The sequence below is a fragment of the Loxodonta africana genome, chromosome 18 (assembly GCF_030014295.1).
Source record: "Loxodonta africana isolate mLoxAfr1 chromosome 18, mLoxAfr1.hap2, whole genome shotgun sequence".
Taxonomy (NCBI): domain Eukaryota; kingdom Metazoa; phylum Chordata; class Mammalia; order Proboscidea; family Elephantidae; genus Loxodonta; species Loxodonta africana.
The window spans coordinates 62943377-63069313 of NC_087359.1; the positions used below are offsets into that span (position 1 = coordinate 62943377).

The window sequence follows — 125937 nt, forward strand, 5'->3', positions numbered from 1 at the left end:
ATAATATTGAGTTGCTCCCTCTGGGGTCAAGGAGCCCTGGTAGTGCAGTGGTTAAAGTACTCGGCAGCTAACCAAAAGGTCAGTGGTTTGCACCCACCAGCTGCTCTGCAGAAGAAAGATGTGGCAGTCTGCTTCCGTAAGGATTTACAGCCTTGGGAACCATATGGTGCAGCTCTACTCTGTCCTATAGGGTCACTATAAGTCGGACTTGATGACAATGAGTTTGTGTTTGGCCTCTGGGCTCTATAATATTGAATGACTGACAACAGGGTAAGAATTACTTTGAATAATGTTTGAGATATATTAACATACTTTCATTACAATAGCATTTTAGAACAAAATAATTTGGACATAATCTTGACTTTTTTGGTGATGGAATTCAGTCTTTTTGAAAAGTATGGCTAAAGTTGGGAATTCAAAATAAGATCCCACCAGTGAACAGTCTTTAGTGTATGAATACCGCTCCCCTGTAAGTGGTACAGTCATCTCCCCTTCATTGGAGAAGGAAAAGGGACAAGATCACAGGGCTCATTACAATGCTGAGAAGTGTCCAAATCCTTCACTGTGGGCTTTGCAGAGCATTTCTTGCTTCTGCAACAGAAAGACCTTCCTAAATGGGTTTTACATTGACCAATACTAAAATGAACCTGCAGTCTTTAAGCACGCATGGGACCAGAAACGCTAGGGAAACAGGTAGGAAGTGACCGTTAGCAGCTTAGGCAGGAGAACTGGCTCTTCCTATTTCCCAGCATTCACATTCTTCTGAGGAAAACACTCTTCATTCGGCAAATATTTTTTTGCCTGCTGTGAGCCAGGCTGTGTGTTGGGTTCTGGAGATGCAATGATGAGTAAAATCAGACTTTGCTCCTGCCCTGCTGGAGCTGACTCTAATGGAGGGGGCAGAAGTAAATAATCACAGAAATATAAAAATTACACCCTGAGAGGAGCAATGTAAAGGTGAATGCTGTGATGTGATGCTATAAACAGGATTTAGGGGTTCCGGTAAGGCATCTCTGAGGAAGTGACATTTAAACTGGAACCAACAGAACAAGTTAAGAGTTAGCAATGGGAGAAAGAGTGTTCTAGAATGGGAAAGGGCTTGCCCCTCTGAAGAGCTGAAAGGAAAGCCTGCCAGGAGCTCACAGGACAAGATTGGCTACAGGAAAGGTCAGCACTGCAGTCTTTAGGAATGCAGGCTGTATCTTATGATCAGGATTAAAGGGTAAGCGAGTGCCATGATCAAGTTTGCTTTGTGGTGAGATCATCCTGGTTGCTCTGTAATGAATAGATTGGGGAAAGTGAACGACTAGGAAGACTGTTGCAGTGGTCCAGGAAGAGATGCTGCCTGCTAGGATAAAAAAAAAAAAAATTTTTTTTGAGGCATAGAAATATGGGACAGGGAGTTTTGTAGAGGCTGAGCTGACAGGGGTTGGTGGTGAACTGAACACAGGGGAGAGGGGAGCCTATATGTGAACGTCAACTGCAACATTAAGCACAATAATCAAAGCTAATTTTTTTTTTATTGTGCTTTAAGTGAAAGTTCACAAATCAAGTCAGTCTCTCACACAAAAATTTGTATACACCTTGCTATGTACTCCTAGTCGCTCTCCCCCAATGAGACAGCACACTCCTTCTCTCCACTCTGTATTCCGTGTCCATTCACTCACCTTTTGTCCGCCTGTGCCATCTCATCTCCCCTTCAGAGAAGAGCTGCCCATGTAGTCTCTTGTGTCCACTTGAGCCAAGAAGCTCACTACTCACCAGTATCATTTTCAATCTTATAGTCCAATCCAATCCCTGTCTGAATAGTTGGCTTTGGGAATGGTTCTAGTCTTGAGCCAACAGGTCTGAGGACCATGACCCCCAGCGTCCTTGTTGTCTCAGTCAGACCATTAAGTCTGGTCTTTTTACTAGAATTTGAGGTCTGCATCCCACTGCCCTCCTGCTCCCTCAGGGGTTCTCTGTTGTGTTCCCTGTCAGGGCAGTCACCGGTTGTAGCCAGGCACCATCTAGTTCTTCTGGTCTCAGGCTGATGTAGTCTCTGATTTATATGGCCCTTTCTGTCTCTTGGGCTCATAATTACCTTATGTCTTTGGTATTCTTCATTTTCCTTTGCTCCAGGTAGGTTGAGACCAATTGATGCATCTTAACTGGCTGCTGGCAACCCTGGTGGCGTAGTGGTTAAGCGTTATGGCTGCTAACCAAAAGGCTGGCAGTTCAAATCCACCAGCCGCTCCTTGAAAACTCTATGGGACAGTTCTACTCTGTCCTATAGGGTCACTATGAGTCAGAATCAACTCAACAGGTTAGATGGCCGCTTGCTAGCATTTAAGACCCCAGATGCCACTCTCCAAAGTGGGATGCAGAATGTTTTCTTGATAGATTTTATTACGCCAGTTGACCTAGATGTCCCCTGGAACCATGGTCCCCAGACCCCCACCCTGCTACTCTGCCCTTCAAAGAGTTCGGTTTATTCGGGAAACTTCTTTGCTTTTGGTTTAGCCCATTTGTGCTGATTTCTCCTGTATTGTGTGTTGTCTCAAAGCTAATTTTTAATTTACTGAGAGCCATGTACAATTGTGCCCAATTTCAAAGGCACTCAGTTGAGGGAGCAAGTGGTGGCAGAAGGCCAAGTAAAAGTCCAGCCTGCATTTGTCAACCCGTAAGCCTGCCACGGAGCTGCATCTGCACAGAAGAGTGCCTTTTTCTGTTATTCAGAAAAAGGCGCTATCTGCTCACGAAGTTTTGTGTCTGGTAACCTTGATTGGACACTTTCATTTATTGAGAAAGGCACCAGGAGCCCCGTGGGGGCTACGGATGTAGATTTTCTCTCATTACTTCTAGAATGTAAGACTCACAATGGCGATCTATCCCACAGGTACCACCACACTCAGAACTGGTGTAATTTGACCAAAATTCCTAGTTGCTGAAGCACCCAGCCAGCTCTGACAGTGAAACAAACAAAGTTATGGAGTGAAACCCCCCTTTTCTGATAATCCATTAATACTTCATATTTAACATAGCTGCCTTCTACGGCAAGGATACTGTCAGAGGGAGCCTTGGTTTCACGTGACACTTTCAAAACAAGTATAAAATGGTAAGACGTTAAAGTTGCTGTAACCACACTAGGTAATCTGGACACCGTGGCAACACCGGCCAAGGCAGCCAATATTTTTTTTTTTAATAATTTTTATTGTGCTTTAAGTGAAAGTTTACAAATCAAGTCAGTCACATCTAAGCTTATATACACCTTACTACATACTCCCATTTACTCTCCCCTTAATGAGTCAGCCCGCTCATTCCTTCCAGTCTCTCCTTTCGTGACCATTTTGCCAGTTTCTAACCCTCTCTACCCTCCCATCTCCCCTCCAGACAGGAGATGAAAGGCAGCCAATATTTTATGTTAGTGCCCCAGCTGTGAGGGGCTCACGGGGATCCTTGGAGTCAGGCTGGAAGTCTAGGAGGAGCACCAGGCAGCACTAAGTCAGTACAAGGACCTGCACAAATGGCAGAGCGACTCCAGGAAGCTCAGTCCTGCACTGTAGAAGACCCTGGTGCGGCCCAGAGGTAACAAAATTACTGTACCTTCATATAGCACCAGCAGCCCTGGCGGTGCAGTGGTTAAGAGCTACAGCTAACCAAAAGGTTGGCAGTTTCAACCCACCAGCTGCTCCTTGGAAACCCTATGGGGCAGTTTTACTCTGTCCTATACAATCACTGAGTCTGAGCCGACTCAGTGGCAGTGGGTTTGGTTTTGGTTTTGAGTCTAGCACTACACTCATTTCCATTAGAAAAAGACACTTTCCCAGCATCAAGAAGCCCATCTTCAACCTCCACCTCAGGGCTCCACTTTTCTAGTTCACTTGTTGGCCCTTATAATGTAGGCTCACTTGCCTCACCAACTTGAAATGAGGCTAGAAACTCCAGCAAGTTTTCCCAAAGGGAACAGGGGTGACTTTGAACAAATCTACATCCACACTCATCCTTTTCCTTCCCACTCCCAGAAAGCTAAAATGTACAAAATCTCCCCAATTTCAAGAGGGAAGATAGAAGAGGTCCATTCAAACCAGCTTACATTTCACCATTTGAGTGACCACTTTGCTAGGATTCAACTCAGGCCCAAAACCTAAATCAGGCCAACTACAGAAGCGCTGGAAACACCCACTTGACCAAAGGCCAGCCTGGGTGTACATTTACGTCTGCTCCCTTCCTTCCGTATCCTTGGAGGTTCCTCAAACACTGCTTTTTGAACTTCACTTCTTGATGATTAGTTCTTTGCGCCCCACCTTATTTCTTCATTTCCTTTTCTTCAGGACTTGTGTGGCAGCAGGGCCCTTGAATTTTTACAGTCCCCCGCCCCCAGCTCAGGAGTACTATTTTCATGTATTCTTCTATGGAGGAGCCCTCTCCTCTCTTCACACCTCTAAGAGGATAGAATTTAACCTGAAGGTCAGGGTCACAAAAACTGAAAGCCAGTTCGAGCACTCCAGGCTATGTAAAGGAACCCAACACTCAACATATTAAAACAAGATTTTGGCAGTTTATTTTTCATTGTGAAAAAGTTGAAACATACTTTGATCACCTTGCTGTTCTAAGTTTGTGCATGCCAGAGTTGGCTGTCTTAGAAGCTCTTGTTCCTGGGCACGCACAGAGTTGATTCCGACTCTTACCAACCTCATGACAGAGTGGAACTGCCCCAAAGGGTAATCTTTACGAAACAGATTGCCAGGTCTTTCTCCTGAACAGCCGTTGGGTGGGTTTGAACCATCAACCTTTCAGTCAGCAGCTGAGCATTTAATCATGTCTTTGGCATACTGCAATGTCTGCATCAATAACCAGATATTGTTTTGGATCCAAGGCAGGATACTGCGTAAGAACTGGCAAAGCTTATCCTTTTTTCATTGGAAAACTTCACCACCCACAGGTCACAAAACTATGTAGTATACAACATCAACTTTTTAAGTATATACAGTCACACACGGGGTGTGTCTCTCTCTCTCTCTATATATATCCTTTGAGAAAGTGAGGGAATACAGTGGGGTTTTATCTTTTGTGTGTTTCCTAAATTATCAACCCTGAACATGTGCTACTTACATCAACAGAAATTCCACTGGATATCAACACTAACATTCTAAAAAGCTACTGCATAACATACAAACTTTTTGTTTTACAAAGCCCTCTACCACACCTTCATTTTCATTACACCCACATATACCCTGAGCCCTGGTGGCATATATCCATTTCGGGACAAGTATGATGTTTTTTGTCTACTTTAGCTTCCAGATCTTTATATGAGGGTTCTTCTTATGCACCCCTCAAACCAACATTTCATGACTTCTGGGAACCCTTCCAAATACCACCAATGATTAATCCCATCTTAGACAAGTACCCACAGTGTATGTATAGTCGTGTCTGTGTCTGATTATGTGACTGTTCTTTGGCTGCTGAGGGCACAAGCCTCCTATTCCGTAAGCAGAAGGATTTTGCTCATTTGTGAAAAATATTAAAAGATTTTTTTTCTCCAAAAGATCACCAAGCCAAACATTTGGCCATGTTTTTATTTACTACATATACTATAAACATATACAATACATGCTACCAAAAAAAAAAAAACATTTTTTTTTTTAAATTTAACTGTCAAGAAAGTGTATAGTGTTATCATACAATGGCACATGTTCATACTTTATTTCAAATTGGTTTGCTTATCACCCATTTCAAACCATTAACAGTGAAATGTTACTTGAGGATAATTAAAAATTATCTATTTGCATTATTAACAATAAACAATCCCAACAAATTAATAAGAATTAACCATGTCAAATATTAGTATCCAAAAAACAGACTTTTGCAGAAATGATTATATAAAATATAGCAGCCAATTTCGGTTTACTTTGCTCTGTGACAATGTACATACGGGCTGGAATAGGATTCTAGTATTTGCTTTTGGAAGATACTTCTAAGTCCTTGGATTTCTTGAGGTCCAACAACTGCCACACACAGCTGAATCCAACCCAACAGTTCACGTAATGGCTCTGGACAACTCATCATTAAGAAATTCTGAAGATTTGGGTAGAGTTGTATGTTCCACTAATATGATGAAAATAGACATCACAAGCCAGTAAAGTCAAAGGCGAAAGAAAATACAAACATTCAGATCAGTTGTGACAATGTTTCCCTACAAATATTTTCGATGCCATACTTCCCGGAAAATAAGATTTAATGTGTATTTGGATTTTACAGTAACTATGCTCTAACTGAAATTTTAACAGAGCAAGTCAGATGGAATTTAGTATTGCAAATCTGTTAATTCACCATTATTGGACATCCACTGTGTGCATAGCCCTGTGCTAACATTTTACAAGTTGAATATTAATGTCTCTATCAAGCATTACCTTAGTGTGAGGTAAAATATATTAAATTAGCGTCAACTCATTAGTTTGCTTGTGGCAATTTATGTAATCCTGTGCCAGCTGGCTTCCTTGTGCCATATGATGCGTTTCTGCGCTCCCCTCATTCACTCACATAAACATGTGCATGCCAACTGGGTGCCAGGCACTGAGCTAGTCACCGGGATACCATGATTTGGTACATGTTCAAAGAATGCAAAATTGTATTAACCTATGCAGAACAATTAGAAAGGTACATTATTTTCCTAAAATGAGGTCCACAGCAAAATACAAGGTGTTTCTATTGGTCATACCACACCACAGACCAATAAGTGCCTTTCTAGACTGGGAACTAACTTTGAAAGTTTTACATCATAGTCTTTAACAGCCTAGATAATTTTTGGTCTCAGAAGTCTATTCTTTGGAGCACCTGACCCCATATGAACCATTCCATGCTTAACGGGTTTGTAAACTAGAACATAAAGAAAAAAAGGCAAAAATGAAGGCAGTTTATAATGTAATGTACTTCAAACACTATTCTGGCCATGTGAAATGAATAATACATCAGTAATTCATGATTGATTCAGACATTTTTTCAAAGCACTAACCCTACCCCCATACTCATGTAATTCTAACTTGACTTTTATACAAGCTGCACACAAAGCAGAGGGCAGAATTTGGCCCCAAAACCTTCTGTGAAATATTCTGATTGGTCCTTCCACTCTAACTGGAATCTAAGAATTCCAAGAGTCCCCTCTTAGGATACTGGCACTCAGGAAAAATGGCCCTGCTGGATCCTGTCAGCCAGGAGTCTGTTTATCGTCTGTAGCAGTGTGAACCTACTATGACCCCTTCGGGGAAGGCAGAAAGCTGGGTGTTTGGCTGTCCACTTAGTGAATCCAACACTGGCTTAAAGCTATGCACTGAGTAAAGTGCTCTGTGTATCCTGCTTCTCATCTGGAATAAAAATATACACTTATCTTAAGAGTTAACCTACTGGTAGGTTTGGGGGAAAAAGAACGTCAAGGGTTGAAAGAATCCCAAGGAAAAGTATGAAGCATTGACTAGGAAGGAAGACAAATGCCTCTAGTAGTGTCCTAGAATTCTCGGGATTTGAAATGTCAGAATGAGTCATACAACAGTCATGTTCTATAAATGAAAAAGCAATCCCATCGGGTACTATTCACACGGTGCATGGCTACTTCATCGGGGGTAGAAGGGAACAGTCTACTGCCATTTGACAGTATGGCTTCAGAATTGAAAAAGAAAAAAGAAAAAAACATTGTAAATCAGGGTAAGCAGTGTGCAACACTCCTTTCCTGTCTATGGGTTTTCCACAGGTTCATTTGCATGCCTCAGAGAAAGGAGGCAAGACACCGTTCCCTTCTGATACAGGCATAGCCACCACCACCTAAAATTGCCAATTCAGAAGTGGACACACAGCCCTCCAGTTTCGTACTCTGAAAATGGTGAATAAGACTAGGAATGGAGTAGGTCAGTCTAAAAAAGATTCCAGGTAACAGAACGCTTATATAAACTAGACTGCTCTTGACATCTGTAAGAAAACTGTATAGATGGCAGTTGGGGGGGGGGGGGAGATTGTTCCCATGTGTCAGCAAAGCTGTTTGTTGAGCTATACTCAGCTGAAGTCCTCATCGGGATTCTGTTGATCCAGCAGACGGACATGTGTGAATGGGAAGTGACCTCGTTTGCCATTACACTCCCCTTCCCACTGACCACTCACATTAATCTTCGTAACCTTTACCAGCTCACCGACCTGCAGGAGGAGAATAAGGACAGCACTTTATTTCCAGTTCAGAATGCAAACTGAAAAACTCCATTCTCTGGTTAGGCATACCCTGCCCATGTGATTGCTCTAGGGCTGACATTACAGAAATGGCTATTCACTGCCTCCCCAGCCCCAGCCACCAGACTGGTTACTTGTGGTTAATGCAGGCAGAAGTGTTTTTAGCAGTGCAGAAAAACACAGAGGAGAGACAGTAGAAAGGATCCTAGAAAATGATATCTTTTTGGAAATCTCAAGTGTCTTTGGATGAGCAACCCCAACTAGAACACGCTAGTATTCTTTTTCTTTGTACCCACAACCCTCAACTTCACCTGCACCACAGGTCCTAGCTTAAGGGAAGGCCCCTCCCCTCACTGGCATACAGCAGCGGCACAATTCCCCAGCCAGCCTGGGGGACATGCAGCAGAAGGCAATCATGGGAAACATGCTCCATTTGATCCCCGAAAATGAAGTGTTCCATCACCTTCCTATCAAAGCAAGCTTTTTCCCACCTGGGCAGGAAGAGCCCAAAATTCTCTCAGCTCCCTCCCAGCACCACTCCCTACCACACACTGACAGACCTCCTTGCTCCCTCAATGCCACCTGGTACTTGTTTATTACCCAGTGAGGTGACAAAAACTAAACTCCTATGTTTTTACTTCTGTTTCTAAAAAGCCTCCTACTGGGACCTCAAATAAAAAGTTTTGACAATATATGACATAACTCTATCCTGCCATGAGACTTAAGACAAAGTTGGTCTGATGAATGGATTCATCCCTGTGGCAAAATACCGAATGATGGTGAGATAAGCCCCCAGATGTGACTGGTGACTGGACTGAAGAGCTTTATGACCATTTTTTAATTATCAACATTTGAGTTCTGAGCAACAAGTGGTTTCTAAGCATAACTATTTTGTTTTACTCAACTAATAACTACTATTTAGCATACTATTCTACAGTACAGAGTATTTTATATAAATTATTTTCTAATTGAGGTTAAGAGTGATTACAGGATAGATCTATGGTCATACAGCCAGTGGCAGGGCTGGGATATGAACCCAGAACTATCTGGCTTCAAAACCCATTTATGCTTTCCACCACACCAAGAACTTCCAAATTATGCTCCCAGGGCCTAGGCGTTCTGAGGATGTCTGTAGGTCAACTATTGGCTAAAGCCAACTCATCACCAGGCCCACGACCTCCTCCAGAACCAGCTTGACCTCACTCACAGAGCAAAAAACTTGCTTATAGGCTTGACTATAATTTCCTAAGGAACTATCTGATAACCAGAGGCCTAAAGTGGTGGTGTGGGTCATAAGATGCTGAAAATAGGAGGACAGAAACTAGGGGATATTACAGAGACAAGGGGTAAGATACAGACAGTGAGAAAGACCAGTAGCTCAATATGCAGTATTGTGAAGACTGAGGCTGACAGTGGAAGAGGAGGAAAGAGAAGGAGGATATCACATGCCTCTAGTCCTACCAGCTGCTACTGCCAGAGTTCTAATGTTTATTCCTAGCGATTTTCCAATTCATAGTTCCTTACATCCAATAGGCCAACTATGACAAGCAAAGATTTTCATAGTCTTTGGGGAGAGAAAGACCAGGACATCAAGTTAAGTTTTGCTTACTAGTAAAATAGTCTACAGGATTTATTCCTTTATCCCCAGTAAGTTCTCAGACTTTATCTCACTTGCTCCCTTCTTAATAAAAACCTTACAGTATTTTGAGACTCAACACTAACCCTGTAACATCTGACTACTCCTTAGTGAACGTCCCTTAATGACCTGTCAGCTACCCTTAACTTCCCCATCCTTCTCACACACACACACACACACACACACACACTTATGTACATGTCCCTGGAATCAATGCCTTTGTGCTGCTAGTCACTTCCTATGTTAAGGCCAATTATACCACATGTACTTCTTTCCCCCATTTTTAGTGTTTCTTTGTATTACCTGTTAAACATGCATGTCATAAAAAAAAAAGTTGCCAAGGCAATTCTGACTCATGGTGACCCCACGTGTGTCAGAGTAAAACCATGCCCCATAGGGTTTTCAACAGATGCTTTTTCAAAAGTAGCTCACGAGGCCTTTCTTTCAAGGTGCCCCTGGGTGGACTTGAACCTCTAACCTTTCAGTTAGCAGTCAAGCATGTTAACCATCTGCACTACCCAGAGAGTCCACTCATGTCATACAAAGTGCTATTCTGAGAGCTGGACCAAGAATAAGTTCTTGACCTTAAGAAAGACAGGATGTGTACGCTCACGTCAAAAATCTAGATTGCCACTCATGCTAGGTTCCCCTTCAGATGGGCACCAAAGGGTCAGTTTCTTTCAAGAAATTGGTCTGATCACTTCAGGTCTGTCTTCTGCTAACATCTCTAGTATCTGCCATAAATAGATCCATTATTTTACTGATATTGAAAACACAGAAGGGACATGAGGCATCCCTCTGGAATGCTGGAGATATTCTATACTTTCATTTAGGTGGTTACTCACAGGTGTGTACACATGTAAAAACTCATCAAGATGTATACTTAAGATTAGTGTACTTCACCATATGCTTTTATAGCTCAAGTAAAGAAGTGACAAGATGGATGTGTTAACATTTTGTATAGTTTTCTAGGTGTTCTGCAGAAGACCATTCTTCAGGATATCTAGTTCACCATTTTGCTGATACCCAAATCTAGGTTTACTTTAAACACATCTCTTTTCTTTCCATTTTACATTGTATTTATTCTTAAGTGTTCAACGTATAGTCTCAGATCACACCCCACAGAGCTCTAAAAAGTAAGAGGTAGGTTGAAATGTGGACTAGCCCAGCTCCTTGCTGTTACCAGTACCACAGAGCCAACCAGCTTCTCCATAAGCATGATGACATCTACCCACCTGCCTGGACCATCTTCCTCTGAAGTTCCTAAGGAAGAAATGGGTAGGATTTCTTATAAGGCAAGATTTTACTAAGCGGGAGGGATTATGTACAAATTAGACCTTTGGACGTCAGAGCCATCTCTAATACACAGACTTCTTTGGTGTTACCCTACAGAGGAAGGCTCAGGAAAACCACACGATATTCTGAAATACAGAAACTTTTTTTTTTTTTTTTCACAGTTTACTAGGTTCTTGGCAGAGAGGTCAAAACCTCAGGGGGTAAAAGACTATGCCATGTCTCTGAAACAATTTTGATTTTTAAATGGATAAAAGAGAAAAGTTGTAAGCAGTCAACTGAGATAATAAATCCATCCAAAGTGGCCTTGACATACAAACACCCCAAGGAAAGCCTTATCATAATGAAATAACCCTTTGTACCCTATGAGGAGCCCTCGTGGTGGTTTAAGCACTCAGCTGCAAATTGAAAGGTCAGTGGTTAGGACCCACCAGTCCGCTCCATGAGAGAAAGACGTGGCAGTCTGCTTCCATAAAGATTTACAGCCTTGGAAACCCTATGGGGCAATCCTGCTCTGTCCTATAGGGTCACTGTGAGTTGGAATGGACTTGATGGCAGCGAGTTTTTGGGTCTGTACCCTATGGAGTCCTGCACACGAGGACTCCAGGGACCAAGAACAGATAAGTTCCAAAAGCAACATGATTGAACTTAAGAGACCAAGGCCACCTTCGATACTACAGGAAGCCCTAGTTCTCCAACAGTTTAGAAGGAAGGGAGGCTGTCAACCAGAATCCTGGAGATGGAGGGAGAGGCTGGAGGGGAAGGGGCAGTATAAGAACATGGTGCTTCTCGTAAGTGTCATTCTTTTTCTAATTTAGAAACAAAGCCAGCATTAATGTTCCTCCTCCTAGCAGGCAACAAGTCACTAAAGCACAACTCCTGAGGGCGAGATTAGGGAGGTGAAGGGGAAGCCTACAGGTCTGAAGTTTGGTATACTACTTCAAAGACAAAGTAAAACTGAGTACGTAACCCAGAAAGGTTACAATCTTAAGATGCAAAGGAATGGACTAATCAGTGAATACAGTAATAAAAGCAGTTCTATTGTTACTGATTTCAAAATTCAAGTTATAAATGAAAAAAAAAAAAAAAAAAAACCCTAATATGCATGCCAATGAGCAAGAAAGACTTTATGAAGGACCTGAAATACTACAAGGTAATTAACCTTTCTCTTTCTGAGACAGATCTCACAAACACTTTATAGAGAGACAGTGATGATTCTTAACCCACTGAGGAACTGCTTCTGTGTCCAGCCTGCTCCTCAGCCTCCTGATCCCATACCACATCCTTAAGAACAAACCTGAATGTAAAGCAAGGAACTATTTGCAAAGGGGGCCGAATGTGGTTACTTCAGTTTCTTTGATCCCAGGTAACTTGATGAACACTGGGTCCTTCCATAGCTCTCTGTAGCTCCCAAAGCCAATCATGAGCCTGCTGCAGATAGTCAAATCTAGAATTGGTTTCAGGAGCAAGATTACCCAGCTGATATTCACCAATGATTTCCAGTGATAATGAGAAAGAAATTGGAAACCAAATAACAAGACTTCTTGGTGTTCACTCTGTAGGTGATACCAGGGAGCTGTGTGATCTCCTTTGCTGGTTTAACCTCAGGTAGCTGCTTTCTAGTTTCTGACTCTACCGTCTAACACGAAAGATATCAAAAACTGCCACATCCAGCATTTCTTTGATCCGGATGTGCTGCAGGGTTCCAGTGAGCACAAGGCAGGAAACACAAAATCACAAAAATAAAACCAGGGAAAAGCAAATATATACAAGCATTACAAGTGCCTTGGCTTCAAGTATTTTCAAATGCACATTGGTAAATATTTCAAGACTGAGCTGGAGGGAAAAATGTTAAAAAAAACACTACAGTAATCCTTGCTGTGAGATAATCTTTAAACCTTAAACCAAAAATATTCCCTGAAGTCTTCTTTAAACCAAACAATAGATTAGCTTAATTAGTAAGGAATGTCTGCCTTGAGAACTGTGCTCTTTTAAGAACTATCTATAGGGGATCAAACTGACAATAGCAACTCCAAAGATGAGACAGGTAATTTGGGGGGCAGTGAGTTTATGTTGGAACCCTGGTGGGGCCAGTGGTTAAGAGCTCAGCAGCTAACCAAAAGGTGAGCAGTTCAAATCCACGAGCCACACTTTGGAAATTCTATAGGGCAGTTCTACTCTGTCCTATACGGTCACTATGAATCAGAATTGACTCAACAGCAAAGGGTTTGGTTGGTTTTGGGTGAGTTTATGCTAACGGAGGAGAAACAACTCAGAAAAGGAGGGTGAGGATGGCTGCGCAACTTGAAGAATGTAATCAATGTCACTGAACTGTACACAAAGAAATTGAATTGGTTAATGTTCTGCTGTGTATATTCTCAATAACAATAAACTAAAGCAATCTAAGGCAGAGGTCAGCAAACTATGGCCCTCGAGTCAATCAGGCCTGTTGCCTGTTTTTATAACTGGTTTTATTGGAACATAACATGTTCACTTGTTTACATCTTGCCTATGGCTGCTTTCTCACTATAACAGAAGAGTTGACTGGTTGTGACAGAGACTGTATGGCCCACAAACGAGAAATATTTCTTACCTGGCCTTTTACAGAAAAAGTGTGCAGACCCTTGATCTAAGGAGTAAGCAGTATTTACAGCCCATCAACAGTCAAGCGCATCAGTGGAGACAAGTGAGGACAATTTAGCCTTAATGATTGACTTGCCTCAGGCATGGACTGAAGTGGGCACTGGAACGTATCGGTGGAAAGCTGGTGGTCTTTGAGATTTAACTGGTAGGCTTCCAGGTGAAGAGAAAAAACATCTCACAAAATTCTGGAGAACAGGCCTTACTCTGGTTCTAGCCCAAGTCAGAAAAGATTTTCTCTAGCTCAACAACTGATAATTTCTGAAACTGAGCTCTCCACATCCCTGGTAAGAGGTGGGGAGGTGACCACATTTTAGCCCAACATAAAGAATTTTCTAACAGACCACAACTACCACAACCTCCACCTGAGCCCAGAACAACTAGATGGTGCCCGGCTACCACCACCGTTTGTTCTCACAGGGATCACAACAGAAGATCCTGGACACAGTGAGAGAAAAATGTAGAACAAAAATTAAAATTCACTCACACAGAAAAAAGACCAGGCTTGCTGACCTGACAGGGACTAGAGAAACCCAAAGAGTATGGCTCCCAGACACCCTTTTAACTCAGTACTAAAGTCACTCCTGAGGTTCACCCTTCAGCCAAAAATTAGACAGGTCTACAGGGCAAACAATAATACACGTGAGGAACGTGCTTCATAGTTTAATCATGTATACAGACTAAATGGGGACATTAGCCCAAAAGAAAAGATGAGAAGGCAGGAAGGGACAGTAAAATTGGATGAATGGAAACAGGGAACGTGGGATGGAGAAGGGGAGAGTGTTGACCCACTCCAGAGTTGGCAACCAATGTCACAAAACAATTTGTGTATTAATTGTTTAATGAAAAACTAACCAGCTCTGTAAACTTGCACCTAAGGCACACAAAAAAATTTTTTTTTCTAAAAATGAAGATAATGGACCAGGCCTGAGGTTCCCAAACCGTACCAGGGCAATACAGTGAACTCCCAGGGGCATCACAAAGTATTCTAAATTTGGGGGGGAGGGGGGAACATAACATTACTTGACATTTGTGATGCCACGTGGACTACTAGCTCAAGGTATTTCACAATTTCAGCATTAGATCATACTACATTCCTTTAAACATGTCATATCTTTGTAAAGCTGGGTTTTGGCAATGCTATGATAAAAGTACCTCACAAATAAATGTGGAACAAGAAATGAGGGTGTCGGTGTTCACCAGGATTCCAAGCTTTGGGAAACTGTGCTGTGTCTAACAGGTGTACACATCTCCCTAGTTACGTAACTAGTTACGTAATTGTGGTTATTTAAGACTAAAAATATTTTTCTTTCAGTTATGCTTATTTTTTTCAAATGGCTACTAAGTTATTAGGATATAAGTATAGTGAAACCTGTAGGAGCCAGAACTTGATGGGACTGCCTTGCTTTTCCGGTTCTCAAGTTTTCTGCCTTTGACAGGATGTGGTCTTACCACTTTTCTAATGCTCGTTTCAGTGGAAAATATTTGCATTTTCCTTCTCTGACAGGTTTCCGCCTTACACAGGTTCCAGCTTCCACAGGCTATTGTTTTGGACCTACCTAATACATGGAACTGTTAGGTAATTCTTTTAGTCCAGAAGCACTGTGAAAAATTAACTAAGACACTAGGATGCTGTAAAGCAACAAAGTTTAGAACCTCTGGACTGCACAACTATGGATGACAGTGAGTTCCCTGAAAGCAGAGATATGCAAACCCATGTTAAAAGATATCTGTAAAGACACCAGAGGGCCTGCCTTCAATGCATGAGTAGTTGGATCAGTTACTTTTAAAGTCCCTTCCCACTGAGATTCTATGATTTGAAAATGAAGATGACCAACAAGGACAGAAGGGAGTGGGAAAGCAGACAACTGTCTCAATGAACAGTACAGAAAACTCAGCTACAAAAATTCCAGAAAGAAGACAAACTGGACAAATCAGGGACTTGCTGTTCATGTTCTTGTATCTTCCAATCTTACTTTCTTCTCTGTAACAAAGAGATACATCAGAGAGACCTTTACTCCAATTTTCCATACACAGGTCAAAAGGCCTGAACAACCATGGTTTCATAGAACTCCAAACAGAAGATGTGGATTTGATGTAGGTACTGCCGTGCGCAATCCAAGATCCAAAGCACTTTACACTTTCTCTATCCATGCCTCAGGAACAGGCCCGAGCCTGAGAACACTCAATATGTTCCTTGGTTACTCTCAAGTGTTATCCTCTAACAAAGGCAAAAAGACCAGGTTGAATCAGAGATGGGGGTTACGTCCTTAGTACATTTAAAGATAATGTGACTGTTATGGACCGTCCACAGAGGCGTAAGATAAACTTTGACAATCTGACATTTTACAAGGCTTATCACTACACCAACTACCAAGGGGCCATGAAACAAAAAGTTGGACTCTAAGATCAAAAAATAAAATGTGCCTCCGCACTGGTTCTAATGTATTTCCACTTCAAAACATTCAGCATATCTGCATTTAATGCCTGTCTTCATCAGCAGCTCTAAGACCCAACAGATGGTGTCTGTTTTGTTCAGTGTCACATTCCCCAAAATAGTGGCTAGTTGACCCACAGAACTATAGTGGGTTGAGGAATACCTTTAGTTTGGCTATTAGCTAGAATTAATTCCTTCTTCCCACAGCCTTCATCCTTACTAGAGAAATCTGATGGGTGGGAAAAGAGAGGAAATATCCAGTAACATATTCTGGTGAGGGACTCTGATCACAGTAAATATATGACTCAGGAAACATCTATGTGCAAGATGAGGAGAGGTGGTTCCTGAACACCTTTTTTTTTTTTTTTTTTTAAAGTTTGTTTTTTAAAAGCATGGAAACCTTTCCTTCAAAGAAAATCTTACAGAGACCCCAATATATAACACAGCTAAAAGCAGAGCTGCTTTAGTTGAAGCAAGATACAGAAACCAGAGCCTTCCATCCTCAGCTTCTCCTTCTCTCTAGGCACCTCCTGGAAGTCTTAGGACACTGAGGAGCACATGAAAACTGCTTGTTGAATGTACTCAGGGTCCTGTACAATTCTAAAATTCACTGATGCTAACCCATCAATACTCCGTTAAAATAGCATCTAGCTGGTCCACAAACTTGGATATATATAGCCAGTCAAATTATGCTTCTCATTTAAATGGCAACAAATCTCTTCCTACCAGAATGCTAAGGTCAGAAAGTGTCTCCTAATCTTATCTCCCGGCCTCATCATCATAGGGAGCAGGCATCAGCTCCTGTGAAAAACCGGAGGTAGGAGAACTGTGTCTGCCTGCACAGCCAGTACAAGTAAGGATATGCTATCAATGAAACCACATAAAACCTGCATTGAAGAGAGCAGCAGCACTTGTAAAACAAAAGGAAACATAGACTGGATTTTGATACGGTAGAAAGCGTGCCAAGCTAGATCTGGTTTGTCACCTCTCCATTTCCAAACCAACTAGTCTGGACAACCCCTTCGACCTCTATAAACATAATTTTTTCTTCCCCCCATACGACAAATAAGGATATCTAAGGTCCTTTCTGGAGCCCTGGTAGCCTAGTGGTTAAGAGCTCGGCTGCTAACCAAAAGGTCAGCAGTTCAAATCCATCAGCTGCTCCTTGGAAACCCTATGGGGCAGTTCTACTCTGTCCTACAGGATCACTATGAGTCAGAACTGACTTGACAGCAATGGGTTTGGTTTTTGGTTTAAGGTCTTTTCCAGCTCTTGAATTCTAAGACGCTAAGTTAACATCTTTTTTTTTTTTTTTTTTAAGTACATAAGAAAAAGTTAATTTTTAAAGCTATCACTTGGGCCATCTGCTGTAAATTGAAAGGGGCCCTCTTCAGCAATAAACATAGGTGGCTTAAAACCAATATCCAAAGCAAAAAAGAAAACTTACTGAAATCGTAAAACTAGTTTTCTACTTAAATCTTTATTTCACAAGACTTTTATTTCACAGCAGGGAGAAAAGCTCAACCATTTTTGAGCAGTGAAGCCTCTAACCAAGACAGTCATCATGAAAAACAATTCTCTCTGAGAAAGGAAATGCAAATGGAAGCAAAATTAATGTGACAACTATTATCTCCTGGTGTTAACTGGCTTGTTCCATGAATGCCACTTTCACATCCCAGCCTAGTACTAACAAGGCCTGCAATAAAAGTCCAGAGTCACACCCATCATGTGCACAGCACCGGGTCTGGTATTAAAATCATCTCAACTTAAACGAGGTTAAAAACTTCTGTTGTTTTTATCCTCCCAACTCTAAGTGGGAAAAATAAGTGGTATGACCTAAACAACAAATAGTTGATTTATTTATCAAAGCAAGGATGTGATACTTTTAAGCCACAAAATTATCTAAAAAAATACAAACGTTAAAAACACACATTCTTCCGCCAAACCTGTAAGGCTCAACTAACCCTCCTTTACATCCGCTAAATCAGAACCTAAAAGAAAAATTTCAAACCCAGTAATAGTAGAGATTGGTTCGAATAAATTCTAGTTCATTCTGTGGGCTAACAGCCCCACTTAGACAGACGGTAGCTCCTACTCCTCAGTGTATGAACATGACCCGCTGAAAATAAAGTTCAGAGAATTTTAGCTTACAAGAATACTTTTTTGTTCCTTCTCTGATCATCTGTGCTCACAAAACTTCATAACAGCCTGTACTCAAGAAAGTTAGCTACTTGCTTACATTCAAGTCACCATATCAGTAGGCTCTGAAAAATGGGATAACATGCCACTTCCAGCTTTTGTGCTTAACCACCAGCTTTAAATAATCCGAGAAAATAGGAAAGAAGGAAGAAGAGAAGGAAAAAAGGAAGGAGTGAGTGCTAAAGAGGGGAATGAACACAACCTAACAGTTAGACAGAAGATGTGCTACTAACCAGTAAAAGGCAAAAATGAATTCCTGGGGAGGAACTGGCTTCTTGCCTATCAGATGAATTAAATAACAAAGACCAAGTAAACCTGTTGCTCCTTAAGATTAATACTTTTGGATATGGATCTCCTCACACCTGACTGTTTCCTTCTGAATTCTTACCTAATGCAATTAATGGTAAGGAACCTCATGCCCGCTAAAGTAAAAACACTTATGTTTTTGTTACAAAATTTCATTTAAATGCTTTGATAGAAACCACTTATTACACTCAAATTTGTGCGAACCCATCCTCTCTTAGACAAAGACAAATACAAACAGATTAGGATGCAGATGAGGAAAAAGATTTTAGGTTAACGCCTATAAATTCAGGTAGTGTTATTAGTCAAAGAATGTTTAGTAGGAGATCAATCAGAACATTCAGTTACACAGTTTTAAGCTTATTCTAAAATAGGCTTTCTTATAAAAAGAGAAAACCCAACATTTAAAGGCAAAATCAGTTCAACATCTACAACATCACAATGCTGTTGCTTGTGATCAGCATTCCTACAAAGCTCTAAGAGGTCTGAAAGGGAGACCCTGCAGCAGATCTCCTCTTTCTACATTTTGCACATTATGTACCTCCAAAGCCAAGGCTGTCTTGTCGTAGGCATTAGGGACTCGCTTCTGGATAACCCTGGCATAAATGGGCCCATTCTGGAGGTTAGGGAGCGGAGTGTTGACGCTGGGTTGGGCATAGGGCCCGGGCTCCGGCCCACCCAGTGGCTGTGGGTGGGAACCCTCCTGGTTACCTCCAATCAGAGCCGATACTGAGGCGGAGGCAGGTCTATACTTCTCGACGTAAGGGACTGGAATCATCCCCCTCTTGCCTTCGCTGTCCTCCGCATTCCACCACTGCTCTTCAGGCTTATCCCGGATTCTCAGGATGTCTCCTTTCTTAAAGGGAAGATCTTCTTCATCGTTCCCATTAAAGTCAAAGAGGGCTCGCACATACTCTGCCTCCTCCTGCCTGAGAATCACGCCACTACCCTGCCTGGATCTGGAAACTGGTTCTATCAACGTTGTAGTGTCCAAATAGTGTATTTTGTAGAATTCCAGTAAAGCAGGCAATGAATCAAACTCTTGATCTCCTATTCGGAGTCTGGAGGGGCTCACCCCTGGAAAAAACAGAGCAGGGTATTATTTAAAGGTGTATACTGGAGATGAAATACAGATTTTAAACATTTCCCACACACATTTTAGTCAATATTTAATCAGTTAAAAAAAAAAGTCCAGGAAAAAATAATCCCTCCTCCTATCAAACTGAAACACCATACTTTCTAACAATCCATGGGAAGAAAGATGCCCATCGCCACCATCCCAGAGAAGGAACAGAAAGCTATTAGCCAGGCCAATAAGGACATGCCCTCCTACTGGATCAGTCAGTACAGCATGGGGACTTTTTGTCCATTCTCCAGTATGTTCTGTTGCTATCTCATTTACAGAGTAGCACAAGGCCCAAGGTTTTGTTGCAATCTTCTTTCCAACCTCATGAAATGTAGCAAGTTCTCCTTTTACAAAGGTCCCAGGAGCTGTTCAGGAAGAGGCAGGGAGAGCCTGGCGTCTACACCAGGTACCTACATTCATTTGGATCATGTTTAAAATGAACAGTTACAAAGCAACAAGAAAAATATTTTAAGGCTCTCTCTCTTTTTTACCTAAGACTGTTGATCTCAATTTCATCTCTGACAGCTAAAAAAGCTCAATGAGGCAAAAGAACCAAGCACCTTAAAAAGACAAACGAAGAAGCTAACCGCTTAAATACCAATTGCTAAAGCCTTCACTTAAATAAAACATGGAAATCAGGTTGTTCTTTAAGAACAGGTTAGGAAAAGGGGTAAACATGTACGCTTGGGAAAGTAAAGAAACGCTAAAATACTGAATCTGAGAGCTCAAGACAAGGACATATTAGGAATGCTTAAATATGACAGAAAGATGTGTATGGCCTCAGACACAGGCACATACTTCAAAATCTATCCTGAGATTCTAGAATTCAGGGATAATAAATGAACATGCACCCATTCAAATAAGGAAAAAGGTTCTAATGAGGAATACGAACCTTTAACGTGCACTCTGCTAAGCACCCAAAATATCAAACCGTCTTCACTAGACTTTTTTTTTAATTTAACCTTTTTGCTTTCCTAATAATGAACAGCTCTACTGAAAATTCGGGAAATACAAACACAAGTCTGTGTTTTTTTTTTATTCACCCTTATCTTTAAATTTTGTCCAAAAACATGCCTTTTAGTGGCTGTAGTCTCCATTTCTCACTATTGCAAATAATGCTATTATAACATTCTTGTTCTCCCCTATTAGTGAAACACATTTGGTTACTTCCTTAGGAGAAACTCCCTGAAAAGCGACTGCTAGATCGAAAGGTATGAATATTAAGGCTTACATAGCCAAACTGCCCTCCAAAAAATTTGTACAACTTTACACTCCCAACAGTGGTTTATGACTTCCCATTTCCCCTATTACCTTGCCAAAACGCTAGTTTTAAAACCACCACCAATTTAATAAGGAGAAAATATTGCCTCTTCTTAAATAGCACTTTTTTGATTGTTTAATGTTTTTCATGTTTATTGACTATTTGTACTTCTCATGTGAACTTGTTCCAGTCCTTTGTTAAGGGAAAATCGCCAATCTACCCTCTCCAGTCCTGCTAATGAGATGGCACTCCCCTGCCTATCTAAATGCTCAAGTGATTAATGCTATGAAATAGGACCATGGTAGCCTAGATGTCTAAAATAATGTGCCACTCTCAAAAAAGGATGTAACTACTTTTTTACAATATTAAAAAATACTTCTTCCAAGGATCCCAGAGGTCACGGTCCCCAGACCTTCTATTAGCCCAAGACAGGAAACATTCCCAAAGCCAACTCTTCAGACAGGGATTGGACTGGACTACGGGACAGAAAATGATCCTGGTGAGGAGTGAGCTTCTTGGATCAAGTAGACACACGAGACTATGTGGGCAGCTCCTGTCTGGAGGGGAGATGAGAGGGCAGAGGGGGTCAGAAGTTGGCTGAATGGACACGAAAATAGAGAGTGGAGGGAAGGAGTGTGCTGTCTCGTCAAGGGGAGAGCAACCAGGAGTATATAGCAAGATGTATACAATTTTTTGTATGAGAGACTGAGGATGTGTAAACTTTCACTCAAAGCACAATAAAAAAAAACTTCTTCCAGGACGACCAGAAAAAATACATTTAAAATTCTTACCACTACTGGAGAAAGGTGAAATAGGTTAACTTCAGAAGTCCTTAAGCAGAATGAGTACTAATGAGTGCCTTCTTTTCCCTTAAGTGAATGATGAGAGACAAAGATGCAATTTAAGGGGCAGTTGCACTTGATATTAGTAAATACACTTTTTCTTATACTGCAAAAAAGTCCATCTGTGGTATTCATGGCTGTAAGCTAAAATAAGTTAACAGCCTAAACTCAGGAATGCTGGCTGTCCCTCAATCCGAGACACTGCAATAAATGCCTAGACCCAGGATTGCCCATCTATGGAAAACACTCATCAGGTAGCAGCAGAAAGTGACTCCAGTTGTTCCAAGTGTAGGACTGGAGAGATGATTCTGGTTATGACCAAACCAGAGCACGGCAGTGCTATATTCTGGAATTTCTCTCTTCACTAAGGTGGATCACTGATGGGGTGTTATTCCTATACAAATCTGATAGGCACTGGCGAGATACATGGCCACCTTGCCTATCACCACTAGGTTAATTCAAGACGAGCCTTAAGGCCCAACTATGTTAAGGACAGGGTCAATGTGAACTCCATGAAGACGTACTTAGCACCGTCCAGTCAAGTAAGCCTTGAGGACCAAGTGGTAGAGAGACCTGCCTCATACAAGCAGAGCACTCATGACTCAGGCAAGGTCCCAATCACACCTGGGGGGGGGGTAGATCTCTTGCCAATGTTTAGCCAAAATAGTTTTTACTGGTGCTCCTTCTGGGACAATGGCTGGCAGATGCTAAGTGCTCAGTTAGGTGTTAGATATTAATAAACAGAACTCTGAAGTGAGGGAAAAGCAAAATGAAAATCTGTCCTCAGCTTTGGGAAGCTCACATCACAGCTGAGGATACAAAGGCATGCACAGCATGGCTGCTGAGCAAGAAGCAAAGCAATATGTCTCAGGAAGACTTTTTTTCCCCCCCCGGCTTTCACTTTCAACTAGAGATGTGTTCCTACAAAAAACAGCAGCAACAACAGTGTACTGAGATACAACGTCACAACGAGAGAGCAGCTCTGACCATCCCTGAACATTTCCAAGGTACTCTTTTCACTCTACGAAGGAAGGCAACCATTCCTTGTCACCCACTGCTATGGTTCTTCCATTACTAGGTTAAGTAAAATGTGTTTTTTGGGGGGCAGAGACAGAGAGGTAGTTTCAAAGAACAAATAAGACTACTACGCTAAGTCCCTTAGAAAGATCAGTAGAACAATTTTGAACAGAAAAACTGGCAGCTCATCTGGTACAAAGTTAGGAAGCTGGTTCAAGTCATTTCTGGTTCAAATGTCAGATACTATGAATCGAGCCCAATTTTTTTTTTTTTTTTTTGCTCAGCAATCCCAAAAGAGAAATATAAGCAAAACACCAAAGGAAACTTTTGGCACACTTTACATATACATTATTTTTCTATTCTAATGACACTCTAATAATTCCACAGAGAAATGCCTGCTTTTTGTGTACTGCTGGGGCTGTTAGATACATGGAGCAATCAACCATCATTGACCCAAACTCCAGAAGGGGGGGCAGGGGGGAGGGGCAGAACATACATAAGTCCCAGATAAGTTGAAACCTCACCACCGCTACGTGCTCCTGCTCCTTTTTCCTTGTTCATCTCCTTCCAACCACAAACAGCCAAAGGCAGGAAATAGAAGGGCAGGAAAGGAAGGAGACACAGTCAGGCTAGAGAACAGAACCAACAACAGGGTTCTCACAGCTGTCTGGGACTTGGAAAACCTCACTGACTTGTTCTACATCAAACCTGTGCTGGACTCTGACTGTGCGGCTCTGAATCAGCACATTCAGAAATCAAAATCAATACAAGTAGTTGGGTATTCTGGTTTCTCTGTACCTGCTCAAGTCATTACTTCTAAGCATTTCAGCCCTCATTTTTCACAACCCTGATCCCTGAAGGCTTTAAGAATACCTGAGAGTTCCGAGGGCTAGAACAGGATAGATCATTTCTGTACAGGTACAACCACAGCGGCTCCATCGTCAGCTTCTCCTAGATCTCACAGTATTTCCCCTTCTTTCCTTAATCCCCACTCCTTCTCTTCCTTCTACCCTGCCTATGGCATTTATAGAAGTTGCCTAGATACACACCCCTCACCACCTGTCCAATACTAAAGGCTAAAAATGGCTGCCGGTTTCCATCTGAGAAAGTGTGCTAAAGTGGTATCATGATGTATGCTCTCCTAACCAAATAAAACTTTCTAAAAATGAGTATCAGCATGGTACTCTGCAGATTCAGACTGACTCAGTCTGTTCAATTTTGGCTCTGCCATTTACTAGCTGTATGACCTGTTAAACAACTGTATGAGCTGTTATTTAACCTCTTTGTGCCTCAGCCCCTCATTCTGTAAAACCACGTCAAATACCTATCTAATAAAATTCCCTAAATGTGACTGGCACATTACTGGCGCTCAATAAAAAGCAAGTTCAGGGCTGACTCATTAGGGGAAGAAAAAGTGGGAGTATGGAGTAAAGTGTATATAAACTTATATGTGACAGACTGACTTGATTTGTAAACGCTCACTTGAAGATCAATAAATAAAAAAAAAAAAAAGCAAGTTCAGCTTATTAGCTCCCTCAAAGCTCTGAATTCCTTTAGAAATTTTTATCCCAGAATCCAGAATCTGCCACACTTTCCCAGAGAAGATTCTACAGAACCTCAAGATGCTTCTCAAAAGTTCTGTGGCCAAATAGGTTTGAAAAACCATCATTCAATACCTGCCTCTCTTAGACAGTCACAATTCAGCTGAGCACAGTAAAGTCTTGGAGAAGCCCTGCAATAAATAAACCTATTCCTTTTACCATGAATTCTTTTTGACGTAAAATCTATGAGTAACTCAGACAACTTTGCCAGAATCACTGGACGGAGGGACACCTTGACACTGAAGAGAAAGTACGCAAAGACGACAAGTAAGACAGGAGGACCAGGTTTGTGCACTGTAAAGATGAGGTAAACAAATGGAACACAGAAACAGAAAGTGCAAAAAGGTGGCAGTAGATAATCAGGGTCCCACACTATCTCCAAAGAAGTGGCTTCGTCCAGTACAACCTTGAAGAAGCACTACAAACAGTTACCAACCTAGCTTCTGCCCTCTACCCCCAAAATGAGGCAAGCTTATGCTGTCCTCACCCACTAGGGCAATGCACGGAAGGCTCTGGGTTGAGCAGTAACAGCAAGCACCATCCTATTTTCCCATACTGGACCCGTCAAGGTCCTTTTACACTTCTTGATGTACCCAACCCCCTCCACCCTAGCACTTACCCCTTAAGACACACTGTTTCACCAGCGCTCACCAACCCATACCATGCCTGCCTTTGTGAGCTCCTCAAAGCTGAGAGCAGTTTTCCATTTAGTTTCAACTCTCCCCCACCTCATACATCTGGATCATGAGATTAATGTATCTAATATTTATTGGGACCCTTGGTAGTGCAGTGGTTAACAGCTACGGTGAGCTACTTACTATATACCAGCCACATTTCTAGGCATTTGATATAGTTAAACTATCTTAATCTGCACAATAACACTAGAAGGTCAGTATTATTATTTTTCCTCTCTCACAGAAGAGGAAACTGAGATAGAGAAGTTAAATAACTCAGTCAAAATGATGTATTTAGTAAATGGCAGGGAAGTTAAGATTCAAACGCAGGCCTCAGAGCACAAGCTCACGACTACTCTCTAACTCACACTAACTCAGCTCTCTCTCACTGTTCCAAGACGGAGAAGCCAGTGCATTAACTACTGAAGGCCTTTCCAAGAGAGCCATTCTGAAGCCCAACCTGACCCAATATGACCAGGAGGCTTGACCAAACCATTTCCTGTGGCCCCAGGGCACTCTCTGGCAGTAACAGCATGTATGTAGGTTATGAGAACTGAAGACCTAAGATGAGTTAAAAATAGGTCCACTAGGAAAGATTGAGAATCCCTAGCCTATTCTATCCCTATGTCTCTAAAAATTACAGCTAAGTCACTCCATGTAAATTCTACGTATTATGTGCACAAAATACACTATGTAATTCTAAACCAAAAGCTCAAATCCCATATTCAATTCACCAAATAAGGTTTTTAAAAAACCTCTTCATCCTTGACTTTAGATAGCAGATGAGTACTGGTTAAAGCCAATTTTCACCTTGCCATCTCTTTCTTTTGGTTTTTAAACAGAACCAGGAACTCTAGAGCAAAGACAAAAATGTTGAGGATAGACACTCCTGGGAACCCAAAAGGAAGCTGGCTTTGACAGAAAGAAGCACAGTGTAACAGTGTCAGCTATCAGGTAAGAATGCCTAAGTTCAAACTCTGGCTCAGTAACTTACAGCTGTGTGACCTTGCGCAAGTTACTAAATCTCTGATTTTCAGTTTCCTCATCTATAAAATGGAAATATTTTAATAAATGGAGATAATAGTACTTACCTCACTGGACTGTTATAGAAATGACATAATTCACATAATGACTCAGCAAAACACCTAGCATAGAATAAGCAGTCAATAAATGTTAGCTATTAATTTCATTTTACTTGAATCCACAATCAAAGCCCATGGAAGCAGCAGTCAAAAAATCCAATAACCTATTATTGCATTGGGCAAATCTGTTGCAAAAAACCTCCTTCAAGTGTTAAAAGGAAAAGATCTCACTTTGAGGACTAAGGTGTGCCTGATCCAAGCCATGGTATTTTCAATTGCCTCATAGGGTTTTTGGGGCATATGCATGCAAAACCTCTGAATATGGAAGACTGAAGAACTGATGCCTTTGAACAGTGGTGTTGGCAAAGAACCCTGAATATACCATGGACTGCCAGAAGAACAATCTGTCTTGGAAGAAGTACAGCCAGAATGCTCCTTAGAAGGGAGGATGCAAAGACTTTGTCTCACGTACTGTGGACATGTTATCGGGAGGGACTAGTCCCTAGAGAAGGACATCATGCTTGGTACAGAAGAGAGTCAATGAAAAAGAGAAAGCCCCTCAACGAGATGGATTGACACAGTGGCTGCAATAATGGGCTCAAACAGCAATGAGTATAAGGATGGTACAAGACCAGGCAGTGTTTCATTCTGTCGTACATAGGTTCAGTATGAGTCAGAATCGGCTCAAAAGCACCTAACAACAACATTAATTTTGTATATGCCTCTCTAAAACTCAAGAAATTCTTCTGTATGGTTTCAAAAGAAATACAGCTCGATGGAGAGGAGGAGAACAGAGATGAAGTAATCTTTATAAAGACAGCAACTGAATCAATTACCCTGCATAGAATATGGAGTGCATTGCAGAAACAGGCATTACCGCAATGCCCATGAACTTTCCACACCCCATCCACAAACTCTGGCAATCTTCACCTTCTCTCCTGGGCCAAGGATCTAAACTCTTATCTGTTTTGAAAAGGTGGAGCTCTATACCAAGGTAAGCATTGGGAAATAAAACCATAATGCCAAGGTATGGAGAAATTTCAAACTAAAAAAGCAACCTGCTGCCATTTCCAAATTTTGTAACCAACAAAACGTACACACAAACAAAATGTTAAGAACTGAACTTCAATGAGTTTGCCTCCACGTTACTGTATGTGATACCAAACCTTAGATACCATGCAGGCAGCATCAAAGCAGAATACACCTAAAAGCAAAACCAAAACCGTTGCCATCAGGTGGATTCTGACTCATAGCGACCCTGTAAGGCAGTAATGCTGCCCCTAGGGCTTCCAATCTAGTTTAGGGCAAATGATGGTACATCAATACTCGCATCTCATGCTTAATTATATTAAATCAATTAGACTGAGAAAGATCTAGGAAAATTTATGGACTTAAAGACCTCATACTCATTTTCTAACTTGCTATGTGTTAATAACAAAGAGATTGCCTATCCTGTCTCCCCCTTTCTGGCCAGATTGTCAGTCTAAATTAGGACTATTGTAAAAGAGCCGGCCTGCAAAGGCTGGCTCTGGAACCTCCTAATTCATATAAGACTGGCCTGTATCTAATCTCAGTTGGTCAGGAGGATAACTACTTCAACTTGGGAACAGTGAGAAGGCATCAGGACTCTTGGTCCTCTTACACAGATAATGCTAACCGCAGAATTACTCTGTACCTCACAACTCTCAAATACTAAGTGCATAAATTCCATTAACACTCCTCAAACAACTTCAATGACATGACTAAATCTCAGTGATCATTGGTAAGGAAGACCAGTGTAGTTAAACACTCAGAAAATCTGATCCAGCCAGGTTTGTTCCCAATTTCCATGAAGACTCAGGCTACAGCCCCAACTTACTGAGCAAGAAGGGGCCCTGAAGTACAAGACTAACAATGTTTAAGCTCAAGGAAAAATGAAATCCATTCACTTTTAGGGAAGAGGTTGTTTCCATTGGCTTATTTCTGGTTTATTTTCTGAAAAACTCTTTCTCCCCTATGCATTGCTTGCAGAGAAGGACAGTCTTTTGGCCACTAAGATTTCTTGGATACAGTCAGCCAAGCATTAACTTGTTCTGGGCTGGTCTCAGAGGGCTTTCTTCAATCACCAAGGCACTTAGCTAATCACCTTCGTCCTCCACAGGAGAAGAGGACGGTAAAAGACTTTTGGAAAAATGCCCAAGAAAGGAAAAAGCTGACCGGTTTCCTGAGGGTGTCTCCATCCCTCTTGACCGGTATGGGGTGACTTCCTACCAAAGGCCACCAGGGGAGTATGGCCAAACCTGGCTCTCCAACACAGCAGGAAGTGTTTCTAGCCTAAAAGCCACTTGTAGGATTATCGAATTCATTCTGGGTACCGCTGCCAAGTGATGCCCCCGCAGTGCCAACATCCCCCTCAGCTCTTTGTCCCCACGTTGTCCCGCCCTGCCCTTGCACACTGGCCCGGGCACTAGCCCCACCCTGGGGCCGAAGCAGTTCCCCTTCCCCTGGGCCGTCCTCCCAAGTCACACCCAGAGGCCTCGGTCAGCCGCTCCTCCTCCCCCACACACTCCCGCTCTCCGTTGAGAACTAGCTCCAGCAGTAGGCTGCCCACTGCCCCTGTCGCTTCAGCCCTCTGTCCACGACCCTCGTGGGGGCCAGCTCACGAGAAGCAGCCGGCCAGGCTGGAGAGTTCCGCGGCCCTCACCCCCGCCCGGGGCCTCCCGTCCCGTGTGTCCCTCACCGGGCGGAGGCTGGGCGGGCGACGGCGGCACCGGGGGGCGCGGGCCGCTGCTGTTGATGATGTAGTGGGAGACGCGCGAGTTCTCGGAGACGCTCAGTACATAGTCCCCGGGGCTGGTGCTCGAGTCCCGCACCAGGAACACCCCGTGCCGCTGGCCCTGCAACAGCGCCACCGCCTCCTGCCGGCTCAACCGCCCCCAGTACCAACTACTCCGCTCCTCCGAGTCGAAGTTGCCTGCCATGGCCGCCTCCGCGCCTACACGCTGGGCCGCGGCCGCCGCGCGCGCACCCCTCCAGCCCCGGCGCCCGCCGCCGAGCGGACCGGCTCCGGTCTCAGTCTCACAGCAGCGCCCGAAATGGCGGCGGCGGCCGCGGGCCTTCCCCACCGGAAATGACGCGCTCCCAGCCTCAGAGAGGCTGCCGGGAAGGGGCCCGCCGGCCGCCATTGGGAGAAGGGCAAGAGAGAACTCTCGCACGCATTGCGCATGCATTGCGCATGCGGCCTCATGGGCGTCGCCGCCTGGCTCGGACCCGAACTGCAGAAGATGGAGAGGTGGAGTCTAGGGCCGAAGGGGCGGGGCCCCAGCCAGCGGTCCCCAGAGGTTTGTTTTTGTGCTGTTGGCTACGCGGTTCTTCGCTCCATTAGGCTTCAAGTTACTGGATGGCCCAGGACTTCTAGGCAGTGACTCCGAAACAGAATTGGGGTTATAAAAGGTGGATGTGATAAACCAGAGACTACACCAGCCGGAGACCGGAAGAGCTAGATGGTGCCCGGCTACAACCGATGACTACTCTGACAGGGACCACAACAGAGAACCCCTGAGGGAGCAGAAGAGCAGTGGGATGCAGATCCCAAATTTTCATAAAAAGACCAGACTTAATGGTCTGACTGAGACTAGAAGGACCTTCTGTTGCCCCAGGACAGGAACCATTCCCCAAGCCAATTCTTCAGACATGGATTGGACTGGACAATGGGTTGGAGAGGGATGCTGGTGAGGAGTGAGCTTCTTGGATCAGGTGGACACTTGAGACTGTTGGCATCTCCTGTCTGAAGGGGAGATGAGAGGGTAAGAGGAGGGTAGAAGCCGACAAAATGGACATGAAAAAGAGAGAGTGGAGGGAGAGAGCGGGCTGTCTCATTAGGGGGAGAGCACTTGGGAGTATGTTAAAAAAAAAAAAAAAACGTTGCCATCGAATCGATTCCGACTCATAGGAGTATGTAGCAAGGTGTATATAAGCTTTTGTGTGAGAGACTGACTTGATTTGTAAACTTTCACTTAAAGCACAATAAAAATTAAAAACAAAAAAAGGTAGATGTGAGCCCACGACCTGAGCTCTCAGCAAGGTTCCCTGAGACGTCGGGCCTTTTCTGCTGGCTAAGTTCTTGTTTTCATTGATTCATTTAGCAAACAGCACACTTGCCAGGTGGGTGCAAAGGTGACCGAGGCTGAGCCCAACCCTCACCGAATTCGCAGACCAGTGGGAGGAGCCAGGAAAGAATGACAATGGAGTGCCAAATGCTAGGATGGGGAACAAGCCTGGGGCTCTAGGAACACAGAACAGGCTCCCTAATTCAGTTTGGGGAGGGAGGCTTGAGCAGAATGTTGAATGGCAAGTGGGGAAGGGCACTGAAGTCAAAGGGAACAGAGTGTGGTGTGGCAAGCCAGGCAGAAGTATGGTGTTCTCACTATTGAGGCTTTCAAGTTATCGGCCCAGATTCCTCTACCCCTAAATTGTGCCCGTGTGTGTCTTCCCCTCTCACCGCCACTGTCAGGATCACTTCGCTTCTGTATTACTGTTAAGAGCCTCCTTGCTGGTAGGCTTCAGTCTTTGTGCTCTTAATTGCCCCCCACACTGCTGCCAAGGGTGACCTTTCTAAAACGTCCGTCTGAGTCTTGCTACTCCGCGTGAAACCTTTAACAGTCTTCAAATGTTAAAACTGCCAGCTTCACTCACAGCATAAAGCTGGGCCACAGCCTCATCTTAACTGCTCCTGTGTGAACCCCCTGTCCCAGTAATGCCCTTTCACCCCTTATGGAACCTCAAACTCAAACGTCTCCCCTTTTCTGATCAACCCATCACTCCCTCTCTGCCCTGACAGCTTTGTGTCCATATTGTCTCCTTACAGCTTTTGTACCATCGTACTGTAATTTTTCACTTACAGCTCTGTCTGTACCCCATGCTAGAGCTTCTCAAAGGCCCAGCATCTAGTTAGGAGACACTCCTAAACATTTCATAATAACCCACCAAAATCCAAACCTGTTGCCGTAGAGTTGATTCCAACTCATAGTGACCATATAGGACAGAGTACAACTGCCCCGTAGGGTTTCCAAGGCTGTAATCTTTACAGAAGCAGACTGCTACATCTTCCTCCTGTGGGGCAGATGGTGGTTCAAACTGCCGAACTTTTTTGGTTAGCAGCTGAGCACTTAACCACCATGCCATCAGGGCTCCTTTTTCCTAATAACAGCTAAACGTTTATTCAAGGCTTACTACCTACCAGGCATGGTACTGAATGACTTTAAATGGATCATGACATTTAATACTTGCAGCCACTTTATAGGTAGGTATTGTACAACTAGCCTCATTTTACAGATGAGAAGACTAAAACTCAGAGAGGTTAAGCGACTTGTTCAAAGTCACACAGCTGCTGAGTGAGGAGCTGGGATTCAAATTGGAGGACAACCAGAGCTATTGATCACTCTGCTATATCCTCAGACCTCTGGGATAGGAAACTGGGTGGGGGCCTGGGGAGGGGGGCAAATCTGTATTTTGAAAAAATCAGTCAGCCCTGGGTTATGGCTCATGTGAATAACACAGCTCTTCCAGGTCCACGTCACACACCCCTGGGCCCACTCTGGGTAGCAGGGGGAGGGGACACCTTCCCAGCTGTGTGTGACTCACTGTGACCCTGGCTTAGTCACACTTCGTCACCATGTGCCAGCAGCAGAAGCCACTCGAGCCTGATTCTGACCCTTTGAGAAGAAGCACCTGCTCTTCATTTCTACAAGAATGCTGGCACTGAGGGACAGGCCCTGACTCAGAGACTGCCTATGAGAGTCTGAAGCCATGCCTCCCCCACCCGCAGGGCACATGGAAATGACTTAAATATTTTTTAAAAAGGAAAGAAATCATAAATGAGCTGGAAAACAAACAAAGAGGGGGTAGGCAAGAAGGAGAGATCCAGCCCAGGAAGCCACTCAAGTGGGTCCTTCCTGGGAGGGCAGAGGGCAGGAATGTAGGAACAGGAGTGGCCTTGGGGGAAAACAAAGTCATTAGTGAAAGAAGTGAGCAAGCCACCCTGCCCCCGCCTCCTTTCTCCTCTCCTCCTCCTCCTCTCCCCTTCATAATTAAAGATTTACAGCTATATTTAGGTTTTTGCCTCCTGATAAGCTTTGAGACTTGTCCTACAAAGAAAGAGACCTCCTTGCTTAGGAAAGGCTCTGTGTGTGGGGCCTGGGGAGGTGAGGCAAGGAGTTACCTGAAGGAGATATACAGGGGGAAAGAAAGGGAAGGCTGCCCAGTCCAAGAGGAAAAGACACCAAAGTCCTCCACTCCACGCTCTACCCCCTAAACCTCCTTATTTTAGCAGTGGAGGTACAGCAGGGGTCAACAGCCTGCTTGCCTGCCTGCTCTGTGTCCCCTAAAGTGACCATAGCTGGGCAGGTTGTGTGCAATGCACAACTCCAAGATACTGTGTACATGAAGCTTCTGTAGTTGGGTTACTAATATTCACTTTCCTTTTTTTTTAAAAAAAAAAAAAAAAAAGCAGAACAAGTTTATTTGTATCAAGATGACAAAAATTGCTATTTAAAGCAAAAAACAACAGTATCACCTTTCAAAGTGCATGCTTGTCTGTGATGTCCCTCCCACTCCCACCCCTACCACCAACCCCACCCCACATGGGTAGGCCTTAGTTCTGCAGAGACAAGCAGCAGTCTTAAAGCGTGGAAAGGTAGGGCCTGGAGACAGACACTGGGGGAAGGCTCTGGGGAGAAATGTGAGGGAACTCAAGGAGGGTCTTGGGGAAGAGAGGGGGCTGGGAACACAGGCGGGAGGCTGGATCTTCCAGAAATATCAGCAAGATGTTCCCAGTGGCAACATGACCGCAAGACTTTTGAGAATGAAGATGCAAAATACTCAATTTTGAGCTGTTTGCTTCACTGCAATATAAAGCCCTCTCACTGCCCTCCATTCTTTACGAAATTCTGCTGCTCACACAAATGCCTTCCTCATCTCTACATTCATGGAGCTGAGATAGTCAAGAACACTTGAAGGAGGAGAGATGTCAGTGTGCCTGGTCTTCACTTCCCATCCTCTCCCCATGCTCACTCCTCTCAGGCCCCAGGATCTTCTTCTAACAAGTCCCCACCACACTGCCCTGCTCCCACCTCAGGGCCTTTGCACTTGCTGTTCCCTCATCCTGAAACAATCTTGCTCCAGATAACCAAATGGTCACTCCTTTACCTTGTTCAGGTCTCTTGGGAGGCCCTTCCTGACCAGCTCATTTAAAGTGCAAACTGCACACCAAACACCCCTCTCCCCCTTCTCTGCTTTACTGGTTTTCTTAACACTTATCCCTTTCTAATTTTTTATATGCTGACTCTCTTCCCCTCTAGAAGGTAAGCTCCATGAGAGCAAGGATTTTTGCCTTTTTTGTTCCTGATATATCTGATGTGCCTAGCAGAGAGTGTGGCACATAGTAGGCAGTCAATACATATTAGTTGAATGAAGGAACGAATGTATGGAAAGTCCAGTAGAGGCTGTTGTCCAGAGCCAGATTGACGTTGTTGTTAGGTACCATCTAGTCGATTTCTGACTCACAGTGACCCCATGTCACAGAGTAGAACTGCCCCATTGGGTTTTCTAGGCTCTAATTTTTACAAAGAGGAGCCCTGGTTGGTACAGTGGTTAAGCACTCAGCTGCTAACAGAAAGGTTGGAAGTTCAAACCTACCAGCCACTCCATGGGAGAAAAATGTGGCAGTCTGCTTCCGTAGAAACTCTATGGGGCATTTCTGCCGTGTCCTCTAGTGTCGCTATGAGTCAAAATTAACTCCGTGGCAATAGGTTAATCTTTACAGAAGCCAATCACCGGGTCTTTCTCCCATGGAGCTGCTGGGTGAGTTTGAATCACCCACCTTTAGATTAGCAGTCAAGCACTTAACCGTTGTGCTACCAGAATCAAAATTAGCTCCCCACAATTTGCAGATACCTCCTGGAGGGCATCAGATTTCCCTCAGGATGTGAGCTGGGGGCATAAATCATTCTTAGTTACTTCTCAAAAGGACAGAGTGTCCTCAGCTGACATCTGGGTTATGCCAGTTTGCTAAAGAAAAGAGTGTTGTTACAGTTATAAAGCTGGTAATTGCACCTACTTGAGCCCATCTTATCTATCAGCTTCTTGGAGTCACCGTTACTACTGAGAGTGGAGAAATTATGGTGGTGCTTTTATTTTTCCTTAATTTCGGTGTCAAAATCTAGGTGTGTTTACAAAATTGCAGCAAGTCCAAGATAGTCATATATTGCATGTCACGCATTGAGAACTGCCCTAGGTGATGAATCTAAACTCCTCAGGCAGGTAGCCTGGCCCCAAACCGAACCTTTTTTTTTTTTTTTTTGCTTTTTTTTTTAAGCCCTGCTTGTATCATCCCTTCTGTCTACGGTACCACTTCCTCTTGAGAAAACTTGCAGGTGGCGCAAATGGTTTGCACTTGACAACTAACCTAAAGGTTGGCCATTCCAACCCACCCTAGCAGCATCACAGAAGAAAGGCCTGGCGATCCAGTTTCAGAAAGATTACAGCCAAGAAAACTCTATAGACTTCAGATGTTTCCAGCCCCTGGGCATTGCTGCCATCCCCAGCCACTTGAGTCTTCCCCAGCTGAGGCCCCAGACTTCACAGGGCAAGGACAAGCCCTCCCCACATGGGGTCGCTGTGAATTAGAGCCGACTTGAGAGGAGCTGGTGTGTGCCCAAGCCAATTTGGATTGGATTTGTCACTTGCAACAGCATTTGGACTAGAGGACTATCCTTTTAGACCCACCTCAAATGTCATCTTCTTTATGAAATGTTTACAATCCCTCACACTCATGAGGAGTCATTCTCTTATCATGGCACCCCTTGGTGCCTACACTACCCAAGCTGGGCTGTTTCCATCCACCAGTTCTGCCTTCCCAGCTGAGGACCACATGGGCAGGGACTCTGGGTGATGCATCTCTCCCTGTAGCCCACAGCACCGGGCCAGGCTGGGCAGCCCTTAAGTAGACAGTCAACGGAAGGGCAAGTTCGAAGGACAGCTACTGGTCACTCTTGCTCTCCTTGCTTAGGGAGGGAGCCTGGCCTCCTTCCTTTTGGGGACAAGGCAGAATTGCAATTCAAGGTCCCTGGTTGTCTTCTGGAGTCCCTAGGTGGCACAAATGGTTAGGTTTTCAGCTATTAACCATAAGGTTGGCGACTTGAATTCACCCAGAGGGCCTTGGAAGAAAGGCCTGTCAATCTGCTTCTGCAAAATCAGCCATTGAAAATCTTATGGGGCACAATTCTACTCTGATACACATGGGGTTGCCATGAGACATAACTGCCTCAACGGCAACTGGTTTGGTTGCCTTCTAGAGGCCCTCTCCCCTTCCTAATATCCATGAGGACACCAACGTTCGCAAACACATATTGCTTTATTTAGTGTTTCTCTGGATTGCAGAAGTGTCAGCAATGGGCTGAGACCCCCAGGAGGGCACAGAAGCAGCTGGGCAGCCCCCAGGTCCTCTGGGGCAGAAGCAGCAGAAAGAGGTGATGCCCTGAGCTCCTCCCAAGGCCAACCCCTTCCCCAGATCCCAGGCCAGGGAGGGGGTGCAGGGCTGTCAAGGCCCTCTGTCCTTAAATTGGGGCTGAAGTGTCTGGGCAGGGTCTTGTCATCCTAAGGCATGGACTCAGGCAGAAGTACTCTTCTACCTGGCGGCCCCCAAGAAGGATTGCTGGTCAGGGAGCCAGATGCGCACTTCAGACATGACCCCTGTTTTATGGGGCTCCCTGTCCCTGGGAGAGGCAGTGAGGTGTGCTACGGACAAGGCTGCAGTACTGGTTCGCCCCAACCTACTGTATGGCCGTGGGCAAGTCCCTTCCCTTCTTTGGCCCTGGGTCTCCTGCTCCGTTAACACCAGGAGCTGGATAAGATGATCTCTCTGGGTCTCTCAAATCCTATGATCTAAGACACCTTTCCCCACTCCAGGACCCCCAGGCTGGGATGAAAACAGTAAAAGGGCATTCTTAAGGCAGGAAGAAGGGGGCAGGCAAGGGTGGTCTCAGCCTCCAGGGGAAGGCTGGAGTGGGCTGCAAAGGGTGCAGGTGGGAAGACAGGCAGGCAGACAAACAGACATACAAGGTGCCAAGGGGAACGAGGAGGAGAGGGTGGCCTGGGCAGGGAAGAGGGCACCAGAGCCCAGCACACCCCATCTCTCAGCTGCGTTCCCTGCCCTGTTGGAGTCAGGGAGAACACATCCAGTGTGTCTTGGGGGTGGGGAAATGGCTTTCTTAAAAAATAGTTTCCTATAAAGCATCAAAAAATCTCAGAGAAAACCTCAGTGAAAGTTCCCTTCTCTCGAATATTTGGCATCAGCAGTGGGGCTGGCATGGCTCGCTCTGGCCCCGGCTTTCCTATTGCTGTGGCCCGGCCTGGCCCACTTTTAGGGTAGCTCCCTGACCCCCTGCCTTCCCCTGAGAAAGGGGCGAGCAGGAGGCAGGAGTTTGCAGGTGGGCTTTGAGGTGTCCCTGGGTCCCTGTCTGGAAGCTCGAGTCTTTGGTAACTGGGAAGGAGAGGAGGGGATAAGCAAAGCATTGGGGGGTGGTAGGGGGTCCAGTGGCCACCTTTATCACCGAGAATTCAGCCGTGGGGCCACCTAGGAGGCAGAGGGAGAAGCCTGGGCAGTGAGCAGGAAGCAGACGGAAGGTGCTTCAGGCCTATATTCACAGCTTAGGTGGATGGGAGGCCTCATGGCCTCAGTCCTGGGATGCTCTGCCTAACCAGAGTGGGCCCCTCCTTCCACCCAGCACCCCCTCCCCTCACTCTGAGTCTTCCCCACCTCCCCATACTGCCATCTTTAAGACTTCTGTACCCTGGAGGTCAAATGCTCCCTCTCCAGTCCTTGTGGGTGGGCAATGGGATGAAGGGGTCAGTGTGTGGAGCCTGCTGGACTGACACCCATGAGTGAGGTGCCAAGGAAGGCTTGGTCACCTGAAGCTCCACCCTGCCCTCAAGCTGCTGGTGGGAAAGCAGGCCATGGCCTACCCGGCCCCACTCACCACAGCCAGGTGCCCGTTCTTGGCCTTGGTGATGAGCAGCTCTGAGCCAGGTGTGAAGTCGATAACCCCATCCCTGCCGGGGCCCCCTGCAAATGTGATGCTGGAGGGAAGGGAGTGGGTGAGGACTTTTCACAGGAACAGAACCCCTGGGGCAGCCCCTGCCCCAGCCCCACGTACACACACGGCCCATTCACTGCCCCTACCCACCTTACCTGCCCTGGTTGATGTTGATGTTGTTCACACAGTCAGCACTGAGGGCCGTCTTGGTCAGTGTCTCAATCACATGGTCACTCTGCAGCACCACATCCCCCTGGTGTGCCCGAATTGGGGGGAGGGTCAGGCCTACCCAGAGCTGGAGTAAGGACCCCATCCCTGCCCTGCCTCCCAGTCCACAAAAGGGCACCTTCTGTTTATTGTCCTCACGCTGCACATGAAGCACAAAGAGGTTGTCGCTCAGGCTGCTGACAGAGATCCCTGAGGGAGAAGGGAGAGATCAGGGTTCACGGATCAGAGCTGGGCCCTCCCTCCATAGCCTTGAACTCTGACTTACCGGTCAGGTTGGCGTAATTGATCCTCTGCTTGACTTTGGCGTCCTCCACAATGACCACAGCACTGGGCGTCAGCAGCAGCTGCCGAGAGCGAGGCTTGTAGCCCTTCCGGTCATATTTCACTACGGGCACTGCGTACTGGGAAGAGAGGGCAGGGAAGGGGCTGAGGGGGTTCCAGGGACAACCTCCTCACCCTCTGCCCATGCCCTGACTCCCCCATCCAGCCTTTGGGCCCTAGAACTGTACTGGACTAAGGGCTGCAGGCAGGTCTTACCTGGATGGGCTCAGAGCCTAGGGCCTGCAGTACTTTGGGGCTGATCTCATCTGTACCTGCAACCCAGATGGGGGAGATGGAGGTGAAAGGAGGAGAGAGGGACCTGGGTAGATAAGGAGGGGCTAAGCACTGGAATGCTAGGGGCTCACCGAGCCGTGTGCTGATGAAGAGCCTGGGCACACTTTGCGGGTAATTATCCTTCTTGCCCTTGAAGATCTCACTGGCCACGGCCTTTTGCTGCAGCTGAGGAGATAAGCCAAGGGCGGTGGGGGGGCGTAGGGGAGAGGTAGCAGGGACCATCAAAAAGCGGTAGACCCAGCCTCAGGAACTGAGATAGCCTCCCTCATCCTCTTTCTGGTCCCAGCACCAGAAGGCTAAACCCTACCACCAACTCTCCCATTAGTTCCTTCCCTTCACTACCCCTACCCCCATCAACCGAGGCTGAGAAGACCCCAGAGTGGTTATAACAGCCTAACTTTAGGGATGATTCCCCACCATATCAGGCCCTAGGACCCTTGAGATCCAGCTCTGGCCTAGGGTCTTGAAAGTAGCTGGCTCACTGCTAATACTCATGACTACAGGTTCTCTGAGCTGGGTGGGTCCTTTAACATCATCTAACACCCGGCACATTAAGCTGCCGCTGTCTGTTCCTGTAACCACGGCAGGCATTACCAATCGATCATGGCACTGCAAAGGTGCAGCCTCAGGGGCCTTTCCAACACAGGGCTCTGGGCAGCCTTGACCAATCAAGTAGAGCTGGCCTGCAAGATGAACTCTATTTGCCACCCCAAAATCCACTCCAGTCTCCACTTCATACATCAGGCCCAAGAGGAGCTGGGATCTGTGTGCTGTGGCAGGGTGCTTTGTGTGATGCCCACTGCTCCCCTGACCCACTTCTTAGTCCACATCTGCCTCCTGACTCTCCATACCTGCTGCTTCCACTCAGGGCTGATACTCCGACAGTATTTCCACACCATGTTCTTCATGCACAACTCCCGTAGAAGCTCCGAGGCCTATGGGAAAGAGTGAGGTTAGGGCACCTAGACAGCCTGGCTCCCTTCCCTCTGAGACATCAGGCATATTCCCAATACCAGGCCTTTGCCTAAGCGATGCCCCTGGACAATCCTCCTATTCCTGAGTCATTTCTCTCAAAAGGATTCATTCTTCAAGGCCCAGCTCCAGTCCCCCTCCTTTGGGAAGCCTTCCTTGGTTGCTCCTGGGGCCACGCAACTATCAGGGCCCCCCAACAAATGCTTTGATAGTCCCTAACTCAACAGGGGTGGCCTACAGACCTCATGCAGGGCAGGTGGGGGCGTGGGCCAGGAGGTGTCCAGGATGTTCCGGGGCAGCTGCCGCCGCAGGTTGAGCAAAAAAGAGGTACGCACATGGTCCAAGAAGAAGGCATTCTCGGGGCAACGGGGTGCATGGCGCAGAATGAAGCCACGGATGAGCCTGGGGTGGGGGCCCGAGGGGTGGGGGTAAGAAGCCTGGCAAAGGACCCCCCCCCCACACCCTGCTCTGCAGCTTCTCATGGTGCCCTGGCGCTCACCGCCTGATTGTCTCTGCTGCCCACTTCCTCTTGGCTGCCTTCCTCCGACCCAGCGTTCCACGCCACCATGACTGGATGCAGATGGCTGCAGAGACCAAATGGCTGACCTCTATCTCCTCACCACGGTGGCCCACCCTAACCCCTGAACCTGCCCCTCCAGAAGACCCCTGGGCCCCCAAACCTGATCGCTTCACCCGGAGGAATTTCTGCCGCCAGTGAAAGCCCTTCCAGGCGGCCTGGATCTTCGTGGCTGTGGTTGAGAAAGAAAGAGAATTGGCCAGAGCTCAGGGGAACCTTGCTGGGCACTGTCAGAGCTAGTGAGGGAGAGGATAAACAGGAAGAGTAAATGAGAGTGAGAAGGAGGGCGCCAGTGCACGTGGGATATGCTCAGAGCGTGCATCCAGGGTGCAGGGCAGATGGCAGGTGCGGAAGATGGTTCAGAGGAGGGGAGTTGAATTCCCTGGAGGAGCTCAAATGCAGTGACCCCCTTCCCTGCTCCCCAGAGTGGACTCCAAAGGGCCGGGAAGGGTGGGCCCCTCTCTCACCCAGGCTCTGCCGCCGGACTTCCAGGGCATCTTCTGTGGCAAACAGGGTCTTTGGGAAGCGGATGAAGATCTTGGTCCTGGGAGGGCAGCAGAGGTCAGACCCTGGTTGCCCCCCCTGCCCCCGCATACTCCCACCCACCAGGCGTGGGCACCACTCACCGGCCCATCTTGTACTCCTCTGGCTTGTAGCCGAGGTGTCTGATCAGCACAGTCACGCCATCCTGGGGCCGCCCTGCCCATGTGGGCCATGTCTCTGGGCACAGTGACTTATACCTGGGGATGGGGAGAAGCAGGAATGCACCCCAGCCTCCGCCCCAAACCAATTTTTCCCCGAGCACCTGCTGGGTACACACACTGACTTGTTCACAATCCACAGAAAGCCTGCAAAGTTTTTCTGTTACTGTCCCATTTTCAGTATGAGAAAGCTGAAGCCATGTATCTGCCTAACGCCATGTGTCAGAGCTGGAATTCACACCCGGAGACTCCCCAGGCCTCTAACTCAGGATAACCACAAAACTTCACCATCTTCTCTGGGCTCCTTGGAAATTGTCCTCCTTGCAGGCTTGCTACCCCTGCCTCTGGGGATAGGCATGTGGGAGCACACCTCAGGTACCCTGGAGCACACCTCAGGTACCCTGAACCAGGCGCTCCGTAAGGGCAGGGGAGACATGGCCTGGTACTCTTTCTGCAGGGTTGACATAAGCCATGGAGCACGGAGGGGTTCCACAGCTCAGAGCCTCAGTAACCTCACCTCTGGAATGGGGCTGAGCATCCCTGTCCTCCCCTAGGGCCCCTAGGAGGCTCCAACGGGGCTGGCCTACCCCCCTCCGACCCTCCTTCCTGGCTGAGAGCCAGGCCCTGCCCCACCTCTGCAGGAATGCCTCATATTTGCGACGATAGGCAAAGCCAGCTCTGCGCACACGCAGGTTCTCCATCAGCCCCAGGTACTTCACCTGGTGCCGGATCAGGACCTCATCAAAGCGGCCTGGGGGGAGGGCAGAGGGGTGGTCATCAGCCTGGCACTGGCAATTTCCCTGCAGGGGAGACCCCACACACAGGCCCCGCGACTGGGGAGGGGCACCTACTGGGCTGCTTGGCGTCATTGGGTTTGATGCAGCGGATGTAGGCGGGCTCCTTGGACTTCAGGATCTCCACCAGCTGCAGGAGGCTCATCTTGAACTGGGTGGCAACCTGGTGAGTCAAGGGTGGATGGAAGGTTGGCTGGAGCTGTGCTGAGGCTGCTGACCCCTGCAGTGGCCCCTCCCTGTGACAGAGCAGCACCAATCCCACAACTGCCCCACTGCTCTGCTTGGGGCCTCCCACCGCCCCTCCATCACACTAGAAGAAGGGCCAGATTTCACCCCATATCCCTCCTGCTGAGCAAGAGATCTTGGCTTAGGAACCTTACTCTACCCCCCAAAAAATCCTGCTCAGGCCTTCCCAAATTTCCCTTTGGCAACCACCCTTTCTTCTTCTAGAACTTCATGGCTACATTCCTGATCAATGTCTCCTACCCCTATACACTCAACCAGTATCTGTGAACACTGCCCTGCAGGACCTTTAGGCATCTCAGGCCTGTGGGGAAAGCAGACTCCTCAGCAAAGACTCGCAACCCAGAAACCCAGGGATTCTGAGAGCACTGAGCAAGGGCAACTAATCCAGTCTGTGTGGTAGGGGGCATCAGGAAAGTCCTTCTGGAGGAAACGGCTCATCAGCTGAGATTTAAAAGCTGAGCAAGAGATAGTCAGCAGGAAGAGAAGAGACAAGCAGAGGGACAGCCTGAGCACAGACTTAGTGTACACAGGGAGCTACGAGCAGTGAAGGATGCAGATGGGGTTAGAGAGGCAGGCAGAGGCAGGATCAAGGCAGGACTGGAGAATCACATTAGGGAGACTGAGGGAAATAGGGAGCCGATGAGGAATGCGGAGTGAGGGAGTGACAGAGACTGGACTGCACCAGTGGTTGTGGGGAAGGGGCCAAGGGAAGGAACTGAGAAGTATTCAGGTGATAGAAAATCCGATGGTTGCCTGGATGGGGGGGTGACGTCAAAGTTGATGCCCAGGTTGCTGGCCTGGGGGATTGGGTAGAGGGTGACCCCTGTCCTGAGCTGGAGACACAGAAAGAGCAGGACTGGAGGGCTGGACAGCCAAGGACCACGACAGACCAGTGGAGTCTGGGGTGCCATCTGGGGAGATGACCGGATACGTGAATCTGTGGCTTGCTGGAGAGGCCCAGGCAGGAGCAGACCTGAGGCGTCCTCAGTGAAGCTGGGAGGATAAGGGCGCTCCGGGCGGGGACTGGGGGGAAAGCAATAGAGGGCAGGGTCCCTGGGAGCCAGACCCTGGGCAACACACTGTCTCCGTGACTCCCTCCCAAACATGTCCTGGCCCAAAGCACGCTGGCTTCTACCTCATGCCTAACTTGTCTCCCTGGAGCTGCCCTGGCTGTTCTCTTGCCAACCCAACAGCCATGCCTCAGTCCTCAGTTCACAAAGCTCTCCCAGCACCTGGCACCACAGACCACACCTGCCTTTTCCTGCCCTCTCCTCGATGACACCACTCTCCTGGCTTTTTTGGGACTGTCTGTGTGCCTGTATTGGTCCCTCACTGCCTCCAGTGCCCTTCTGTAGGTTCATTTGACATGTACCTAAAAACCCAAAACAAACCCATTGCCATCGAGTCGCCTCCAACTCATAGCGACTCTATAAGACAGAGTAGAACTGCCCCATAAGGTTTCCAAGGCTGACAATCTTCACAGAAGCAGACTGCCACATCTTTCTCCCACAGAGCCCCTGACCTTTTGTTTAGCAGCCAAGCATTTAACCACTGTGCCACCAGGGCTCCTGCATGCGTCTACTTATCCCTAAATTATCTCAAATGTCTCCTCCTCCAGGAAGACTTCCCTGACCCCCTTGCCTCTTCCACTCCCTCACGCACAGTTTGCCACTCTCTTTCCTAAGTTAACAGAGCACCCAGTGCACATTGGTGAGAGTAGCTGTTCATTTTTGTATCTCTGGTGCCTAGCAATGCCTGAAGCCAATGTCTGCTGAATGGGTGCATGCATACAAGTGCACACAGAGACAAGCGTAGACACAGATGTTCACACAGAGACAGGTATACACACATGGACACCACAGAGACTCGGGTACACATATGGGTACCACACAGAGACAGGTGTACACACACAGGTACCCACACAGACGGGGTACATGCACGGGCACTACACAGAGACAAGTGAACACACGTGAGTGCCCACACAGTTTTACACACAGGTACCAAGAAACACAAGCTCATAAGCATACTGCCGAACTCCAAGCTCACGTAAATGCTCATTTACACACACACACACACACGCATGCAAACACACGCGAGCCCACTCCGGTCCCACAGCTCCACACCGTCTCTGGCCGCTTCTTGTCGCTGAGCTCACTCCGGTCAAAGCACTGGCTCATAATGGGATTCTCTGAGCTGCACATGGTCTGTGACGGCAGAGGCAGGCATCAGGGGGGAGCACAGAGGCAGGAAGGACAAATTTCTGGAGCAGAGGTGCATACAGGGGTCTGGGCTCCCCGCACCTGAAGCCCTTCCCCCTCCCCCAGTCCCCCTAACCTCCTTCAGGTTCCGGAAGAGAAGGTCGTTGTTCTTATCCAGAAACCCTGGAAGAGGAGTGCAGATATGAGGTGAGGGAGAGCCTCCTGCCCTGCCCCCTGTGGGGACCCGGCCTCAGGATCCTCACCAGTCACGTTGTAGGTCACCTCCCCAGCATAGTGCAGAAGGCGGAACTCGCCACGGCCCAGAGATTTCCTGGTCCGCTGGTCGGCCAGCTTGTGCCTATGGGTGGCAGGGAGAGGAAGCTCCAGGTTACTGGCCTGAGCCCAGCACCTGCCTGCTAAGGAGACTTCAAGAGCAGAAACTAGTCATCCAGTATGGAGCAGGCACACCCCGGGGCTCTCCACGCCAGACTGTGCTGTGAGAAGGGGCAGGTGCCATCATCAGGAGACCACGGAGGCTCAGGGAGGCACATTCAGGGTCACACAGTGCCAGGACTGGGACCCAGGCCTCTGGACTGCCAAGGTGCACTGGGTGGGGGCTACTGCCCTTGTCTCCTGCTGTTGCCGGACTCTGCTCAGAAGGCTGAAAGCTGCTTGCTACATTTTAAAAATAGAATCTTTCCCCAAGAGATTACTTTAGCCTTAAGCATGTTGATACCCTTTAGCCCATTTTCTGCTTTTAAGAACTATTCCAAGCAACTAATCAAAGATACAGGCACAAAGACGTTTGCGGCAGCCGAGTTATCCCAGCAGAAACCCGGAGGATGGCCAGGGGCCCCAAAAGCTGGGGGAGGGTGGTGGCCCATTGTGGGTTAAGGGACCTTGCAGCCACTGCAGGAAGTGTTTTGAGGAAATTTTTATGTTTGATGATGCAGGAAAACATTCAGGATATAACATTACCCTGAGACTTATGCACAATAAGTTCTCCACTATGAAAAAAAAAAAAATGTATAGAAAACGACAGGAAGGAAATGCCTCAAATTGTTAACAGTGATGGCCTCTGGGGGCAGGATTACAAGTGACTTGTATGCATTCCAGCTTTTCTCTAATAAGCAATGCTATTTTTATAGTCAGAAACATGTTTTGAATATATTCTTAAGCAAACAAAATATCCAGGGCTTTGCTATCAGACAGCCCTGGGACTGAGTCCCAGCTCTGCAGCTTACAAGATAGATGATAACCTTGGCCAAGTGACTTCACCTCTTTGAGCCTCAATGAAATGGAGCCAACACCAAGGGCACCTCCTTAAAGGGGTGCTGTAGGTTAGAGGAGATACGCACAAAATCACAGGTCAGAGCTGGGACAGAGGTGATCGCTTCTGCTGCTATTTATCCTTTCGATAAAAAGCAATTCCTTAAATAAAAAGTGATTTCCAAATAAGGAAGGCAAAAAATATCTTAACAAGTTTCATTCTCAAGAATACGGAGGAAGCCATGCTGCCGGCTTCTTTCTTCGCAGACGTGGTGTGAGCTGCGGCTTTGTGTGACCGTCCGTACTTAATACCTCCCCTGGTTATCTCTTTGTGGCTGGTGTTTTATGATCCTGTAGCCATTTCAGACTCTCTAGGGTCTTCTGACTTCCACCAGGGCGGTAGGGATGGTGTGTGAGTGGGCCTGTGTCCAGAGGGTTGGGGGGACCCAGTCTTCCACAGGTTATTCTCCAAGGAGTCCTTGCCCCTAGCAGCCCAGCAGCCCCACTCACGTGAGGAAGTGCGGATGGTGCTTGATGGTGTCCTCCAACTTCTCCAGGAAGGTCAGATCCGTGGCCTCCCCAGGGCGTAGACACTCTTCATCCTGAGGGGTGTGGGATAGGGTGAGGGATGTGCTGGGAGGGGGGCTGCAGAGGTTTAGGGGCACAGCGTGGGGAGCACAGACACAGCTCATAGGGAGGCTCCCTCAGAATGTGTCCAGACCTCACCATCCACACACAGCCCTGCCCTGCCCCCCCGCTGAGCCCCGCGCTCTCACCACATGGACAGGCCTGGAGAGAAAGGGGAAGGGTCGGTGTCCATGAGGTCCTGGTGGAGCAGAGGACTCACCAAAATGGAGATGATGCCCTTGAACTTCTCCTCTACCAGGTCACAGATGATCTTATTGTTGAAATACTGGACAGGCTCCCACTGAGGGGTCAAAGGGCAGGAAGGCATTGTCATGGGGTCCTGGTGTCCTCTCCCTGGGAGGCCCCAGTGAGTGCCTGCGCTTCCTGGGGCTCACGCACTCACCGCAATGCCCTCGGCCTCATATTCCTCCTGTTCGGACTTGAGGGTGAGCTCGATGAAGAGCTGCTGCAGCTTTTCGTTGCAGTAATTGATGCAGAATTGTTCAAAGCTGGGAGGGAAAGAGAAGACCCACAGCAGCTCAAGGGGACACAGGGCCAGGAGCAGGAGAAAGACGGGCCAAGACCCCTGAGCAGCTAAGGTAAGAAACACAGAGCAGAACCGAGGTGGCTGGGGAGTCATCAGGCAGGAATGAGAGAGGCAGGGGGACAGAGGAAGGGGTCAGGGTAGGGGAGATGGGAGGAGAGACAGGCAGAGGGAGAGGCTGGCGCTGACCTGTTGTGCTGAAAAACCTCAAAGCCGTAAATGTCCAGAAGCCCAAGGACTGTGGTGCTCCGCCAGCTGGGGCTCTCAGCGTCCTAGGGCCAGTCATTCAACCGAGAGTATGGGTCTAACATTTGCGGATTCCCAGTCCCCATTCTCCCTGGACTGCCCTCCCTGCTACCTTGGAAGCAGCCTGGTTGGGCCCTCACCTTGGAGGCCAGTGATCTGTTGATTTTCCCGACCAGCCAGGTAAAAGTGCGACTGTATACGGCCTTGGCAAGAGCGTCTCGTGCATACGCAGCCTGTTCCAGGTTCAGCGGGCTCAGGAGCTGTTGGTGTAGGGCAGGACGGGGAGGTGAACACCCAGACTCCCTGCCCATCCTACTTCCCCTTCAGGATCAAGCAGAAGACCAGGAAACTATGACCACCTGCCCTCCCCACTCCCAGGGACCCTAGGAGTTGGGGGCATATCGGGGAGAACACAGTGGCCACACCAGAGAGAAGGTGACATAGGGATAAGAGGCCTTATTCCTGAAGGTAGGAGTCTTGGTAGCAATCTGACTGTCACCCTCTTCCTGTGTGACCTTGGCCAGCTCATTGTGCCTAAGCCGGCAGACTGTTGTTAGTTGCCACGGAGTCAGCCACAGACTCACAGCGACTCCACGCACAGTGGAAATGAAACACTGCCCAGTCTCGCACCATCCCCGTGAGTTATCGGAGATAGGACCAGTGTGATCCACAGGGCTTTCACTGGCTGATTTTTCGAAGTAGATCACCGGGCCTTTCTTTCTAGTCCCCTGAAACCTGTTCAGCATTATGGCAACACACAAGCCTCCAGTGATAGATGGGTGATAACTGTGCTTGAGGTGCATCGGCCGGGAATGGAATCTGGGTCTCCTGCATGGAAGGTGAAAATTCTACCACTGAGCTACCACTGCCCTTGAGCCAATAGACAGCACCTGCCTTAGGTCCCTCCAGCATGGCCAAGAGGACCAGCTGAGCAGACCCAGGGATGCGGGAGTAGTGGAAGTTGAGGGCTGCCTTGAACCCCCACACATCTACCCCCAACACATCTCCTGAGCAAAGGCTCGGCCTTACCTCTTCTCCCTTGGCAATGATCTTCCTGTGTGTCAGGGCTTCCCGCAACATCAAGCCTTCCACACCAAGGAGCTGCCAAGGGTGGGAGGGTGGGCATGGTGAGGGTGCACCGCCCCTTGCTCCCTTGCCCTTCTCCTCACCCAGTGCCTGCTCCACTCACCCTGGTCAGATACTTGAGCTGGTTCTCACTGGTGACCTGGGCATTGCTCTCCTCATTGGCAGCAAAGTGGATGTTGCCCAAATGCAGGACACTGGCCACGATGCTCAGCAGGTCCTGAGGGAGGGGGCAGGGGACAGGTGGGAGTTCCAGGAGGGGCACAGGGCAACTAGTGGATGGCCAGATGGAGCAGGGACTAGTGTATGAGAGAAGAGAGCTATAAATGGATGTGGGTTCTGAAGATAGAGGTGACTTTCGGGGTGTGACAAAAGGAAAGGGGGGTCATGGGCAGAGGGCTCACCTCCACTTCATCCTCAGTGAAGTCGATGACTGTCAGAGCCTTCCTGACCACCTTCCAGTCACTCTTGTCATTGATGGAGGAGACTTTGGCACATTGGCCCTGGAGGAAGGGCACAGCTGGATTACCAGCCTGGCTGGCACTGTGCCCTCTCGGTGGTACCTGCCCTGCCTGCCAGCCACTCACCTTCACCAGGTACAGGTAGCTCTGGGGGTTCCGCTCCAAGCCCAGCCTGCGTAGCGTCTCCTCTTCGCCCCCCTCCAACAGCTGGTAGAAGATGTGGAAGTTCCTCTCCCCGTGATTCTGGTGTACCACTCGGGACTTCTCCAGGAGGTAACTGAGGATGTGGCCACCCACGGGGGCACCCTGTGGGCCCGGGAGGGCACAGGGACTGGTCAGGGAAACTGGGGAATAGGACCCATTTTCTCCTCTCTCCCACGTACTCCTGGGCTTTGAAATCAGCCAGACCTGGATTCTAATTTAAGCTCTGCCACTAGTTATGTGGGTTCAGTCAAGTCAGCCTCTCTGATTTTAGTTTCTGCATCTAAGAAATGGAAAGATGGAACCCCACCTCAAGGGGATGTCTTGGAGATATGGATGCAGGACAGGGATCTCAAACTCAACAGGCCTACAGCTCATCTCCTAATCCCCTCTTCCTCAAGCTAGCTCCTCTTATCGTCCCCTCCCGGTCAGTGGCAATTCCATCCATATAGTTGTTCAGGCCAAGAAGTTTGCGGGCATCCAAGAAGCTTCTTTCTCTCTCACACCCCATGTCTAATCAGAGAGCAAATCCTGCTGGCTTAACCTACCTCCAAAATATATGCAAAATCCAACCACTGCTCATCACCTCCATTGTAGCTAGTCTGAGCTACAGTCTTCTGTCACCTAACTGGTTCCCTGTTTCCATCCTGACCCGCAACAGTCTATTCTCAACACAGGAGCAAAAGTGAGCCTTTTAAAAGGAAATTCCCTGTTCAAATCCCTCCAATGGCCCCCCTTCCACTCGGCGTGCAAATCAAAGTTCTTACAAAGACCCATTAGGGCTTGTACCATCTGGCTTCCCTATCGTACCTCTAAGCTCCTTCCTATTCCTCCATCCTTTGCTCTCTTCTCCAGCCACTCTGGCCTCATTGCTGTCCCTCGAACGCACTGAACACACTCCTACCTCAGGGCCTTTGCACTAGTGATTCCCCCTGCCTAGAGTCTCTCCCCCCAGTTATCTGCATAGTTTGCTCACTTATCCTATCTACCTTATTTAAAATTACAACTGCCTCACCTCTCGTTTTAGATGCCCTTCTATCCCTTTACCTCATTTTCCTTTTTGCTGTGACCTATGTCACCTAATTTGTTATTCTTCCATTTATTGCGTATCTCCCCTGGGGCAGAGATTTTGTCTGTTTTGCATCACTGCTGCACCACCAGCACCTGAAACAGTGCCTATCACACAGTAGGCGCTTAATAAATATTTGCTGATGCCAAGGACCTGGCCTGGGGGCACTTGGTGAATGGGAATCCCTCTCCCCCTTCCCCTCCCCCAACACACCCACAGGTACCTTGAAGTCGAACTGCACGTCCATGTATTTCCCAAACCGGCTGGAGTTATCGTTCCGTAGGGTCTTGGCGTTTCCGAAGGCCTAGAAGGGGGCAGATGTATGAGGAGCACCTGGCATTACCCCTCCCCCTCAACCCCCCTCAGATGCTGCTGTTCCGTCACCTCCAGCACAGGGTTGCTCTGCAACAGCCGGTCCCGCACAGCACCCCCCCGCTCGGGGGCCGGGCAGGTCTCTGCATAGAACTGCAACAGCTTCTTGGTGGCCTCCGTCTTGCCTGCTCCACTTTCCCCAGAGATCATCACCGCCTGATCCCGGCGCTCTGTGCGCAGTGCCCGGTACACAGTGTCAGCCACTGCGAACCTGGGGGCAGAAGCTCGTCAGGAGGTAGGGGGTCAAGTGGTTGCAGGTGGTGGATGGGATCCTCAGGTGAGATTGGGGGGCCACTCCCATATCTGGTTGGAGACCATTTGTGAGTGGGAGTCGGGGTAGACCCTTGAGAATGGGGCCTAGGGGGTCTCTTGTGGGTGTCATCAAGGAGATTCTTCAGTTGAAGATGAGGGGTTACTTTCAGAGGGAGAATTGAGGGGATTGCTCATGACTGAGGCTGTTGGAGGTCACTCAGGTGGAAGCTGGGGTCACTTATAAGTAGGACTGGGGGCCCCTCATAGGAGGTAGTCTGAGGGTCACTAAGGTTAGGGGATCACACTCAAGTAGAGTGGGGACATAAGTCACGGATATGAGTTGGGGTGGGGGCTGGTGAGGTTCCTCCCAGATGGAGCTGAGAGATTTATCTCAGGTAGGGCTTAGGGGTCATTCTAGAAGGAGTAGTTATGGAATTTCTGACAGATATGAATAGCGATTCATCCACAGTGGGAGATCAGGGATCGTTTTAGAATGAGGGTTGAGGTGGGGTTCACTCTCAGATAAAGATGGGGGCATCACTGTGGGAGTGTTGGGGTCACTCACAGATGGGGGGGCACTTCATAGAAGCTGACACCACGGTAACGTTCCATGTGCTGCCGGCTGTAGATCTGGAGGTCCCGGTAGGGGTTGACAGAGACCAGGACGGGGCCAATGTAGGTCTAGGGGATTGGGAGAAGAGGGTCATGCATTCCTCCTAGAGGTCCTGGTGCCTCCCTTATCCCTCATCCCTGCATCTGTGCCTGCCAGCACCCCAGCCAGCTCTCCACTTGGGCCTCACATAAATGAGGTTCTCCCGGAATCGCCGCCGCAGGTTCTCGATGAAGGCCGCCTCGCTGGTGAAGTTCTCCAGCAGCACAAAATCCTGTACCCCCACCCGGTCACGGGCGGTAAGTGCACTCTCCATGGTCACCCGCACTCCGTCACTGCCCAGGGCCTGCAGGGAATGAGCCACAGGAGGCAGTCAGAGCCAGCAGGATAAGGCAAGGCCACTTCCCCCCCTCCACCATGGCCTTCGGGGCTGAGAGGGAAAACCAGGGGCATATGGACACAGGGGGCCTGAACGTAGGGCACATAGAACACCCAGGACATGGAACATGCCGGCTACACAGGGCCTGGGTCGTAGGATGCCAGAGAGGAAACACTGAACACAGGGCACTCAAAACTGAGGCCGTGTCGGGCACGTGAGACCTGGAGACGGACACGCAGAGCACACAGAACACAGAGGACATTGTAGCAAGGCCACTGAACACAGGAAGGTGCTGGTTTTGTGTGCAGAAAGAAGGGTTAAGAAAAGGAACTCCAATGAATCCTGAGAAGAATGCTCTGTGACCTTGGCCAAATCCCCTCCTCTCTGGGTGGCTTCCTCCTCAAGGAGGAGGAGGGAGTTAGACCAGGTGACCTCAGGTCCCTTAGCTCTGCACCAGTATGACAGGTGCTTTGGAGGACAAATGGCTCAGAGTATTTTTGCAGGCAGGGTGGGGCTATCTCTCCTGCCCCAACCCCCATCAAAGTCTCCATGGGGAGAGTGTCTAGGGAAAAGCAAGAGGCTACCCTCAGGTCACAGGACAGGTATTCCCAAGGGGCCACCCCAGCTTGGCTCAACACTTTTGAGAAGGAGGTGGTCCTCCTTTCCCATCACTGAGGCCACTCCTTCCCCTCTAGCTGCTGGACTCCCCAGACATGCTCCTCCACTGAAAGTCCGCAGAGGCCTCAAGGGGATGGGGATTTCACCACAGAAAGTCCAGCTGCCTCTGCGCCTGGCAGGTGTGGGGGAAATACAGGCTCAGCAAGGCCCTCATCCCATACCCCAAGAGTTCAGATTCCTCTTCAGGGCCTGGGGGCTCTAGGAAACTGAGGACAGGACCAAGAATGTCAAGGGCTAGAGAGGAACAAGGTGGTTGTAGGTGGTGTAGGTCCCAAAGGCCCCCAGGTCTTTTACCCCATATGGCCGGATCTGAGGCCCGGGGAGCCTGTGGCTCCCAAGCCTGTCCCTCATCTCTTCCCCGTCCAGGCTCGCCCCAAAGCTGTTGCCAAATCTGGCCACAGTCCCCGCCCACCTGACCTATGGGTGAGGGGTCTCGGTGCTTCCAGCCGTCCCCGGGAGCAGTTTTCCCGGTCCGGGTCCCAGCACCCCGTGGCACTCCTGCCTCGGCCTCCTCCCTGCAACTTTCTGGGACGTTTTTCCACCCGAAATTCCTGGGCCCCGCCCGCTTCCTGGGGGGGCCAAGGCGGCCCCGCGAGGTAAGGAGGGACCCTGCGACCCCCGCCCTGCCCGCCACCCCCGCTCACCGACGCCCGGTAGCGCATCCTGCCCGGCCGGCCTGGCACCCCGCTCGGCTGCCCGCGCTCTCGGGCCCGGACTCGGCGGCGGCGGCGGCGGCGGCGGCAGCGGCGTCAGCGAGGGAGGGCCCGGCCCGCCCCCCGCACCGCCCCCTCCGCGGGTCCCAGAAGCGCGGGACTCCCCTGAGCTCCCCGGCCTCGCTCCGGACTCGGACTCCCGGGTCCCTCTCCAAAGGGAGGGGGTGGGGTGGGCACTAAGGTGGACCCCCGGCGGCTAAGGGCGGGCGGGGCGGGCGCGGGGGCGGGGCTCCGGCCAGGCGGGGGCTATGCCTGAGTCAGGTTTTCCAGGAGGGACGTCGTTGGTTCCAGGGTGGGGCCCGGAACCTGGCCGGCCGCCGCGTCTATACGGGCCCGGAACTGACTTCCGGGCATATGTCTACACCACGCAGCCAGGCCAGGCCCGGGACGAGGACTGAGGCCCGTGGGTCTCTGAGGAAGCAAGATTCCCCTCCCCCCCTTACCCCGACCTCGAGTCCCGGGAAAAGTTAAAAATAGAACAAAATGCCCAAATACGGCCGGCGTGTCCAGGCGGGCGGAGCCTCCGTGTGGGACCTGGTCCCCCACTCAGTACACTTCTGGGGGGCGGGCCCTGCCTCTTTAAGCCTGGAGAAACTCTCTTTAGGTTCCCGCGTCAGCATGGAGCGCGCCCCAAAGGCGGTGGGGTCACAAGGCGTCCTAGGCCACTGCCCCTCTCCCCAAGACAGCTCCCACCAGCCACACTCCTCGCTGGGCCCTTGGGAGGCAGAGGTTCCCTTTGGCCCAAGGGACGAACACTAGCTCAGACCCCACCGCTAGTGGGGAGGTGGTTGCTAGAGCTTGGAAAGGGCTTAGTTTTTTCTTACTACCAGTATGACTTCCAGCAGCAAGTCATTTAATTTCTCTGAGCCTGTTTCTTCATTCTTAAAATGAGGCTAAACCTGGTAAAGTACAGGGTCAGCAGAAAAGAAGACCCTCAACGAGAAGGACTGACACAGTGGCTGCAACAATGGGCTCAAGCCTAACAAGGATTGTAAGGATGGCGCAGGACCAGGCAGTGTTTTTTTCTGTGGTACATAGAGTCGCTATGAGTCGGAACCGACTCCACTGCACCTAAAAACAACAGCAACAACAAAACCGTTCCTGTCGAGTCGATTTTGACTCATGGCGACCCTATAAGACAGAATAGAACTGTCCCATAGGGTTTCCAAGGAGCAGCTGGTGGATTCGAACTGCCGATCTTCTGGTTATCAGCGGCTCATAACCACTGCGCCATCAGGGCTCCAAAATGACGTTAATACCTGCCTTAAAAGGGCTGTTCAGAAGTCTAAGGTAAAGTGCAAGGAACCTCACAGGCCCTCATAAGCGCAGTTCCCTCCCTGTCCTTCCTTCCCTCCGCCAGACGTTCATTCCACACATGCTTGGGGCAGACCTACTAAATGCCAGATCCTGGGCCAGCCGTGTCACACTTATCTAGGGGGGAAAGCCCCTCAGGCGTGTATGCCAGTTACAAAGAGGTCTCAAAGGGCCCTGGAGGTAGGTACCTGTCGCCACCTTACAGATAAGGAACGGGAGGCGCAGAACGGCGGACACTAACTCGTATTAGATGGAAAATAGTAGTGAAGGGACCCCAAGCCCCACCGCGCCCCACCCTCGAACCCGGGCTCCCTGGGGAGGGGTAAGGCTGCTGCAGGTGCGGGCTGCGGCCTCCTGGGGAAGCCTCATTAACTCGAGAACAGCCTGGCCGGAGCCGCGGCGGGGGCGGGGGGGGGAGCCCGCAGGGGGGCGCCAGCTGGGAGATGGGGCCCCTGGAGAGGACGAGGGGACTGGGTGCCTCCGCGCGCAGCTGGGAGATGGGTGGAAGAAGATGGGATGGTTGGGTGGGTAAACACGGCCCGCAGAGGCTGGCTTGAGGCGAGAGGGGGCGGCGAGGGGACCCAACCTCCAACCACCCTGCAGTAAGGAGTGCATTCGAAACTGTGGGGGAAGGTTGAGAGCCCTCACTAGGAGTACTGCACCCTCTCCTCCCCCGGCAGCTGAGGGGGCCCCAGCTCCCGCGGGCCGAGTATCCTGGGGAACCCGGCTAGAGAGCTAGGCGGTGCTTCGCGGCCGCAGTGCCCGCCCCGCCCGCCGCCGCGTCAAGCTACTGGAATGAGGGGAATCCGCGCGGAGGGATCCGGCCGGCTACCCACCCACCCGGAGCTGCGCCGCTGCATTCCCGGGATGCCCGTTGGCGCCTCAGCAGCCGCCGCCGGGCGGCGGAAAGAGGGGGCGTCTCCCTGAGCCCGCGGGCCTGAGGGCCGGCCCCGCCCCGAGCCCCGGCCGTGCCCACCGCCCCACCCTGCCCCGCCCCACTAGTCGGAAGCGTGGGCAGCTGGAGGGGGAGGAGGCGAGGGTGTGAAAAAACCGCGGTAGAGGCTGCAGCGCCAGGCGTTCCTGTGTTCTGAGTGCTTTCTCCCGTTATTCTCTTCAGTGCCCCAGCTAGGCCACAAGGTCACCTCCATTTTACAGATGGGGAAACTGAGGCTGGACAGGTGAAGTGACTTTTTCAAGATCTCAGGGCTAGTAAGAGTGGGATTGGAACACCTAGAAACCGAGCACTTGCTGCCTCCTGCAGGGCTGCCCTGAGGGGGAGAGGCTAGGCAAGTGCAGTTGTCTCCTCCTGATTTCCCAGTCTCTGAAGAGGGCTACCCTGCCAGACTGACCTCCCTCCTGACCCCGTGACTGCAGTGCCCAGAACAGGCCCCTATGGGTGCCGTGTGGCTCTATTGACATGCAGGTCTTGGGAGTAGCAGCCAGGGAGTGGGTCATGGCCTTTGGGGGCCCCAACATGGCCTTGGGCTCAGGAGCTGGCTGGGGTGGGGTCATGGCCCCTGAGTGACTTAGGTCATATTTCCCAAGGCTGTTGCTGGGTGTCCTCCCACTTGGGAGGTGTTTCCCAGAACCACGACCATGGGGCAGGCCCAGCTGTCCTGGGTCATCCTGTGCCCTTTACCTACTGTGGGGCAGATGTCTCCAAGCCTGACCTCCGGGGATGGGGGTGGGTCAGGGGAGGGCAGTGGGCAGCCTCAAATGGTTCCCCAGCCCAGGGCTACACTCATCTGGAACCCAACCCAGTACGGTCGAGTTGATTCCGACTCATAGCCACCCTATAAGATTGAATAGAATAGCCCCGTAGAGTTTTCAAGGAGCGCCGGGTGGATTTAAACTACCTACCTCTTAGTTAGCAGCCATAGCACTTAACCACTATGCCTCCAGGGCTTCCACGCTCATCGGGAGGAGGGGGCATTCTAAGGAACCTCAGGCTGCTGTTACAGCTGACATCTATTGAGGCAGCCTCACAGCCTCTTGGGGCAGAAGAAAGACAACCACAGATTCACCCACCAGCAGCGCAGTGCAGGCACAGAGTAGATGCTCAATTTATATTTATCAAACAAATCTTAGGTCTGGGCCCAGGCTGTCCCACCAAGGAGTGTTGCGACGGGGAATGGGGAGGAGGAGGTGGGAGCTTAGGGGGCTCTGCCTTGATTGCTCACAGGGCCCCCATTGAGGGCTATACACTCTATCTCCAGAGCCAGAACCGTGGGCTTTTGGTCTGCCAGAGACCATTGACTTGGGAGGGAGGGATCCAGCAAAATTAAACAGGGCACCTCTATGTTCTTTATGTCAGAGTATCAGAGAGGAGGGAGGTACTTACAGCTGCATCCTATGGGCCCAGCATCAAAAGGTCTGGCCTCCTCCCTCTGCTTCTCACACCAAGCACTCACCACCTGCCACATCCTCACCCTTTCTCCTCCATCACTGCTCCTCTCCTGGGCCACAGCAGCATCCTCCTAACTGGCCTCCCAGCCTCCTTTCTGCCTTTCTCCTTCCAATCCATTTTCCCACAACAGCCTGTGATATTTAAAAATGCAAAATTGGTGGATTAACACCTAATGTTAATAGATTGGAGGCTTATGGGGCGCTCTCTCTGTGTTAAGACCCAGCTGAGGGCTTCCAGCTCACTTCTCCTTGTCAGGCCCCTGCTTTCCCATGTGACTGATCCCGTGTGACCCATTGGGTGGCCCTCACCAGTCCCTTCCCTCCCCAGCTCTTCCATCACACTATACACACCCAGGAGGCCTGCTTGCGCCCTGCCACCAGCCACACGTGGCTCTCTAAGCTCCCCTGCCTCTGCACCTGCAGCTTCCTTGGCCCAGCACCTCCTTCCCCCCTCCCCATCTGACTGACTCTTAGTCATCCTTAGAGACTGAGGTCAGGTATCATCTCCTTCAGAACCCCTTTCTGACTCCCGTCACGCACAGCCCCCTCCTTATCGTATCCCACTCTAATCGACTGTTTCCTTGTCAGGCTCTCCCTGGAGACTACTCCGGCCCGGGGCGTACATCCCAACAGGCCCACAACGAGGCCAATAACCGCCTCGGGGACGCCGGGATGAATGAATGAATCACAGAGCCCGGGCGTGTGAGCAGGAGGCCGGAGTGCGCTGGGAGTTGAGCAAGGCTGAGGGCCAGCCATTCATTCTCTCATTCATTTCCGAGCCCCCCGCCCTCCGCATTCAGGCCAGCCGAGGCGCGCGGTGGGCACCCGAGCCGCTGGGCCCAGGGGGCGGAGAACGGGAAGGGGCGGGGCTCGGGCAGCTTCTCCGGAACCCAAAGGCCGAGCTGGGCAGCGGAGGGGGGGGGTGGTGTGGAGCCCGGAGGGCGCGCAGGGTGCCTGGGTCCCGCGCCCCAGTCCTCTTTTCCCCGCCCCTACGTTACCGACAAGTAAACTAAGTCCCCATCCAGCTGAGTTTCGGTGCCACGGGCTCCTGGGCCCCGCGCGGATGGGGCCGAGCCGACCCTCGGTCCCCAGTGATCACCCGGCCGGCGACCCCCGCACAGCAGCGCCCGCCCGGCCCCCGGCCGCCTGCCCTTTCTCCCATCCCGCCCGTCAGCTGGGGCCTCCCGGGGCCATGCGGCCGCTGCCCGCCCAGTGCCTGCGTCCCGCGTACCCACCGGCTCGGCTCTTCGGACGCGCGGGCGGGGGCCGGGCTGGGCGGCGTGGCTGGCTCGGGAGTCGGCGGCCCCGGCACGCTCTCCCCGCCCAGGGCCCGCCGGGGGCCGGGCCGCCGCCTGTCGTCATCCCGGGCAGGGCTCAGGCCCGGGCGCGCGCGCGCGCACCCTCCACCGCCCCGGCCGGCCTGGCCCCAGCCCGCGTCCTCAGGGGACTTGTGCCGCACACCCCACAACCAGCATCCGGGGCGAGGCGCGTCACAGTCACACACACACTCACACGTACCCTGTTTCGACCACAGGACCCACTCATCTCGAGCCCCTCTGCATCCCCAGAGCTAACCAGACCTTTCCTTGCGTCTGGGGCCAGGGCAGTTCTCTCTTTCTAACCACCTCTCTCCTGTCATCCCCCACGCCCACACCACTTCTCTGAGCCGGGCAGGCCCCAGTTCTGAGGCACCAGAAGGGAAAGGAGAGGCATTAACTCAGTCTGTACTATGCGCCTGGAGCTTTACTCGCACTAGTCTTTCCACCGTAAGCATCCCTGTCACCTGTGTTCTGCTATGCCCATTTCATAGTCCAGCCCACTGAGGTTCAGGGAGTTGGAGGAGAAAGGATTGAAACACAGCTCTTGGCTTTGAAAACCCCTGCTCTTTGTGGCCCTTAAATCCTTGCCCTTTTCTTCCACCCACCCCTTCTTTCCAGTTGGTTCCAGCCCTACCAAGGAGCAGAATCCTTCCCTACCCTTTACATCTTTCCAGAGGGGTTTGCTTGAGTGGGGGGCCCAGGGCCCTGGGAAGCGCCCCCATCCGTCCTCCCGCTGAAAGCACCCAGCTTACGAGCTTGCAGGGCCTGTGGGGATGAACCACTCGGATGATCTCCCCGGTGGGTATCAGCTCCACTTGCAGCGCCATCCTCCTCTGCGTAGAGCCAGCTTTTTGAGCCCTGGAGCCTCTGAGCACAGGCCTGCCTTCCCGCTTACTGGGTCTAACTGCTCCTGGAGCCAGGAATCTATGGTCTCACGCCTGGATGGCTACTTGGTTCAGCTTCAACTCCAGCCCCAGGGGATGTAGCTGGTCCAGCTCCTCAGGACACAGCTGGAGTGGCCCAGGTCTGATTGGGAGGCCACTTGGCCCAGAGGCTTGTGGCAGGAAGAGGAGGGGCCGAGGGATGGAGGAAATGCCTGTTGTCCCAGGTAACTAGAGGAGCTGATGCAGCCACCCGTGGTGGGGGACCCTGGGCTCCAGGTCAGAGTGTAGGAGGCGTTTTTCCTCAGCAGTTCCATGGTCAGGGTCTCTCTCGCTGCCCACTCTCTGGTGTCAGCTGGACACCACTGTGACCACTCCCCAAACCAGAGGCACATCCTCCCTTAACCAAGAGGGCCCACTAACAGGCACTGCCCCTCCTGCTTGTCCCCCCAACTTGCCTGCCTCCCACAGAAGCAGGTAAGCCCTTGAGCGTGAAAGGCCAGGGCTGTAGAGGGCTGACCATACTGGGCAGAGGGGCTTGGCAGGGAGACAGGAGGGCGCTATGAGGTCCCTTGTTCTATCCCCCGTCTCCAACTTCGGAGATTGATTCCTGGGTTCCCTGCATGTAGGCCACCTCTAGCCCTGTTTGCTCCTTACTTTTCAGTAGCACCCTAGCTGCCCCCCACCTCTAATGTTCCTGTTTTTCTATCTTTATTGTTGCTAAATCACAGCTGACACTTTCCTGGCCTGGGACTGAGCCCTCTGGTCTCCAGCCATTCCTTATAGGAAGTGAGAAGGGGGAAGTGGAGGGGGAAACCGACTTTTCCAGAGGGAGAGACTGGTATGGGAGGGGCTGGGGTCCAGTGGACCTGTGTGGGCCTCAGCAGCCCCACGGACAAGCACCTTTCCCCAGGCACCCTTTCCTTCCCTCCCCACAGCTTCCCCCGCCCAGGAAAGGCCAGCAAAGCTTTCTTCCTTCCTCCGGGAAGCAAATCTATCCAGGGCAGTCTCATCCCGAAGGCCACACAATGGCCCTTATCAGCCATGGAGCCAAGCACAGAGACCAGTGCACACCAAGTCTCACTTATTTCCTGTTTCCACCCAGCGGTCAGGGCTGGGCCCAGAGCTGCCATATCCTGACTGGGGCCAAAAGGCGGGAGAGCACTCTCCCTTCCCTTCTCTCAGTCACTGCTGGACTCACCCCTCCCAGGGCAAAGAGGAGCTCTGCAACTTGGCAGGGGTAGGGGTGTGTGAAGATTTGAGGGCAGGAGAGGTAGGCATACTCCAGATGCAGGAGAAGAAATGGGGGGAGGACCCCTGGAGTCATGGGGCCAAGACCTAGCCCCAGGGCTACAGTCATCAGAACAGGGCTTACAAAGGGGAGGTAGGTATATGAGAATATTGCGGGTCTACTACTTTTTTATTTTTTCAATTATTTTCTCATAATCATGAGTAGGTACATTATCTGTATTTTATAGACAACTAAGAGCCCTACGTGAGAAGCAATGGAACCAGGGTCCAGGCTCCATTTCCATTTCTGCTACCACTATGATAACCACAGCCAACTGTGTGACTTTGGAGGCACATACCTCTTCTCTGAGCCTTGGTTTCCCCATTTGCCAAATGAAGGGTGCTATGTGGCAGTGACCATGATGGTTGTGCATGTGAGGAGCAAGGTAGACATGGCTCTGGGCTACCTCAGGTGTGAGTATGTTGGGGGCAGGTATAGAGGTTACCATGGGGAGAACTCAGCAAGAAAGGAACTGGGGTGGGGGAAAGTGGGCAAAGAGAAAAAGACAGTGACATTTGGAGAGCTTAACCCAGAAATAAGGCTCAAGACTAGGGGGTGAGGAGTGGAGGGTGAGGAGTGATGAACCACAGACAGCACAGCAGGCACCTTTTTCCCTGAGCCTTCTCAGTTCCAAGAAGCCCAACCTACTTCACAGCAGAGCAAACTAAGCATCCAACAGTGTAAGTGGTATGTCCTAACTGGGCCTGGGACCCAGGGGACCACCACCCAGAGCCTCGCCCCATTTCCATCTGGGCCACATATTCTAGTTTGCACCTGCGGGGCTCTTGTCCTTGGAGTCTAGCAGAGTCCCAGACTCACCATCCAAATGCCCTCCCACCACCATCATCAAGGAGTCACACAGGAGCGTAAACACCATGTTACTAATTATCCCCAATGCAACACAGAAAACAGACAGCATGGCCTGCCAAAAGTCAGGGGGACAGTTGTTGATACACGTGGCTCCCAGGGTGGAGTATGGATGGAGAGCAGCTGGGGAGACCATAAGTCTCAGGTTGCAGAATGGGTGTAACAGTCACAGAGTAGGCTCTCTGAGGTGTCTTCTGGAAGAAGGGCCACTGAGTCACCACTGGCCAGAGCAAGTGGTGCAAGTGGGGACAGGCCATGTCCGTGCAGCATCTGGAGAATGTTCTCTGAAGATCCCCAGAGCCATATCCTCCAAAATGTCCTGATCCTGGCTTTCTCCTGTCTACCCCTCCTTCTAGGTCCAAAGAGAAGATCTGTTTCTGCCCAGTGATTCCAGACAACGGTGAAGGGCAGATGAGCTGGAGCTGTCAAGGACCACCCCGGAAAAACTTGTGGCCACATCTCTACCACCTGCCCACGCTCACAAGAGGGCAGGCTGGATGCTGGGGCTTGCCCCACTGGCAGAAGCTAACCAGGTCCTTTCTGATTCTCTCTGCTTAGGCCCTGGAACTTTCTGGGCCAGTCTCCATGCAGGGGGCGAGGAAGAAGGTTGTGCTGGCATAAAGAGCCTCACCAACCTGCTCACAAGCCCTATGGAAGAGCCTGGATAGTGGGGCCCCTCCATCCTGCCCACTTAGCCATACTGCTCCTGCTAAAGCAGGGAGCCCAGACCCTCTGCCCATCCCTCAGGAGGACAAGCAATGAGATGCCAAGACTTCTGGACCGTGATACTGCTTGTGCCAACTAGTCTATACAGCCTGTACAAATGTGAGCATCTCCCCTCCCAGGCAGCCCGAGGCCCTGGATGGCGTGACAAGAATGCATGCCTGTGCCAGATGGGGCATGTGCCTGGCAGGCCAGCTTGGGCAGGACTGGAAGTGGGGGTGGGGTGGATCGAGAAATGAGATGCTGGCTGGACGGTTCTTCCCACGTCCTGTGGACTGTCCCCAAGTTTTCACTGTTGACAAACCAGCTGGTTTCACTTGCATCTCAGCAACAAAAACCTGTATTTGAGCAGCTAGTTCCAGAGATCTGGACTGGAAAGAGCAGAGACATCAGGTTAGAGCTCACTCTGGGAACTGAGTCAGGAACTGGAGGGTGCCTGGCTGCCTCCTCAGGGGGCAGGCTGGGCCCCCAGCACTCCTGGCAGTGGAAAGGCAGAGCTGGCTGCCAGCTCTGGCCTCCGCCCTGGATTAACTCCTATCCCAGCTCAGATCTGTAGACGGGCTTCACCCACTGCGTCCTCGCCAAAATAGGAACGGGGCTGGATCTGCAGGGAGAAAACAGGTGGTGAGCGGAAGGGGCAAGAGCAGGCTTCTCTCCATGCCTTTCCACTACTTCCATCCCTTAACTGATATAGCTCTATGGGTACCAGTTGGATCCAAGGCCTGTGGCCTTAGGGAATGCCACGATGGGCTCAAGTTCTCTGTTATACCTTGCCCTTACACCCACCAGCACCCTTACCTGGAAGGGTTTGCTTATCCCCACCACAGAATGTAGATTGTTGCTATAATAACAGAGGAGAAACTGATCCTCAGTCTCAGGGATATCATTGATGTTGATGTATACCTGGAGGGGAGGATAGACAGGAATGGGGTCAGTTCCATGGTCCTGGGCCCCAACCAGCTCACAAGTTACCCAACTCTGTTCCTTCCAAAAGGTGAAGCGGTGCTCAGGAGAGCCCGCATGCTGGGGATGTGAAATACCTGTCTCAGGAGGGGGCAGGTACCTGGTTCAGCCTGTCACTGATGGAGACCTCGTTGTCCCCAACCCAGACATAGGTCACGTAGTCATTTATGTGGCGCAGCCCCACCTGTGGGGGGGATCGGAGTGGTCAATGGTCTGGGCAGAAAAGGGACTTAGAGCAAGTCCTAAGGAGAGGAGGACTTCATTCCTGGGATTGGCCATCATACTGTATGCCACCACCCCCCAATGCTAGCCCTTGGGCAAACAAGAACCCCTGGAGTGGGTGAGGGTAAGCTTTCGGGAAAGACAAACCAGGGTATGTGTGGCTGATAGACTCCCTGTCTCACCCACCACATCACCTTGTACAGTCCAATCCAATCCCAGGGGCTGCAGTGGAAGTCTGGGGCCAAGGAGTAGCTGATCACCATGTCGTTCTCCATGGTCCACAGGCCCTCGGGCATCAGGGTGATCAGTGGGGCAGACAATAATGGCTTCATCTACACACAGGGGTGGGAAGAGGTTGAAATCCCTTAACATCAGTCCCCCATGAGGAGGCTCTCCTGTGCCTTTCCAATGTATCGGGGTCAGTGAGGAGAGGGGGCCACCCAGGGGGAATGGACACGGAACTCCACTAGGCTGCCCTGAAAAGTATCAGACCTTGGCTGGCTAGCTGGAAAGAAAAAGGGCCAAAGGCTTGTTGGCACGGCCAGTCCTGCCAGGGAGGACAGGGCTGAGAGCCAGGTGGGTAACACAGGGAGCCAAGTGCTGAGGGGTGAGGAGGGGGGTTGCTCAGAGGTTTAAGAAATAAGCTCGCAGGCTTCTAGGGTTCCTGACCCAAAGGCCCAGATCCAATTTTGCGGGAGCTGGGGGAGACTGGTGAGAGCAGCTATAGGAATTTGGAAGGGCACAATGGTATAAGGACAAACAAGCCGGTAGGAAAAGGCGAAGGCTGAATGGGCAGCCAGCAGCTTGAAGGAGGTGAACGCTGCCATGGTCATTAGATGGCAAGATACAAGGATGGAGAGAGCTCCTTTTGAAACTTGATCCAGGTAAGCTTAGGACAAATAAGAGAAAGTCCTACTTCACACAGTAGGTAATAAACCTAATGGAACTCATTAGCCCCCAGGGAAGTATGGAGAGGAAATGGAAACCTATTCACAAAGGATTTGAATGTGTTTTTGACAGACAAAGCCATCAACAGCTCCTAAGAAGAGCTGGGATACCTGACCTGGGAGGAAAGGCAATCATGTCCTCCTACAGTCTCCCTGGGGGATGAGCTGACATCAGAGTCCAGGGCTGGTGGGGTTTGGGGATGTGGCCCAGGATGGCTGTTCCTGTGCCACGTGCCGGGCGGCTTGGAAGTTCACCTCCAAGTCAAAGGTGCAGGTGACGGGCTTATGGTCACTGATGCAGTACATCATGTGGCTGACGTAGCTCCTCATAGACAGGGAGAAGTGAGGGACCGGCTGACTAGGAGTGTGGAGGCTGGCCTGGGGCTGCCGCTTCAACCTCCACAGGATGCGGTCGGTCCAGGCAGGCTTGCGTTTTTTCTCACTGGGGGTTGGGGGCAGAATAGGGAAGAAGAAAGGGTTGGCATGAGAGCAGGAAGGCACTCCTAAAAGCTTGCTAGAACCCCAAATACCGGAGTCTCCCTGCTGGCCATGAAACCCCCGGGCCAGAGTTGAGGTGAGCACCGCAGCAGGTGGGAGGGTGCCATCAGAATCAAAGGTACGCTGGCATTTGTCACCTCAGTCCAGCCCACGTTTTTATGAATCAAATTGTGACTCAGAAATATTCCATTTCAAAGCTTTGCTTCTTTCTTGAACATGAGCAGCAGCAGATCAAAGACGTTGATTTGAAATTTGCAAACAAAGAGCTTGAATTTGGCTTCCCCATATACTAAAGGTGTGAACTTTGGGAAAAGAAAAAGAAGGATTTATGGAGTGCTTACTACGTACCTAAGATCCACCACTGTCATTTGTTTATTACAGGTAAAGAAAGTGAGGCTTAGAAGGTGTTATGGATTGAATTGCATCCCCTCAAAATGTGTGTCAATTTGGCTGGGCCATAATTCCCAGTATTGTGTGGGTGTCCACCATTTTGTGATCTGATGTGATTATCCTGTGTGTTGTAAATCCTAACCTCTATGATGTTAATGGGGCAAGATTAGAGGCAGTTATGCTAATGAGGCAGGACTCAATCTACAGGATTAGGCTGTATCTTGAGTCAGTCTCTTCTGAGATATAAAAGAGAGAATCCAGCAGAGCAGAGACGGGCCTCATTACCACCAAGCGAGAAGGGCCAGGAGTGGTGCATGTCCTTTGGACCTGGGGCCCCTGCGCTAAGAAGCTCCAAATCAGGGAAAGATTGATGACAAGGACCTTCCCCCAGAGCTGACAGAGAGAAAGCCTTTCCCTGGAGCTGGCACCCTGGATTTGGACTTCTAGCCTCCTAAACTGTGAGACAATGAATTTCTGGTTGTTAAAGCCATTCACTTGTGGTATTTCTATTAATAGCAACACTAGAAAACTAAGACTGAGGGGAAGTAACTTTCCCAAAGTCACACAGATGCTAGAGGAAGCCAGGAGTCAAGGCCAGGCAGCATGACAACAGAGCATGTGCTCTTAATCACCATGTCAACCCCTCTTAGGCCTGTTTCCTAATCTGTGAAATGGAGATAATAATAGTAGTTACCTCTTAGGGTTGCTGAGATGATTAAATGACATAAAGTACATAAAATGCTTAGCACAGTGCCTGGTACAAAGCAAACACTCTGCAGACACTGGCAACTATATGATTCTTTTTTCTCAAGAGTAAACTGAGATCTGCTGTTCAATTACCAGCTTCCCTGAGGGCCATGAGACAGAGGCTGTACAACCCCTGGAGACAGGCGTGCCTTCCTCCTCTAGGTAACTAAAGTTACTCAAAGACAGGCAAGTCTCTGATCCCCGGCCCAGCTCTGCCCAAGCAGCTACAAGTCCATCTGGGCCCCCAGACCCTACCCTCCAAATGGAGACCATCGGCCCTGAGTCCTGGAAGCGGTGATGGGAAGGACAGTGGATGTTTCTGGGTACTTCCCCCAGGTAGAGGCTCCTCTTTCTTGAATGAAGCCAAAGAATAGTAAAGTCTGATCAGATGACTCCCTACTTTAAACCTTTAAGAAGTCTTCATTGCCTCCAGAATAAAGTTCAAGTCCCCAAGAAAGGCTTTTGAGGTGCTCAGGTGTCTGATCCCCAGTCCTACCTTGCTTCCCAACACCTTCCTGGACCCACCTCACTGTGGTGATTCTCACAAGCCTCTGGACCTTCTAATTTTGCAGTTTTTGCTCCCTGGAATGCCCTTCTTCATCTGGGAGAAGCCCATGTCCAACGTTGCCTTTGTCATAAAGCTGCTCCTGACCTCACCTTTCTACCCCCAAAGCATTTTCTACCAGTACTTATGCAATTATATTACATCGTAATTTTCTGTTTCCCAGTCAGCATATCAGTTTGTGTGTGAGCTCTGAAGGCAAGCACTGGCTCTTGGAGTCTCCTTTGTACCCCCAGCATTAGTACAGGGCCTGGGACATAGTAGGTCCTCAATAAACTACTTATAAAACCCAAGCAGGCTAAAAAACCCCAAACTCAGTCTCTCTATTCAAAAATACTCATCTGATCTAAATATGTAGTTTCATATACTTGTAATCAGTTTTAAATGCTATTTTTATATTCTATTTTATTCAATTGGTATTTTAAATAAACACTTTTGACACAGTGTCACTTTAGCAGCAATACAGTATTCCAACGATGGAGGCAGAATGGCACGGAGGAGGTCAACTCTGCCTCCAGAACTGGAGCCCAGCTGGAGGGACGCTTTGCCCTGTTAATTAAGAGCTATGTGCCCTTGGGCAAGTGACTTCACCACTCTAAGCCTCAGTTTCTTTACCTGTAAGATGGGGTGATAACAGCCCTCACTTCAAAGAGCCACTGTGAGGAGTAAATAAACTTAGGTGTGTCGAGGGGGTGGTCAAGAAGTGGTAACTGGCTAAACCACCATCTTCTCGTGGGCTCCTGGGGTGGTTTCCAAGCTTTCACTCTTCCCAGCGGGATTCAGAGGCCATCTGAATGTGGTATTCCCATCCCAGAGGTGACAGGTGTCGGATCCCTGAATCTGCCTTGGACGTTCAGGGCCTAGCAATGCTTAAAGCAGTACTGACCTAAACTAATGCACCGTTCTCTTCCAAAGCATTTCCCCCTCCTCGACTCCCCTATTCTGGTTAAGAGCCCACACTCCCTGTCACCATCAGGGCCCTTCCCAGTTTCCTGGCCATAGCCTGTCCCGCCTTCCTTCCAGCACCTCTCAGCCTGTTCCCTTTACTCTTTTTTCCACTGCCTGGCCCAAGCTCATCACTGAACATCTGTATTGCTCCTTCTTTTAATTGTGATTTACCAAGTCCTTATTATGCACAAGGAAACCCTGTGGTGTAGTGGTTAAGAGCTACGGCTGCAAACCAAAAAGTCGGCAGTTAGAATCCACCAGGCGATCTTTGGAAACCATATGGGCAGTTCTACTCTGCCCTACAGGGTTGCTATGAGTCCAAATCTACTCAACGGCAATGTTTTTTTTTTTGTTTGTTTGTTATTATGTACAAGGCAACTGAGATTAAAATACACAGAATCTACAAGGAGCTCATGTCTGACAAAAGACAAGAAACAAGCAAAATAAATGTGCACAAATTCAGTACTCCATCTATTCTCCTAGTTCCCCATTTCTAATAATAACCATTGAAAACTGGGTCCTTCGGTGTGCCAGGCACTATGACAGTGCCTCAGAGACTATTCTAATTCTGCAGGCCAGGTCACATTTTTCCGCTACAGGCGGACACTTAGGCTCAGAGAGGTCTCCCTGTCCAGGTGGGAGCCAGACGCTTGCCCAGGTCGGCGGACTACAAAATCCATGTTCCATCCACCGTCTCCTGCAGCTTGCCCCACCTGTAATCCATCAGGGCAGCAAGAACTGCCTTTCAGCCTGCATCACCAGAGCGGGGCCTCGCTAATGCTTTTTGGCTGAATGGTTGTAATTTCGCACAAGAATTGTTTATGAAGATGAATTGGTATACTTTCTACTTTCAAAAAATTAAAACCAAGTAAGGTCACTATGAGTCGGAATCGACTCAACGGCAACGGGTTTTAGCTCTGCAAGATTCTAGAAAACTGAGAATTTACTGAACCAAAAGTAGTGACACGTTTAATTTCAGGGTCTGAAAGCATCTTTCCCATCAGCTCCCTGTAGATGGGTCTGTTTTTGAGGCTTACTGAGCTCTGGTTAACCTGTCAGGCACTTTAAGCCTCTGGGGCACAGACGGGACATAAGTCTTGACTAGATTGATCATAATCTCCTCTGCTCATCGTGAAGCAGAGTGACTGGGCTCCCAGTGTCAACTGTAACAAAACCCTCTTGCCAATCCCTGGCTTTAACAGGATTTCCCACCCTCAGCCCTTTCACCTGCCTCTGTAATGGAGCTGAACCCGTTTCTCATTACATCTTGGCTTGAGGACAGGATGGTGGCTGAGCAAAGCTGTGTACTGTGCCCTGCACACAATTCTCCCTCAGTCACTTTGTACAGCTGGGACAGGCCAGGTTCCTGGCTGGGTCAGGCTCCACCCTCATGGTGCCTCTCATCAGGGCTGCTGACTGATCATAATATCTGCCCAACTCCTTTCTGCCAAACTTCACTGCCTCCTTCAAAATACTCCCCATGACGGCAACTGTGATTGACCCCTGCTGGCCCTGGCTGCCAGCCTCTTTCCAACCTCCTTCGGCATTTCCATGCGGAGTTCTGGGAACCTTCTACTGGCCAACTCCTGGGCTTAACAGTGTTTATTTCGATCTGTTGCCATGGGTGGGTCCCTCTACTAGACTGGCTGGATTAGTGTCTTCTCCTTTTGTCTTCTTAGGCTCCCCATTCAAACATGTGCCAGGCACTGTGCTACACACCAGGGATGGTATAAATCAGATCACCTCTGCTCTCCAGGCACTCAGAGTACAGTAAGAAAAGCACGCTGTGTCTTAAAGGCAACACTGGAAGCAGAGTGTGTACAAGGCACAGAGGCAGCATGAGGGCAGGAGAGAAGCTCCCTGTCACTGAGACCGGGGAAGGAGGCTTCCCAGCAGAGATGGTGTCTGACTGGGTTTTCGACCAGTCTGATCAGACAGCGATGTCTCTGTTCCCCGTGTTGGGCTAAGGCCCTGCCCACTGCAGGAACGCCCAGCTGCCTGTGGACCCTGGCTCCAGTCCAGAATATTTCAGTTTTGATGTCCCCCTGTAGTGTCCCCTCCTCCTGCCCAGACATGCCTTCATTTCCTGGGCCCCAGGCAAGGAGAGGCAGTACTGAAAGCTCATGGGTCTGGGATCATACAGACTTCAGTTCAAATTCTTGCTGGATTACTTACTCTGTTACCACCTTACTCAGATAGTCTCTGAGACTCGGTTTCTTTCTTTGTAAAAAGTCAGTAATAACAGTGTTTACTGAGGGGGGACTTGGTAAGAATTAAGTAAACTGATGCCTGTAAAGCCCTTTGCACAATGCCTGGCACATGGTAATTGCTCGATAATGTCACTCACAATGAGGAAATGTGGAAATTGGTATCGGCCTCCTCCTGAGCCAGCATTTGCTGCCCCAGTCTTGCCCTCCTTTTTGCTGCGGCTGGCAAGACTGGCTGTGAGTTCTGAGGCACTGTTGGCTAGGAGAAAGCACTGTGGGCCACAGAGTCCAGAGAATGAAGTGTGAGTCCCAGCTTTTCCACTCCCTAGCTGAGCCCCCTGCAGAAGTCCCTTAGCCTTTCTACTCACTGTCAGCCCCTGCCAACTCCAGATCCAGACCCAGCTGTTTGCAATGAATGTCCAGTCTCTGTGGTCTCCCTATCATATCCCAGGGCAAAGGGACACACATGGCTAGATGGTCCATCACCAGCTTTCTTCCTGCTGCAAGCAAGGTTTAGAAGTCAACTAGTAAAGGGTCCCAGACCCCAAGGCTCCAGTCTGTCCCCTCAAAGCCTCCTATTTCCCGTGACTGGTTGGGAAGACTGGCAGTCTCCCTGCAGCTGTGGATGTGGTCCAGCCTGCCAGCTACAGCATGCCCTCTTAACTCCTTCCTGCCTGCTCTATTGCCCAGGCTGGGCCCTGTCCTCAGTGTTCAGTGCCTCCTCTTATGTGGAATGTCCTAGCTGTGACCCCACTCTGTTTTGTTCCACACTCCTGAAATGACTCACCCTCTCCTCCTTCCTTGGCGGGAACATTTTGGTTCTGCCATACCACTTCCAACACCGGGCCTGCAACTCTGCCTCTTATTCTGACCTGGCTGTGGGGATACCTACTCATCCCCTAAATGCCCAGAGGCCTGGATAGCCCTACAGCCACCGCCTTCCTAAGACAGTCCTGCTGGAAGGAAGCAGAGTTGCCTGCCATAACACAGAACGAGTTCTTCTTTTTTTCTGCAAAGAGATTATGGTCCCTGTCCTAAATCGAGTCAGGACCTGTTGCGAGAGCTGCTTTTGTCCCCCTGCTTAAGCCCCTTCTCGGCTTCTTAAAAAGGGTTTTAGTAAAATTACCACCTGAAGACATGAATCTAAAAATAACAACAGCAGTTATCAATGATGCGTATGGGTGCCAGGCACTGGGCTTCACATATGCAAGTCTCATTCAACTGTCAACCCCATGAGGTGGGTATTGTTACCATCCCCATTTCATAGATGACAAAACTGAGGCTTAAATACCTTGCCCAAGGTCATACAGCTAATGAAGTGCAGACCTGTGCTTCTAACTACCAGATGCGCTATCTCTGTTTTGTCCCCCATAAAGGTCTTCACTGAATACTATTTCATCTTCCCACACATTTCCTGACCCACTGACAAGCCAGGGCTAGAGGGCTTAATACCATTAACTGGCTGAGCTGAGCTTTCTGCCCCCGGTGTGGGCTCCAGAAGGTCCTGCAAAGTGGGGACAGGGGTTCCCAGGATGTTGAAGTGCAGGCCCTCCAGAGACAGAAGTCCGCTGACTCCGCCCTTTCTCCTCTGCCCTTGTCAGCACCACCTCCCCGTCCTGCTTTCTCTGAGGCCCATCTGGGCCAGCGCCCACAGACAGCATCTCATGAGGGGAGCAGAAGGCACCACTCCAGAGAGGTGCCGGCTGTATCTACTCCTTTTTCCCTGACACTTTTATTCTGAGGCAGCTCTCACTGCCACTAGGACTGACACAACCCCATTTCCTGGGCCTCCTGGCCCTTATCTTAAGCATGCCTACTTCCTCCTCACAGGCTAATTCCAGAGCCATGGCCAGCTGAGTCCCTCCTGGCAGGGCCTTCTCACCTGGTGTCATAGTTGCTGGAGTTCCTGTCAAATTTGTAGGTGGGTGGGAAGAGCAGGGGGCCCTCCTGGAACTCTCGGAGCAGTGGGTCACGTTTCTTCGCAATGCTGAGCTGCAGAGAAAAACATAGTCCCCATCTCCTAATAGTTCCGACCCAACGGCCCAGCACCACACTCATCAAGGGATCACGCATGCCATATGAGTGGGGCAAGGGTCCAGCGACACCTCTCCACTTCCTCACTGCCCCATGGCAGCCTCAGCTCACCCCTTCCCACCCCGGGAGAGTGGCTGAACCCTTTTGAAAACATTATCCCACAGTCCCAGGGGAGGCAGCTGCCTGCCATTTCCCAGTCCTGGACTATAGGGACCATGTTTTGAATTCCACCTCTCTAGGAGCCACTAGCAGGCACGTGTCAGAGGGGAAGAAAGCTGGGGTAGCCAGGGTCCCCCATAGGGGTACTTTCTTGTCCTTCAGGAGGCAAGCAAGCCTGGGATGGGAAAGATGACATGACAAGGTGGGTATTTAACAGCTCAGGAACTTGGCAGTTGGCTGCTCAAAGGAGGGAGGCAGAGATGAGGAGGCAGGGATGCAAGTGGGCTGACGCATGGTGCAGGGCCATGACAGGCCAAAGGCCTTCTCACTCCCTATTCTAAACACACCCAGCAGCTGTACCCTAGCTCCTGCAGGTGAAGGCCAGGTACTGACAGTACTGGCTGTCCTACCTCCAGGTGCAAAGCCTGGTAGACTCTTCCCTGCCCAGGAATGGGGACTTCTGAGGCTGGGAAAGGCAAACAAACCCTGGGGAATCTGAGCCACTCTCCCCACCCGTCCTGTCAGATCACGGGCTCAGACCACCCCCCGGGACCCTCCCCTCACTCCATACCTGGTCCTTCTCCCACAGTTCACCGTAGCACCGGTTTTTTATGGATTCTCGAACAAAGTGCAACCCAAAGTCCTCGATTCGAAAGTTCATGTCTCCGAACCAGAGAATGAGGCTTCAGAAAGAAAGGAGGGCAGCCTGAGGGTTTGTGATGAATTCAGAAAAGGGAGGAGTAACAGGCTGCTCAGACCTGCTCAACCCAGGGGCTGCTGGAGAGTGGAAAGCTCCAGGGGGCAGGTGAGAAGCCAGATGTTAGAAGAGCATCAGGTGGAGACAGGGCAGGGGCCCAAATGGACTGTTCTCATGGTTCCTGTACCACCATTCAAGCCGAAGAGACCAGCCAGAGGGGCAAGTGGCAAATATGGAGCAAACTGCAGCTCTCCCTTAATTGGCCACCAGGGAAGGCTCAGAAACAGCCCTTCAGGTGACCTCAGGAGCCACAAGGATCTTGACCTGGGATGTTCAGAAGCGTTCATGGTTTCTAGCCAGGGCAGATGGACTAGAGGAAGGGGAAAGGGATCCCAGAGCCCAGTCAGGCAAAGCTGGGTCAGAGGGGAAGACGTGGCATCAGGAAGGGGCTGGGAGACAGAGCACAAGCTGACTCTGGCTGGGGAGCGGTGACTGGGGAGAGGATGCTAAACTGGGTTGGCGTAGGGGAGAGGGCAGAGGTGGAAATCGGCAGCTCTGCGCTCACTCGTGGTCCAGGATGTTGGGGATATCATGTTCTTCAAAATTCTGCATCTCTAGGATCCGGTCAAAGTGCTCCAGCCGCTGGTCATTGTTGGCCAGGTGTGGGGGCAGGTGGCAGTTGATGATGCTGACATAATAGCCGTAAAGCTTCAGGCAGATGTTGATGCCCCCTTTGTTCCCCTGGTAGGACAGGTGGGCAGAAGAGTGGGAAGCTGCTCTGGGTTGGACACACCTTTCTTTCCCCATCCTAGACCCGAGGGGAGATAATCTCACCTCCCCTAGGCCCTCCAAGGGCCAGACACTCAGCTTTGCAGGGTAATCTCTCATTCAGAGCTCAGCTCACCCAGACTAAGGTCTCAGGAATGAGCCTGCAGGGCAATGGCCTGGAGACAGTGCAAAGGTTCATTTCCCCCTTTTTTCTATTTGCCTGGCTCTAATGCATCCAGCCCTTCCCAGCCCAGGCACAGGAGGCCTTCCCGGCTTGTGACTCAGACAACAGCTCAGTCCTTACCCAGTATCCAAAGAGGCCAGTGGGGGTGGATTTGGTAGAGAGAATCTGGATAAAGGGCAAATGCTGATGCTTGGCAAAGACCAGTAAGAGGAGCCCCTGCATGCGGACACAGGAGACCTGCAGAAGAGCGGGAGCAATGGTCGTTCACTGAACTGACAGGTTGAGTGCCTCCCTGCCAGGCCCTGCACTGCAGGTGCCACAGAGCCCTGAGACACACACAGTGCCCTGGCCCAGGGTCGATGCTATCCCAGTTTCAGCCTCCGTGTTTCACTCCTTTCCTCTCCTCATCTTCCAGATCACGCATTCTGGGAACTGAGCAGGTTTCAGTTTCACCTCCTGGGCGTGGGGAGGAGGGGAGAGTGGGCCAGGACACCCTGCCAACAGCAGGGCATTACTCTTCATTCCTCGCCCAAGCACGTCTACTGCGCGCCTCTCACCACTGCCCTTCTGAGATCCTCCAGGTACTCTGGGCTGCCACTTGAGCTGGCAGGGCCTCAAGGAGAAATGTGGCTATTCAGGAGCGTGCTAAGGAGGCTTTGAAGTTAGCACGATCCGGGTTCAAATCCCGGCTCTGACTTAGTATTTGATACTGAACGTATTTCTCAGTCTATTTTCTCACTGATGAGCAGAGATAGTACTACTGCATAGATCTTAAAGTGGATTAACTGGTAGCTGTTATTTTTTGGTTCAAGGACTCTTCAAAGTAAACACAGGGAAGGAACATGAAAGAAACTTCTAGGTGCTGGAAATATTCTGTATCTTGATTTGGCTGGTGGTAATGTGGGTGTGTACGTATGTAAAAATCCATCAAACTGTACACTTAATATCTGCACACTTTCCTGTACACATTATACTTAAAAAAAAAAAACAAAAAACAACTTTAAGTAAATGCTCCCCCCACAAATAACGATAGGTTGTGGGCTGGTGGATATTCATGATGGTAACGCAGAGTGGGTGACAGTGAGTACAGAGGATGTGCGTTTGCAGGTTGGTGAGAATAGCTAATATCTACTGAAACGTTTTATACGCATTATTTCATTTAACTTCCCAGGCCAAGCCTGTAGGAATCATTGTAATGTTTCACAGATGAGGGAACTGAGGCTCAAGGAGGTTAAGGAACTAGCAGGATGACCTGGCAAGCGGCATCAGAGGAGGAGGACAGCCCAAATTCCCACCGTCTGAGGCCGTGGGGGTGGGCTGGGGAAAGGCCATAGCCAGTGACCCTCCTTCTTAGGCTCAGGCTGTCTACACCCACCACCCGAGTAGCTGTTTCCGGAGCACGAGGTATAGAGGCCAAGGAGGAAATCCCCGGGTGGGAAGCGTGTACTGGGGCCTTCCAGGAATTATGCAACATGATCCCACAGGCCAGGGAGTCCTGGCACAGTGGAGCAGTCAAAGCAGGGGGAACCCCAAACCCAAGACTGAGTGGGGGGGTGGCAGAACCTGTGGTTGGGTGAGGTTACTAAAAAATTTATCCTAAGCCCCTCCTCCTGCCTTCTCTCCCTCCCATTCACAGGCTTCTAAGACAAGGGAAGTGGAAGAAGGGGTGGAATATGAGGAACCGGCTCCCAGGGTCAGGATCAGAGGTAGGGAACTGATCGAGACTCAGGAAGAGTTTTGAGCTTAATCCTCACCCATAGAGCAGGTGTGGGCTACTCAACTCCACCGAAAAGGGACCAGTCCACTCTGTTAAGGAACAGGGATGGAGGATGGAGGATGGGGTTGCGGCTGGGCAAGATCAGACTGGCAGAAAGGGCGGGGCTAGCGGAAAGGCAAGGCAACTTCTAGCGGAAGTCCCAGTAGAAGGAAATGAAGGAGGAAGAGCTAGGGAAGGGATTGGACGGAGGTGGCTGGGAGTCCAGGAGCAGGCAAAGGGGTCAGCCTCTAGCTTCTCAACCTACGTTCGGTAAATCCCCACCCAAAGAACAGGCTGCAAACAGGGCTCTCCTTTCCACCCTGATTCTTGGCTGGAGGAAGCAGAGGCATTCGCTCTGGGTCCCAGGACCTGAGGCTGGCCCTCTAAACTCAGGAGGCTGCAAGGATGGAATGGGTTGTGTCCCTGCCACAGCTGAGCTAATTTCCTTGGCTCAGTTCCATTCTGTCGGTCCCCTGCCAGTCAGCCAAAGCACAAGGCCTGCAGCCCTGGGAGGGGAGTAGGTGGTGAGAGAGAAGGAGTTTTGCCCTCCCCAGAAGATCTAGCTCCAAATCCACAGGAAGAGGTCTCTGAGTTTGATTTGGAGAAAACCAAGTGCTCAGGGGCTGGTAGTTTCTAGGACCAAGGCTTGTCTTCCCTCCTTCCTCTTTGTACTCAGGCCAACTAGTGTAATGGAATCATCCTGCGTGGGCCAGAAGAAGCCCACCTGGGAAGGGAACAGGGAACTGTGGTGTTTCCAAGAAGCACCCTAGTAGCTGCACTAAATGGGAGCGTGTTTCATTGCTCTGGTGTGCAGGGCAGAAACAAAGAGCTGCCAGCCTATAGCCTTCGTGTGGATTCATTTGCCTATGATCCAAATATTTCCAAAGTATACTTGTCCCTCAGCCTGAGAACCTCTTCCTCCACACCTATCTCCCTTTCCCTAACCTTGGGGCCCTGAGAAATCGAGGTATATGTCCCCTATGACGGGAGGACATCCTCTGCCACCAGCAGGCTAGCCATGGGATACCTGCCAGCCTTAAAGCTCAGGAGTATAGCTATAAAGCACAGTGGTTAAGAACACAGGTTACGAAGTTTGAAAGAGAGATTCAAATTCCAGATAGCTTGTGTGGCCTTGGGCATGTGATCTCTGAACCTTGGTTTTATCTGTAAAATATCCCTATTTCAAGACGGTTGTTAAGATTTTTACATAAAGTATATAAAGTGCTTACTTACAATGCTTAACACAAAGTAAGTTTGATAAATGGTAACAATTATTATCACACTCAGAGATTTCAGGCTAGGTGTGAGCAGAGACTGGAGGCTAGGGGTAGGGCAGGTATTACGGTGTTCACACGCTTTGCTGCACTTCCCCTAGGAATTCTCCGAACCTGAAAAATATCCAGGTATTAGACTAGCCCCTTGGGCCTCACTCAGTTCCAGCTGCTCTGGAAAGCCACAAGGCAGGCAGGAGCCTTGTGGAGCCAAATGCAACCAAGATTTAAACCTCTAAATAAATGTGAAGCAGCATGAAAACCTGAGCGGGAATAAGAGGAACACATCAGACCAAATGACTGGGGGTTAGTGACAAGTGGTGGGGCACATTTCCCTATCACCGATGAACTTGTAAGTTACCTTGACGAAGTTCAGAGGGGAAAGCACATCCATGAAGAAACTGCTCCATGGGTCTTCAAAGGCAGTATCATAAAGAAGGCTCCTGATCCCACAGTTCGTTTCCTGCAAACTGACCACCCCAGGTCAGAGGCTCTACCCCTGGCCTGGAGGGTACTGCCTCTGCCACACTTAGCCCTACCCTCACTAGACTTTTAAGTCCTGGGTTCTGATGACCATGGTCTCTTCCTCCCCTGGCTGTGGGTCTCCATCCCCTTGTCATTGCTGACCCAGGACAAGAGACATGGACCTGACCCGATGCAGGCTGAAAGCTTCTAGCCTTCAGACTCCAGAGTGTGGGAGGACAGGTTACAGCGGTTCCCCACAGGGACAACTTGTGAATGGTTGGGCTCACCTGACCTCAGATCTAGGGGTGGGTGAAGGGGCCCTGCAGACACCTACCCAATAATATATACGTCCAGATTCAGGTTCTGGTTGTTCAGCTGAAGAAGGTCATTGAGGTCTAGTGGGGGTGCTGCAGAGGCCACGTTCCACGTCACAACGTGTATGCTGTGGAGGGGATGCAAAGGGAAGTCATGGAAGAAGGAGGATAAGACCTTGTCCAGGAAATGGGAAGGGGTGCAGGCCTGTTAATGCTGCACCACAATCCAGTGCACTTATAAAGAAGAAGGTGAGATTCTGTATCGAGCAGTGGGAATAGGGGCAATGAACAAGCTTTTGTTGTTTTTTACCTCTGTCTCTTGAGGCAAGAAACCCTCACTCTGAATAACTCCTCCACACAGGCCTACAGCTGCTCACACCTGGGAGCACTGGGGCTGCTGGCACTAGTAGAGCTATCAAAGGGGGCCCAAGGTTTCTGGGTCAGGCATGGGAAGAGGTGGGATTTGCAGGAAGAGATGGAATTTGTTGATTCCATCAGCTCTACGAGCCATTCAAACCTCAGCAATCATGGCTCAGGCAGCAACTGCCCACCCTCACTTTCTCAACCTAAGGATTTCTGAAACCACCAGGAAGATCCTGGAGGCTCTATTTTCACCTGTGAGAGGCCTCGACACTACAAAGACAGGAAAATTTAAAAAAGCACAGCAACAACATACATATATTCCCTTCCTCACTGCTTCCTAGCAGATACTTGGAGCACAACCAATTCTGCCAAGTACTGCATGGGGCCTAAGGAAAAACCAAGTAACAGGTTTCTCAACATCTCTCTAAAGAGTCTACCCTCCTTTGGGAAAAGTCATCATCTGGGTAACATTCTCCACCTCAACTTCATATGAACCCTTGGGAAGCAACAGCACTAAGTCAGCAACTCTCAATGACACTGGATCGCATCAGAGGCTCAGGAGAAGGCAGAATTGGTGATCTCTTTAACCGAATTGTCACAGCAACACACCAAGGAAGCCCCAGGCTGTGCTGGGTACAGAGCAGACAGGGGCTGCAAATCCTGCAGAGACCGAGAATAGCCATCAAGCCCCATGAGTTCTAGAGTGTCCACACCATGAGGAGAACCTGCAGCAACTGAAGACCTAGAATGGGACTGGGTACTGGGGGGTGGAGAGGTGGGAGAAAAGGGCAGGATATCACAAAACACCTCTTTTCCGCAAAACCCTGTTCTTGAAGGTCCATGTTCTAAAAAGCAAAACTTGAAAAAACCGTTAGCCTTCTTAAAGCAACTTCCTGCCCCTCCCTATGAACACAAAAAGCAAAACACAAACTACCTCCCCAGGCACTCTGCCCGGCGTAAGTGCTTCATTTGTTTACCATCTCCCCCTGCTGTCCAGCAGAAGATTAAGAAGGGTTGCCCTTTAACTCAAAGGCTCCTTGTATTCTCAGGATTCTGCTTCTAAGTGGAAACAAGAGCACAGCTTGGGATTTCCTGCCCCAGTTCTCAGGTCCGACGATTCAGCAGCAAATCCTTGCATTGTGACCTGCACCAAGTGAGTGATTAGCGTTGTTCCCCGGTGAGGAGAGGCACGGGACTAGGCTGCATTACTTTACTAAAGGATTTTATCTAAATCTGCACATTTCAGGAGGTCACAAGCAGATTAGACAGACCCCATGATGTATGCGCTGATCGAAAGTTAGGGCACGATTTCTGCTCTAGGGCTGAAAGGAGATGCCTTGTTATGTCTTTAACTTCAAACAGCCCAAGACGGCTGCCTCCTCCAAAGGCCACCTGGGACACCTGCTTGGGGCGCCCCAGTGAGAATGAACTCGGAAGCCTGAGTTTAGAGTGGGCACGGGACTCGTGTCCAACACAGCCCTCTCGACAATGGCCTGGGAGGGTTTGGGAGAAAGACAGTTATCAGAGAAACAGTTGGACGGAAAGCCGCCCATGGTCAGGCAGCCTCTGAACCAGAAGCAACCAGTAGGACCGTCCCCTTCCCTCTCGGCCTGGGTCCGCCCCCAGATCCACTGCCCCGACAGGGTCTGGGGGAGCGACCCCGCCCAGAGCAGGCCAGCCTATAGCAGTCTGCCTCACCTGAGCTTCCTGCCTCTCGGCTCGGTCGGTTTCAGCAGGTCCACGGCCGCCATCGTCCATAGGCAGTGGCGCGGCAGGCTCCCGTTTCCCCAATCCTACCCCGTCCTGGCGCGACCAGCCTCTCCGGCGTCAGACCCCGGAAAACTCACTCCGGCTCGAGTGTTTTTCTTCCGGATTCAGAACCTCCGCCTCGGCTTCCGTAAGAGGAGGGTCTTGAGCGCACCGAGGGCTCTGGGTGGTGCGGCTCCGTGAAGGAGGCGGGACTCTCCGACCAGCGCGAAACGGTGAAAGGCTGCGGGGTGAGGGCCTTAGGGGATCATGGGACGTAAGAGGCGTGTCCATCTGTCATCAGAGCAAGACGCAACACTGCCCCACCCGGCATACCGGTGTGTGGTAGACGCCGCCGCCCGGAACACATCTCTCGGCGGTCCGCAGCGCCCGGAACGCCGTGCGCGAGGCCGGCCGGCATCGTCTTCCGGCGGAAGCCGCCGCCGCGCCCGCACGAGCATCCTCGAGCCGCTCCTGCCCACGTTGGCTTTTCCGAGGCTGGTCGTCCCTTTCGCTAAAGATGAAATCTGAGGTCGCTGACCTCTGTGCTGTCTTTCCTCCCGTTTCCCAACGCCCAGAGACCTAAATGATGAGGGCGGCGAGGTAGTCTAGCCACTGTCTTACCTGCAGCCCAGTATCTTCCCCATCAACTACAGGCAGTTTCCCCAGTTACCACGTTGATCAAGCTCCTCCATTCTTAGTTCTCATGCTCTACTCCCACTTTCAAGTGTTTTACGCTTTTGAAACTCATTGGGTTACTTCTTGCACGTGGGACATTTTGGGGCTCCTGGACTCTTAGAAAATTAACCATCAATGAATGAAAAACAAGTCACCACCTCTAAGACCAGACATATAAAATTAAGACTATTTTGCCAAAGATCTACTATAATTTCCGTCAAATCACTTGGTTCTTTTCCTTTTTTGGGGGGGGTGGAGGGGGAGGCAGGGGATTCCTTTGAGGATCTCATGAGAGACACGACTCTCCCCAGAAAAACACACAATTTTACAAGCAACCCTCAGGAGGTTCATAGACCCCGAAGCCAGGTTAAGAACTCCTACTTTAAATGCTTTGCCTGGTAGAGAGGGAGATGTGAAGAGGAGGGGAGACAAAGGCATTCTACCAGTACAGAACAGCTAAGTTACACTCAGATATGCAATGTTTGCATATGTAAATTGATAAGGGAATGTTTTAACTTACAGAAATCCACCTGCACAAATTTTCAGACACATCTTGTAACCTTCCCTAATCCTTCTCTGGTAAAATAGGGGTCATGAGCAAGAGTTTGAGGATATCTAATTTGTAAAATGTGCATAAGGACATCATCAATAAGCTGGACTCCAGAGAGCTCTGTCTAGAATTTTATTAGACTGCTTTTTTTCCCCAATATACCTGTATTGGAAGATTGAGACAAAAAGGCACAAACTCACATTAAATAAACAAGGTAATCTAATCAATTCTACAAAGTATATTTTGTAAAAGAAGTAGCACTAGGAACCAACCAAAACAAGTCGGAGGGCTGGGGGAAGGTCCCAGCAGGGACTGTAAGAGGAGAACTCGGGAAGGTATACATGTGCCCACAATACTGACCCTGTCTCTGACCTCTCTCTGTGAGAAGGCCAGAGCCCAGTAGCCCTTCTACAGAGGCACTGCTGCTTCCAGACAGGACTATGTCCCTGGAAATCTAATGGAACCAGCTGGTCTGAAGGGGTGTGGCACATCCTCGGGTAGTACCCCTGGAGCTGAGCCCTTCATCCTAAGCCCCTCTGAGTGCTAGTTGGTTTGGGAGATGGGTGAAGAGGGAAGGGGGTATGTAAAAGAGGTTGACCACTGTTACCCAGCAGCAACACCACCCATGAGGATGAAGTGGACCAGGGACCTGCCTTTTCCGTATTTATGTGAGTAGGAACCCAAGATCCAAGCTGACCTCAGGAAATTCTAGCTCAGCTCATGTAGATGCTTTTATTCCAGATTAAACTGGGGCAACAGGTGAAGGTGAGAAGAGCCAGAGAAAAGGCAGCTCAAGAAAAAGCCCCCACTAAAGCTGAAGTGATATGTGTGGATCTCAGCTGAAGGAAGAAGACATCTGCTGATCCTCAAATTACAAAAACAACTGTCTGCTTAGAATATCGTTTTGTTTCTCTTAGGATAACCCACATCTAGACTTCACCTAGTTAATGACTGAAAAAGGGAAGCCTTTATGCACAAATAAAAGCAAGAGCTAAAACAGCTTGTAGGAAAACATTTACATTTTTCTCCAGTAGGAATGCCTCTTCTCCAACTTCCCCAGTCGAATAAATGCTACTAGCAGTTGGGACGCTAATAACCAACTGGAATGCTCCAGATCCATTACTACAGACTCCACAAGGTGAAGAGACTAATCAAGAGGAAGGTGTCTGTAATAGGACATCTCCTGGTCCCCAAGGGGCCTCAATGAAGGTCAGAGCTAGCCACACTAAGGGGTCTGAGTGTCCACCCTTGCCCCAGAAGGGCCACAGGGAAGCATCCATCAGGGTGTCACAGGTGCAATCCTGTGAGATACTCCCTTATTGCACTTAGAAATGAGTAAGGCAAAGCAAACTGACAAAAAACATAAGCATAAATTATCGCCCCCCCCCCCCCCCAACTCCTCACTCCCTTCATGGAGACTCTATCTCTTTTATTAGCAGTTGCATCCAGGCTAGTGTGGGCCTGGATGATGGCACACTCAGGCCAGCAGACTTCACCAGATTTGGGAGAGAAATGTCAGATGACACCATAGCTGTCTCAGATTCTCCCACCACGTAGGCATACTCCAATTCTGCCAAATCACAGGGAACTGTGAGCCCCTTAGCAGGTTCCATTCACCTGGAGCCTGGACTTCCTCACTAGCCTACTGTGCTAGAGTTCTGTACTACAACCACTACTTGCATTTGATTGTCTAGGACAGAACTCAGCATAGGGGCAAGACAAGCTGAGTCCCTGATCCCCAATTTCCTTTCCAGCAACCCTGGAGACAAGTGGGAACATGATTTGCTGGGAAGGAAGCTTTTTGCATGCTCATTTTGTGCAGCATGAAAAGATCAGGACTCAAGCCCTAATCAGCCTCAAAGACAGAGGACAGGGATCTGAGAAAGCACAGAGAAAAGAGGATTATTGCTGAGTGGCAGCACCAGCCCAAAAGGGAAGAGGAGCATTGACATACAGAGCTCCTCAGGGAGTCAGAATGATGAGTATATACGGGGCAGACTCAATTCTAAAGGCCAAACAGGGCAAGGCTCTCCAGGTGGAGAGTTGGCTGGGGCATATGACAGGCTCTGCACAGAGATTCAGACAGAGTGGGCAACAAGAGGGTTGAGAAGCCATAGGTATTTCTAAGAAATAGTGGCCAGAGGTGCAATGCCTGGCACTGGGGTTATTTGTATTTGTTAAATTTTCTTAAAGAGACTGGCTGGGCCTTGGGTGCCTCCTTGGTGCCTAGAGCACTCTAACAATGGATTACCGGGAATAGATATCCGAGTTATGACGCCATTCTGTTATTCTGTGGAACTGGGGGGGAAAACGCTGTATTTCTAACTCATCCCCTCTCCCCAGGTGAGCACTCAAAATTGCAAAGATCTGCCCAGGAAGCAAAATACCTCAGTTTACCCCAAGGTTGAAAACAGACTTAAATCATTTAAATCACCACATCACAAAAGGCAGCTATTTTGAAAGACTTAAAAATGTCACTTGGAAATAAAATTGGGGGGGGGGGGTGGACACACAGAGAAATGGGTCAGAACACGATGAAGAGAGAGGGAGGAGCTGTAAATACAGCAGCGTACATGCCACATCTCTCAGAGGAGCAGGGTCCCGCACACACGGCCTTCATAATACCAGATGGTCTATTTGTTCACAACAGTAAGGGGCATCTAGGGTTAGCTACAGTAAGGGATCGAAAGTTGCCTGAAGAATGGGCACAGAAAGGCGCGTCCGAAGGTGGCCTGTCACTCGGGAGGGTAGAGCTGCTGGGCCTTCCTGTTGACCACTGTCTTGCAAAACTAGAAGAAAAATACAATTATTAAGGAAGCAACAGGGGGAAATAGAAACACACTGTAAATCACCTTTAATGGGAGAATTTCAAAAGGAAGAAAGATGCCAGTCAGTGGAGGGCTGAGGGTGGAAAGGGAGGGCACTAAGGCCCAAACAGTGGCTGAGAAACCGGCACTGCAACAATCTCCTTAATCCTACCCTCCTGGCTCCCAGCGGCTGCTTCAAGGGGCAGGGAGAGGAGAGGAGAGCAGAGGTGTGAAGCACTGCTGGTGAGGCCCCAAAGCTCCTGAGTGCTGGAGGCTAGCCAGTTCTGATTTGATAAAATAACTTTCTCTCAGAGCTTGATGGGGAGCAGGGCCAGGTTTTTCATTCTATGGCCAAGACCACACTGTGCTGCTGGCAACTGCAAGTCTGGAGGTGTGTAGGGCACTGGGGAACCAGCAGTGAGGAGTCAATGGAAGGATGTGTAACAAGGTAGAACAAGGGATACCCCATCCTGGTCCTGTGGCCTGGGCAGAAAGACTCTCCTGGCATTGAAAAGATGCCACCTCTCATGAGGATGGCTGTTTAGTATGGGATCAGGGGTATAAAGGAGGAGGAAATGAAGCACCAGACACAACAATGGGTGCTAGGAAAAGCTGTCTGGCCAGCAGGTTTCCCAAGGGCAGGGCGGGGAATGCCAGCATTTGGGAACTAGGAACCCGCTCTGGCACAGGGAGTATAGGGAGTGCCAGCTTCAACTTAAAATGGCTCAGATTTTGAGAGGAGAAGAGTAATTACTATAAATAAACTTGGATTCCATGTGCATGCCTCCCCACCTCCCCTTCTCACCACCCTATGTCCATCTAGGCAGTTCTTTGTAAAACAACATGTCCCTGAAATATCCTAACATCCATAAGCTCTCAATGGGCCCTGAAGCCTGAGAGCTGTTTAGCATGGCAGTCATCATCATTACTAGAGGGAAGGACAAGGAATGAAGCAGGTTTCTGGCTCCACGCTGAGTTGCTGAGGCCTTGAGGGCCCAAACTGATTTTAGGTTTCATGACGTTGTACAGTGAGAAATTCGGTACATACAGTGCAGAAGGGGGAGGGTGGCTCTAGTCATCCGCTGTCATTCCTTTCACTGGGTCCTTCTGTCTCATCTGGAACAGAAGAAGCAGAGAAAACTGAAGGCTCTTGCTGCTACAACTACAAACATATCCCACCTTCCCTCGATCCTGCCAACAGATATGGTAAAGCATTTTTTTGTGCACGAAGCAAGAAACTGGAAGGACCGGATTCAGAACACATCCGCCACAGCAAAGGCCGCACCGTTTATAATCTGCCTCCCTCTCCAGCTTCCCAGGGTTGAGGTTAGGTCTTAAGCCCCCCTTTTTCTTTAACACATATTTATGAAGCATCTCTTCTGTGCAGGAACTGTTCCCGAGCTGGGGATTCAGCAGTGAACCAAAACAGACAAAGCCTCTTCCCAGGGAGCTTACTTTCTGGGGCAGGGTGAAGGGAGAACAAACATACACGTCAGGTGGGGAGAAGGGCTGCTGGGGATGAGAATGGCCGTGGGCAAGTGCTATTTTGTAAGCTGGCTATGGAAGTCTTCTCTGGTTAGTGACAGTTGAGGAGAAACCTGAGGAAGCAAAGCCAATGACTCTCGGGGGAAGGAGTGATCCAGGCAGAGGGACCAGCAAGTCCCCCTCCCAAGCTCTGCCTAGGGGCCTCGTCCAGTTAATCTGCCAGAAGTATCAGGTGGCCACAATGGGGAATCAGAGTGCGTCACAAGGACTTGACAATGGAAAGGGCAGGGGCTAGATCGCAGCTTCACAGAAGTGCTAGGCTGCTGGAAAACAGAGTGGGCTCCTCTGAGTGGGCACTGGCACCTCCCTAGCAGAAGTGGGCACAAGTTCTTGGGGTGCTGGGGAGGTTGATTTCTCTAAAATCCTTTCCAACTTCAAAAAATTATGGTTCTATTTGCAGACTGTCTATGAATTTGTGTGTTTTAACTTCCCATTAGAGGTTTCTTCAATACCCAATAGCTTCCTGCTCTACTTTCACTCTTGATGCATTCAGCAAACTAAACACATGGGAACATGACCTGTAGAAGCAAAGTGCCTGGGTGGTATTCTGGCTCCATCACTAATCATGTGACCCTTGGGCAAGTTCCTCTGCTGCTCTCTAAGCCTCAGTTTCTACAACTATAAAATAGGAGTAATAATCGCACAGACATCATGCGGTCGCAGTGAAGAATAATCAAGATACGCAGGCAGCGTACTTAGAGTGCCTGGCATGGCGTATACACTCAATATATGCTATTTATTATTCTGTTGTTATTGCTTTGTTCCAGACACTCCAAAGGGATGTGCACACAAGCTCTGAAGAAGCTGGAATTTTAAGTGGCAGCCCTCTTCAGAGTGCTAGTCCCTGAAACTTTAACACTGCCACATTTTGCAAAGATTTTGTCTTAGTATCAGTGGTTCTCTACTGGAAAAAGTTTTAAAAATTTTGCTGCCTGCCACATCTCAAACCCATGACTAGACTGAAAGGGCTGACTCAATAGGGGGAGAACAAGTGGGAGAAGGGAGTAAGATGTATGTAAACCTACATGTGACAGACTGATTGCAACAGTAAATGTTCACTTGAAGCTTAATAAAAATTAATTAAAAAAAAAAAAAACAACCCATGACTATCGGCCCTCCACCCCTGCTATTATTATCATCAGTCACTCCATGCAGAAACAGGGCATGTGCGTGGTCAATGTTCTCTGCCTGCCACAGAGGTTCCAATATTCACCACCCGACTTGATAACCTCGATAACTTGGCAACCCCAGTGGTGTAGTGGTTAAGAGCTATGGCTGCTAACCAAAAGCTCGGCAGTTTCAATCTACCAGGTACTCCTTGGAAACCCTATAAAGAAGCAGTTCTACTCTAACCTATAGGGTGACTATGATTCGGAATTCATGAGACGGATTTGGTTTGTTTTTTGGGTTCTTGATAACTATGAAGGAGTCCTGGTGGCACAATGTTTAAGCACTTGGCTGCTAACCGAAAAGCTGGCGGTTCAGACCCACCAGCCGCTCAGCGGGAGAAAAGATGTAGCAGTCTGCTACCGTAGAGATTACAGCCTTGTAAACCCTTTGGGGCAGCTCTGCTGTACCCTATAGAGTCCTTATGAGTCAGAATCGACTTGGTGGCAAAGGGTTTTGTTTTTTTTTTTTTTTACAACTATTACCCTAATTACATTAAATGCTTTCGCTTGATCTTTTAGGCCAGGGTGTCCTCAAATTTGATCAAAATAATTGCCTGGGATACGTGTAGGTTCTTGGGCCCTAGACCTGCAGAATCTACAGGAGACAGGCCACTGGTGAGCCATAAAATTAATCAGTCTTATAAGCCTCACTTGTCATGGTCCCCAGCAAAGGTCCTCTGCTCCAAAGTGGAAAGTCTGTTTTCCTAGGTCCAGATCTTTGAACAGACCCTTAGCTCCACCTGGAATGTCTGCCTCCTGTAGCCTCCCCTCAAATCTCCTTCCCTGTATGGCATCTATAAATTATTACTGCACCTGTAACTTAAATCATTCCATGCCTATAGATACATTATTTTATGAAGTTTAAACAATTGTTTCACAAATTCAACAATTTCCTACATGAAGGAAATCTGTTAAGGACAAGGGCATTGGCTCATTTCTAAAAGACAAAGACTTCACCCTGTGGTGTTAGACTGGAACTGGAGGCATTTGTGTGAACACAATATATCCATAAGATCGATATAAATGCAGACATCAGGATTCCCTAGCACTATCCACTGAGAGGAACCAGGGTCAGCAACACCCCAACAGTAATGAGCATACCTAGCACCCAGATCTTGGTGGTTTCCAAACACCACCCACCTTCCACTAAAAAGAATGAGGGCTGCTTGGAGAAACGGGCATTTCTAGGGCTAGGTTATGGAAAGACTGAGATGAGCCTGGAAAACCTTGTTGTGCTTCAAGTGAACCAAGTTAAGATCAGTGGTAACTAAACAGATAGGGTATAATGAAAAGAACACCAAATCTGTGATATTCTGCCTTCAAATACACAAACTGGGTGGAATCAGGAGGAAATATCAGACAAACTCAAACTAAGATGACATTATACAAGCTTATAACCTTCAAGAATATCAAAGAAAAATGGAGGAACTGCAGTGTGTGGTCCTGGGTTGGAGCCTTTGCTACAAAGGAATGAGGTCTCTGGGCCAAGGGGTACACAGTTTTTTGCACCACTGTTGCCAATTTTCTGTAAGTTTGAACCTTTTTCAAAAATAAAATTTCTACAAAGGCAAAACTTTGCTCACTGAATGTCTGCTCAATAATAACAAAAGAATGACCATTTATATAAATTTTCAATAATCAGGGAGGCTCAGAATTCAATGTTATGAGAGCAAAGCTCCTTGGATCTCAAGCAGATCCTTGTGTATCTTGGGAGTTCAATGCCTTGCTTTAATTTACTAATGCAAATTTAGGTCCTGTTTTCCTACTGGTTGCAACGAGATGCAACTTTCTATCAGAGAACTGCTGTCAAAGACAAGGTCCCCCAGAGGGTGCCACTGAAATAAAAATTCATTGTTTCATTCTTGTAATGAAATGCTCTAAGAATGTTTATTTTCTGGTGCCTATATGACATGAGAGATTTATCTAATGTTTGTAGTGTTCCCCACATCCAGCCACTGCAGGCACACACAAAGTATATGAAAATAGAAACTCCAGTTTCTGATTTTCTTTTAAAAAGTGGATCCTTATTTACAGTGGTTACCTCTAGGGAATGAGGCCAGGGATTGGAGGAAAGGGATTTTTACTCATCTATTTATCTACTTATTTATTTGGACTTCTACTTTTTTAGTTTATTTTTTCTATACCTTCTGTAAATTGTTTTTACTCTTAAGTATGAAATATCCTTTTGATTAAAAAAAAAAAAACAGTAAAATTATCCATTCAATATTGTGGTTGTCATATTGTACTACAGTTTTACAAGCTGTTACCATTGGGGACACCAAGTAAAGAGTACCCAGACATCTTGTATTATTTCTTATAATTGCATGTGAACCTTACAATTATCTCAAAATAACTACATGAGCTGTGAAGCTCAAAAAGCTAGTAAGAAAAAACATCAGTTGAAGACACTGAGCAGTAACCACAAACCCATCCGCACCCCTAGAGGAACACAGCTATGAGGCACGTGTGGAACTGTTTTTAGAGCCTATTTAGAAAGCTACTCTCTTTATAAATAGGTACGGCCCTTAAGAAAGAAATTTGGTAATAAACAAGAGCCTTAAATTCTTTAGTTCCATTTTTGGGAATTTATTCTAAGGGAATAATCTTACTTTCCAAGGACCTGTGTGCACAAAGATGTTCGTCACAGCATTATTTACAACAGTGAGAACCTGGAAACCACGTTAAGGAAAATTCAGTCCAGAATACAGAGCAACATGTTTTGCAGCCATAAACATGCATGTGAAGGCTTTTTTTTTAATGAGAAAGGGCTTTGTTAAAATGTCCAGAGAAAATATTAGGATACAACCCACAACCTAGCACATGCAATACAATCATAAGTAAGTACAAGTGTGCAGAAAGACTAAGAAATATATAAAAATGCTTATAGTGATTGTCTTTAAATGACGAGAATTCAAGTGATTTCTTTTTCTACTTTTCAGTATTTTCCAAAAAATGTTTAATGCTTATATATCATGTTAATATTGAAAAATTAAACCATACTTAAAAAGAAAATGCAGCTACTCCCATATTTTGAGATGTTGGCCAGTGTCTGGTTGGTCTGCCTGGGGGTCAATCACTGCCAGGCAGCTCAGAGAGAATTATAACTCTACTAGTGCAGCTACGTCCTTCACATGCAGGGATCCCTCAGCCTCAAAAGACCAGGCTCTGGTCTCTGCAGACACAATGGGAATTTTTGATTCAGATTCCCTTGTGGCCCAGCGGGTGAGCTAGGCATGGAGTGGTTTCTCCATGTTAGCCTAACCCTCAGAACCTGTATCTCCCATAGTCCTCAACTGGAAATTGGGGAGTGCTGTGTCCTGCCACACTTCACTACACAGGGAGGCATACAGTCTCTGGGTAACCAGTCCAGAGCTTAAGACTTAGAATCTAAAACTGATGGTGACTCATCAGCCAAAAAGCCACAGGATGGGCTGGGGAGGGACCGCAGGAATCATGGAGCCAACAGGACTTAAGGAGGAAGACCCACAAGGGACCGCTGGAAAAGGAAATGCTGCAGAATCTTAATCACGAGCTTTGAACACTCACTATCTTTGCTGTTTTTCAGCAAATGTTCTAGAAAAATCCAATAAATGGGGGGAAACAAATTTTCTTAAAAATTTTAAAAATGAGTTCTCTTCTCCTAGTCTTATAGGAGCCCCTAGGTGAAGCATATGGTTAAGTGCTCAACTACTAGCTGAAAGGTTGGTGGTTCAAACCCCGCCCCGCCCCAGAGGCACCTTGGAGGACAGGCGTGGCATGACCTGCTTCCAAAAGGTGACAGTTTTGAAAACCCTAGAAAGCAGTTCTATTCTGTACACATGGGGTCGCCATGAGTTGGAACTGCCTTGATGGCAATTAACTAACAACAGTCTTGCTATCTATAGAGTTAATGGCCAAAGGCCCAGGAGGTACTTGTTAGTGAACTACAAAGTATTCAAGTTTAACTTCTCTGAGCCTCAATTCCTGTATCTATAAAATGAGAATAATATGTCACAGGTTGCATGAGGATTTGATGATGTTATTATGTAAAATGCTTACCACACAAGAAAGGCACACAGTAAGACCTCAACAAATGTTAGCTTCTATTAACCATAAAAATAGTTTTATCACCACCATGTTCAGGAGATAGTGAGTTCCCCGTTATAAGAGGTGATCAAGCACAGACTGGACAACTACTTGGTGGGAAGCTGCAGAGGGGACTCAAGCTCTGGACATAAAATGGACTAAATGATCTCTGAGGTGCCTTCCACATCTGAGATTATGAGCCTCTTAAGAGAGGAAGAGGGAGGGAGGGAAAGGGAAGGGGGAGAGAGACTACAGGCACACATTTCTTGACATTTTTCTCTTTAGGGCAAAGGACTAATCTCTTGATCCCTTGTGTCTCAAATCCTGGAGCCTTATCCAAGAATGGTGGGTCTGCTCCCCACAGTGACTAGTCACAACAGTGGTGACTGTGACCTTACAGTGGCCCCTCATAGCTCACAAAAAAATCCACCAACACTGGACTACAAATGACTACTTGCAGTTAATCATGACAGACTGAACACATAAATTCATCTCTACACCTCCCCAAAACCTCACTACAAATGATGACAGCAGAGAAGAGACGTTCAGAACGTTCTAGAAGATGGAAAAAGGATGGCTGAGTAGTAACTAATGAGCAGAGCAGCAGCAGCTGAAATTTCAGTGCCTGCAAGGATAGTGGCGCCAAGGAGCAGACCAATTTGTGCTTCAGGTTTTCCAAAGGCTCAGGAACTGGAAGCACCAGGTATCTCTGAAGGTGGGAGTGCCAGGTGGTGTTGAAAAAAAGGTGACATGTTTGAAAGTCTGAATAAAGAACAATCGGACTCTAGTGTTGCAGTCAACCAGCCACTCCCCTGTGTCACAGCAAAAGCCCGAGGTTCACTCTGGAGGCACTGAGTCAGGGAGGCCTGAACTCGGGACCCCCAGCTTAGCTCGTGAGGACTGTGGGGAGGTGAAGGCTATGCAGAATAAAGGGGGATTAAGTAAAGCCAACCAGTGGTGGTGACACTGTCACAATTCTCCCTCAGCTTGGCTCCCAGAGTGTTGGCTACCTCAGTCATCCTTCCAAGTAAGACACTGGGGAGTCCTCTCTAGTAGTCTTGTTAGCACAACAGTTAATCGCTCGGCTACTAAACAAAAGGCTGGCAGTTCAAACTCACCCAGTGGCTCCACAGAAGAAAAGACCTGGTGATCTGCTCCCGTAAAGAGTATAGCCTGGAAAATCCTATGGGGCAATTCTACTGTGTCACATGGGGTTGCTGTGAGTTGAAATCAACTCCACAGCACCTAACAACAATAACTCTAGACAAAATGACGAGCCCAAGGAAAAAAGACGCAGGAACCTGAGGCAGGAGTTCCCCAATGTAACCACCTGACTACCCTGCTATAAAGCTCACCCACTGATTCAGAGAGGTCCCAGTTGGCTTTTCAGGGCTTCACTCTTACATGTGAGTGGACAGCCAGGATAGACCAGCAGGTACCTGAGGAAAGCCCCGAGCCAGACACACAGAGGCCAACACAGGCAGGAGAAGGGAGCTCAGAGGAAGCCAGGAATATTCAGGGGGCAGAAGGAAATCTCCAAAAACAAAACTATAGCTTCAGAAAATAAAAATAAGCATCTATTAAAAAAAGAAAAAGCTGTTTTAAAAAAAGAACACAGAACAAGAAATACTTAGAATTTTTTATAAATTCAGTAGAAGAGAGACTTAACTTTGGAAAGTTTCTCCCCAAAAGCAGAGAAAATTAGAGGGTCAAGTTATGAGGTCCAACTTCTGACTGATAAAAACTCCAGAAAGAAAACAGAGGGGAGGAAATTATCAAGTGAATAATACTAAAAAAAAATTTTTTCCAGAAACGAAGAGATCTTGAGATTCGAAGTGCCCACTGAGTGGAAGCAAAACAAATGACAAGGGACTCACAGAAAGCACAGTGCTATGGAAGGCACATCACGCTCCCACCAAGTCACACCGTCCATGCAATGACTCAAAGGTTAAACCTAATGACAGGCACACACAAAATAAAAAGTGAGGCAAGTATTAACTTCCTAGAGAAAACAAAAAATTGTATAGGAAAGGAACAAAAGCCAGTTGGTAAAAAGAACCCTGAACAAACAATTAACCAAAAGCTGTGATACACCCAGATTGAGGGGATGGAGAGGGCAAGTGTGCGAGTGGTGGGTGGGATAAACAGCTACACCTTCCAGAGGAAATCGACAGTTCATAACTAAAGGTTAGAAAGTAAGGACTCAGACTATAAGCATTTTATTTTGAAACATGGAGGAACTCAAGCAAAAGGAACAACTGGGAGAACTGGGAGGGCTGCCTCTGGGGTGTGGGACCTCAGAGCAGAGGAGGATGCTTCTTCCTCATAAGCCTGGGAGACTGAGTTTTAAACTCCAATAGAAAGAAAATATTGATAAAACAAATGTATTTTTAGAAACGGGAAAAGACAAGTGAGCCAGGGGTACAGGTGGCCCACGGAATGCCCTGTATGTGGTGAGGTCAGAGCATGCTGCACAATGGCACCGGTGCCATTTGCCTTCCTCCTCCATTGGAGATGACGGTTGTTGTTGTTGTTATGTGCCATCAAGTCGGTTCCGACTCATAGCGACCCTATGCACAACAGAACGAAACACTGCCCGGTCCTGAGCCATCCTTACAATCGTTCTTATGCTTGAGCTCACTGTTGCAGCCACTGGGTCAATCCACCTCGTTGAGGGTCTTCCTCTTCCGCTGACCCTGTACTGTGCCAAGCATGATGTCCTTCTCCAGGGACTGATCCCTTCCGACAACATGTCAAAGTATGTAAGACGCAGTCTCGCCATCCTTGCCTCTAAGGAGCATTCTGGCCGCACTTCTTCCAAGACAGATTTGTTCATTCTTTTGGCAGTTCATGGTATATTCAATATCCTTCGCCAACACCACAATTCAAAGGCGTCAACTCTTCTTCGGTCTTCCTTATTCATTGTCCAGCTTTCACATGCATATGATGTGATTGAAAATACCATGGCTTGGGTCAGGCGCACCTTAGTCTTCATGGTGACGTCTTTGCTCTTCAACACTTTGAAGAGGTCCTTTGCAGAAGATTTACCCAATGCAATGCGTCTTTTGATTTCTTGACTGCTGCTTCCGTGGCTGTTGATTGTGGATCCAAGTAAAATGAAATCCTTGACAACTTCAATCTTTTCTCCGTTTATCATAACGTTGCTCATTGGTCCACTTGTGAGGATTTTTGTTTTCTCTATGTTGAGGTGTAATCTATACTGAAGGCTATGGTCTTTGATCTTCAGTAAGTGCTTCAAGTCCACTTCACTTCCAGCAAGCAAGGTTGTGTCATCTGCATAACGCAGGTTGTTAATGAGTCTTCCTCCAATCCTGATGCCCTGTTCTTCATATAGTCCAGCCACTCGGATTATTCGTTCAGCATACAGATCAAATAGGTATGGTGAAAGAATACAACCCTGACACACGCCTTTCCTGACTTTAAATCAATCAGTATCCCCTTGTTCTGTCCGAACAACTGCCTCTTGATCTATGTAAAGGTTCCTCATGAGCACAATTAAGTGTTCTGGAATCCCCATTCTTCGCAGTGTTATCCATAGTTTGTTATGATCCACACAGTTGAATGACTTTGCATAGTCAATAAAACAAAGGCAAATATCCTTCTGGTATTCTCTGGTTTCAGCCAGGATCCATCTGACATCAGCAATGATATCCCTGGTTCCACGTCCTCTTCTGAAACAGGCCTGAATTTCTGGCAGTTCCCTGTTGATATACTGCTGCAGCCATTTTTGAATGATCTTCAGCAAAATTTTGCTTGCATGTGATATTAATGATATTGTTCTATAATTTCCACATTCAGTTGGATCACCTTTCTTGGGAATAGGCATAAATATGGATCTCTTCCAGTCAGTTGGCCAGGAAGCTGTCTTCCATATTTCTTCGCATAAACGAGTGAGCACCTCCAGCGCTGCATCTGTTTGTTGAAACATCTCAATTGATATTCTATCAATTCCTGGAGCCTTGTTTTTCGCCAATGCTTTCAGAGCAACTTGGACTTCTTCCTTCAGTACCATTGGTTCCTGATCATATGCCACCTCTTGAAATGGTGGAATATCGACTAATTCTTTCTGGTATAGTGACTGTGTGTATTCCTTCCATCTTCTTTTGACGCTTCCTGCGTCGCTTAATATTTTCCCCATGGAATCCTTCACTATTGCAACTTGAGTCTTGAATTTTTCCTTCTAGTTCTTTCAGCTTGAGAAACACCGAGTGTGTTCTTCCCTTTTGGTTTTCCATCTCAATCTCTTTGCACATGTCATTATAATCCTTTACTTTGTCTTCTCGAGAGGCCCTTTGAAATCTTCTATTCAGTTCTTTTACTTCATCAATTCTTCCTTTTGCTTTAGCTGCTCGATGCTCAAGAGCAAGTTTCAGAGTCTCCTCTGACATCCATCTTCATCTTTTCTTTCTTTCCTGTCTTTTCAGTGACGTCTTGCTTTCTTCATGGATGATGTCCTCGATGTCATTCCACCACTCATCTGGTCTTCGGTCAGTAGTGTGCAATGTGTCAAATCTATTCTTCAGATGGTCTCTAAATTCAGGTGGGATATACTCAAGGTCATATTTTGGCTCTCGTGGGCTTGCTCTGATTTTCTTCAGTTTCAGCTTGAACTTGCAGATGAGCAATTGGTGGTCTGTTCCACAGTCGGCCCCTGGCCTTGTTCTGACGGATGATATTGAGTTTTTCCATCGTCTCTTTCCACAGATGTAGTCAATTTGATTTCTCTGTGTTCCATCTGGTGAGGTCCATGTGTATAGTTGCCGTTTATGTTGGTGAAAGAAGGTATTTGGAATGAAGAAGTTGTTGGCCTTGCAAAATTCTATCATTCGATCTCCAACATTGTTTCTATCACCCAGGCCATATTTTCCAACTACTGATCCTTCTTTGTTTCCAACTTTTGCATTCCAAATCGCCAGTAATCATCAATGCATCTTGATTGCATGTTCGATCAATTTCAGACTGCAGCAGCTGATAAAAATCTTCTATTTCTTCATCTTTGGCCCTAGTGGTTGGTGCATAAATTTGAATAACAGTCGTATTAACTGGTCTTCCTTGTAGGCGTATGGATATTATCCTATCACTGACAGCATTATACTTCAGGATACATCTTGAAACGTTCTTTTTGACGATGAATGTAACACCATTCCTCTTCAAGTTGTCATTCCCAGCATAGTAGACTATATGATTGTCCGATTCAAAATGGCCAATACCAGTCCATTTCAGCTCACTAATGCCTAGGATATCGATGTTTATACGTTCCATTTCATTTTTGATGATTTCCAATTTTCCTAGATTCATACCTCATACATTCCAGGTTCTGATTATTAATGGATGTTTGCAGCTGTTTCTTCTCATTTTGAGTCATGCCACATCAGCAAATGAAGGTCCCGAAAGCTTTACTCCATCCATGTCATTAAGGTCGACTCTACTTTCAGGAGGCAGCTCTTCCCCACTCATCTTTTGAGTGCCTTCCAACCTGGGGGGCTCATCCTCCAGCACTATATCAGACAATGTTCCGCTGCTATTCATAAGGTTTTCACTGGCTAATGCTTTTCAGAAGTAGACTGCCGGGTCCTTCTTCCTAGTCTATCTTAGTCTGGAAGCTCAGCTGAAACCTGCCCTCCATGGGTCACCCTGCTGGTATCTGAATACCGGTGGCATAGCTTTCAGCATCACAGCAACACACAAGCCCCCACAGTACGACAAACTGACAGACACGTGGTGGGAGATGACGGTAGTTTTTCAAATTCTAATTCCAAACAGGGTTTCCTGCATTGCAGCTATTCCAAATGACAGTGATCTGCTAAGCTTCTGACACAATCCTTCACAGAATGAAGAAACATGCAAAAAAAAAAAGGCGGGAATTAAAAAAGAACTCCCTAACTCTGCCGGCTCTCAAATCATGGATGTGAGGCAGGCAGATCCAGCAGACCCTCTGGAGAGTTCCTCCAGCTCCAAGAACTTGAATTGCACCCAAAAAGCAAAAGGTCGTCAGCAAGGGGTTCCATCATCCCCATGTATTTTATGCAGGCCTCTGACAGGTGGCAGGTGGCCAAAGGTCCAGGCTAAATCCCAGAGAAAATCTCTAAGTTCCTCTGTTTGGTAACCTTTTTCCTTCTTTTTGTCAGGACTAGAGTGACCAAAAGGCTCAAGCTTATACATTCAGAAGCACCAGAGCTCTGGACATTAAAACCTACCACTTCCTGAGGATCCCTGGCAGAAGAATCAGGGATTGTGTCCAAAACCCTGCCCCTTCACTGCCAAATGTAGCTCAGTGAATAACCCAAACATCTGTTTCAACAGGAACTAACTCTGTGTACCACTTAACCAGTGAGTCAGCCAGGAAGACTGTCATCCCTGGATGGCAAAAACAGTTCCCTGCTGGGCTCCAGAGGAAGGAAGTGCTCCTGGGCCCGGTATCCACCCTATACCAGCACAGTGGAGCGGGGAGCATCTGTGTAGCGTGTGAGTACCACAGGCAACTGGGCCTGGCTCTCATTTGAGGACCTGCTGAAGAACTGGGCAAGTCTGCTGTAAAACGATGTCTTTGCTGGACGGACACCCAGGCTCCACGCCACTCCCACCCAGGGGCAAGGAGGGAGAAACGGAAGGCAGTTCTTAGGAAACAGAGCTTCCTGCCTACAGCTAGCCCTCAGAGGGTGGGGGGAGGACCTCAAACGGTGCTTAGAGGGAGAAACAGAGGCTGAGTGACCTGCCGGCTGTATGACCTGGGGCACAGCCCTCAGCTCCCAGAGCCTCCATTCGTCCTGAGTGTGGGATGACAATGGTGCCTCCTCCTGGGGTTGTCGCAAGGATTAACTGAGATGGTGTATGCCAAAGCCCTTAGCACCTTGTGAGCACACAGGGAGTACCTGGATGTTATTAACTGTCTCCACAGAGTGTGCTTCTCAAGGAAGCATCTCCAGATGAGGCAGGAGAGGTGGTGGGTCTCCATCCTCCCATGGAACAGATACCCCTCCTTCTGGGATAAACACCAAGGCCAAAAAAAAAAAAGGCAAAAGTGCCACATTCTAAAAATAGCTTAAACCAACCTTATAGAGCAGTCAGCTTTTGCGTGCGCTGTTGCTATCCTGTATGTAACGTGCCTGGTATTCCTGGATCAGCCCAGCCTTCCTCCTCCCAGGGTCACCTCCAACTCTGCGGCCCAGCATGAACCCCCCGAGCTCTGAACAACCACTGCGGCAACTCAATTACTCATTTGGCATTCAGCACAGACTGCCAAACTTGTCTCTGTGGATGTGCCACGACCTCAGCTAGAATGCAAATTCGAGAACACAAGCTGTTTTCTTCTTTATAGTTCCTGTACTGCCTGGCGTTGTACCTTACCCAGAGTAGATGCTGACATGTTCCTAGAACCACAGGATGGTGCCCTCAGTGAGCTGCCCCAGGAAGAACGTCTCCTTACTATTCACATGCTCATTGGACTGAGAGCCCCAGAACCTCCCCTGGACTCTCGCTTACCTCATCCAGCTGTCTCTTAGTCTCTTCTTCCATCCTTCGAATGTCGTCCATAGTCAGGTCAACCCACTTATCGAGCCAACAGAACAGCTGCCTGTGGAAGTTTGTAAACAGACGCTTCTCTTGCTATAAAAAGGATGAAATCAAGTTAGAACCTAGGGGTGAAGACCATTGCTACAACCCTCCTCCCCATGATCTCTGTGCTGGTACCCATACTTTACTGGGAGGTGGGGGAAGAGGAGTGATGCCTGGCTGGCTTACGTGGGTCAGTCCCCAAACCCCATAAGTCAGTGACCTTTTCCCCTTTGCCTTCGCATGTCTGACGGGTATGGCTCCAAAGAGGAGGGAGCCCCCAAAGAGGATGGGTGCCACCTCACAGCCAAGCCCTTTGCTCAAAATACTACCAAGAAAGGCAGCCCATGAACTCAGAGCCAAGCCAAGTCCCCAGAACAAGTCTGCTAAGTTTCTTCCTCATCTCTGGAGCCTAAAGCCAGGTTAAAACTGGCCAGCAGCTGTGAGGCTCTAACATTTTAGAGAATTAAAGGCTATTAAAACTCCTTCGGTCCGCCCACTTCAGTAATTCAGGGCACTGAAGAATTTGGCTCACAGTCTCTTGACTTTCAGCTTCCAGAAAAGAGAGAACATGAGTTTTATTTGTAGTTCAATCACAGCAAGTCCCTTCCTGTTTCCTTCTTTTGCCTCAGTTTCCTTCTCTGCCGCATGTGGCATCCCTGGCTGGAGAGCATTAAATCTGTAAGTTAGCTACAAGTACAAGGGAGCTGGGGAACCAAGCTACAAAATATTCTAATGTTGCAACCCTGGGATGCAGGTCACATGGGTATGAGGCACTTGAACAATTGTCTCTTAATGGGCAACTCCTGCCAACACATGCAGAGGTCACTAGGAAGGCTGGCTACTTACCTTATGTATAAAGTTTTCCACTTTGTTCTGCAGGCCCCACCACTTGAACTTGACAGTAACCAGTTTGTATGCACACATGTACGGGCAGTCTTTCTGATTTACAATTTCTTGCTGCATTAGAAACACATCCACAGACAGGCAGGTAGCTAAGAGGACAGACCTCAGTCTCTGCCTTAGCCCAGACCCTGCTATTCCCTTACCCACCTGGGGACAGGCCCACCCATACCCTCCTGAGCCCCCTGGTGGTGAGAGTGTGAACTGCACCTTCCAATTGGGGCCCAGAGGTCCTCGTCCTGTTTTGATAGATTTAAATTTTGCTGGGTCTTCCTCTGCCTTGTAATCCTGAGGGAGATTGTGGAATTGGGATTGAGGGGTGGGGGAGGCAAGAAGGAGAGAGAGAAAGGAAGGGGAGGAAGAGAGGGAGAGAGAGATCAGATTTTTCACCACAGTATACTTCATACCAGTTCTGGTGCTGGACAGCAAATATGGGAAAATGTTATGAACAAGATACAGAACTGTTTACATTTGCCTCAGAGAAGAGCCCTGTGTGATGTTCTCTGCCAGGGTTTGTTTTCAGTTCTTACAAGTATGGAAGTGTCTGGGTAGGCATATATTTCCATTGCTTAAGACAAGGCTTTTCAACCTGGGATGAGCGGCCAAGGAGGGCCTTTTCAAAATACAGATTTGTGGGCCCACCTCAAACCCAATGAGTAAGACTATCTGCAGGTGAGGCCTGCAGGTGACTGAGAAACACAGCAGAGCTGAGAACATCTGGCAGTCATTCCTGAAATCTTCTCGCTCAGTCTCCCTCTGGCTTGTTTTAATAAAATCATTACTGGAAATGTTCGACGTACATATAGACTCTATCTCCTTGGGCAATATAGGCCAGTCTCACTTCACTGATTTACAGTACAGTCAATTCTGTAACCACAACAAAAATTTAATCTTTAGCTGTCCCTCTGCAATGACTAATGTGGACTCAGGAAAAGCAAACTCAATATACCGTCTGCTTTCTCCTTCTCTCTCACAAACACATCGTCATATAAAGTATCTCCCATCTTCCCCACCACTGCTTCCCTTCACTCACACAGAACCACCAGAGTTGACAAAAAAAAAAAACCAAAGAATCATACTTTTTGCTAGTAATGTTCTGTTTGAGAAAGACTTGAGTATATTCAGTTTGAGAAAATTCAAACTGCATGCTTAAGACATATTCACTTTGTCGCATACATGTTATACTTCAATAAAAAGTTTGTATTTTTTTTTCCCAATCCACTACCTTTTGAGGGAGACAGATACTAGGCAAGGGAGCACAAGATGGTTTTCATCTTTTCGGAAATGCACAAATTATAATGTCTTAAGCGCACAGTGACTATAAGAAAGAGTTACCTCACTATCAGAGAGGAAGAGCCAAATTCCTGCTCCCTAAGCCCAAAAGGCCTCTGTCAAACAAGAATAGTGATGAATGAAGGGAAATTTAACACTTTCATTCCTAGGAACCCAACAGTGAGTGAGACATCCGCAGTCCCCGCTCTCACTGAGCTTACAGTCCAGTAGTGAACTGTCCTTTTCTAGGTACCTTATGCAATATTTGTTACTGAAAAGCCACCAACTTCTCAAGGGCAGAGGACTTGTTTTTCCATACATTCTGTACCCCTCATCTGGAACCCAGAACCTAATACAGCATTCCAAACAAAGTAGGCAAGCAATAAATGTTTTTTAATTACTGAGTGGAAAAAATAAAATTTGACAGCAAGAGCTCTGGTATTTCAGGCTCACTACCATGTCAGCAGGCAAAACACCCTCAGGACTACCCACAACGCCTACATTGCCCAGTAATAGTTTCCAGAGGCCAAACAGGACACACAAATTTGGGCCACTATTTTCCTGCTATATCCTTGAGTCGGAAACCCTGGTGGCGTAGTGGTTAAGCGCTACTGTTGCTAACCAAAGGGTCAGTAGTTCACATCCGCCAGGGGCCTCTTGGAAACTCTATGGGGCAGTTCTACTCTGTCCCATAGTGTCGCTATGAGTTGGAATCGACTCGACGGCACTGGGTTGGGTTTGGTTTTGGTATCCATGTCAAGGTCCCTGGGTGGCAAAAACCGTTTGCTCTCGGCTAACTGTTGATGATTCGAACCCACCCAGCAGTGCCATGGAAGAAAGGCCTGGTGATCTGCTTCCATAAAGATTACAGCCAAGAAAACACTATGGAGCAGTTCTACTCTGTAACACATGGGGTTGCCACGAGTTAGAATCAACTCAACAGCAGTGAGTTTTTTTTTGTTTTTAATCCCTGAGTCAAGATAAGGAAACGTTTAAAAATAATTACAAAATACTAAACACCAGGGAGAACTTCCTTCTAAGTCAAGTTGGGGTAAGCTTCCCTGGGTTGTCTAACACTTAGAAGTCATTTCTGCATCTCGAACACCACCCCACAACTTTAAATAGTCCCTACCTTGCTAAGTACTTGGCTTCGATCTGCAATGTCTATATATACTGCTTCCACATGTTTCCATGTTTCGGGCTCCAGTTTATGCACCTGCAGGAAGAAGATGGACCGCTGTGTGGTTTCTGTCAGCTGCAAAGCACCCCCCGTCCACAATGGACACCTAGGAACAGCTATTTCCATAGCCACAGACGTGAGATTTCTACTGGTAAAGAATTACACATGAAATTATCTGAAAGAATCGAAGAGTGGATTTTTTTTACACTGTGGTAAATAATACATAACAAAACGTTTGCAATTTCAACATGCTTCCTATGGACAACTCAGTGGCAGGGATTAGGTTCATCATGTGGTCCAACCATCACCAGTCTGTTTCCAGGTTTTCCCACCACCCTTAACAGAAGCTTCACATCCCATATGCAATGATGGGGAGAAGGGATTTTAAGTGAAAATAAACTTGAGAGCTAACACTCTGATTTTTCAGGCTAAGTACCACTTCAGCAGGCCCAAATACCCTGGGGCCCACCTACAGCACCTACACTGTTTCCATATGCTCCCCCTTTACAAGGACAGTAAACATTCACGGAGAGGTTGCCCGCACAGCCATATAACCCCTGACCTTGATGCTTTTAAAAATTTAATTAATTCAAATAGGCTGTAGATGCTTTTCATGGTACAAAATTAAGATGCATTCAAAGGGACATACAATAAAAAGTAACTCTTTCTCTTGCTTGTCTCCTAGTCCCCTCCCTAGTAACAGCCACTGTTACCAGATGCTATGCGTACACAAACACCCGTGTGTGGGGGTCTTTCTTTGAATAAAAATGGCAGCATACAGGCATACTGTTTTGCATATTACTTTTGTCACTGAACAACGCATCATGAAGTTTGTTCCCTATGGTTCTTTTTGATGGCTGCTTAGTATTCCACTACATGGCTATGCCATAACTCAACCGATGGGCTCTTATATTGTTTTTAATCTTTAGCTCAGGCTGCTAACCAAAAGCTCAGCAGTTCAAATCCACACAGCCACTCCTTGGAAACCCTACGGAGCAGTTCTACTCTGTCCTAAAGGGTCGCTATGAGTTGGAACTGACTGGACAGCAATAGGTTGTTTTTTTTTTTTAACAAAAATGCTACAATGAATGTCCTTGTGTATTTCACAAATGTAAGAGCATAAGTGTATGATAAATTCCTAGACGTGGAAGTGATGGGGTGATGAATAGGTGTATTTTAAATTTGGGGAGTTACTGGCAAACTGGGCTCTACGGAGGTTGTAATTTTAATGTTTTAAAGATATACTTCCTCTGTACCAGGAGCTGCATTTAGACCAATCCAAGCGTTCTGATAAGGCCCTGCAAGGAGTCCTGAAGGTCACATTTTGTAAATCAGAGGAAGAGGAATCCCACACTGGCAGGACAGGCCTGGGCAGAGGCCATTCCCTCCTGGCCAGGGAAAAGGGGACCATGGAGAGGACCTCATGTCAGGGAAGGAGAAGCTACACTGGGGCTACAGAGTAGAGCCTCATGACCCTGCCCAGGGGTCTGGAAGTCCTCAGGGTTCTTGGGAAGTGCTACTTACATTCTCCAAGGTGCCAATATCTGGTTTGTGCCAAGTTTCAATTTTAATCAGAAAGTCTTCTTTCATGTACTCATTCTGGAACAGGAAAAAAAGAACCTTACAGTCACCAGGCTCACAGTGGGAGAGTAACCATCTCCCATGACTGGTTCATGGGTAGTTGGGAGACTCCAGTGTTTGCCTCACAGTAACGGCTAACTTTACTAGGCAAGCGTTATATCTCATTTAATCCTTATCCCAGCCTGTGAGGTCTGTAGTAGCATCGCCCTCACTTTACAGATGACGAAAGTGAGGCTCAAAGGGTTAGGTAACTTGTCCAAGGCCACAGAGATGATAAATGACAGAGCCGGGCCTCAAATACAGGTCTGTCTGACTTCAAAATCCAGGCATTTAGCCACTCTGCCATACAGCCTTATGCACAAGGTGCTACTGGTTAATCAAGAGTGTGGGAAGAACACAAGGAAGACTTCCTCAACAACCAAAAATATGCACCACCACCCCCACCATCTCCCCCAACTAGCCTTTTGCTGAGGCCTGAAGTTCTCTTCTCAGAATTTAACCCTTCATGCTAATTCTCCCTTTAGTGCTTTTTAAAAATTATAACTACTCAAAGAGGATCATATTAACCCATTAACACCTCACCAGGAATTAATACCCCAGAAATTGTTTACGTTTCCTAGCAGGGATAAAGCACCTGGATGAGGATGCTGAAAGGGTGGAAAGAAGGGGCAATGACAGAGGGACTAGTCATGGAAAAGAAACCTTACTGACCGGGGTCAGAAGATGCCCAAGGGGGTAAGGAAGCACATTCGGGTCAGCTGAACGGAAATGCCTGCACACCTGGGGACAATGGGGGAGGACCTCAGGCCCTTCTGTACATCTGAGACCCAGAGCTAGGACGCTGGGGTCCTGACTGCTGCACCTCAGAAAGCCAAATGCTAATACAGCTGAAAGCAAGTGGCCACTATGCCTGGGAACACATTCTTCATGAGGACTGAAAGAATGAAGCCTCAGGAATTCCATTCACCCAAGAGAAAGAACAGGAGTACCCAGGAGCCTCCAGTGCAGCTCCATGTTTTTGTTTCCTATTTTCTTACAAAATCACCTACAATTCCAACCCCCCTGAAAAATACTTACTGTAATAACTGCTCCAAGGCAAGGACATGGAAAGAAGAAAAAAAAGATTAGTGAGGATGAAAAAAATCTCTGTCCCCTCCCCCAAGCAACCAGGAATAGCAGAGTTCTCCACTCCCTGGGGCTTATTCTAGTCACCCCTGAGCCCCAATGAGGCAGGAATACATCAATTCACTAACCCTCAAGTTTCACTCATGCAAAAGTCCCAAAAGACCAAATCTGGAATTTAATTAAAGCGATGCCACTGTCTGCTTCTCTGGACTCTTTCCAGCCGAGCCAGGGAAGGGACAGGGCTGATGAGCAGAAGCGCTGTGATCCACCGCTCTGCTGTCCCAGCATCATAGGTCCCCCGTGGACACAGTCTATCTGCCCTCCGTATCCCTCCTCGCACTGTAACCAAACCGCTCACCCTCGGCACGCCTGCTCATTGTAATGAGACCCCCTCGGAAAACATGCTTCAATTATTGATCAGAGAAAATGACTGCAGCTCTTATGTCACTGGGGAGCGGACAAGCTCTCCTCCTGACAACAGCCCAGTTCATGCCGTACCCTCTGGAGTTAGATGCTATCTCCAGTTCTGAGAAACGTCACACTACCATGTTTGGACAGAATATGGGGCTGACAGTCAAACTCCAAAACTGAAACTAGGTTACCTCTGAGGCTGAAATGAGGAAAAGGTGAAATCCAAGGAATAAGACCTACCATCTACAGGAGTGACCCAAGAGGATGTCAGTAAGTTCCCCCAAATCCAATGAAACGCTTGTAACGCATCATCAGGTAAAGAATGTAACTGACAGACCTGTGTCTAAGTAACTGCCCTGTTCTCAGCTTGGAGAAAACCATGTTAACAAAAAAGGAAATGATGGCTATAATATCCATCAAAGGGAAGTCCAGAGAGGCCAATTTATCAGAAATTCTCTGAATATTTGGCTAGCTTGGTTTGATGACAGTCTGTGGGTGGTGCCAACGGTTAACATGTTCTGACACTAACCAAAAGGTTAGAGGTTCAAGACCATCCACAGGCAACTTGGAAGAAAGGCCTGGCGAGCTACTTCTGAAAAACCAGCTGTTAAAACCCTATGGAGCACAGTTCTACTCTGCAGCACATGGGGTCACCAGAATGGTACTGGTTTTTTGTTTTTTTGGTCTGATGACACTAGCCATTAAGGTTCCCTAACTAACTACCTTATTCTGAGTCCACGTTCTCCAAGCAACCATCTTTTTCTAGTTTGGCTTCTACAGGAACAGAGTTTGCTAACCAATGAACACAAGAGTCTGACCCACTTAGTTATATTTTTCACTATAAATTCTGATTATAACTTGGTTTCCATAACTTGGAATCCAAAGAAAAGAATGTTCTACTCAGCATATAGGAACATCTGGTTTCATTCCTAATTTTGTATCTCGATATAATTTCATAGACTGGCATTTGGGAGTTTTATACGTTAGTCTTTAACAGACCCTGAGAAACAGATCCACTCAGGTCTGACAAATTAGTTTTTTGAACCTACGAGTGTGATGACCCTCCCTGGCCTGACCTGGGTGAACAACCTTCCCCGAACCTTCTCTAGCTTCCCTGCTCCTCTAAACGTCTCTGCACTTACTTTGGACTGCAATCCCAGGTGAAGTGGAAAAGTCTCAGAAAACCCTCTGCAGTAGAAAAATAACGGCTCTCCAAGTAAGACAATTATACCACAGAAACCAAAACCCGTTGCCGTTGAGTCAATTTCCACTCATAGCGACCCTATATGACAGAGTAGAACTATCCCATAGAGTTTCCAAGGCTGTAAATCTTTACAGAAGCAGACTGTCACATCTTTTTTCCACAGAACAGCTGGTGGGCTCAAACCACCCACCTTTCAGTTAGCAACCGAGTGCTTAACCACTGCGGTACCAGGGCTCTCATAAGACAATTATAAGGTATACTTGAAAACGACGGCTTGGCAATACTGTTTTCAGCCAAGGGCTAAGGGTAGAGAGAGAGGTGGAAGAGAAAGGAACAGAAGTGTTTTTGCTCTTTCCACTTTTATTCGTGGACCAACCCTCATCTCACCACTTCTTTGGGTCCCAGCCCATCAACTTCGGTGGAAAGGAAACAGAGAAAGAGATAAGAAGGATAGAAAGAGGTGATGATGGTAATTCCAAATCCGTTTTCATTCTACTTAGGATATGGTCAGAGCCTTCCAAAAGGTACAGGTAATTTTATTCCACGCTGCTTTATCCATCCATCTCAACCTTTGATCTCCTCAGGCCAAACAAAGATGCTCGAACTAATCATCTCTCTCCTATCAGCCCCAGCTTTCCTTGCCTGTTTATAGTTCCTGTTTTAAAAGAGCAAGTCTAACCCCTGAGACTATGGCCCCTGAACGCACTTTTAAGTCAGACTTGAAGCTATTCCTGAAGTTCACCTTTCAGCCAAAGACTAGGTAGGCCTATAAGACAAACAATAACACACTGAGGAACGTGGTTCTTAGATCAAAAGGGCAACACCTGCCCGGGAACAAAGATGAGAAGGCAGGAGAGGACAGGAAAACTGGACAAATGGACACAGTGAACCCAAGGCGGAAAGGGAAAGGGGGAGAATGCTGACACAATGCAGGATTGCAGCCACTGCCATGACGCAATTTGTGTGTAAACTTTTGAATGAGAAACTAATTTGTTCTGTAAACTTTCACCTAAATCACACACACACAAAAAAGAGCAACTCTACCAGAAAAGATCTAAGATTCAATATACTCGTTTATATGAAGCTGGATTCTGACTGTGAGCTCAGCACCCACTACAAAACGAACTCCCCCTCCTTCCCCCGCCATTCTCTGCCTCTCCACTTCATGGAGTATTTAGAAATTACGTTTCTCTTTTGGCCAAGGATCAAGACAATACATGAACTAACATTTGCTGTCGAGAAAAACGCCCGTGTCAGCTGCGGCATTTTCCTCAGTGGCACCTCTCAGTTGGCACCAGGTGTGTACCCAGAGCTCTGCCCCTGGCATGGAGAAGTCCATGCTATCTGTTTGCCTCCTTCATGCCAAGTCAGCTAAGGTTCATACAACACATGCTCGGTACAACCTTTTCAACAAGAAAATTCACCTCTGGCCTTAGACCAGACACACCCAGCCACATGGCACACTGTCTTTTGAGAAAGTGTGTGCATGCCTTGTTTCTAAGAATTTAACAACTGCCTCCCTGAAGCTTAGGGAGTAGTGATGTTTGCATTTTTTAGCTACAGCAATAAAACTCTAAGTGTTACACATTGCTTCCCCAGGGCCTACCAATGACTGCACCTCCTGGTTCAAGTGTGGGGCCACTGAGGACCTGAGAGAGCAATGGCCTTGTTTTCTGGACTTTAACCATTCCCAAAGTTCACAGGGTAAGGATCACATGGGTGCGGCATCCTCATCAGACACAATCTAGGGCATGCCAAACCAAACAAAAAACCAAACCTGTTGCCATCGAGTTGATTCCAACTCATAGTGACCCTACGGGACAGAACAGAACTGCCCCATAGGGTGTCCGAGGCTGTAAATCTTTACAGAAGCAGACTGCCACATCTTTCTCTCATGGGGCGGCTCGTGGGTTCAAATCATCAACCTTTTGATTAGCAGCTGAGCGCTTAACCACTGTGCCACCAGGGCTCCCAGGGAGTGCCAGTCCCAATAAATAAAGCAAGTGAAGTAACACAGGTAAGCAGAGGCTAGCAGAAGGACCCCCCAGCAGACTGCCTGTGCTAACAAATGGAGGTTGCTGGAGGACAACCACCCTCCTGCTCAGGGATATGGATCAGTACCAGCTTGGGCCCTCAAAGAGGATCTACTCCTAAATGGCCTTTGAGGACTAGGAATCTTGGACAGCTACAAGTCTGAACTATTCAAAGGGAATCCCAGAAGATCTAGACTAGAATAGAAAGTTCTCTATGGAGGCTCAAATCTTTCCTTTCCTTTCCAGAAACTCCAGACAGGAAACTGGCCAGGATTGAGAATCTAATTCACCCCCACACACATCGAACTACAGAACACTCTGGTTCAGTGTCAGCCTGGGTTCTGAGCTCTTACAGCGCCCTTCTCCCTGAACAACTGTCATCTGCCGCGCACATTCCCTGTGTGACAGATTTTGGGGATAGCTGCCATCCTTTGTCATAAAAAAAAAAAAAAAAAAGAGGTTATTTCAACTTTTCCCCAGCAATATCAGCTTTTCCTTGCTACCTTCTCTTGGTGTCTAAGCCTAGCTCCTTCCCCAGGGCAGGAAGGTCACACTACAGGCCTTTTCCTATGGCTGCCTCTCTGAAGAGTCCATGGGCCTCAGGGCTGCTTTTCAAGCCAAACACAAATATGTGACATTAAAATGGGAAATTTCAGTATCTAACTATGGGGGACAGGTTTAAATAATCACAGTGCATTCATATAATGGAATATTATGCAGCCATTAAATTAAAAAAAAAAAAGAATACCCAGTAACATGGAAAATGTCCTCTATTTGATTGAATATGAGTAATTTAATCATTAGTATCACGTGATCTGAATTTTGTCTAGAAAATGTGTCTGGAGATTATTTACATACACACATTTTATACATCATAGATGCACAGAAAAAAAGGACTAGATAAAAATACACTGTTAATGGAAGAATCACAGATGATTATTTCCTTCTGTTTTTATATATTTTCTAAATTTTATACAGAAAAAATTACTTTTGTAAATAGTAAAAACAATCCATTTAATTATCACACCATTCCCAATAAGAAGGGTTCTGGGATACCTCAGGCCATGACTACATGGTAGTTCCCAGCCAGCTAGCTGCCAAGTTGTGTTGGACAACAGTGATACTCATGACCGGCCTGATGGGAGACCCCAGCCTCATTCTTTCACTGGCTTAATCTGGAAAGCGAAGGTGGGACACAAAGCCCTGATTCACCCCTAGCCCTGGACCTACTTGACCACACCTTTGGTCCACCTTGGGGGCCCAAACTCCAGCTTCTAGCCAGGTCTGCACTCACCAGTTCTGCAATAAGGGTAGGCATTCCACGCTTTTTCATGTATATTCAGGGCTCCCTCTGGGGCCAGCATTCGAACAAATGTGGGCACTTTGCTGTAGTGAGAAAAAAAGGTTATAAAGAGAAATGGAGGAAGACAATGACAAGGTTTTCTATCACATTCTATAGGCCACTGCTCCAGCTTTTTCAGTGCAAGCCGAAGAGCAAGTTTCCACGAGATAAGCAGGTGAGAAGTCACCTGTCAGTGCCTGACATCCCAGCTCTACTGGCTACTAAAATCCACTGACAACTTGTCCCACCACCTACCAAGTGCAGGACAGGAGGTCAGACCCCTGCGGGCTACCTACTCTGGCTTATACGTCATTACACATTCTTCCAGAGCTCACTGGCTCCCTCGTAAGGATCAGAGACAAACGAGGGGCCTTTTTATAGGTTTATGGGACATAGTGATTGGCTGACTAACTCTGAATACATGGGATATAAGATGATCTGATTTCCTTTCCTCTGTTGGGTAAAGCCTCCAGGAGGGCCTCAGGGCCAGATGCCTTCCAGGACAAAATATTTTCTTCTATTCTTTTTATCTCATGTTACAGAACAAAATGTACAGTATGAGCCCAAACAAAAGTGCACATACTCCTTTTTCTTGACTTTTAACTGGTAACCTATAGTCTTCAGTACATTCTAACTACCTCATCAGCTTTAGTGCCTCAAATCTAAGAAGACAGTCTACCCCTGTAAGAGCTCACTCAGAGGACCTCTTCCGAGATCCATTCACTCACTGCCACACTCATTCAAGTGAATATGTCTATGTGCCAGGCATCAGCGATACATATAGAAACACTAAACAGATGTGGCTCTTGCCCTCAAGGAGTTTAATCACAGTCTAGCAGGAGGACAACCAGGCAAATGACAACACTGTGAGTATGTGCCATGATGGGATAAACACAGGGCTGAGCAGAGCACTGTGAGAATATGGGGAGAGCAGGATGTGGTGGACTGGGGAGGCTGCTGAGGGAACATGTGGAGAAAAAGTAAGACTTAGCTAGACAAAGGATGGGGGAAGTTCAATGCAGCCAGTGAAGGGTATAAGACGGGGAATGGCAAGAGAATATGCAGAAGGTAAATCACAGAAGATCTGTTAAGTTCTGTCATAGAGTATAGACTTTGTTCCAAGGGCAAAGGGAAGCCATCTGTTGCTCTTATGCTGGGGAGTGACAGATTTGTCTTCCAGACAGAACACATGAAGGTGAGTGGAAGGCAGGGGGACCATTTAGGAGCTGCTGTAGAAATCCAGACAATCCATAAAAACCAAACCCATTCCCGTCAAGTTGATTCTGACTCATAGCAACCCCACAGGACAGAGTAGAACTGCTCCATAGGGTTTCCAAGGAGCAGCTGGGGGATTCAAACTGCTGACCTTTTGGTTAGCAGCCAAACTCTTAACCACTGTGTCACCAGGGCTCCAATTCAGGCAAGAGATGATGGAAAGAAATGGAAACATTGGAAATATCAAGAAAATGGAATCAAACGAACTTGATTTGATCTGAGGGATGGAGAAGAGGTGGTGGTGAGCCCATGTTTCTGATTTGGGCAACAAGATGGCTGCCATGTTGAGGCACTGATGAACTTGTCTGTGTAAATCTATATATGACCCAGAAAGCCCACTTTTAGAAACATTTACTATAGATTTACACAGACAAGTTCATCAAGATTTATGCAAAAGAATTTTTACTGGAGCACTAAATTGTAAACATCTGAAAATAAGTATCAAAATACTATGTGTACTTTAAAAGTGAAAAAGAGTTATTATATGAATAAGTAACAAAGTAGCAAAGTGAAGACCAGCATGTATGATTCCATCTATGCAAAATACCAAGAAGGAAATCAACACGCATTTATACAGACATACACACGCATCCATCTGTATATTTGTATGTGCACAGACAATGAAAGGATTCGTAAGAAACTAAACAATATTACCTCTGGGGACTGGGAGTCTGGTGGGGCATGTATTCCTTTTAGAATTAAAAAAAAACAAAACTTTAAGAGAATGAAGTACCACCTACACCCACTTGCACAGTGAAACAACTTGGGCAACCAGCTAATAAACCGGAAACACCCCCCCACCGCAATTACCCATTATCTCCACAACCAGGCCACCTTTCAGCCCTGCTACTGTAGTCACATACCTCTGTAAGTGGTAGATCTTGTGTGTGTACTGGCCCTTTTCGCCATCCTTCTCATAGGGCTCGTTCACCAGGACCTCCACACCTTCGCCACCACCCGTTTCGTTTTTACTGGCCTCAGCCACAGAATACAGCTGCCCTACTTGATACTACGGAAACAGAGAGACAAAAGTTATTCTCAGCATAGAATCTTCTCGATGGTTACACATAGTCCAGTTGCTGGTAACTGTCCGATTAGATCACTCGGGGATCCCTTCATCCGGAAACTCATTCTGGAGTTTCACGCAGGGCCTTGCCCAAATCCACCCACAACAACCAAGAAGGCTGCTCCAGGGCCTCTCTTTCTCCATCAGATGTGTTTCATTTCATCCTTCCCATTTTTCCCATCCTCCACCAGGGCTTACTAGGAACAAAGAGGCAGGTGAATATACTTAATCTCACACCACCATCCAGAAAACACATTACAGAATCCAAGGTAGCTTTTGCCCTGGGCCTGCCTCTGGTATCAAGATCCCCAAACAGGATCTAGGTTGGATGATAGAAGCCTCCTTATCCCATTCATTTAAACAGATCCTAAGACATGACTTCTTGTTACAGAAGTTGCTCAGTGCTCTGTGAAATCCACAACCACTGCTGTAGAAGTACCTCATCTACTTGCTTTTTTTCTCCAATGTTGGGTCCCTCCTCACCCTGCAAGCAGCTCAAAGAAGAGTCTTGCTGGCAGCCCAACCTCCTGGAGTTTTCCAGATTCCTGGTGGGGCTGAAGTAAGTGCTCCTGTCTCCCGTTTTAGACAGCACAGATTCCTACCCCACAGTCTGTGCTGGCTGGGTATGCCCTCTGTGTTGGCACCTACTAGATGGCAAAAGCCTGGTTTTCCTTTATTTGGGTCACATGCCACCCTATCAAGTCACCAGTCAAGATCACTGGCCTCCTCTGACCCCCTCTGGACAGCTTAGTGTTATGGCCAATGACCTGGGCAGTGCCAGGGCCTGGCCCTTCCGCCCCCTCCTGTGTGAGGGAAGCTGTCCAGAGGGAAAGTAAGTTGTGGGGGGGGAAAGCCCAGCAACATTAAACGCAGGAAGTTCCGTCTATACCAAGGGATGCATCCTCCTCAATACTGTTGCCAGCCAAGCACAACAGCTTAAGGAGTATGAGAAAAAGGCAAAGAGTTTCTTGATTACTCAACATGTAGGGGGGATGGGGAGGAAGATAGAGGCTTTCCCCATCCTCTTCCCTGCTCCCCAAACTCCTGGAACTCCCAGGGCAAAGGACAAGGGTTTTTCTCTCTTCAGAAACTAAAAGAGAGGCTACATCTCTGGGCAGCTGCCATTTTAAACCTCTGCCTGCAGCAGCAAGGACCAGAGGCAGCTTCCCAGGAAGCCCGCTCTACCAGGCAGCATTCTAGGTACCGCCAGGGAAATTTCTGTGCAAGTCTGAAAGGCAAAGCAGCAGACAAGCACAATTCACTGCTCACACAAAGCTGAAAGAGCTTTAACTTCCAAAGCAAAAATCCAATACAAAGTGCCAAGGAAAGGTTCAGGTAGGAGATTAAGGCTCGGTTAATCCCATAAAGAGAAACAACTGGTGAGAGCCAGTCACCTTGACCTTGCTGATTCTGAGCAACATCAGTGCTGCCTCAATGCCTACCAGAAACCCCAAGGAGTCCCTGTTCCAAGTCCTCTCCCTGGCTGAGGCACACATAAAAATCCCTATAAAAAAAAAAAAAATCCCTATGAAGTGGGTTAGGGCTTGGCTGAGCCAGGGTTCCTAAGGAGCAATAACTGTTTCAGAGAATATCTAACCACTGACTCAGCAATCATAAAGGACAGGCAGGGCAGAGGGTAGAGGGTACTATGTTCTGGCTGGTGGCGCTACTTGGGAAGGAGGCTTGAGGCAGAAACTAATCCCCTTTATTTGGTTCCTCTTCAGCTGCAGGAGTTAGAGGGCAGAGTCTAAGAGGATCATTCTGTTGGGCTGGCTTCTTCCCCCTTTAATCCCTCTTGATATTTTGATCCTTTAATCCCAAGGAGACAAGTGAAGGCAGTTTTGTCAATCCCAAGGGGTAAGTAAGACTGGCCTCGACAAGCTACAAGTGAGGAACACTTTCTTCATGTCAGAGGATTCCCTCTGGTACTTGCTCCACACCCTCCCTGGAAAGCAGCCAGACTCAGATGGGGTGGGAAGGGAGGCCAGACCACTGAATCAGATAAAGAGCCCAGAAAGGAGCCTGGGAGAGCCTTCTCAGGCCTAGGGCAATTCTCTCTGCCCTTGAGATTTGTTCCCTAATCCCAAAGAACTAAGAAACTCAGCTAAGAGACCACACTGCTTTAGCAATCTGGGAGTGGGAGCCCCAGACAATGTAGTGGGCGGGCCTGAAATACTTATATGAAACATGGCATGAAAAACGGTAATGCTGTTGGTCCCACCCACATGGCCCTGTGGGGCTGGGTATCACAGGGGACAGTGCCTGGCATCTCTGGAAAACAGCCCGGCCCACAGTAGAGGGCAGGGAAAGGGTGGACTGACCTGAACCAGGAACCACTGATGGACACACCCATGTCAAACAGCCAGGGCTTTCTTGTTCTGCTCCAGATGCCTAGAAACCTTGTGCAGTATTAAGGCCAGAGGCTCTGCCAGCCAGAAGCTAATTCCTCCCCCAAGGTACTGATCCAGGCAATGAGGGTCCCTATTAAGACATGGCCTTCTCTTCTCTCTTCCTTTTTCCCCAAACTCAGAAAGCTCTGAGGACATCAAGTCATGGCCTCCAACTTGGGAAGTGAATCCGACAGTCACATGATGTGGCGCTGTTCCCATGGGAACTGTTGAATCAGGATGGGTTTATTGACAAAGACTCTGGGAAGGTCAATCATTACTTGTTCCTTGGTCCCAGCACTGAACTTTCTGGTTTTCTGGAACTAAGGTTCGAGCCTATCTCAACTCTACCCAGGACATGTGCTGCTTTCTCTTCAATGGTTTTTTGCTGAGACCCACTGACCAGAGAGATGAATCTCAACCTATGCTTACTTCTCAAACTTCAGCTGAGACTTCAGGCTTTGATCACCCCACCCCACCGCTTCCTCAGTGCTGTAGGAAAAACCACCACAAACTAAAAACAAACCTCAAGGCAAGAGTTCCCCTTTCCCTCTCTTGTTGGGCTCCAGAGTAAGCCCCTCTAGCCTTACTGCAGAGTAGCCAAGAGGTGCTCCAAGGACAGTGGTAGGCCCTTTGGTCTATAGCACTTCTCAGAGACACTCCCATCCCTATGCCATCAAGAAACTCCCTACAGAAAGATACAGACGAACATCCATTTCACCCCTAAACACCACAGTGCAGTAGCCTCAAGTTCCTAACTAGGGGCCAGGACCATCCTCTACAGCAGAGAGGAAGTCAGTGGACCTGCAAGAGCTGAGTTTCAGGGCAAGTCTGAAAGGCGACTCTGAAACTAAGATGAGGATTCAGACCCAAAGAATCATGTTGGGCCTTCCTGTTATGTCCTCTTGATTTGGAAAACCATTACTTGCTATTTTTAGTAAAGACAGCAAGGCCCCCAAGGGAGGTAGGTTAACAGGGCGCCCCCAAGCCAACACCTGTCAGCCCAGGCACCTACTTCCCGGGCCCCAGGTACATCTCAATTGTCTCCAGGGATCACAGCATATATCCAGCCCATCCCCTCTCTTCCCTAGGTTCCCCAGTCTTGTTTATTTTACCCTCCCTTCCAGAACTACCAGATGAAGCCCCCCTCCCAGGTCTCCACAGCTCTGATGAGATGTGCAGCCCACCACCCGAGACAATCTTCAAAGGATGGTGTGCCTGTCCACCCTTCTTCGGGGCCTAGAAGCTTGGATATTTATCTCAGCTAAAGAGCGCTGCAGGCTCTGTTGGCCTGATTTCATTTTTTAAAGGTCCATTTCATATTTGGAACAGAGTAGAAGTTATCACAGGAGCTTCATGCTGACACCGCAGAAAAGGGAGATGAAGTCCAGTAACTGAGGGCACTGTACTGGCTGACAAACTACACCCAGACTCGAGCTTGACTAGATGCCCTCTGTAGGGGCCTGCAGGTTCAGAAGGAAGCAAAGAGCAAGGCTGAGGCAAGAGAGGAGAGTGGAGGAAGTTCAGAGAGAGGGTGGGACAAGGGAGGCTCCGGGACAGGTTTCTGCTATCCAAGAGACCAATTCTGAGTCAGCATGGCCTATGAACCTTCTCGTGGCATAGCCTGCCGGATCCCTACACAGAGGCATGGCAGGCCTAGGAACCATAAAAGGGCAGAGGGCAAACCAAGCCTATTTCTTATTCCCTGCCCTCTGTAAAAGGAGGGCTCTGTATCTTTGTCTTCCCCAGCAGCTACCTACAGTGACTAGGGAGGGCCTTGCAGACTTCCTGCCCTGCTGGTTTGTTGCACAACCAGAGAGAGCCATGTACATCCGGGCAAGTCACGGAGGTCCCAGAAATGCACACATTTAATCTCATCAATAACATGCACCAAACATGCACGGTCCCAGCAGGTAAAAAGAACTAGTTTTGTCTCTATTCAAAGTCATCCAGAATGCCAACAGCTTGGGGCAGTTGCACACAAATGCTCAGTTATACAAAATAAGTGTCTGGTTCAAATGAAAAAAAAAAAAAAAACCCACTGCCATCAAGTCAATTCCAACTCATAATAACCCTATACAACAGAGTTTCCAAAAAGCACCTGGTGGATTTGAACTGCCAGCCTTTTGGTTAGCAGCCGTAGCTCTTAACCACTACACCACCAGGGTTTCCAAATGGAACCAGGAAAATTCACATCAAGCACTGGTAATCTCTACTTTAAAACAAATTGGAACACTATACAGAGGACCTGCAAAAGTTTGGGCCACCCAGGGCCCAACTTAGCCAAGGGTCATAAGCAATCATACACAACCACGGGCGGGAAAAAAAAAGAACTTACCTCATCTACAGACACGGGCAGGATGACTCGACTGTAAGAGAGGGAAAGCAGTGTCAACTTCAGGCTCTGAAATTGGCTTGAGGCTCTCAAAGCATCAACTTAGACCAGTACCCAACATTTTGTTACATATAATACTATATGCTCAATGTCAACAAACCCTGGGGCTAGGACCCTCTGTGCCCTTCTGGCATCCTATTTTGAACCCTGTGATTCGGTGCAAACCTGTCCTGTACCAGCCACTTCCCAGGTCTCTGACTCACATTTGGAGCAGGCTTCTTAGAGCCCCTCCCCTACTTACATTTTTCCATAAGACTTGCCAAATGAGTTCAGTAAAAGAGAGTCTAACACAGGAGAACCCACCCCCGTCAACTCTGAAACTAAGATGAGGATTCAGACCCAAAGAATCAGGCCCTGGAGTTTACATCTCTGTGGCCCTAACCTCCCGACAATAACCCTGAATAGCCCTCGAGGGGAAACCAGGAAGGGGCTGAGCTTCTTGGGCGCTTAATCACCCTAGGAGCATGTACCAACCTCTCTGCTCTGGGTCAGAACATGACAGCACAAGCTAATACCACAAAGCCACCAAAAGAGGCCACCCAGCTTGTGTCCTGACTTTCAGAAGCTGTCCAAAGGCACCCTAACTGATCACTTTCTTCTCTTCTCCATTTCAATGACCATCCATTATGGGAGGTACCGGCACTAACCTGATAGACAAGTCATACCAGCAAGCCCCTACAGTGGCCAGAGCTCCACAGAGGTGTGAGGGCTAGTGGCACTCCTCCAGGTGGCTTGCGTTTGTAACCCAGAGCAACAGCTACCCCTCAGATCAAAGCTGTGAGGTCAGAGAGCCGAGACAAAAATCCTTGGTGTACTCATACAAATCAAGCCAGTTCCCAGACTCTGGGTGGAACTCGCTGGGCCCTTCTCTATCTTTTGTGCTTGGAGAAGCATGAGCTGCTATGCCCTCCTTCCTATGCGGTGGGTCCGCCAATCTGGCTCCTTGCTCCAGGCTGGTAGGTAGTCAGCTCACTAATTTCTAGTTCCACAAAGGTCCCCCAGGAAGCAAGAAGCATACAGAGGGGTCTGAGAAAAACATCACACAGAAGCAAGGCATCAAGCAGAAAAGTAACAGGAAAAACAAAATGGGCTCCAAGTCTTTACTTCCTGATAACAACTCCCCTCCTCCAGAACAAAGTCAAATAACATAAATCCTCCAGTTGACAGGATGCTGCTCCTGACGCTCTCCTCCCATTAGCAAAGGCCGACGGTGCAGAAAAGGACTCCCAACTCGGAGGCCAGAATTTCTGCACCCTCAGAATAAACTTCCTAGAAAACAACGAGCCTTTTATGTTCAATAAAAGCAGCAAAAATCACATCCAAGAACATGCAAGAATCAAAATCAAGGAAAACCCTGTTAGAGGATGGAGCAGGAAAATCAACAGCAACAACTTTCAGATGCCAGGTGAGCACCAAGTCGCCCCCAAAAGAGACTAGCACTGGCCAACTCCTGCATGATGCTCTGCGGTTGTTACTTTACAGCTGCCAACCCAGATGCTTCTCCCTTGCTTCTCAGAAGCAAAACCACCTCGGCAGCAAGAGGGTGTGATTCCAAAGGACTGGGCCACAGATGCACTGCTGGGCTGGAACTCAGAGCTGTACTCACTTCGGTGTGACCTTTACTTGCACCCTTCCAGGCTGCAGCAGCAGCACTGCAGCCACAGCCAAGTGTCTCAGATACCCCCAGCCACCCAGGGATGCACACACGCACCCCAGCATACACAGAGCACAAGTCAGGAAGGAAATGCAGATGCCAGGCAGGCTCTACATCCCCGGCCCTTTGGACCTTTCCTGGCAGGCTTCAAGAGGAGAACAAAGAGTGGGAAGGAAGTACCTCTCTTCAAAATTCACTCAGATCCCTTCTGGAGGGCCCTTCCTTTCCCTGCCTAATCTTCTTTTCAAAACTACAGCTTTCTACAGATTCCAGGATTCATCTGGGAAATAGAAAAAAGGGTCAGGAGAATGAGAAAAGCCTGTCAGTTTGGATATTCAAGATTAAAACCCAAAGTGCACCATGCTCTCCTCCTCTTGGGATCCCAAGACTCCTCCTCCTCACCACATAAAGCTCCAAGCTCTGGCCAGAGCTGAAGTCAAGAAATAGAGCTGGAGCGCCCTCAAAATAATGTCCTTCAGATGATATGCTCGTCACCTGGGATGATGCCTGGGTCTCTGTTCCTTTTGTTATCCAAAGTTCCATACTATGTCCTATATGTCCTAAACACCTGCAAGGAGCAAGCCCGGTGGGGACAGGGCAAAGCACCTTCACCTGACAAAAATGGAAACAGCCTTCTGCACACCTGCCTGGCCCCTGACTGAGTCCCACCAGTTGGGTGCTACCTGGACTCCTCCCACTCCTGGGCTTTTGCTCCAAGGCTGCCCACTTGCCTCCCCCCAGGGCAGCACAGTTTCACTGTAAACTCTGCACACAGGCATCCCATCCCTCCCCTGTGGGGGGAAAGAAAAGTCCTGTGATGTGTACTTGCAGCCCTGCACTTCAGGGATGGGTCCTACTGTACTTGAAAGAATTAGCAGTCCAAACTCTACACATCCCTACACGTCACCCAGTTCCATGGATTTCAGGAATGAACCCATCTCCCTGCAACTCCCAGCAGGAGTCACCAATTTCCCACCTTCCCACCCCCAGTCACTACTCAAGAATTCCCTCAGTCTTCACTGCCTTTCCTCAATTAATGGCTTCGTGGAAAACTCAATTGCTCAAAGCAATTTCCCCATCTCTTTGCACCAAGACTGTGAATCCCCTAGAAACTAGCTGCCACTGCCCCTGCTCCAGTTTAACAATCGCCTAAAGACAGGCTGCTCCTGCCCCGCCTCCAGTTTAACAGGTATATTCTTTCACAAACATACTCTCTTTCAGGACTGTCCTCTGCCCTGGTAACATCCTAGCCCTCTCCACCACCGTAACTCCCTCACTATCACTTCAGGCCCTGCGTGAATATCATCTGGACTCAAGTGTTCCCAAGGACCTCCTGGTCATCCCAAGCTTCTCTCCCAAATGCCTCCTCTTGTGCACCTACCACTGGGCACCATGTCACTCCAGCCAGCCCTTATCTCAGTCCCTGCTGCTCTATCTCCTCGGACCCTTCCCGTCACCCTAACCTCATCCATACTCCCTAGCCGTTTTCCTCTGTCTGCATATTACAATCCTTCTCCTGATACATAAGACAGCCACTCAAACCCCAGGTTCCCCTCAGCACTCCTCCCACCATCTCAACTCCAGTCCCTAAACTGTCTCTTCTTGGCCTCTTAGTACTGTTCAGCTCTCAAACCCCTCCCCAGGACTCCAACCCTGCCTGCCCTGGTGTGACTCGTCCTCAGCCCCTCAGACAACTCCTCCCTCTCCCATGCGTCCCCTCAGCCCCTCCTGCAGTTCCTCGTCCTTTCGCTCCCCCAGGAGGACCACCCCACAGCCCCTCCTCAGGTCCTGTCCAGCTCACGGTTCCCTCGGCTCGTCCGCAGGCCCTCCTCCGAACCTGTCCAGCTCTCACTGTCCCCTTGAGCCCACTTCAGGTCCTGTCCGGCCCTCATTGTCCCCTGGGCATCTCCTCAGGCCTATTCGGCCCTCTCCAATCCCCTCGGCCCCACCTCGGGCCCTACCCGGCCCTCGCTGTCCCCTTGGCCCCTGCTGGGTCGCCGAACAGCCCACCCGGGGCTCTCCGTCCTCTCGGCCCCCGTCCGGCCACTGCACGCCCGCTGCCGGGCCGTCGGCCACCCGGTCGCCACCCCCGTCCCTCCCGTCCTCCTGGCTCCCGCGCGGCCGCCTGGACACTCACTACTCCTTGAGCAGCACCATGTCGCTTCGCGGCTCGGCGGCTGCCTGCTGCCCGCCCGGCCTCCCGCCCGCTTCCCGGCGGCCGCTCTCCCCGTGGCCCGGCCCGGCCCGGCTGCCTGTGCGCCTTCGTCGTGGTCTGCTCCGTCCCCGCCGCTCTCGCTGCGGTCGCCGCGCCGGCTCCCGCTGCCCCGGCCTCGCCGCCTCCCGCGCCGCTGCCGACGCCGCCCAGAGCTCCGGTTCCGCAGCGCCGCGCGGGGGCGGGGCGTCTCTGCGGCAACCAGAGCGTCACACGCAGCGGTGCGCGCTGACCTCATGCGGAGGCGGAGCCTTCTCGGGCCCGCCCCCTCCCTTCCTTAAACGGGCCGCGGCGTCGGCGTCAGCCTCCGAGGTGGGCCCCGGGCGCGTGCACGACGCCGATGGACGGCGGAGCAGACGCCGAGGCATCCAGCGGAGGCCTAAGCTGTGACTGTTCTTTTGCAGCCGGAACGGATGCACGTACATACTTGGGCCTCTCCAGTGGGGTAGATTGAGATTCAGGAAAAAATTGCGTCCAATTATATTAATAATAGCCAAATCTACGGAGGGCTCGCTATGTGCGAATACTCTTCTAAGTGCTTTACTCCTCACAACTACCCTGCCAGAAAGGCGCTATTACTGACGCTATATTGCAGGTAAGGAGAGGCTAAGAGGCTTGCCCAAGGTCCATAGCTAGCTTGTGATGAAGCTGAGATTTTAACCTAGCAGCCTGAGTATCATTCACCCAATAAATATTTGCAGAGTCTCTGCTGTACTAAGCCTTGGTCTTTTGTTAAGTGAACAAGCCAGATGCGGTCTAGCCCTCACTGAACTCAGGGTCAAGTGGGGCTAGATAGAACCAGGCAATTAGAATGAAAAGGGCTGTGGTCGGTGAAACACAGTTTTCCTGGGATTACACCTAAGAGGCACCTTAGTGAGGGGTGTAGTCAGGGGAAGGCCTCCGGGAGGAAGAGATTCTAAGTTGAAGTCTGAAGGGGGTTGGGGAGAGAAAAACATACCAGGCAGAGTGAGTAGTCTGTACAAAGTCTGTGAGGCATGAGGAAGAGCGTGGTGTATTTAGGGAACTGAAAGAGGTGACTAGAAGAGTTTGGGAGCTCAGAGAGGCCTTGTAAGAGGTGAGGTCAGTGGGACCAGATAATGAAGTCCCTGGTGGATAGTAATAAACTGTTTGAAGTCCATCCTAAGAGCTGTGAAAAGGCACCTAAGCGTTTTAAGCAGTAATGTGAGTAGTTTGGGTGTTGGAAAGCTCACTCTAGCTGCTGGGTAGAAAGGGAAAGAAAGGGGCCAGAGCAGAGGCAGGGAAACCAGTTAGGAGGCTGCTGCAGACATCCAAGAGGATGGTCCCAGACAGAGCTGGAGAAAAATGTAGAACAAAATTCTAACTCACACACACACAAAAAAAAAACCCAGACTTACTGGTCTAACAGAGACTGGAGAAACCCTGAGAGTGTGGTCTCTGGACACCCTTTTAACTCAGTAATGAAGTCACTCCTGAGGTTCACCCTTCAGCTAAAGATTAGACAGGCCCATAAAACGAAATGAGACTAAAGGAGCACACCAGCCCAGGGGCAAGGACTGGAAGGCAGGAGGGAACAGAAAAGCTGGTAATAGGGAACCCAAGGTCAAGAAGGGGAGAGTGTGGACATGTTGTGGGGTTGGTAACCAATGTCACGAAACAGTATATGTACTAATTATTTAATGAGAAGCTAGTTTGTTCAGTAAACCTTCATTTAAAGTACAAAAGTAATAATAATAATTTAAAAAAAGTCAAGTGGGTGGAGTCTACACTAGTACAGTGGTGGAAGGGGAGACAAGGAAGGGATGGATTCAGGAGTAACCCAGGAGGTAAAATCAGCAAGACTTGTTGACTGATTTGCTGAGAAGGAAGAGCGAGGAAGGAGGAGAGAAAACCACCCCGGTTTCTGGTCTGGGAGCCTGAGTGGACCGTACTGCCTTCTCGGCGAACATGGGAAAGTCAGGCTTGCTGAGGAGAAGATGATGACTCCATCATTGAGGGAGATGGTAAGTGGGCCGCCCAAGCTAAGGACTTGGGAGGGGAGAGTAGGCAGGTGGCTATTCGGGGCCCTAGAGGTTGAAGACACCTAATTAATTAGTACTCCACCAGTCATCAGGCCACTCCCAGTCACCTCCCTATCACATGTCACTCACCTCCTCTAAGTTGTTTTGCCCTCTGGAGAGCCTCAGATGGGTCCAGGTCTAACTGGTTCAGAATGGTCAGACATGCACAGAACAGACAAAGATGACCAACAGACAACCCCGGGCTGCCACGCATGCTCAGTAACACAAGAGAACTCATGTCGAGGAACGAAAAGACTTATGTCAAGGAACCAAAATCACCAAACATACATCATTTGCTGTAGCCAAACCCGTTTCAAAAGAGAAGAGTCCATCAGCCACTTCCATGCTAGTCTTAGCCCCGCCTCATAGTGAGTAATCAATAGAAACTATGAATAGTTAAAACTCCCTGATCCTGCCCACTGCCTTCCTCACCCTACATGGATATGTAAAATTATAAAATGTGAGTGCTCCCTCAAACCAAGGAATTCAATCTGAGGTTGATAACTCTGAGTTCCTGCTTGCTAGCCTGTGAAATAAACACTTTTCTTCCTCTCGGAACCAGCGTCTGAGAGTTTAACTTCTTGCATGCTGAGCACGGATGCATTGGTCTGGTTTCACAGCCACATCACTGTCAAACTGTGACTAATGTCCCAGGATGCTCTGAGTATCAAATGTGGGGGCCACTTGTTCATTGACTCCTAGAGTGGAAGCATGGACAGCCTCAGAAATCCAAGCACAATGCCCCTGAGGGAAGGCCAAGAAAGGGAACATTATGACCCCAAATCCATGATCAAATGAGTAGCCTGGACCTTAGTCCCGCAGCCCCTCACACTTAGAGCTTTCTCTCCTACATTACATCAATGAACATTATTCAACAAGTGCTATGTGCTGGCTCCCTCCTGGAAGTAACCAGGCCCTCCCCCCAGGGAACTTGTAGTTGGAAAACCTATATTTATGCATTCACACAATGAATATTGATTGAGCACCTGGTCCTGTCCTAAGGCCTTTTTCTGGGCACTGAGGATATAGGGTTGAGCAAGAAAGATGTGGTCCTTCCCTTGCTGCGTGGGGGTAATAAAATATAAATAAATATAGAAAATAATTTCAACTAGTGATATCTTAGTTATCTAGTGCTCCTGTAACAAAAAGTACCACAAGTGAGTGGCTCTAGGAGGAGGTCCTTTTTATTGGTAGCCCCAGGAATTCCTTGGACTTCCTTGGTGTTCTTTGCTGTTCCTTGGCATCTGTCTCCCCACCCCCGACCCCCATGTGTTTCTCTGTGTCTATTCTGCCCTTTTTATAACTCAGTAGTGATTAAATTTGTTGTTGTTGTTGGTTGCCATTGAGTCAGTTCCAACTCATGGTGACCCTATGTACAACAGAATTAAATGTTGTCTGGTCCTGCACCATTATCACGATCACTAGTATGCCTTCCAACCTAAGGGGCTTATTCTCCAACTCTATATCAGACAATGTTCTGTTGTGATTAGGTATGACCTCATTAACATAAAAGAAAAGCCCTATTTCCAAGGAGGGTCATGTTTACAGGTACAGGCTTAGGATTTCAACACGTATTTTTGGGGAACACGATTCATTCTATGTTGTTGTTGTTAGGTGCCGTCGAGTTGGTTCCGACTCATAGTGACCCTGTGCACAACAGAACAAAACACTGCTGGGTCCTGCACCATCCTTACAATTGTTATTATGCTTGAGCTCATTGTTGAAGCCACTGCATCAATCCACCTCCTGGAGGGTCTTCCTCTTTTCCGCTGACCCTGTACTTTGCCAAGCATGATGTCCTTCTCCAGGGACTGATCCCTTCTGACAACATGTCCAAAGTATGTAAGATGTAGTCTTGCCATCCTTCTTTTAAGGAGCATTCCGATTGTACTTCTTCCAAGACAGATTTGTTCGTTCTTTTGGCAGTCCATGGTATATTCAATATTTTTCACAGCCCCACAATTCAAAGGTGTCAGTTCTTCTTCAGTCTTCCTTATTCATTGTCCATCTTTCACATGCATATTATGGGATTGAAAATACCATGGCTTGGGTCAGGCGCACCTTAGTCTTCAAGGTGACATCTTTGCTCTTCAACACTTTAAAGAGGTCCTCTGTAGCAGATTTACCCAATGCAATGCATTTCTTGATTTCTTGACGGCTGCTTCCATGGCTGTTCATTGGGATCCAGGTAAAATGAAACCCTTGACAACTGCAATCGTTTCTCTGTTTATCATGATGTTGCTCATTGGTCCATTTGTGAGGATTTTTGTTTTCTTTATGTTGAGGTACAATCCATACCGAAGGCTTGTCTTTGATCTTCATTAGTAAGTGCTTCAAGTCCTTTTCACTTTCAGCAAGCAAGGTTGTGTCATCTGCATAACATAGGTTGTTAATGAGTCTTCCTTCAATCCTGATGCCCTGTTCTTCTTCATATAGTCCAGCTTCTCGTATTATTTGTTCAGCATACAGATTAAATAGGTATGGTAAAAGAATACAATCCTGACGTACACCTTTCCTAACTTTAAACCAATCAGTATCCCCTTGTTCTGTCCGAACAACTGCCTCTTGATCTATGTAAAGGTTCCTCATGAGCACAATTAAGTGTTCTGGAATTCCCATTCTTCGCAATGTTATCCATAATTTGTTATGAACCACACAGTTGAATGACTTTGCATAGTCAATAAAACAAAGGTAAACATCCTTCTGGTATTCTCTGGTTTCAGCCAGGATCCATCTGACGTCAGCAATGATATCCCTGGTTCCATGTCCTCTTCTGAAACCAGCCTGAATTTCTGGCAGTTCCCTGTTGATATACTGCTGCAGCCGTTTTTGAATGATCTTCAGCAAAATTTTGCTTGCGTGTGGTATTAATGATATTGTTCTATAATTTCCGCATTCGGTCATTCTATAACAACTGAAAAATGTTATACAAAAAGCTAACCAGGGTGAATGTGGGGTATGGGCAGTGACGCGTGACATTGGTCAGGTAGTCAGGGAGGACCCCTTGGAGGAGGTGATGTTTAGACGGAGACCTGAATGTTAGAGGAATTGTTGTTAAACTGGTTCTAAGGTGATAAGAGTTGAGACAACATGGAGACTGGAGGGCTGTGCTGAGCACTGGGGGAAATGAAAAACCAAAACAAAAGCCAAAATACTTGAGAAACAGACTCTGTCCTTTAGGAGCTCACAGAGAGGAGATTTTGAAGGTGCAAGGAAACTGTAATTACCGACCCCTCAAAGTAGCATGCAATAAAGCTGAATGTGCCTGCCGGAAAAGGTCTGAGAAGAGACATTGTGGGCTGGCGGGGTATGGGAAGCGTCTTGGGACACTGGGGACTTGAGCCGGATTTGGCTCAGAAGAGAGAGTGACACCTCAGGAGGTCAGTTAGCTTATGCCAAAGGTGCAGAGGGAAGATTCTACAGGGGTGGAGTTTGAGGGGTGGGGAGACCGGAGCAGGGCCTCTGGTTACAGCATGAGTGGAAAATCTCAGGGGCATACAGGTTGGGCTGAGGGTGAGGAGCTTTGAATGCTGAGGTAGAAAATGGTACCCTGTACCCGTTTGAAGGCCTTCCTTAAACAGATCCCCTTCCTCATCACCCAGATTCAACTATTATCAAGATTTGGCCACTCTCGCTTCATTTCTTTTCGGAAGCTTGTTGAAGCAGAGTTCAGACGTCATGGTATATCTCCCCTCCACGTTTCAGTGTGGATTCTAGAAAGAAGGGTATTTTCTTACAATGCCACAATCAGCTTCACAAAATTAACAATTTCTTGATAGTATTTCATACCCAGTTCATATTCAGATATCCCCAGTTATCTAAAAAATGTCATTTTATAGTTTCTTTTAGATAAGTTCAGTATCCACACAAGGCTCCCACATTATTTTTTTTCTCATGTATTATTTTTAGTTGTTCTGTTTCATATGTCTCTTTTTCTCTGGCAACCTTTGCGTCAGATATGCATAGCGGTTGTCCTTTAAATGCAAGACTACAAGTCACTCTCCCTGTGCCCTGCTGTGAGCCAACGGTCCCACTCTGGGAAGAGACAGCCTGAAGCCTCATGCCTTGGAATCCCAGCCATACTAGTTCCTAGCTGTGTGACCTTGGACAAGTCATGTAACCTCTCTGTGCCTCAAGTTCTTTATCTGTAAAATGGGCATAATGCCTCCTGGGATTGCTGGGAAGCATCAGAGGAGGCAATGGACATAAAGCAGTTTCGTGTAATACACGGCACATTTCCATATTATTATTATTGGGGGGAGGGGTGCCGTGAGGAAGGAGGAAGGGACACTACTGCTCCCCAAAACCACATCTACATGCTCCAAGCTTACATGAGGAAAAAGAGAAAGAAATGAATATTGAGTGTTACACCTGTCTCTCTTTGTCCTTCTGTCTCTGTACCTCTGTCTTTTTTCCATCTCTCTAGGTCCCTCTCCCTCTCTCTCTTCCTGTTTCTCCTCCTGGTCTCTTTGTATCTCTGTCTCTCTCTGTTTTGTCTGTCTCTATCTCTCTCTGTTCCTCCTCTCTTTGTCTCTCTGTCTCTGTATTTCTATCTCTTTCTGTTTCTCTGTGTCTCTCTCTGTCCCTCTGTCTTTGCAGTTCACATCACTGTGTCTGCCTCTCCTTTATCTCTCTCTCATTGTCTCTCGTGTCTCTCTCTGTGCTTCTCTAACTGTCTTTACCACGGTTTATGTCTCTCCTCTTTGGGTCTCTCTCTGCCCCTCCCTCTCTCTGTCTCTCTCCATCTCTGTTTCTCTGTTACTCGACTCTGGGCAATGCCCCTTCAGCCTGTGTTTCTTTCATCTTCTCTTTGCAGTGTCTCCTTTTCCCCTGTCTGTCTGCTCTCTTGTGCTGTCTTGGTCTCTCTCCCTCCTCTTTGTGTCTATGGGTCTTGGGGTTTCAGCCCCCGCCTGGTTTCTCCTGGCTGGCTGGCCCTCATTACCACCTCACTTACCACCTCGGTTACTGCCGTACCTGTAACCCATCTCTGGGTATTGCGGGGAGACTGTGTTTCACTCTTTCTGTCTTCTGCGCTGTCCCTTTCTGGCTGGGAAGAGCAGGCTCTTCTCCCAGCCTCTGCCTCAGTCTGGCTCAGTCTCTTTTCTGTTTCTTTCCACCTCTCTGTCTTTTAAAATTTAATTCCAAAAATATCTATTGAGCAACTATTACATCCCAGGCACCTTTCTAGGCATGGGGAAAATAGCAATGACCAAGGCAAG

The 125937-nt window shown here is 48.5% G+C and overlaps 4 protein-coding genes across 12 annotated transcripts; all 4 read right to left on the reverse strand.

Moving 5' to 3' along the window:
- Positions 1-5664: 5664 nt before the first annotated feature.
- Positions 5665-29328, reverse strand: CRK (CRK proto-oncogene, adaptor protein). Of its 2 annotated transcripts, none has more exons than XM_003416808.4 (3): positions 29024-29324; positions 19243-19778; positions 5665-8163 (listed from the first exon to the last, which is right to left on the reverse strand). In XM_003416808.4, the coding sequence occupies exons 1-3, from the start codon at positions 29262-29264 to the stop codon at positions 8026-8028; spliced, it is 915 nt and encodes a 304-aa protein (XP_003416856.1). In that variant the 5' UTR covers positions 29265-29324; the 3' UTR covers positions 5665-8025. The 2 variants fall into 2 exon arrangements, with proteins under 2 accessions (XP_003416856.1, XP_010594783.1); XM_010596481.3 differs by having other exon boundaries at positions 7972-8163; positions 19413-19778; positions 29024-29328.
- Positions 29329-35055: 5727 nt separating this feature from the next.
- Positions 35056-60169, reverse strand: MYO1C (myosin IC). 4 transcript variants are annotated; one of them, XM_023556251.2, is made up of 32 exons: positions 58003-60169; positions 50632-50787; positions 50397-50512; positions 49592-49790; positions 49431-49511; positions 48064-48243; positions 47881-47979; positions 47583-47696; positions 47423-47494; positions 46534-46653; positions 46337-46419; positions 46007-46112; positions 45824-45904; positions 45487-45578; positions 43971-44065; positions 43844-43890; positions 43633-43713; positions 41321-41426; positions 41103-41220; positions 40395-40508; positions 40236-40312; positions 39872-39940; positions 39691-39775; positions 39434-39593; positions 39071-39154; positions 38291-38384; positions 38142-38197; positions 37870-38005; positions 37723-37793; positions 37532-37629; positions 37320-37419; positions 35056-36916 (listed from the first exon to the last, which is right to left on the reverse strand). In XM_023556251.2, the coding sequence occupies exons 1-32, from the start codon at positions 58075-58077 to the stop codon at positions 36890-36892; spliced, it is 3192 nt and encodes a 1063-aa protein (XP_023412019.1). In that variant the 5' UTR covers positions 58078-60169; the 3' UTR covers positions 35056-36889. The 4 variants fall into 4 exon arrangements, with proteins under 4 accessions (XP_023412019.1, XP_023412020.2, XP_064127582.1 ...); XM_023556252.2 differs by lacking the exon at positions 58003-60169 and adding an exon at positions 57450-57471; XM_064271512.1 differs by lacking the exon at positions 58003-60169 and adding an exon at positions 57167-57235.
- A 114-nt stretch (positions 60170-60283) lies between these two features.
- INPP5K (inositol polyphosphate-5-phosphatase K) lies at positions 60284-78559 on the reverse strand. Of its 3 annotated transcripts, XM_003416973.4 has the most exons (12): positions 78206-78559; positions 76165-76272; positions 75727-75835; positions 72459-72575; positions 71952-72127; positions 71261-71372; positions 70379-70488; positions 63400-63586; positions 62392-62529; positions 62076-62159; positions 61811-61915; positions 60284-61616 (listed from the first exon to the last, which is right to left on the reverse strand). In XM_003416973.4, the coding sequence occupies exons 1-12, from the start codon at positions 78256-78258 to the stop codon at positions 61557-61559; spliced, it is 1359 nt and encodes a 452-aa protein (XP_003417021.1). In that variant the 5' UTR covers positions 78259-78559; the 3' UTR covers positions 60284-61556. The 3 variants fall into 3 exon arrangements, with proteins under 3 accessions (XP_003417021.1, XP_010594785.1, XP_023412021.1); XM_010596483.3 differs by lacking the exon at positions 78206-78559 and having other exon boundaries at positions 75727-75828; positions 76165-78199; XM_023556253.2 differs by lacking the exon at positions 60284-61616 and having other exon boundaries at positions 62053-62159; positions 78206-78558.
- A 152-nt stretch (positions 78560-78711) lies between these two features.
- PITPNA (phosphatidylinositol transfer protein alpha) lies at positions 78712-118714 on the reverse strand. Of its 3 annotated transcripts, XM_010596484.3 has the most exons (12): positions 118605-118714; positions 114757-114787; positions 109829-109974; positions 107643-107734; positions 102653-102660; positions 101519-101593; positions 99947-100030; positions 97753-97830; positions 97489-97599; positions 96571-96693; positions 83337-83404; positions 78715-82270 (listed from the first exon to the last, which is right to left on the reverse strand). In XM_010596484.3, exons 1-11 carry the CDS (start codon positions 118622-118624, stop codon positions 83360-83362), a joined length of 813 nt encoding a protein of 270 aa, XP_010594786.1. In that variant the 5' UTR covers positions 118625-118714; the 3' UTR covers positions 78715-82270; positions 83337-83359. The 3 variants fall into 3 exon arrangements, with proteins under 3 accessions (XP_064127584.1, XP_064127583.1, XP_010594786.1); XM_064271513.1 differs by lacking the exons at positions 102653-102660; positions 107643-107734; positions 109829-109974; positions 114757-114787; positions 118605-118714 and adding an exon at positions 102287-102553 and having other exon boundaries at positions 78714-82270; XM_064271514.1 differs by lacking the exons at positions 97489-97599; positions 102653-102660; positions 107643-107734; ... (1 more) ...; positions 114757-114787; positions 118605-118714 and adding an exon at positions 102287-102569 and having other exon boundaries at positions 78712-82270.
- Positions 118715-125937: the final 7223 nt, after the last annotated feature.

Coding starts and splice junctions, on each gene's coding strand:
- INPP5K (XM_003416973.4), bottom strand. CDS start 78,258: ATGGCGGCCGTGGACCTGCTGAAACCGACCGAGCCGAGAGGCAGGAAG. Junction 70,489..71,260: donor AACTGTGGGAGAAGGACCAG/GTATGGAGTGAG, acceptor TTTTCTCTGCAG/CTCAGCATTGCGAAGAAACG. Junction 62,530..63,399: donor CCTGCACCTTTGACTTGGAG/GTGAACTTCCAA, acceptor CCCTGTGTGTAG/ATGAAGCCATTATTGTCTGC.
- PITPNA (XM_010596484.3), bottom strand. CDS start 118,624: ATGGTGCTGCTCAAGGAGTA. Junction 97,831..99,946: donor GAAGCCAAGTACTTAGCAAG/GTAGGGACTATT, acceptor AATCTCCCTCAG/GATTACAAGGCAGAGGAAGA. Junction 96,694..97,488: donor TGGAAAACTTTATACATAAG/GTAAGTAGCCAG, acceptor TCCTTTTTATAG/CAAGAGAAGCGTCTGTTTAC.
- MYO1C (XM_023556251.2), bottom strand. CDS start 58,077: ATGGCGCTGCAAGTGGAGCTGATACCCACCGGGGAGATCATCCGAGTG. Junction 47,697..47,880: donor TCACTGAGGATGAAGTGGAG/GTGAGCCCTCTG, acceptor CCCCTCCCTCAG/GACCTGCTGAGCATCGTGGC. Junction 43,891..43,970: donor GGTGACCTACAACGTGACTG/GTGAGGATCCTG, acceptor CTCCTCTTCCAG/GGTTTCTGGATAAGAACAAC.
- CRK (XM_003416808.4), bottom strand. CDS start 29,264: ATGGCAGGCAACTTCGACTCGGAGGAGCGGAGTAGTTGGTACTGGGGG. Junction 19,779..29,023: donor GCCCGCCCAGCCTCCGCCCG/GTGAGGGACACA, acceptor TGTTTTTTCCAG/GGGTGAGCCCCTCCAGACTC. Junction 8,164..19,242: donor AGACAGCCTTGGCTTTGGAG/GTACATAATGTG, acceptor CTCCTCCTGCAG/GTCGGTGAGCTGGTAAAGGT.